Source organism: Gymnodraco acuticeps, unplaced genomic scaffold, assembly GCF_902827175.1.
Source record: "Gymnodraco acuticeps unplaced genomic scaffold, fGymAcu1.1, whole genome shotgun sequence".
Taxonomy (NCBI): Eukaryota; Metazoa; Chordata; class Actinopteri; order Perciformes; family Bathydraconidae; genus Gymnodraco; species Gymnodraco acuticeps.
Genome location: NW_022990238.1, coordinates 4,420,214 through 4,560,302, shown reverse-complemented (window position 1 = coordinate 4,560,302; position 140,089 = coordinate 4,420,214). Strand labels below are relative to the sequence as shown.

The 140,089-nt window shown below is 40.9% G+C and overlaps 13 protein-coding genes, 2 long non-coding RNA genes and 1 other non-coding gene across 23 annotated transcripts; 8 read left to right on the top strand and 8 right to left on the bottom strand.

The window, feature by feature from the left end:
• The first annotated feature begins 2,612 nt into the window (after positions 1-2,612).
• Positions 2,613-2,684, top strand: trnae-cuc. The gene has a single exon. It is a non-coding gene; the product is annotated as a tRNA-Glu (tRNA).
• Positions 2,685-9,935: 7,251 nt separating this feature from the next.
• On the top strand, positions 9,936-10,960 carry LOC117548281. Of its 2 annotated transcripts, none has more exons than XR_004569314.1 (4): positions 9,936-10,050; positions 10,311-10,473; positions 10,575-10,769; positions 10,843-10,960. It is a non-coding gene; the product is annotated as an uncharacterized LOC117548281 (long non-coding RNA). The 2 variants fall into 2 exon arrangements; XR_004569315.1 differs by lacking the exon at positions 9,936-10,050 and adding an exon at positions 10,121-10,175.
• An 11,973-nt stretch (positions 10,961-22,933) lies between these two features.
• mrpl12 (mitochondrial ribosomal protein L12) lies at positions 22,934-30,575 on the bottom strand. The gene is made up of 5 exons (XM_034219807.1): positions 30,369-30,575; positions 28,422-28,620; positions 28,241-28,312; positions 27,911-28,048; positions 22,934-23,552 (listed from the first exon to the last, which is right to left on the bottom strand). The coding sequence occupies exons 1-5, from the start codon at positions 30,425-30,427 to the stop codon at positions 23,436-23,438; spliced, it is 585 nt and encodes a 194-aa protein (XP_034075698.1). The 5' UTR covers positions 30,428-30,575; the 3' UTR covers positions 22,934-23,435.
• Positions 30,576-30,714: 139 nt separating this feature from the next.
• Positions 30,715-33,749, top strand: zgc:103625 (methyltransferase-like 26 B). The gene is made up of 8 exons (XM_034219806.1): positions 30,715-30,811; positions 31,375-31,423; positions 31,614-31,816; positions 32,223-32,385; positions 32,469-32,528; positions 32,637-32,704; positions 32,784-32,862; positions 32,952-33,749. The coding sequence occupies exons 3-8, from the start codon at positions 31,617-31,619 to the stop codon at positions 33,015-33,017; spliced, it is 636 nt and encodes a 211-aa protein (XP_034075697.1). The 5' UTR covers positions 30,715-30,811; positions 31,375-31,423; positions 31,614-31,616; the 3' UTR covers positions 33,018-33,749.
• On the bottom strand, positions 33,152-43,310 carry hgs (hepatocyte growth factor-regulated tyrosine kinase substrate). Of its 5 annotated transcripts, none has more exons than XM_034219801.1 (20): positions 43,142-43,310; positions 41,258-41,342; positions 41,026-41,101; positions 40,588-40,680; positions 39,520-39,643; positions 38,929-38,981; positions 38,675-38,743; positions 38,419-38,543; positions 37,626-37,752; positions 37,361-37,459; positions 37,180-37,275; positions 37,042-37,080; positions 36,770-36,934; positions 36,437-36,650; positions 36,172-36,344; positions 35,944-36,084; positions 35,602-35,785; positions 35,326-35,462; positions 34,846-35,028; positions 33,152-34,550 (listed from the first exon to the last, which is right to left on the bottom strand). In XM_034219801.1, the coding sequence occupies exons 1-20, from the start codon at positions 43,176-43,178 to the stop codon at positions 34,419-34,421; spliced, it is 2,352 nt and encodes a 783-aa protein (XP_034075692.1). In that variant the 5' UTR covers positions 43,179-43,310; the 3' UTR covers positions 33,152-34,418. The 5 variants fall into 5 exon arrangements, with proteins under 5 accessions (XP_034075692.1, XP_034075693.1, XP_034075695.1 ...); XM_034219802.1 differs by having other exon boundaries at positions 34,846-35,025; XM_034219804.1 differs by having other exon boundaries at positions 37,641-37,752.
• A 1,968-nt stretch (positions 43,311-45,278) lies between these two features.
• On the bottom strand, positions 45,279-47,386 carry cldnk (claudin k). Its single transcript, XM_034220112.1, has 2 exons — positions 47,103-47,386; positions 45,279-46,379 (listed from the first exon to the last, which is right to left on the bottom strand). Exon 2 carries the CDS (start codon positions 46,185-46,187, stop codon positions 45,540-45,542), a length of 648 nt encoding a protein of 215 aa, XP_034076003.1. The 5' UTR covers positions 46,188-46,379; positions 47,103-47,386; the 3' UTR covers positions 45,279-45,539.
• Positions 47,387-47,802: 416 nt separating this feature from the next.
• Positions 47,803-51,028, bottom strand: btr02 (bloodthirsty-related gene family, member 2). The gene is made up of 7 exons (XM_034220111.1): positions 50,874-51,028; positions 49,763-50,035; positions 49,404-49,481; positions 49,065-49,316; positions 48,838-48,985; positions 48,708-48,734; positions 47,803-48,395 (listed from the first exon to the last, which is right to left on the bottom strand). Exons 2-7 carry the CDS (start codon positions 50,030-50,032, stop codon positions 47,851-47,853), a joined length of 1,320 nt encoding a protein of 439 aa, XP_034076002.1. The 5' UTR covers positions 50,033-50,035; positions 50,874-51,028; the 3' UTR covers positions 47,803-47,850.
• A 925-nt stretch (positions 51,029-51,953) lies between these two features.
• Positions 51,954-54,155, bottom strand: LOC117548805 (GTPase IMAP family member 4). The gene is made up of 2 exons (XM_034220286.1): positions 54,018-54,155; positions 51,954-53,305 (listed from the first exon to the last, which is right to left on the bottom strand). Exons 1-2 carry the CDS (start codon positions 54,031-54,033, stop codon positions 52,278-52,280), a joined length of 1,044 nt encoding a protein of 347 aa, XP_034076177.1. The 5' UTR covers positions 54,034-54,155; the 3' UTR covers positions 51,954-52,277.
• A 1,161-nt stretch (positions 54,156-55,316) lies between these two features.
• rsad1 (radical S-adenosyl methionine domain containing 1) lies at positions 55,317-62,429 on the top strand. 2 transcript variants are annotated; one of them, XM_034219498.1, is made up of 9 exons: positions 55,317-55,653; positions 56,562-56,695; positions 56,780-56,984; positions 57,331-57,696; positions 58,400-58,463; positions 58,544-58,691; positions 58,939-58,993; positions 59,146-59,249; positions 61,334-62,429. In XM_034219498.1, the coding sequence occupies exons 1-9, from the start codon at positions 55,504-55,506 to the stop codon at positions 61,479-61,481; spliced, it is 1,374 nt and encodes a 457-aa protein (XP_034075389.1). In that variant the 5' UTR covers positions 55,317-55,503; the 3' UTR covers positions 61,482-62,429. The 2 variants fall into 2 exon arrangements, with proteins under 2 accessions (XP_034075389.1, XP_034075390.1); XM_034219499.1 differs by lacking the exons at positions 59,146-59,249; positions 61,334-62,429 and having other exon boundaries at positions 58,835-58,945.
• Positions 62,430-64,086: 1,657 nt separating this feature from the next.
• Positions 64,087-65,542, bottom strand: rasd2 (RASD family member 2). Its single transcript, XM_034220177.1, has 2 exons — positions 64,894-65,542; positions 64,087-64,777 (listed from the first exon to the last, which is right to left on the bottom strand). Exons 1-2 carry the CDS (start codon positions 65,414-65,416, stop codon positions 64,263-64,265), a joined length of 1,038 nt encoding a protein of 345 aa, XP_034076068.1. The 5' UTR covers positions 65,417-65,542; the 3' UTR covers positions 64,087-64,262.
• A 4,475-nt stretch (positions 65,543-70,017) lies between these two features.
• On the top strand, positions 70,018-81,235 carry epn3a (epsin 3a). Of its 2 annotated transcripts, XM_034219851.1 has the most exons (11): positions 70,025-70,335; positions 72,731-73,462; positions 75,501-75,619; positions 76,086-76,163; positions 76,633-76,722; positions 77,635-77,718; positions 78,007-78,136; positions 78,649-78,804; positions 78,918-78,995; positions 79,082-79,318; positions 80,261-81,235. In XM_034219851.1, exons 2-11 carry the CDS (start codon positions 72,871-72,873, stop codon positions 80,554-80,556), a joined length of 1,860 nt encoding a protein of 619 aa, XP_034075742.1. In that variant the 5' UTR covers positions 70,025-70,335; positions 72,731-72,870; the 3' UTR covers positions 80,557-81,235. The 2 variants fall into 2 exon arrangements, with proteins under 2 accessions (XP_034075743.1, XP_034075742.1); XM_034219852.1 differs by lacking the exon at positions 76,086-76,163 and having other exon boundaries at positions 70,018-70,335; positions 80,261-80,556.
• A 195-nt stretch (positions 81,236-81,430) lies between these two features.
• On the bottom strand, positions 81,431-83,330 carry arl16 (ADP-ribosylation factor-like 16). The gene is made up of 5 exons (XM_034219853.1): positions 83,141-83,330; positions 82,591-82,646; positions 82,380-82,496; positions 82,180-82,295; positions 81,431-82,014 (listed from the first exon to the last, which is right to left on the bottom strand). Exons 1-5 carry the CDS (start codon positions 83,214-83,216, stop codon positions 81,849-81,851), a joined length of 531 nt encoding a protein of 176 aa, XP_034075744.1. The 5' UTR covers positions 83,217-83,330; the 3' UTR covers positions 81,431-81,848.
• Positions 83,331-83,518: 188 nt separating this feature from the next.
• fn3krp (fructosamine 3 kinase related protein) lies at positions 83,519-86,758 on the top strand. Its single transcript, XM_034219850.1, has 6 exons — positions 83,519-83,659; positions 84,400-84,551; positions 84,990-85,081; positions 85,241-85,323; positions 85,441-85,563; positions 85,667-86,758. Exons 1-6 carry the CDS (start codon positions 83,519-83,521, stop codon positions 86,006-86,008), a joined length of 933 nt encoding a protein of 310 aa, XP_034075741.1. The 3' UTR covers positions 86,009-86,758.
• Positions 86,759-87,236: 478 nt separating this feature from the next.
• On the top strand, positions 87,237-122,948 carry tbcd (tubulin folding cofactor D). The gene is made up of 39 exons (XM_034219631.1): positions 87,237-87,727; positions 87,818-87,868; positions 87,952-88,049; positions 90,079-90,180; positions 90,322-90,468; positions 93,812-93,867; positions 95,281-95,413; positions 96,178-96,223; positions 96,977-97,109; positions 97,372-97,505; positions 97,585-97,645; positions 97,798-97,872; positions 98,048-98,142; positions 103,937-104,093; positions 107,140-107,197; positions 107,318-107,347; positions 107,634-107,719; positions 108,343-108,423; positions 108,524-108,597; positions 108,736-108,853; positions 109,193-109,253; positions 109,338-109,360; positions 109,458-109,489; positions 109,638-109,700; positions 109,791-109,858; positions 109,953-110,034; positions 110,118-110,236; positions 110,326-110,417; positions 110,931-111,071; positions 112,406-112,489; positions 112,907-113,065; positions 113,183-113,321; positions 117,705-117,826; positions 118,545-118,622; positions 118,704-118,790; positions 118,882-118,969; positions 119,688-119,797; positions 119,894-119,978; positions 122,807-122,948. Exons 1-39 carry the CDS (start codon positions 87,550-87,552, stop codon positions 122,822-122,824), a joined length of 3,564 nt encoding a protein of 1,187 aa, XP_034075522.1. The 5' UTR covers positions 87,237-87,549; the 3' UTR covers positions 122,825-122,948.
• Positions 98,715-102,550, bottom strand: znf750 (zinc finger protein 750). Its single transcript, XM_034219632.1, has 3 exons — positions 102,365-102,550; positions 99,657-100,942; positions 98,715-99,542 (listed from the first exon to the last, which is right to left on the bottom strand). Exons 2-3 carry the CDS (start codon positions 100,919-100,921, stop codon positions 98,999-99,001), a joined length of 1,809 nt encoding a protein of 602 aa, XP_034075523.1. The 5' UTR covers positions 100,922-100,942; positions 102,365-102,550; the 3' UTR covers positions 98,715-98,998.
• A 6,495-nt stretch (positions 122,949-129,443) lies between the features above and the next one.
• LOC117548375 lies at positions 129,444-129,791 on the top strand. Its single transcript, XR_004569327.1, has 2 exons — positions 129,444-129,477; positions 129,652-129,791. It is a non-coding gene; the product is annotated as an uncharacterized LOC117548375 (long non-coding RNA).
• The last annotated feature ends 10,298 nt before the right edge of the window (positions 129,792-140,089 follow it).

The following is a 140,089-nucleotide window of genomic DNA, read 5'->3' as shown; positions in this document are numbered from 1 at the left end:
ATAACCTTCTCACCTCACCACGTAACAGACCTCCCAATCATCCTCACCCTCACCTCCTGTAGCGTGTGTAAGTGCACCTGGTAATGATTTCAATAAATGCTACTATCACAAGCACCACAATCAGTCAAGAAAACTGAATTGGTGAGTGTAAAATTATAGCTGAAAAACTTCAGGTGATATTCAAACTGAATGGATATTCAGCAGCCTATTTCTAAGCGACACCACTAACATTCAGCTAGCCTGCTGAATTAAAGAAACTCAATTCAATAGCCAGATAATATCTGTAGGAAATACACAATTGTACCAGTAGATGTTTCCATCATAATTGTATGCCTTTGGAAGCATCCAAACAAACACATTTACAGTCATTATCAAGCCCTTCTAGGCACGCCATGGCCCAAAGTGGCTCGCCAACTTATTAATATTTGAGGAAATTGGGTAAACTTAAACATTACCATAAAACATTATGCTATTCTAAAAAGTCAGTATCAACAGGAAAATAAAAAATATGATTTTACCACAATGCAATCAAGATGCACGCCTGACGGATCGATGAGGCACAATTTGATTATTTTCTAATTTCCCAAAGTGATATTTATGCTGCAGTGGTAATTAGATTAAAAAACAATTCTTTCTGACCTTAAATAGATCCAGTGGGTGTTCTTCGCAGTCATGCTGAAGGAAAATTCACCAAATTACCAATGAAAAATGAGCTCCTGCTGGTTGCTGGCATAACTTTGGCTGCACTCTTTATCCTGCTGCTTGTGTCGGTTTGATGCTGCTCCATTCAACGCCAAATATACACATTTAGTGCCAGTAAGCCTTCATTATTGTATCTCAGAAAGAGCTATACATTGTGGATCAACATAAAGAGTCAGTGCAGAGCCTACCTATACTCTCTCCTTCTTTCTGTGCCAAGGAAGAGGTGTTGTTTGTTTGTGGAAGAAAGTGTATGTATATAAAATTAGTAAAACAGTTTGACTGCTGCTACTCTTTTGTGAACATGATCTGCCAGCATCCCAGGGATTAACGAACACAAATCAAAAGGTCATTCAGTTCAAATGCATTTTTATCAAGAATAGGATGCTGCCTTCCAATTTTACACTCAGGGTTACAATAAGGGATATGAGGCCATACAAGTGCATACAATGATTCTGGAAGCCCAAGTGTCTCTTTTGTTTCTTAAGGATGACATGATTTCAAATGAGTAGTGCAGCATGGTATGAATGGGCAGCCTGGCACGGCACTGTGTGCTGACTCACATAGAGGGAGGGGGGCTCATGACTGAAGACTGAAACAATAACTGGAGTTAAGGAGGCTGCAAGTCAGAGCAAAGGCAAGACATTAGCAAACGATCCCTGATGTAGGATCTTACACTGTGTAGATATATTTGATAACCGCTAATGATGGTTAGTGTTCTCAATCAGGCTTCTCTCCTGAGTCTGGGTTGCCGTAAGTCCAGACAATAACTTTGTTGTTGCACACAAAACTACTCCTTTAAATCTATACTTTTTGCAAGACCCAATCACAATATGGATTACAGATGATTATCTGTCCTATCCAATTATATTATGATTAACCCTTGTGCCTCACTTTAGAAAACCGGCTCTAAAGTTGTGGAAGACAAAAAACGTCAAAAAATGTGTCGAAGAACTGCCATAAGAATACACTATACATTAACATCATTCTCTTCTTTCACTGAGTTCAATCTTTTAAATCAATTAATAGCTGCAATGCCTCTAGTGTGGACTAGCAACTAGCATGCATTGCCCCCACAGGGCAAACATAAGAACACGACTCAGTCTGGTGTAACATTTAAAAGATTTACATTTTTGAGAAAGGTCAAGATAATAGTTAAATACAATAATGGTGGTCAAAAAAGTTAACCGTAATGCAAATCAATGAGAATATTTGATCCTTAACAATATGAGTGCCTATTTTTTTGCCATACTATTTTTAGTGTAACTGTGAAATAGGTATTTGCTGATTAAAATGAAAGGATGTTACTAATTGTTAATACAAGCCTTTCCATTTCAACATTTTATTTGAGGATTTATTTGAATGCTCTTTTGAAACTTTCCACTTCAATTAGCATTTTATAGCCATTTGGCAATTTTTGATGATTATGAATTTGCATTTCACTTTTTATTTGAGTACTTTGATTTGAATTCTCCAAATGTCCCTTTCCATTCAAGTTGCCAGTTCATAGACAAAAAAAACAAACATCCTTAAATATGGACTACTACACCACCTGGTGGAAATCTACAAAACGTGAGGTCAGTACATGTTCAACCACCAATATCAAGTATTTAACCTGCCATAGACTGTGTAAAATAATCGGTTGTCACCCACATGGTTCTGATCAAACAAAATCACTTTTGAACATGTTTGGGGGTTTACACTGGGCTGAAGAGGGCCTTTAAATTATATCTTTTGTTCTCTTTTTTGACTAATGATGACGAGTAGGCCTTTCTTTCACATAGAACTTTTTGTCACTACATGATGTGAAAATGTCTGGCTAATTGTGGCCCATCATGGTATTCAAAATAAAACTCCTCCATTTATAAATAGTAAAGTACAAAATATTCTGAAAAGTTGCCTATTTCATCACTTCCCTGGTGGTCTAGTGGTTAGGATTCGGCGCTCTCACCGCCGCGGCCCGGGTTCGATTCCCGGTCAGGGAACGACTATTTTGGGCCGAAAGTTTCTGAATTAGCACCGTGGTCTGAAAGAAGGTGATATCTGAAGAGTCTGCTGTACCAACATACCGAAGTTCCCTCGAGAAATATAGTCATGTGAATGAAGCAACACATAGGTCTTTTCAACGCATGGAATTACTCTGCCCTCGTCCAGGACACCAATTGGATTCCTTCAACTAAATAGCATAATTAATACACATTTGTAAGTCATTATCAGACCAATTAGTGGTTCAAACATCACTGAGGTGATTAAGAGATATTTTATAACCTATAGTAGTCAATCTAGTTAACCCATTTAATCCCATTGGTCACAATAATGACCGTAAAACATATTTTCACTTATAAGGCTCTATAAATGTTACTGAATTATATATCAATGTATTTCCAGAAAATATTGGATAAATAAAGGGTCTCAATGAAATATGTGCAGTGTCACATGTTTAGTGTAAATTTTCACATGACTGGAGCTGTTCACTTCCTGGTTGCACCCAGAGCCGTATAATAGAAGAGTTACGACAACGGAAGTCCAAAAACGGTTATCGTCACGTGGTTCATGTAGACGAGGATCGTTCCCCGGAAGTTCATGGCGGGCAATGTGAATGCACTGATAACAGGAGATAGAACTACGATTTTTGGTAATTATTAGTGAATAAAGGTTTGATTTGCAATATTTATACAACAAATCGATATGTGTATGTATTTACATCAATATGTTTTAAAAATAAAATAGAATTTGCTAATATTAAGTGATAATATTAGGATTAGTGTGAACAACTAGTTTACATGGTAGGCTAACAGTGCCTTGGTTAAAGAGCCTGTTGCTGTTTATTTATAGCTTTGAATTCTTTAAAACCAATATTATCTTCTTAAACTTGTATGGTAGTCAGGAGCATCAATTTCTAATGTTTATTGATATATTTAGAGGGAGGGGATCTAAAGTAATGCTTTAAAATTCAGATTAGATTAATGTCTACCATTTTCTTAAATTCATGGTAGTTTCAGTAATCCCATGGTAATTGAGGACACAAGTTATCTAAATGACTAATGTCATCTTTATGGCTTTCAGAAAGGACAGGAGACCGACAGGTGACTATCAAAGGACTAGCAGCAGCAGCATGATGATGATGTTAAATGTGTTGTTTTAGGAACATCCATTGCAAATACATGGAATTCAATAAACATTGAATAGCATATCATGCAGTTTGTCTGTGCCTTTTCCTCCGTGTTGTCCTGGTGTGCTGTGCTGCCTCCCAGTCGCCACCATGGTTTGCTGTGCTGCCTGGGGATGCTCCAATCGCTCAGAGAAAGGAGTACGAATGTACGGCTTCCCCACTGACACAGAGCGGAGGAAAAAATGGCTGGCTCAAGTCAGCAGGAGCAATTTAACGACCAACAGCAAAAAAATATGTGAGGTAATTATATACAAACACTGCATTTGCACTTTTTCACAAAACGAAAACCACACCATTGGGAAAGCTTAATGTTTTGTTTAATACAAAAAACAGGGAAAGGCTTGAAAAACACAGAGTTGAGACTCAGGGTACAGGGTGAGGGTTTCAGTGCAGGTATTCAGGCTCCATTGAATCCCCCTCTGGTTCTTGTGCTGAAAGAGGGATAAACAGACAGGAGAAAGGGTTATACACACCTATATAGCACACCTATTGGATGGGAAATTGCCTTGGGGAGATAAGGTGTGGTCTTTGTTCCCAACTGAAGTTATGGAACTTTATTATTTGTGAATTTAATAAAGTATGACAAATGGCATCAGTAACAGATGTGATATGAATTTCTATAAAGTTGTCTCACATTCTTGGTCATATTTTATATACAGTATGTAATGAGTATAACATGTCCAGTAAGTATAAAGTGTTTCCTAATACTGTGTATTCAACCACTATGGAATATGTATGTGGGCAGACAAGATTCAGACACAGTTGTTCTGTGTGTGTGAAGTAACCTCAAGTCACTCCGCAGGCACATTTTGATGCAGACCAGTTTGTCAAGACAAAAAAGGGCAAGACTAGAATGAGAGCAGAGGCTATACCCAACATCTTCGTGCATCGCCCTGTGGTCAAAAAGAGAAGGGCCCCTGCACCACGATTCACCCCGGGACCTGTATCTACAAAGCCCATAGCTCATGATCACAGCTATAGTGTGAAAGGTGACACAGGTATAATAAGTATGAACTCTTAGTAACAAAAGTAATATTTCTTATTTTTAAGTGGTATAATATTTTAAATGTTCGAACATTTACAGTGCCATGTCTTCTACTTACATTAGTCTCAAAGATTGAGGGAAGAAGGGATGAGGAGACTGAGAGAAAGGAAAGTGAGGGTGAAGAAAGAGAGGACATGGCTAGTGAGGAGAGACAGGGAGGGCGGACACCACCCACTCAGCCAGCAGCCAGTCAGCATACGAGGGAACCAGCAGCCAGTCAGCATACGAGGGAACCAGCAGCCATTCAAACAGATCTATTACAACAATTAAAGAGAAAATTAAAGAGCCAAGAAGGAATCACCAAAAAAGCAAAGGCTGCACTAAGAAAAATCAGGAAGGAAAATGCAGCTCTCAAGAAAACAATGAAAATTAGGGACAAGAAATATAAGAAAACGTTTTCAAAAGACCAACTGAAGGCATTAGGCAGACTCACCACAAAGGGGATGAAATGGAGCAATGAGACAATTAAGAAGGCTTTAAAAATTCGCTTTGCGAGCGGACCAACGGGTTACAAAACTCTGCAGGAATTGAAGATTCCCCTTCCAGGAATAAGGACACTGCAAAGAAGGATGCAATGTGTTAAGTTTAAGCCTGGTGTGTTGACAGAGGTCTTTGATTTCCTAAAATTGAAGGCAGATAAATTGACAGACCTTGAAAGGGAGTGTGTGTTGACCTTGGATGAAATGGCAATCACACCAAGTGTGGAGTTAGACATGATTACAGGCAAACTGTACGGTGATGTGACTTTACCAGGTCACACAGGGGTGGCAACACATGCTTGTGTGTTTATGTTGGCTGGAAACACAACACGGTGGAAGCAAGTAGTGGCATATCATTACACTGGCAATTCTACCAATGGAGCAGAGTACAGGCCAATCATTATTGAGATAATACAGAGGGCAGCATCCATAGGGCTACATGTGCTTGATGTCACCACCGACATGGGTAGCCCTAACCGAGCCATGTGGAAATCCTTTGGGGTGGACCAAAATAAAACATCGGTGCCACATCCAGCAAAACCAGACAGACAGCTCTATTTCATGCCCGATGTCCCACATCTGGTAAAAAATTTAAAAAGTGCCCTTGGCAGGTCTTCATAATTCCTGAGGATGTTGTTAACAGAGAGAACCTCCCATCTAACGAGGTTTCTGTGGTCCCCATTAAGGACTTATTGACCTTTCAGGAAGGGATGGCCTTAAAAATAGCTCCCCATCTTTCAGCTGCAGCCATCGAGCCAAGTCACTTTGATAAGATGAAGGTTGGTCTTGCTCTAAATGTATTCAGTAAGGCTACAAGTGCTGGGCTGAAATACATGGTGCAGCAAGAAAACCGCCCTCTGTCATACCTGACGACAGCGTGGTTCCTGGAGCAGGTTGATCGTTGGTTTGATCTGATGTCATCTCGCCATCCAATTACAGCCCTGAGCAGGCTCAAGATGGAGGAGTACCAAAAGGCCATCACCTTCCTCCAGAACATCGTCCATCTGTTTCGTGGGATAAAGATAGGTCAAAAGGGAGGTTGGAAGCCTGTTCAAACAGGGGTGATAATGGCAACAACATCAATTTTGGCCATACAAGAGGAGATGCTTACACAAGGACACAGGTTTGTGTTAACGTCAAGGTTCACACAAGACTGCCTTGAAAATACATTCAGCTGTGTGAGGTCTAAAAATCCTGTCTCAACTCCAGTGGAATTCCATCATGCACTGAGAATCATATCTGTGGGGCAGTTCCTCACCACCATCAGCTCTGGGAGCTACCAGGAAGACCACAGTAGCTTTTTGGCAGACTTCCTGGACACAGGGGAGCCAAAAATCACTCCATCAGTCAGAGTGGAACAGCTGATGGCGGTGAACAGAGCAGCAGCACCTGACCTCACAAAAACTGAGAAATGTATTCTCTTCCATCTTGCAGGCTACATCGTCCACAAAATCATCAAGTTTGCCAGCATCTGTGAAAAATGCAAAATTGCAACAGAGCACCATGATGAGAGTCCTTCACCGGTGTCAGTACCAGATATGTTCGGGCTACCAGATATGTTCGGGTGTATTTCCGTCGCATCCGTCATCCGTCATATCCGTCATATACTCACCTCCCTCTGCTCCCAGCGCTCTGCTGCCACACACCGGCCGTCTGCGGAACTGCAGCTGGAGGAACTCGGGACAGCTTGTTATGTGTGGGGTGCTATGGTGGGGTCCCATGTACTTGTGCACATAAATAATGTTTCTAATTATTTACAATTAAAAAAATATATATATTCTGCGTTACTTTAGCCAACACTTTTATAAGGCCACTAGATTAGATAATTACGAAATGTGTAGATAGAATACATATATTTCAGGTTGTTATTTTGTCATTATGTTTAATGTTTTATTTACTTTTTAGTATTTTTATATAGTATCTGAACTTTGGAGAGGAGTTGGGAGACACACGACACATCAAATCACATCTACAGATCAAGGCGAAGTGAATGGAAGTACTCCCATACTCTATATACTAGCGTGAAAATGTTTGTGAAAACGTATGCAAAGTCTCCGAAAATCCTAAAAATAAGCTCATATTTGAATTCCCCATAAAAAAACACATCATTCAGTAAAAACAAGGCCCCACTGATCATCTACTCTCTGAGACGATTCCAGGGATGTCTGGCTTGAGTTTCGACCACCAGGGAAAGTGGACAAAAGTGCCCGAGATCAGCCTCTTAATTTACCCAGGGCCTAGTGCTCAGTTTTGGGCATGAAAATTCAGGAAACTTCCCTGAGTATTTTATTAAATATCTGAAATTTGGAGAGGAGTTGGGGGACACACGACACATCAAATCACATCTACAGATCAAGACGAAGCTATTGGAAGTACTCCTAGCGTGTGAAAATGTTTGTGAAAAACGTGTGCAAAGTCTCCGAAAAGCAGTGGCTGTGATGCTAGCTTTGCGGCTAGCGGTTAGTTGTTATTGTTTGAAGTTGTTGCTATGGAAACAACATGACGGAGAAACAATTAATATCTTCTACATATAATAACGGAGAAAGTAAAGAATGAAGTGTAGGCTATACCTGTTTGAAGTTGTTGCTAAGGAAACAACATGACGGAGAAAAAGTATAATCTTCTACATATAATAACGGACAAAGTAAAGAATGAAGTGTCGGCTATGTTTAAATGTTCGGAATTTGACCGTGATGGCCCTCTTGAGTTGCCGTAAAATATGACGAATATGACGGAGTACGGATGCGACGGAAATACACCCGAACATATCTGGTACTGACACCGGGGCTGCTTCTCAGGTCGATTAAATGAAATCCTTGCTTCCCTCACTTGCGTCGTTTCCCTGCGTCTAGTCTCTCCCACCAGGGAAGCATGGAGGGACGCAAGGAAACCACGAGAAGCAGGGAAATGAGTTTTAAGAGCAATGGGACGTCCTTTCCTCCGGAGCGTCACGTGAAGCGACGTCCGTTTGTGATGACGCTGCACAGCTGATCGTCTGACAGCAGCTCTGTCCCCGTTATTTCCACACACACCCCCGCCTCTGTTAGTACACACTTACTGACACAAACATTAGTATAATCTGTTGTAGACCCAAATAAATAAAATAAAATAAGAACTAATTCTCAAAAAAGATAAACGCCATTCTTAAAATTTATAAACGAACAATAGTTTGATTAATATTGATTAGAGTGCACAATATAAATAACATAATTGAGAGAAGAAAAAAGAGATATGTTATCTATCAAAACCCAGTTAGATTAACATTCATTGGATTGCACACTTTGTGTGTTTGTGTGGATATGTAGCACATTAACATTTTAATAGCACTTAATGACTGACTGAATGGAAATGACAATAAATGAAAATGTAAAACGAAAAAAGCGATCATGAAAATGTTTCCAAAAAATGAATTAAATGATTTTTGACCACTTTGTTGTTCAGATATATCACATATTTGTAACTAAATGATACATTAATTGAAACAAAACACGGTATAAACTGAGGAGTGACTCCCGTGAGGTTCATGTATTTTCTTCACTCTGCTCATGTCAAGAAGCATCAGATCAGTGCATGCACTGCCTCGTCCAATCAGTGAGCGATACACAGTAAGGGGGCGGGGTGAGTATCTGAGGATTTCATCGGAGGATGGTCTGGTGGTTATCGCTCCTCCATGATCGCTCCTCGCTCCTCGATCCTCGGTCCTCCGGTGTCAGTACCAGATATGTTCGGCCTACCAAATATGTTCGGGTGTATTTCCGTCGCATCCGTCATCCGTCATATCCGTCATATACTCACCTCCCTCTGCTCCCAGTGCTATGCTGCCACACACCGGCCGTCTGCGGAACTGCAGCCGGAGGAACTCGGTACAGCTTGTTATGTGTGAACGATCTAGATCCCTCCGCTTCCCCATAATTACCGCGACCATTTTAACTTTCATGACAGAAATGGAGAGCTTTTATGCTGAGATAAAGCAGTACGTGCTCAATGGTGGTTACCACAATCTCACCATCGCCGCTGAAAAGCATGATAAAAGGAAGGCGTTAATTCGGAGGGCATCCAAACAATACCTGATCAAAGGTAAGTAACAGAATAAGACCATGGTTAAGTCACGAACATACGTTTTTATTATGAGGTATAAACCCCCTGTACATGTGACATCATCACATCCCTTTACTTATAGGGATCAATAAAGTATATATCTATCTATCTATTTATCTAATGGTGTTTTTTTGGTGCAAAAGTGATCATACCTCTAATGGTTTATCATATTGCAATTCCAACATTTTTCAGTAAATCGCAAGGACTCCACAGCTTGTTTCTCCTTTTTCTTTTTATACACACTTTACATTACTGTAGTTGTTACGTCTAAACCACATTTGCCACTGGATTTCTTGAACAGCTTTTAGTCATAATGTCATCTCTACACATGTCTAAATGATTGTTTTGTTGTTCCTGTTGTGCCAGCTGGAGATTTGTACTACACATACAAGGACAATGAGAGGATGGTTGTGTGCACCAAGGACCAAATTATCAATGTCCTGAAGGAGTGCCATGATAACCTGGGTTCCGGAGGTCATGCAGGGAGAAGGCGCACCACCGAGAAGGTTTTGGCAACGTACCACTGGTCCACTATGCGGGAGGACGTGAAGAAATGGGTGGGAGTTTTTGACTGACTGACTGATTATTGATCTACAGAAATGTGTTGTATGTGTACATTGAAACAGAGTGAGACATGTGTGGATCTCATTGGCCCACTTCCCTCCACTGCTAAGGGCAAAAGGTACTATCATGATGGGCTGAAGCATGTGTAACCTCCTTTAAAGGTTCTAAACGTGAAGAATCTGGTTTAAAAAGAAAGGAAATCATTTACAGTGATTCTGTATGTATTTACAACATTCTGCATTTTATATTGCAGATACATTCTAACAGCGACTGATCTGTTCACGAAGTGGGTGGTAGCAAAAACGCTCTACCACAAAACAGCTGTTGAGGTCTCAAAAAAGATTGTAAATATTCTTCTCGATTTCGGTCTTGTCGAGAAGATCATTACCGACCAAGGACGGGAATTTGTCAATGAGGTACAATAATCTATCTAATACAGTGTATGTGTTATGTGTAACAATTGTAATACGATTTTTTCAGGTAATTTGGTAATTGGTGTACACTAAACCATCTGCAGGTCAACCGTGGTGTTTTTGATGCACTGGGTGTAAAACACTGCATCACTTCAGCGTACCATCCCCAGTGCAATGGCCAAGATGAGCGTACAAACCAAAACATAAAAAAAGCACTTGCAAAGTACTGTGGAGAGGACCAGAATGACTGGGATTTACATCTGAGGGGCATTGTGGCGAGCATTAACACCTCAAAGCAGGTACAATGTTGTAACAAATGCAGATGGAAACAATACTCAACAGAGATACTAAAAGGAATTTTTATGCTTTCAGAGGTCAACCAAGTGCACGCCCTATTTTGCCCAGTTTGGGAGGCACCCTCGCGTCCCGGGTGTTATAAATGCTACAGTCAATGACAGGGATGATACCTCTGTTTTGGTGCCTGCTGATGAGGCAGAACAGCAGCTTGAGGCAAAGGCTGCAACCATTGCAGATTTGCACTCGAAGGTGAGAATAAAATGGCAATATTTAAAACATAATAACTCCTAAAAAATGCAAGCGTATGTTAAGGACTGTAAATGATAACTGTTACATATCTTTCTCAGATTTACCAGAACATCCAAATAGCACAACAGAGACAGAAAATCTCTTTTGAAAAACGCAAGGGAAAGAATGTGAAATCTTTCCTGATTAACGTTGGAGATGAGGTCCTAAGAGCGAATAAGAGGAAGGAGGGCCGAAAAGGTGGAAAACTGGAGTGCAACTGGTTTGGCCCTTATGTGGTTTCCTCAATCACCAACAAGGGTGTGGCAACCCTGTTGAGCTCAACAGGAGCTCAGCTGAGACAGAGTGTGAATGTGTCTCAGCTGAAGCCCTTTATCAGGCCTATGTTGAGAGGTATTTTGATTATCAATACAAGGACACATTTAGGTATACTTCATGTGTGGTACTTCAATAATACTGTTTATTTTTTGTCTATCTAATAACAGCTGAACCGAAGTTGGATTCGGAGGGGTCAGTTGCTGACCACCAGTATGCCCTCTCTGGTGCGAAATACGCAAAGGATCTACATCCGATTCAAGACAAGCTGGTAGATATATGTTTACTTCATGCACAGTGATGGAGGTGCATTGTTTTGATTTTAATTTTTCTATGTTTTCTATTGGCTTGAAGTATGTTTTGCAATCTGTTATTTGCAGCTCAGCTATGTGCTAGACCACAATAGGCCTGGAGCAGAGGTCATTGTGAAGGAGGGTGATGTGTGCCTGACCAGAGAGGACTTTTGGAGCCTGGGTCTTCCTCAGTGCATGGAGTCAAATGTAGGTATACTTGAGCTTTCCTCCCAACTTCATCTTGTCTCAAATAAATGGCACAGGTAACTTACTGTTGTTACTGTTTCAGATTGGAAACACGTGCCTGAAGATGGTACAAGAAGCCACCCAAAGACATGTACGGTTTTCAACAGACATCATTGGCCTGCTTTTTTCTTTTGAATAACACATATTTTCTAAATAGCTGTTTAGTGGTGAAACTCCAATCTCGTGAAGTGTGGTTGTCTCTTGTTGTTGAACATACTTCTATGAAGATTTCATTTTTTTTGAAAAACTATCAATATAGGGCAAAGATATATACATCGTGGATATGTATGTGGTTCCTACCTGGAAGTCCAAAACAGCTGACGTGTTGGCCAGTTTTCCAGTAAGTTCCTGTTGCTTGAGACCTATGTTTCTTGAAATTGATATACAGCAACTTAAAATCCCTTGTTTAAAATACTAGGCTGACCAATTGGCCACCAAGGACATGGTTTTCATCCCTGCCTGGAGTCGGCAGCAAGGAAAGGCAGATCACTATTTGCTTTGCGTGAGTCTGTTCCAAATGATCTCACCAGCATGTACAAAATGAACATAAGTTGTGCTGTGTGGTTTTCTTCTGGTGTTTGATTATGTCTAATTTCAGCTATTTTGTCAATGGTTGACAGGTGATCAAGCCAGCAAAGAGAGAGTTATATTTGCTCGACCCTCTTAAGCCAGATGGCTTTGGGGACAATTCCTACAAGGACATATTTAGGTTTTTGTAACATGATTACCCCCTCACCGTTCTGTGGCTTGTATGGGAGTTCTAAATAGTTTATAGTATTCTAATACTGCAGTAACCATCTTGTAGACCAGGGGTCTGAATCTGATCAAATTCATTTATAATATATCTCCATTTCCACAAAGTCTGGAGTGTCCTTAGTGGAACCAAAAGAAAAAGAGTCTGCAACAGGATGCTATGAATTATAATATTCATTTTGTTATAAGCCTTGTTCAAAGGTTGTTTTCAAGTTCAGCTTTGTTCAGCGGCTGGTAAACGTATTTTTGTTTGTTTTATTTTAGCCCCGTTCAGTGGCTTTCATAACTTTCCTCTTTTAAGGCATGCAATAGTTCAATGTAAGGAAATCCAAAAACATGAATTATATTGTGTATAGCGTTCCTTCACCAAATCAATTCCCATGTCTTATCATTTCTTTTGACAGTGACCTAGCGCACCGCATTGCTCCAGGTCAGTGGACAGTAAAGTTCGGCAGAGACATCAAGGTACATTTCTCCACCATCTCATACACCTGCTTTCACATGTCTTTATTTTCCATTTGACCATGAACATCACTGTTATATTCCAAATTCTTACAGGGTTAGCCTCACCAAACCACGGGCAATGACTGTGGTGTCTTCATACTGATGGTAAATTCCTCCCTTGACACTTTTTTTTAAGGGGTTTTGTTAGTTTTTGAAACTCATAACTTAACAGATCTTTATCCTTTCACAGTATGCACTCAACTTCAGCACAGATGCTCTACTTTGGTTTACCGAGGTCAGTATTTATCCTCTGAGTTAGTATTTCAGGGGGAAGAGGGGGCTAACATTGAGTAGACAAATGATGAGGTTCCATTCATTTTTCAACTTTATTATTGTTACATTTTTCTTTTAGCGGGACATAGCACAGATCCGGAAATGGTGGTGCATTATGCTCATGGAACGGTACCAGATTGAAGGGTAAATCATACATTTTAAATGTTACTTTATAGACAACAGTTTCTTTGACACTGATTTACATTTTCATCCTGATATTATGTGATTTTTATAGCCACGGACAGATCCAGATTATTTAACACATGCATACATATTGATAATTGTATACACATGTAATTAAACAATCACATGACCCACACCTTATATTTTCCTTCAAAGGTCCAGTTTCAAAAGTCCGACATGTGCTTCATATTGGAGGTAATATCTTTTCAGTGAAGCAGTAACTGTTTTTTGTTTAAAAAACGACCTATGATCACGGCAGAATTTCCAACTATTATGTCTCACTGCTTTTTTTAACTTATTGATAGCTGTTTTTTACCTCAAGGAGAAGAATAACAAAACATAAGAAAAATGTGTGTGATATATTCAACATTAATATTAAAAATGTGTCTTTTTGCTACCTGAAGCCCAAAGAATCTTGGTATTTCGATTGTGCTGGCAACAGTCTAGTCAATGTGTTGTTAAATATGTTTGATCTAGTCTGACCAATACTTCACAGCTGCCAAACTGTCTTCTCTCGGACCTTCTGATGGAAGTGGTTCTCCAGGAAGGTGACAAAGCGTACTCATCACTCACTCTAGTGTGTACCACCTTCAGAGACACAATGTCCACTGTGTCTTTCAGAAGAGGGGCCCACTTTCGCTGGCTTGAGAGTAAGTGATTCAGTGAAGGTGCAGCAGTATACGACAGCTGTGGTGTCTATGCATATTTTTAATGGCTCTATTGAAATGCTTGTTTTTACACAGGTGTTGCTACATGGAGTTTGTTCTCTGCTTCATACAAGCAGGATTTCAACGTCATGTACACCATTGACACCTGCCGTGGATGCTTGGAGCCTTACAAAAACTGCAAACCAGGTAGACTTCTTATTCTGGATAATAATGTTTATGTGTCATTACATATTTAGTGTGTTGTGGTCCTAGTGTGATTCAATTACAATATTTTCTTTTTCTATTCATAGGATATGTTGGGAAAGGTAAAAGAGGAGAATTGCAGGGCATCTACTCTGATGACCAACATCCAGGCTATTGCAGTCCCTTCTGCAACCAGATATCATAGGTAAAGATTAACTCACACAAACAAATGTCAGAATAGACTAAATTGTCACTGCAATTAATGAAGATCATCATTTGATATCTTACCTTCAAGTTTGGTTTTCCCGGACGCTGCCCGTCGTGGACTTCGGGTCGTGGACTTCGGGTCGTGGCTGAACCTGTCTCTGCAGTCCTGCCTTGGGTCATGCTGCTTCCCTGATGGCTTCCTCATATATTCTGAACAATCTGTGCTGTTTTCCTATCCACATGTAAAAGGAACTAGAAGGATTTCTTGATACTAAGGGCTGTAGAGAAAAGTTTGGAGCTTTTTCCATTAACGTTGAAGTTCAAATTCTCAATAAACACTTGAATGCTGTGCTGTCTTTCTATTTACTTGAATGTGTGAATTCATTCAGTTGGGTAGGTAAGCTTGGGATGGATATATGAAATATATACATACAAAAAATTAGAGACTCTTTCCAATGAAAGTAGCTAGCCGCAATAGCTCCAAGATTGCTATATCTAGTTTGTAGGTCGCCAAGTTGGCATCATTGACAGTTCGTCTCTTAAAGCCTCTAAAGCTCTGCAACAAAAAAGGATCATTATGAATGTAAATACTATACATGGTAATGCAGCAGGGCATAGTGCGATGAGGCAGGCAGGCAGAACCAGATTTATTTCTAAATATTTGTCGATCAATATTAGGCTACACTAATATAAGGCTACTAGTATTATGATATTACTGCAATAATATTCCAGTGGTGGCTGCTTAAGGTTGTTTCTGGCTCGTTTGATCCAAACATTGTCCAAAGCTCAAAATGTATTGTAATAGATGTAAGAATTCTCAAAATGTACAATATGTTTTGATCCAACACAATATTCTGATTCAATCCATATATGTTAGGGGTTTTTTTTTCACCAAAATAAATAGACTGCCTTCTCTCCAGCTCACCGCACACAAAGGGGGGGGGGGGGGGGGGGGGGGGCATCTGTATTAACGGGTCAGTCTATAAGCACTCTAATAGCACCATAAATTACATTTAAATAACCACAAAAAGACAATTATTGTTTCCGATATTGATTTAACGAGATGCTGTTATAACATGGAAACGGCTTAATTTAAAAAAATAAGCTTCAAAAATGTTTTATGAAGCACACTGGGTACAGCCCTGTAATACATGTGTTCCGTGTGTATATAGTCTTACGCAAGAAACACATAGCATGAACAGACTGCAACAAAACCAGTCTTACAAAACAGACTTCTGCTAAACTGGTGCAGAAGCAAAGCATCTACCTTAGATGAAGTTCACACAGAACTGTGGAAAAGGGAGAACATCTGTACTTGCTTTCAACGACATGATCAGGCTTATATATTATAAAAGTGTTGGCTAAAGTAACGCAGAATATATATATTTTTTAATTGTAAATAATTAAGTACACACACATAACAAGCTGTACCGAGTTCCTCCGGCTGCAGTTCCGCAGACGGCCGGTGTGTGGCAGCATAGCGCTGGGAGCAGAGGGAGGTGAGTATATGACGGATATGACGGATGACGGATGCGACGGAAATACACCCGAACATATTTGGTAGGCCGAACATATCTGGTACTGACACCGGCAGAAATAAGAGCCATAGGACGGTACTCAAGATGGCGCAGGCAAATCAACTTCCGGTGAGACCGAGGAGCGAGGAAATGAAAATAGTCGACCTGAGAAGCAGCCCCGGAAGCCAATACGGAAGTGCCACACACTGCAGTTCATATATTGGCCGATAGGCGATGGCTGCAGAAAGGAGCAATTTCCATAGACCCCCATGTTAAAATGCCCGATTTTACAGCAGAAAAAAACATGTTTCTACCCCTGGCTCCATACATTTTATTATTGATTGATTGATTGATTGAAAAGTTTATTAACAGCTTGTATATTGGGTACAGTACAGTACAGCTCAAAACATACAATTGTTAAGGGGATGCAGACCAGAGAAAGACTTTCGTCTTGTTTACATCAGGGTCCCCCATTTCCAATTCATCATGTCATTTAAGACATATAAGACATATTTGACATACAGATGGCTTATTTACAATTTACATACAGGTGTTTTTTTTTACATACAGATTGCTTGTTTACAATTTTCATTTTAGATTTCGTTCTAATACATCCTAACCGGACATTTAAGACATACCAAGTCTACAGATATACAGTTAGTAACAGAGTCTAAAATGCGAGTATATACATAGATGGGGGGGGGGGGGAGCTGTCCATTGAACGACAGGTTGAGATTTGTACCATTACCGGGGCCAGTTTTTCAATGCTCTCCCCCGAAGGTGCTCTTTAAGAGAGGTTTTGAAGGTAAGTATAGTTTTACTTTCCTTTACAGTTGTGGGAAGAGCGTTCCACCTTGATGTGGCATAATTGCGAAACGTGTATTCCCCCTTTTTTGTGCCAAATCTGGGTTTCACATGATTTGTGGAGCTCCCTCTGGTGTTATGATCATGGTATTCCTTGACCTTTGGGAAGAATTTTGACATGTACATGGGTACCATAGAGGTGTAGTGGATCTTGTAGACCAGGCCCATTGCAAGTAGCTGTACTCTGTCGTCTACTCTAAGCCATCCTAGGTTGTCAAAGTGGGCAGAGGTGAGGTGGGTTCTAGATGAAAGGTCAAGCAGTAGTCTGACCAGTTTATTTTGCGATGTTTGAAGTTTTATTTTTAGCGCCTTGGAGGTGCTATGGTACCATGACGTGCAAGCATAGTCATAGTACCCTTGAATGAGTGCTCCTGCCAGAGTTTTCAGGGTGTTTTTGTTTACCAGAGAGGAGATCCGGTATAGGAATCTAGTTCTTTGATTGACTTTTTTTATTACATTGGATGCCATTTTGTCACAGGAGAGGTTTGCCTCAAGAATAGATCCTAGGTATGTAATTTCCTTCTTACTTGTGACAATAATGTCGCCCACTGCAACTGAGAAGTTGTCGGATTTGCTGAGATTATGTTTCGAACCGAAGAGAATGGACTCTGTTTTACCCAGATGTAATGATAATTTATTATCGGCGAGCCAGGTGCAGATTCTGCCGAGCTCGGAGCTGAGGGTTTTTTTCAACCTGCAACCTGTTCCTGTCAGAGACCAGCAGGGCTGAGTCGTCCGCGAACAGGAACAAGTTGCAGTCACATGCTGATGACATGTCATTTACATAAATTAGGAACAGTAACGGACCTAATATGCTTCCTTGTGGAACACCACAGCTCACTGGGAGGGGGGGGGACAGAGTACCGTTTACCTCCACCATCTGTTCTCTCCCCTCCAGGTAGGATTGCATCCAGCTCACCGATAGTTTATCAAAACCAATTGCTTTTAGCTTGTCAATCAGAATGGGGTGATTGACAGTGTCGAAAGCCTTTTGTAGGTCCAGCATCACCATGCCGCAGTACTTGCCCTCGTCCACCTCTTGTTTGATGTGGTCGCTCAAATAAAGAAGGCATGTGTCAGTGGAGTGGGATGTTCTAAAGCCAGATTGAAATTCATAGATTAGTTTCTTTTCCGCAAGGTACTTTTCGACCTGTTCATATACTATTTTTTCCATGACTTTCGAGATGGAGGTAAGTATAGAAACAGGGCGGTAGTTGCCTGGGTCCAATTTGCTGCCCTTTTTGTGCAGGGGGGTTACTCTTGCAATTTTGAAGTCTTTGGGTACTTTTCCCTGTTTTATGGAGAGGTTAATTATGTGAGCTATGACTGGTGAGATGGCGGTTGCTGTGTCTCTGAGGAATTTGGAGGGGATATTGTCGTGGCCAGTGGCCTTGTTAGGTTGGAGGGCGCTCAGTTTAATGAGTACCTCTGCTGTTGTTACCCTTGCTAGACTGAAATCATCTTTGCGTACCCCTAGGTTTTTGTAGTAGGTCATGATGTGATCTACTCCAAAAAGCCCTGAGTGGGAGGATAATTTATTTACAAGAGTTGTGGCTATGTTTGTGAAAAAAATGTTCAAGTACTTGGCCACATCCAGTTTGTCTGTGATGAGCCTGTTATCTGTCTTTATGTTTAAGTTAGAAAATCTCGTTTTGAGTTTTTTACTGCAGCCAAGCTGGTTATTGAGTAATTTCCAAAGTTCACAGGGTTTATTTTAGTTTTCCTCAGTTTTGACATTGATGAAATTCTTTTTGGCAGTTTTGATCATGGAGCTTACGTCATTTCTTAGTCTCTTTCTTTCAATTTTGAGTTCAGTCACGTGGGCCTGGAGTTCACTGCTCGTGCTTTTGGAAAGCATTGACTGACTTTTATGAAACTCAGAGCATTTTTTGTCTCTGGTTTTCATGGCGGTCAGTATGCCGGAGTGCATCCACGGCTCAGCGCGATTTTTTACCCTGGTTGTTCTTAGGGGGGCCAAATCATTGAGTATTGCAGAGAATTTGTTTTTGAAACCAAGCCATGTTTCTTCAACTTGTGTACCACTGAGCTCATCTGACCAGTCCATTATCGATATAGTTAGATTCCACCTTCATGATTATGGATCTGTGAGTGAATTGTTTTCTAACGCGACCCTTTATATTTATATTAGGTCTTAAAGTTTGTGCATACATTAGGGCGTGGTCACTTTGATTGACAGATACGTGCCTCACTGTCAGCTAACAGCAACTTGTCCAATCTGCTAGGCTACAACCATAGACGCTACAACGTTAGTTAGTTGTAGTTACTGTACTTGATCCTTTAGCTGTGTTCGTGGTGATCGTGCCTGTTAGGGAATATTGTTACAAATACCAGATAATTAAAATGTCGTGCTGTGCGCTTGAATGTACTAACAGATCTTCCAAGAAGTCTACTTTCAGCTTTTTTCGGTGAGTAAAATGATAATATTATACATGTTAACCCTGTTAGCAGGTGTTTGTGTGCTTGTTAGCTTAGCCTGTTATGTAGCTTATTAGCCAGCTAAGGACGTAACCCTTTATACATATATACAGTTTAGTTTATGATTCAGCCTTGGGTAAGACTTTTATACTATATGGCTATGACGCCCATAATGCTAAACGGGAGCAAATGTTAAAAGGGGTGGGCCGCCGGAGTCCACGCGGCCGAAGCTAACGGGGCTGCAGGATGCTAGCTCGCTAGCGCGTCCCGGCGGCCGTAGCTAGCACCCTGGGGCTCCGTTAGCTTCGGCCAGCGGCGGAGTCCGGCGTTATAACTGGAGATCAGGGAATGCATCATAACGCGGACTTGGTTCGCCTGCAGCCCGCTGTAGTATTAGCTAAATAAATGATGTTGAGCAAGGCTTATTAAGCTGAACACCGCCACAATTATTCTGCTATGTATCGGTAATTATTTTTATTTTATTAACGTGTGAATGACAAGCATTAAGAATAATACCAAATAGCTAATTATCTTGCAGATTGTCTCGTTTGATTATGAATGTAACGTTTATATAGTGGAACTACACTGTTTTATCAAAACCAAAGTGCCACGCAGTGACTTGGTATGCATGTATTTCAGCAGGAAATGTGCAACCGAGATGACATTTACCAACACAGACTATATAGAAATATTTGTAAAAGTTGTTCATGCGTTACTAAGTGAATATGGCATTAACCCTCCTGTTGTCTTCGGGTCAAATCTGACCGATTTACTACTTTCATCAATCATGTTTTACATTCGATTGATACTGAGAGCATGTTAGCTTAGCTTCTTAGCCTGAGCTAGGACACGAACGTCACGCTCGTTGGCAGCAGGTCCCGCCCTGTCCCTGTCCCTGGCTCCGCCTCAGCTCCGCCTCTTTGCCCTTATTTGGAGAAGGCGGGAGTTAGACTCTGACGACACCGTCGAGCCGTTAGTGGCCGACTCCGCCTACTAAGGGCTTCACGGCAACTCTGCAGAATCCTATGGGTGACGTCACGGACCCTACGTCCATTTATATACAGTCTATGGTTGCACCAAGTGAAGAGGATGGCTGCCTCAAAGCTCCCAGAAAAACAAAGAATGTTAAGAATGTAAAGAATGTTAACGTAAAGATAGTACAATGATTTTTGGTAAACATAATCTTTAAGGTATCTAGTATTGATAAATGGATTTGCAATAACTTAACTTTGTTCAATGTGGAAACAGAAAGATAAAACATAATAATAGTGACCGGCGGGATAACACAGTGCATCTAGGTATACACATTTACACATACATAGTCTGTTAAACTAATTTCTTACTGTGTTGTTTCTTTTAACCTTACCTTGAGTCAAGTTCTGGATATGTTGGATCTAGGCGACAGCCCAGATAAGGCATGCAACATTACAGTTGTCCCTCAAACTGAGAAAGATGCTTTCCTCAGTGATTGTGATAGCGATGGGTCAGATATGGACTATGAGGGGGAGTCAGGCCATTTGCCAGCCAAGCTGTTGAATGCATAATGCTGAACTTTAGCAAACTGATCATGACAAGTCTTGCAAAGCAAGCTCAGGTGCCTCAAGGTTGCAAATTCATCCATGACAACCTCTTCACTTCTCTTGGACTCCTTGATGAAATGACAAAAAGAAGATATGGGAGCTCTGGAACAATGAGGCAAAATCGTCAGTTTGATGTCCCAGTTCCTGGAACTAAAGAGTAGATCGCGTTCACACCGGAATAAATCCATGAGCGAGGATTACGCAAATGAAGCCGCTGACGTCACTTCTTCTTCTTCTGCTTTGGGTTTACTGGCAGGCCGAAAACAACTTCAGGGCGTATACACTGCCACCCGAAGTCCCGGCTAAATCGCCAGAAGCGCCAACACCTCCTCACTCCACCGCTCCCACGTTTTATTTTGTGTTGCCATAAATTAGTCTCTCTCCATTGGTGCACTGGGCTAATGCTAATGCGAGCAAATAAAATGGCTGTTTCACAAAAAAATTCGGAGTTTTAAGGGGCGTGGTTTGCAATTCGCCCAGCCAATCAGAATTTGGAACCTTTTCCTCCCCAGGAAAGTACCACCTCTCTAGCAGGGACTGAAAAGGGGTGAAAGGTTTCGCATGAACTAGGTTCTAGTTCCAGATCTTTTTGGTGTGAAAGCAAAATCCCAAGAACTATCGGAACTATTCCTGGGAAAAGTAGGCCTACTCCGGTGTGAAAGCGCCTATTGATCTGCCCACCTTCTCAAGGATAGTGGCACAGTCACTTATGCAAAAGTTTGGCACAAAACCACTGAGCCAGCCAGGGCAGGAGATCTCTGCTGGCAGCTACTGTTGAACATCAGGCAAGATATGACAAAGCTTCTCACTGGCCAATCAACACGATGCATCGGTTCCAGAGATGTCGTCACTGTGACAATCACATGACCTATGCATGTGAGAAATGCAAAGCACCACTGCACATTCAGTGCTTCAAGATGTACCATGGACAGTAGAAAGGGAACTATAAGTGAATGCAAAGAGGCTGTAATAGCTATTAAAAAAAAACAAAGCAGACCCAATAAAGGCTGTGGAGATGCAGTACGAAGGACAAGTCCATGACAAAGGGGAAAAGTCCAAAAGGACTGGATGGTTTTGGAAAATAAGTTCAAGTTAATCAAACAGTAGATTGTTGTTCAAAATAGTGATGCACAAACTAATCTTGCACTTGGTTCTAAAGCCTATGATATATATATATATTGCATTTTTGTTCAGTGTAGGACGCCTATTCAACATGCTACCTTTTCTAAATGTTACCTTTTATGTTCAATGTGAATGAATCACACAAGTGGCTATACAGTTGTTTGTGAATGTTGCACAAAAAATAACAGAAAGACAATGTTACAACAAATATTGTACTAAAGTAAAAGTTCAAATGTTACAACAGATGTATAATATTAATGTTTCAATACGTGTTGCACTAAAATAGAAATGTTGAAACACGTTGATGGTTGTTCATATTTGTGTTGTATCAGGAATTTTGATATGTAAAAAGTCTAACTAGAATTTGATGGGGATCGCCAGTGACAAGAGTTTCAAATGTGTAGATAACTAGGCTTGGATGTATACACATTTGGATGACTGCATAGGAGAAGTATGCCAATTCCATATATGTATTTTCACGGCAACAAATAATCCCACCGGTCACAATGGTGACCGGCAATACAAAATAATTTAACTACTTTTCCATGAATTTTTTTTAAAACAATGATTCATTTTTTCAAAGGGTTACTGATGACACAATATATGGATATTTTCATGTCAGGGAAAAATGTGGGATTAAAGATGTTCAGTCCTATAACTCCGTATGATTAAAGGCATCACACATTACATTAATATTTCAATTTCATTCTGTCTTGTTTTTTAAGTTTGCATATACAACATAATGCATAAAATCACCCACAAGAAAACATTAAGACAAAAGTGGAATTTTCAACTTTAATCACATTATTAACAATTCTATAAGTAATAAAGACTCAGCCCATTCATCCCTCGAACTTGATACAGTATCTGGTATTCTTTAACATAGGGAATGGTTTCCATATCCCTACAGCATAATCTTTCTTTCTGTGAAAAGTTAAACGTACGCACACAGAATGACCAACTGAATAACTTGGCACCAAGGCCATTATTTCTGTAGCTTGTTGGCTACACAAATATCAGACAGACACATGAGCAGACAAAGGACAAGCACACAGCGGGGCAGCCACTTGTGCAGGCAGTGTGCCTGACAGTTCAGTCCGAGTTGAACCGCCCCATCTGACGCTGTCAAGAGACAATGTTAAAGTCAGAAGGCATTTATTTGTTTCCAGGGATCCTCCTCTTTGTCGTGTAAAAAAAAAAAAAAAAAAAAAAATTGAAGAGAACGAAGGATGAAGTGCACAAGCAGCGACATTTTGGAGAATAGGTGGCCACACAGATCTACTCCAACACAACTGTGCCGCCTGCTGCCTCCAGGGATGCTTTCAGTTTTTCTGCCTCTTCTTTGGATACATTGGTTCGGATTTCCTGGGGGAGAGCTTCCACTAGTTTTTTTGCCTGGTGTGGGATGACAGAGGAAAAAGATGATTTAGTAAAAGGTTACCCAATCTGTGAAAACCGGAAATATGGCATTGTCATGAGCCAAATTCCAAAATATATTTTATACTTTTATTAAAAAGGTGCCCTGCGAAGTTTTCTTGAAGCTAAAGTTTCTGACCTTAGGTCTAACTAAATTGTTTACTTTATTTGTACTTGCAAAGAAAACTGTAATGAAAATGACAGATCCTTCATTGTTTAAAACAGTGTTTGCTAACATGTAGCCCTCCTCTCGGTGTGTTGGTTCCTTTCTGCATTTGTTGGCACGTTATCGCCATCTACTGTCAATCTGCAGGAATGACTGGGTAGCAGCGACGTGCAGTCAGGGGAGGCAGAGCCTTAATAATAATTAAAACTGCGGTCGCACTTGTGCGCGCAGTGATGAGCGGGCCCTCGCGTCCGTGCGCCTGTCGGGGAGGGCGGCCGGTCGTCCCGGCGTCAAGCAGACGCGCGCGAGTCCTGGGAAATGAGCCGTTTGTCATTTCTATAATTTTCGCGTCCCAGACTCCCAGGTCCTCCGGCAGCGACCCGGAAACGGATGTCGAAGGAAAACAAATTTCTCAAAAGGCTCGTCGAGGATCGATTATCGAGGAGGCTGTCTGTAGGAGCCGTAACCGAAGATGCACTGATTTAGAGGAGAGAGGAGTGTCTCGAGAGGAGCTATAACCGAGGGTACACTGACGTATTCTCCTGAGACGATTTAAGCCAACAGTGATGTTTAAAAGAGGCGTGACGCATGGCTGGACTTCTGTCAACAAAGCACAGCTCTGCAAACTGTTCCCGTTGTGATTATAAGTTATTTGAGATGATCAAATGTGCATCAGACTTTCTGCCCTTTACCATTTGTTTACTCACTAATCACATGTCCCCTGGATGTTAGGTGATGTTACAGTGAGAACAGCTGCTGAGGTCAGTGCAGAAAGCAGAACAGTGTGTATAATATATATCGCTCAATAACAAATGTAACAGGCCTACATGTCACACTTTATTTGTAGGCTTTAGGAGATATCTACAAATAAACATTAGGGTTAGGGTTAGCGAGTGTCTTTTGTAATGAATATGCCGCCAGCAAAGGGCGTTGTTGGACTAACAGTAAGTGTGTGTGTGTGTGTGTGTGTGTGTGTGTGTGTGTGTGTGTGTGTGTGTGTGTGAGAGAGAGAGTTGATGTGCCAGGCAGACAGGCAGGGCGCAGTAGCTTATCTGACATATAATTGGTCAAAAATGGTACATTCTCCGTTAGCCTTCGAGCTCCCCGTTTGAGTGAAGGACTATTCCTTCTCAACGTAGCATTACATTGGATATGCGCTGAAGTTGTCCTGGATTGGAATTTTTCCGATCATTCCCCTAGGAGGAGTTTGCAAGAATGTGCTTAAAAAGCATGAGAAACGCACATTTTTCTAAATGGCCGACTTTTTGGGGGGCGGGGCTAATGGAAGGCAATGTGAAATATGTGTGCAATCATAATAGCAATATGTATACAGCGTTTCGTGAATATCGGAATAACTATATCCGAGTAGTTTGGAGTAATTTGCGACATGTAAATCGTCAAAATCACAGTGCACTGAGATTTTTGACAAATTGTAAAGCACTTACGCATCACTGTACCCTGTATACCAAGGCGGTTATGCCATCACTTACTGTACGGAGGCTCAGTCACTGGTACTTTTTCATTTACAAAGCCATGTTGGATAAACTACCATCTTATATCTGCTCCCTGATCTCTCTGCGAATTGAAAGTACTTATTGCCTAAGATCGCATGCTGTGGTTTTATTAAATGTGCCAAGTGCTAGGACTGTCTTAGGGAAGAAAGCTTTTAGATGTGCAGCTCCACTAACATGGAACAGTCTGCAAAAAGAATGGAGAATTACCAAGCTAGTACCACTACATGTTTTTAAAGCTCGGTTGGATGCTACAAAATCAGATGCTGTTGGTACCTGTACTTGTGGTTAAATATGTAAATTGTAATCCCTGTACATTTTGCTGTATGATGTCCTTTTGTTGTTCTGTTGTTTATGTCTTCTTGTGGAACCTACTGCTGCAGGTCTCCCTTGAAAAAGAGATCATTGATCTCAATGGGATTTTACCTGGATAAATAAAGGTTTTGAATTGAATTGAATTGAAAAATGGTGTATTCGCTGTTAGCTTACGACCTCCACGAGTAATTTTTCAAAAATGTGCTCCTCAATTAAGTATCATATTGGATAGGGGTTGAACGTGTCCTGCATTGGAATTTTTCCGATCATTCCCCTAGGAGGAGTGCGCAAGAATGTGCTTAAAATGCATAAAAAACGCACATATTTCAAAATGGTCGACTTTTTGGGGGGCGGGGCTAATGGAATGTATGTACAAATATGTCTTCAATTCCATGAGGAATGTCTGTGCCAAAATTCGTGAAGTTCTGAGAAACTATGAGACTACCACACAATAGGGGGGCGCTAGTGAGCAGTTTTTTTGAAAAATTACGTTTTTTTTTTACATTCTTGAAAAGGTCGTGGGCTGTGACGTGTATACCAAGTTTTGCGAACCGAAACACATTTTAGCACATCGTCATAAATAAAAAAAAGTACAGGCCACGCCCACATTTGTCATTCGTTGTGACACTTTAAATATAAGTGCATACTTATCCCCAGAGTATGTCTAAAAAAAAAAAAAAAAAAGATTTCGTCCATCAGTTCATGTTATACATTTGTCATGTTTTTGGCGCCCCCTATAGTCCAAAATGGAAATTACTTTTTGTGCCTATTCCCCAATACAGAATGAACCTTACCACCAAAATGTGTGTTTTTTTTGTACATTGTTGATGAGTTATGAGCATTTCTATCTAAGCCCCGCCTTTTTGCGAACACGTTTAGAGTAATGAGGGCCACATTTATCGACTGAACATGCTCATTTCCTACGATAATGTGTCTGACCCTCCGGCGATACTGTATACTGAGTTTGGTGGTGAAAAACCAAAATTTGAAATTTAAGTGAATATTTAACTGTTTTTAAAATTATGCTAATTTAAAAAAAATTAAAAGTAGGCGGAGCTTAGGGGTACAAGGACATTATATGTAGAGCAGGTCCACCCGAGTAAGTGTGAAAAATGTCAGGTCATTTGGAGTTACGGTGCAACTTTGTACATCTTTCCAAAAACGGAAATGGCCATAGGTGGCGCTAGAGAGCATGTTGGACAATTTGAACACATTGAGTCCAGAATATTGTAGTTTTCACCGATTCTGGAATCTGTGAAAAATTATACAACTTTTTCAGCGTCCTAAAGGCCTCAAAAACAGGAAACGCCAGCAGAAAAATAAGAATAATTCCACGAATAACAATAGGTATCCTTGCACTTCGTGCTAGGACGCCGTTGGGTCCTAGCACTCTCGTGCTCGGGCCCTAATAATAAAATGTCTCCACTGATCTGTGTTGTAAATGTGATTTCTGTATGATTCCAATGGATTTTTATAGTAAAAATTGGCAAATTTGCCGAGCTCCGCTACATGGGAGCGATGAGAAGTGAGGCAGGGACGAGCTCTGCCTCACGTAACCCTACAGAAACTGGCTGGAGCACGGGCACTAATTTAGCGCAAGCACTTATTTTGTGCCCGCACTCCAGCCAGTTACTGTGGGGTAAGGTGAGGCACAGATTAGATCTGCCTCACCTCAGATGCGTCACCCCACAGAAACTGGCTGGAGTGCGGGCACTAAGCGCATGCCTGCACCATCTCACTGTATGTCACAAATGTAATGTTTGTAGATCCCTTTATTACATTTATCCTCGCCATCCATAGTCTCTAAATAACTTATTTCACATATATATGATATTTAGGCTTGCTGGTCTCATCATACAACGGCAATGAAAAAAGCACCAGGGGTGGCAGCCATAACCTCTGCCGCACTGAAGGAGGCTTCTTGTTGCTACTGTTATTCTACGCAGAGACGGTAGACGCAAACAACAAGCTATACTTTTGAAACTAGAGGAAGATAAGGAGGACTTTTAGAAAAAAGTAATAAAGATTGTTGTCCAGAAGGATAGCATGGACTTTATCTTCAAGTCAAGGTAAGACAACAATTGGAAAGAAAATGGGATCTTACTAAGAGAGAACAATCCAATATTTAAATTTTGGGTATCCTTTTGTTGAAGGGTCTGTTTAAAATTAATCGAAACATCAGACTAAAAAAGCTATATTTGTAAATCTGACTCTGAAAGAGTCAGTGCCTCACCATGAACATCACCGCTGGGTAGTGTTACCTTACCAGTGGACCAAAGCTCCACAGGGCACCAACCTTTAAAGACTATGGCCAGACTGGACTGAGGACTGGTCATGAGACTTACCTGCACAAGATTCAAGCCTTGGATGCAGTTCTTCACTTCCTTTATAAGTTTCACTTTGTCAGCTGCCTTGAATTCTGTCAGTTTTACTATGAAGTGAGTCTGCTCTTTCTTGACTGGTACGTCCTCCTCTTCTGCAGCCTAGTTTCACACAAAGAAAAAATAATAGCAAATGTATTAGTTCTCTTACATGACAACAAATCTGACAAAGGACCTACATGTTTTACCATAACAAGTCTGAAGTGTTCATTCAAAGTAGTAGTTTATGATTGTGTTGTAGCAGACAAAGTTATACTGTTAGGTGTTTCAATTTCCTCTACTCTCTGTACTTACTGGCGCAGATATAGCTGAGGCATGCATCGCCCCCATCGGCATCATCCCAACATCCTGAATGTTCAGAGTTTTCTGCAACCAACACAAACAGATCATTACCCAACATGTCACCACAGATATATCACAAACAATATCTGACAGGGGGTAAGATGGGTTAGATTCAGTGACTTATTCCACTAACCTTGAGGAGCTCATTAAGGTCCGACACCTCTAATAAAGTGAGAGTGGCTATGTCGTTGACCAGCTGTTGGATTTTGGGAGGGTACTGTTTGGGCGCTCCGTCTAGTAGAGGGGAGGCAATGGTTTCTGAATGTGTGGCAGGACTGGTCTTCAGGAGTCTGAGAGCACACCAGGCTGGTGTTTGCCGCTGAAGCTGTGACCTGGAAAAATACAATATATTGAAAACAATTATTCAGAGTTTCAGATGAAAGACAGAGTCAACTGAGAGCATCTGCAGCAAAACATCTGGCATCGGCACACCAAATGTTTGGGATGTATCTCACATGCCAGACATGCACTCCAACATGTATTTAATGGATGCATTTGAATTACCAATGTACCACTGACCAGTTAATGCCAATCTTGCTATTTATATCTGCACATTATGTATGTTTGTGACCCCTTTAAAAAGTGTGTAGTTTAGAGAAACCTTATACAAGACCTGTTTAAATGATTACTCTTTATAAAACTGATTTGAATACTTTTAAGAGGTTGAAGAGGTAAAATAATGCAGTTATTTAAAAGACACAAGTATGAATGAAACCAAATGTGTATTAGCTTATCGACTGTTGGTAGGACAAATCATTAAATGAGCACCTATTCTGATTACTAGCTAGTACCATCTATTTCTTCTTTTTTTAAATTTCAGGCAAAAATAACCAACATTCCTAAGCTTCTGAGTTATGAGAAGTTGCCTTTTTCCCGTGTCTTTCGGAGGTGGATGAAATATTTAGATAATTTACTTGGGTTAAAATACCAACACCACACTGTAATAAATACTGTTACAAGAAAAAGTCCTGCATTGATATTCATACTAGAAGGTGAAATACAACAGTGTTAGCATGGAAATATACTTAAACCATCAAAAATAAAAGTACTAATTTGAATGCAGAATGGCCTCCTTTCTGAATAATGTAAATGTAATTACTGGAATATAAATTGTGATGCATTAATGTCTTCATCAATGGTGGAGCTTATTTTGGCTACTTTTTATGCTGATAGATAGTTCAATTGGAACACAGTAACACCATACTGTACTAGATTATTTTACATTAATAATTTGGTTTTCAGATAGATGGTTCACTATGAGATGCAGTGGGGGAAAAAAGTCATAGAAAATAGAAGTACTCAAATAAAGCACCTCAAATGTTATCTTAAGAACAGGACAGAGTAAATGCACTTGTGAGTGTTTGAGCTAAAGTCCTAAAAATAGATATTAGAAGAAAGTCTGCCATTAAACCAGAATTACTTTGTTATGCTAACCACCTTGTGACCACTCACATATACCCTTTGACTCTTTATAGAGGGTGGGGGGGTTACACCTAGGCTACATTAGGATGGGAAGCTATGCTCTCTGAGATGAATGCTTTGTTGTACAGACATCATCTACTACTGATAGTTTTGTTGGCTGCACTTGCACACGGTTGATCGCTGATCATGTAACCTGTTATTCGTGTTTACTAAGGAGATGCCGCTTGCGGTTATTTGACCATCATAAACACAAATTACAAGGCACACGAGTGTGACCTTGGTGACGTTAGCCAGAAGAAAATGTCAAACTGCTGCTACTTTTAGATTTTCCAACCACACTTAAGACGAGGACAACGCTTCTTAATGCCACTAAATGCTTACTATTGTGTTAAAGCAGTTTAAGGCTGTAAGGTTTAAGTTACTGCTGGCTAAAGCTAACGCTAGCTGACTTACTTAGCGCATTGCTACGGAATTTACAGCCATGCATCTTCAGCATTCAGACAAACTACAGTGACAAATGCATGTGTTACATCAAGAATAACCGGCAGCAGTCACCGGCTGTCTGCCCTTGAAGATGCAAGCAGTCAGACCCTGATGTACCGTTAACCGCTGCCGGTGTTACGTGACAGACTGGCGGCTGCTCTGTAACGTTACGTACCGTTGAGTGGTCGCCACAACCCGCAGCGCGGTCCGGAGGCAGCGTCTGGTGCAGTACATGCTTGCGGTAACTGAAGTCGTATATTCCGGTGTCCCTAAAAAATAAAACAAGTCTGTCACTTCGCTGTCTCCTCTCAGTCCCTCTGCCTCAAAAGCACATGGCGTCCTTTCCGATCCTGACCTACCCACAATGCATTGCGCGAGTCGTGACCTGCTAAAAAAAATACGGGAACCGCGGAGGGACAAAAGAAACCATATATAAATAAATGTAATGCTGACATTGTACAGATTAAAGTAATACTCTTTAAAGGTGTATACGTTTATTCAAAGTAAGTAGGCTACTTTCATGAATACTACCTGCATTAATTACATACACGTATTTTCGGAAGAGGTGACTCTGAAACGATGCAGTTCCTGAGAACAAATTACTTGGCATTTTTTGTAGTAAGTAACATAATTCATTGGTTGAAAGCAATGTCACCTAATCACACATAATTTTGGATTACTTAAAAATCAAACATTGAAAATATTGCACCTTTGAGCTAAAAAATAATGTTTTGTTATCACTAACAAGCTCAAAACATTTAAAAAGAAAATGCTAATAATGCTGCATATTCAGCATGTTAATTTATAGTATTGTTTTTTTATCATAAACGAAGTTTCATAATTTTAAAATTGCCAAATGGAAATCAAAATAAATACAGGATGTATTAAATAAAGTCAGGGAAAGATTTTTTGTTGTTTTTGCTCTCCTGTTAAGTTGGGTAAATTCAGTCTGGTTCTGATTACCTTTGCATTCTTAGCATATTTTAAGATTTTGTATCTTGTCATGACCATAACCACATATTTGCAATGAAAACTCATGATTCAAACACATTCGGGTTCAATATGATAAAGCACATGACAATATGATACCACGTTTCATGACGTGTTCATGTTGACTGCTCTTCAGACACAGACTTATAGTATTAATTGAACTCCCTGTGTTTTCTCTGTCCTACCTGTAGTCAAGTGCTGAACACCGGGGATGAACACATAGGGAATCCTCTTAACCAGGTAATCTCTGTACCCATCTGCCGTCACGTTCATAAACCACAAACAGCCTCCACAAATATGCCATTTCCCAGCTAGTCTCTGTCAACCAGCACAAGTTATTGTAAGAGGAATCCTCTGAGACAGAATATCATTGCATAGGCTGGAAATACAAGATGACAGGGTAACATGTCCTTCTGTTTTTCTCCAACAGACCATGCTGCTTTCCCCTCTGGCGGAGAGGAACTGGGAGGATCTGTGTTTAGTGCTTGAAGAGGTGCTGGATGACCAGTCCCACAGGCAGCTGTTTGCCTTAGAGCTGGGCTCTGGAACTGGGCAGCACGTCATACGCTTTGCCCCGAAGATGCCCTTTGTTACCTGGCAGCCATCAGATGTCAATGAAGAGTCAAGGGACAGGTTTGTGCCTTATAGAAAAAAGTATTCTGATATTTTTGCTCACACAGTAGGCCTACACATGTAGTTTGTGCCAGTAATGTTTAGGATTAACAATGATAAGGATAACTTGATTTGGCCAACTTTGAATGCTCAATGCCTTTTTTTTTTGTTGCACTGAAACAGTTTTGAGAAAGGACATTCGTGAAACGTAACTTTTTTGTGGCTACGTCCAGTGTTAGTATAAGGTGCATTACTTGTAATATTTTATTTTGAAATAATACAGCATTTTCCAGGTTAGAACATTTTTTTCATATATTAATTTATTATATTCCTCACAAAAAAACAGATCTGAAATAGCAGGAAGAGATATATTAAAAGGTGATTTTACAAACAAAATGTAAGCTTAATTCTGCATACTCATTTACAGTATTAAGGCATATATTGCTGCAACCCATGCAAAGAATGTGCTGCAGCCTGTTCACCTGGATGCCAGCGAACCGTGGGAGAAATGGGCAGGCCTTTCTAATAACTCCTGTGATGTTGTTGTTGCCATCAATTTACTGCAATACAGCTCCTTCAAAACAGCACAGGTGCGTCTGATTAACTAAACAAAAAAAATTACTAAAACACAGATCTCAAAATGTGGCGTTCATTTTTCTGATTATTTTCCAAGGGTGTTTTCAATGGAGCAGGGAAGATCCTTCGACAAAATGGTCTTTTGATTACATACGGGGTACGTAGGCTACCTTTAGTTATTACGTTTATTATGCACTCAGAATGGCTATATATGTCACCATGAAATTGTGAATTGAGACCTTTAACAATCCTAAACATGTTCTAGGTGTATGCTATTAATGGCATCATTACACCAAGTAGTAACGAACACCTGGATGCAGAGATTCGACAAAAGTGAGTGCCATTTTTTCCCTCCAGTACAACATGGCAACACTATGTCTAGAGTAAATACTTATTGAATGCTGTTACACAGGAATCCAGAGTGGGGTCTTCCAGATATCGACGTGTTGAGACAGTTGGCCTATGGGAACGAGATGCGTATGGAGCGGATTGTAGGTCACACTTCTGTAGTTTGCGGTATCTATATTTTAATACAACTACTATGAACTACTTAAACATGTATTTTTTTTCTAATTTTCAGATTGAGATGGAAGAATTCTACAAATGCCTCATCTTCAGAAAACTTGAGAAGAACCAAACAGCTTGAAGAATAAAAACAAAACGTTATTTTTTATCATGAGTCCATGTAATGCTATGGCCTTTACCCCTCTTATTGGAACATGTTTGAATATGACATGGAACACAATACTATGGAAAGTTACAAAGACGATAAAGCAAGTGGACAATAAGAACCAGATATTTATTAAATATAGTTTTAAAATTACCTTTAAAGTCAGACAGATCAGTATGATGGAATAAAGAAGTTCACAGATGGCAACTGAATACATACATACATACATGCGGCACATAATTTTCCCTCAGCAAGCAATTCCACATTTGTTGAGAGCAGAGTACACTTTAGAAAAGAGTCCCCAATTGTACTTACTATGTATATTATGATCAGGGACATTTGCTCTAAGGATGGGTGCCAAGAGGCCCTTTGCAGTTATTATTAGGTTTGAAGTCCTATGGTTCTTTCAGTCTGGTCTTATCTTGTGACGGTGCGTTATCATCGGCATCACAAATCATTTTAATAAACAGATGCAGAATTATATTAGAGTTGCTGTATAGCTTTAGTAGCTTTTTTAGTCACTAGTTATGTCATTTTAATTATTAAACTATATGAAAGTATATATTTACTGGGGATTAAACAGCCACCCAAGTCATTTTAAGACACTCTTCATACAATGTACAATCCCTGCAACGTGTTTTGTCATTTAGGAAACTACATTACGACATCCGAAATTCCAAGCAGTGCACAACGAATAAAATGCCAAAACAGTAGAAGATAACCCTAGTTTGTGTGCTCATGAGAAAGGATGGAAATAAAACTAGTTCAGCTGGAATGGCGAACTGACGGAGATGTGAGTTAGTGCCATTTATTTCCTATCCCTAAACATCCCCCTTTATCCTCACACCCACAATCTCTTAAAGACAGCTTTTCTCAATCACTGCCCAAATTGTTCGGTAGTTGCAGCAATTCACTTCCATTCCATAAAATAATGAAAATTGAACATGCAGTTTTGATTTAGAAAAATATGAGACAAAGGATGGTTAAGTCTTGCCCTTTTCTCCTCAATTATTATATTTTTGTATTCATTTTTTTTTTTTACCTTGACACCACTGACTATTTCTGAGCTTCAGTTAATCATTTAATAAGGAAAACGACATACATATCACCAGGAAAGAGGGGAGAAGAGGTCGAAAGGGTCGGGGTTATGGTGCCCTCTTTTTGCAGCGTCACCCGACATTTCCATTCTTCAATGGAGGTGATGCAAAGAGGGAGAGAGTTCTGCAACATCATCACAATATTTTACATTGCCACAACATCACAGCAAGGTCGGAGGTGAGGGGGGTGTGTTTCCAGGGGGCAGAGAGTCCAGAGAGTGAGGTGAAAGACCAAAGGAGAGGAGAGGGTGTAGTGGGTGGGACTGCAGCCTGCAGGCTTTTAGTCGAAGGAGATGAGCTGAGCCTCTGCACTGCCGGGCACAGCCTGAGGAACATGCTGCTGTTGCTGCTGCTGCTGCTGCTGATGTTGTTGCTGTTGTTGCTGCTGCTGCTGGCCTCCAGGGGGGGCCACCTAGTAAGAAAAGAAGGTTCATATGGATACAAATTAAGGTTTGGCTTAAAGTAACCTGAAAAATAAGTAAAAATACCCAAAAATCATTGAGATAGCACTGCTTATATCTGTTTAGAAGACAAACCAGTGTCCAAAAGTCAAAGGTGATGTCTTTGTCTCTAGAAAAGCTCCATATCTCTAAGACGCTGAAAAATGTTTATATAATAAACAAAATAGTTGTGGATCATTTTTCTCTTCATCGACTAATCGTTGCAGCTCTACTGCTGGTGGCTGAGAAAAAAGAAAAGGAGCTGACCTGTTGGTACATGGGCGGCTGTCCTTGCATGTACTGTTGGGGGGGCATGTTGGGGTCCTGTCCTGGCAATGCTGAAATCATGTTCTGCATGGGGTAAGGCTGGTAGCCCATGTAGCCCATACCGTTAGTGGGAGCAGGCTGCGACATGGGGGGCAAACTCTGTGCCTGCGAGACCACATTCTGCTGAAAAGAGCACAACAGTTAGAAGGCTTTATGAATGAAAACAATTAAACATGAAACTACTCAGCTGCCAAAACATTATTCATACCAGCAACAACGTAAGTTTGCAACAGTTCAATAATTGTTTAAATATGCGTATTCTACAGGAAAAAGCTGAATGCATATCATCTATATATCAACGTATCACTGCACTATTTATTTAGAAACAAATACAGTGTGTTGTGTGCAGTTGGTATAAAATAAAACAGAAAGAGATTGGTAAACGCTCCATTTCTGCTTTTAACTGGGAGTGATTCTAACCTGGTAGCCCTGTGTGGGTGTGGGCTGATAGTTGGAGTAAGGTGGACTTGTAGTGGGCGGAGCTTGACCGGGAGGAGGAGCAGGCTGCCCGTTGGTGCCTGCAGCCTGGTACATGTATGCATTAACCATATTTGGATCTGGGAAATAAGACAATCATTCAGAAACAGAAGAACACTTGATTTAAAAACACTCGAGTATCATTTGTAAATTTATATTTTGCAGTCAGGCAAACAATAATAGAAGATTTCTTAAGCTATCAAAAGCACATCTCCTCACCTGGGGCAACATTGGGCATGGCCTGGTACTGTGGAGGTGCATTCTGCCCTGACTGATTCATATAGATGTTGTGCATAGGTGAACCCTCCACAGAACCAGCTGGGCTGAAGGTGCCCGGGTAGCTGGGTGGAGCACCAGGCTGGTACACCACCCCTCCCGCCACATTGGGGGGCAAAGACTGCATCTGCAGCAAAATCATATAATATCAGACATTTACTCAACAACATACTTATGAAGAGGTGAATATTCGCTTTTCATTGGAATGTGAAAACATGACCAATGAAATGAAATGTACTGCAGTGAATTAGCCTGACAGCTGACCATGGAGCATGCGGTGTGTACCTGGGCATATGGCAGAGAGAAAGCAGGCATTTGTGCTCTCATCTGGATTGTGTGTTTCTGCTGCTCCAGACGCATCTGCCTCTCCTTCTCCTGGTCCTGGAGGCGCTGAATGGCCAGCTGTCTCTGCATTTCCAGGTACTCCTGCAGATCAAAGACAAACACTTGTGAGCATGATAATGAACAGTCTAACAATATGGGCATTATAAGTGGAGAGGCTCATTTCAATACCTGTTTCTTCTGCCTCATGATCTCCAGTTTCTGAGCCAGCTGGATCTGCCTCTGTCTCTCTGACTCCTCGGCGGCACGGCGCAGCTTCTCTCTGTGTTCGTCCCGCAGTGAGTTGAGGGCCGCCCGAGCATCTCGCACCTGAGCCAACTTGTCCTGCAGCCCCTCGTAATACACTGCGGACAACAACCATGATGTGATGGGTCAGAGACTGAACGCTAAGCATGTGTGCGATTCAATTGGTAAACATGACTTCATGCACACTCACATCGCTTCTCATCCAGCTGGTTGAGGATGTCCAACAGCTGAGGATGCATGTTGTTGATGGACTGGAAGAGTGAGAGCACAGCGCTGTCGTTGGTGATGCTGCGCCCACGCATGTGGTTGCTCTTCATGCGGTTAAGGAAGGTGGTGACGGAGTTCTGCAGAGCCTTCAGAAACTGCTCATGGTTCTCCTCCGACTCTCCGTTCTGGTAGGGCTGCTGAAGGTGAGGACGAGCGGGAGGCAAAACACAGAAAGTCAGTCGTTGTCTGCACATTCAAGATAGAAGTAAAGAATGGTACTACACACATTTGCTTTAAACTCAGAGTTACAACAAACCTCCACTATGCTGACTGGCTGCACAGGGACATGAGTTTCTACTGGCTGACTGATGGGTGGAGCAGGCTCAGCCAGAGGCACGGGGGCCGGGGCTGAGGGGGTGGGACTCTTGCGAGCCTCTTCTTGTTTCTTCTCCCAGTAGGTTCTGTTCAGGTAGCGGGCCAGCTGGAAGATTGTGAAATGATACCATCAGTATTATGAACACAATGCAACATGTATAGTAGTATATCTTAATATGGGTGTAGGGAAAGAGAGATAGCACATCATAGTACCTCAGGGTCCACATCTTCAGCTGATGGAGCAGAGGAGTTCTGGAGAAAGCATATTGATCCCATTGATGAGTGATAAAACATATGTGGGTAAATAATTCAGTTTGCCAGAGAGAAAGGCAGCTTGGGAAGGAGTCTTACCACAGGGGAGGTGTAGAGGGTGCTGACAGGCGGTGCTGAGGAAGTCACTGGAGTGGGATCAGCTTTGGGATACATTGAGTAGGAGCTCTTATGCCTCTGTAAGAAGACATATGTAGGAATGGGTTTCTGTCTATAAACAGGATGAAGAAATACAAATGAGAGTTTTAGCTGTGCAACCCACCATGCGCTCCTTCTCCTCCGCCTCACTTTGGGAGAGGGCGATGGCCATCTGCAGCTCCTCCTCCTCCTGCAGAGCGGCCTCGTCTCTCTTCGGGGGCATCTGGTGAGAGAGCAGACCCAGAAACAGCACACAAAAATCCATTAACGGATGGTGGAACAAAATCATTCAAATACAGTGCAGGGTGAGTGCACAAAGAACAAGAAAATGTGTCAAAGCATCATATATACATTTATTTCAAAAGTAACCAGAATGACTATGCCATTACATTTTCCACTTCTACCTGGGACTGTTGGGACAGCGGGCTGGTCAGGTACTCAGGAGGCAGCTCGACTGCACTTGGGGTGGGGGCTTTCCCCTCAGCTTTCCTGAGAGGAGGAGAGAGGGAGGGGTGGCTGGGAAAGAGAAGGGACAGGGAGGACAAACAATGTGTCAATTAGGAGAGAGAATTCTGCTGCTTGAGACACCGAGATCTCTACAGAGAATACTATGCAACATCTTCTACATGGGCTATTATGATAAATCAGATGTGTCTTGGAATCATCATCAAAACACAGATGCTTAAGCAGAGTAATGTTCAGGTTTTAAAAAGGTTTAGGTCAGTCAGTCAGAATCATTACTACAAAATGATGGTCATTTCAATTGTTCACATTGCTAAAAGTAATTTTCAAGCATTGCTCACAGTAGATATATATACATTGAAAATGAGTTTGCAAATCAAAAGCATGTTGGTCATACAAGCAGTTATAAAAAGCTGGCATATTAAAAGAAACAATTAATTTTTTCAGGTTATCTAATGTTAACATTAAAAGAACAAAACTAAATTGAGATAGAACAGAACAACAGGAACTCCTTGGTGGAAGTAGTAAACAGAATAAGTCAAGGAACATATCAACAATATGATGCTTGGGATCGAGAGCAAGGGAATGATTTACAATGCCAGTGCCATACTGCAGCTAATGAAGTCCTCTGCAGATATGACGCACTGTTGAGAGACACTTTACTTCAAACTCTGAGAAGGAAATCCATACTACCATACCATACCAGCGTCGGGGACTCACTTGTTAAGCAGCTCAAAGCAGGGCTCACACACACGCACTTCCTTCTCTATGCCGAACTTGGGAATGGTGGAGTACTTAGACGAACACTTGCCACAGAAGATCTGGCCACAGGCTCGACAATGGTGCTGGAAAAACAAAGAACACAAATTGAGATCAACTTCCGCACATGCGCAATAAACATACGCAATGTGCTGTAAATGAATGAAGGAAACCGTACATTCTCCAAGAGCCGTAGTTTAAAGAAAGCCCAGCCTACCTTTCTTGTCATGACTCCAAACTGGACTCTGCACCGGTGGCACTCCTCGGCATCAACCCAGTCCGGGGCCTGGACAAAGCAGACAAGTGTTAGATACTATATGCCCACTGCAGCTTCGTTAAGTGGCAAGTCGTTCTCTCTACCCATTAGTTCAGTGGAAATGGCAAGCATCCAACATTTTGGTGTATATTCACCCCACTCAGTCAAAGTCACTAACTACACAGCAGTGGAACAAGAAACACAAAATGTCTTACTCTCTCTGCTGCAAACATCGCATCACTCTCCTTAAACTCAGGGAACACATGACCTGTAAGAAAAGAAGTGGAAAACATGCGTGTTAAACATAAAGTATGAAAGTAGCAGTACACTGGCAGTACAACAACAGTTAACAATGATACATGATAAAGCACCCATGTCAAGCATTAATCCTGAATTGTTACAATAAATGCAATTCCCCAAATGATTTTGCTATACAGAAAATACTTTCATTATTTACCAGCTGTCCGTATTAACTTAGACTGTATGTCTTGATCATTATTATGCAGTGCTTAGCTGGCTCCCGTTTTCCCGTGTGTGAGACGCCAAGTGACAACAGATACGATGACAGGATTATTCATTTAAAAACCTAAAATATTTGTAGTTTACATTAGTGATTGTGTCAATGAAACACAAGAACATATTACATTTTAGGCATATTCCTGAGATGTATGTAGTTGTAATACCACAAATATACAAATGTAGGTGCTAAGACCGGATGAGGAACTTTTATCTGGGTTTTATATTTTCAAAGAATATTAGGCTTCCCTTTAGGCCGGCTTGATGGGATATAGCATGTGGCTGCTTACCTTCCACTTTCATGATCTGATAGGTGTCTTGGACCACCTTGTATTTGGGTTCGTTGCGGAAGGCGTGAGACCAGGCCTGGATCAGGTACAGGATTTTGTTTCTGACATTTGGCTCTGTCTGTGTCTGGTGGTAAAGGAACCACACAGTGAACAAAAGTCTCTTCACCTTGAAATCCTTCTTGTATTATTGCTCTATGAACCCTTCTCATATTCTACATTTGGGGTCTGTCAAAAACATTGTTATAACTGAGCTCCTCCAACACAAACTGAGGCAAACAACATGTGTTTGATGACAAGAGCTCAGGTGGGAAGTCCCTTGTTATGGTCTGAAAAAAGCCTCCTGTCACAAGGCTATGACATCATCAGGAAGTGGAAACCGTCAGGGCAGGAGGAGCTTGTGTCACATGATACAGCAAAGATCCAATCAAATAGTGCTAGCTCACGCTGCAGTGCAGCCAGCTGCCTGACGTGATGTGGCTCCTTGTCATAAATATGGTCAGACAGATCCCACTGTGTATGTAACAGGGCAACAAATGTATACTGTATAGAAACTGTCAACTGCTTGTTTACTTAAAGCTGCAATGATGTTATTTAGATATAATTGTACAAGATTTGGTTAAACAAACAGTCGATTACCCAAAAAGAATGATTTTTTTTATCAACCAGAAATGGCAAATATTTACTGGATTCATCATCCACAATATCTTTAAGGATTTGGAGCTTATTTTCTGTTTTATATCATTGTAAACTGACTATCTTTGGGGTTTTAACCATCGTTTGAACAAAACAAAACATCTAAGATAACCCTAGTCGGTTAATCTGACAATGAATAAACAGAATAACTGATAGAGAAATATATCTTTAACTACAGCTCTAAATCATGACATTGGTCAGCAAATTCAGCTTCACAATGGAAAGAAAGTATTGACCATAACTGAGGTTGGTCAGAACTCATGAGATGTTCATTTAAATGTGGTATGTGTGAAAGAAGCAGATTTGTAAAAAGTACATTGGAAACTAAACGCAGCAGAATGATGAAGTGCAGGAAATGCATAGAACAAAGGTCACCTTCAGTAAATCCTTGAGCTCCTCCATAGTTGTTTTACTCGCCACCTCATCGTGGACTGTCTGGCCACAGTTCTTCACCACTGACTCCAGGACCTGAGGGGTGAGGTCACATGATCATTCAAAGAACCATTTTGGGCAAGACAGATCAGAAATCCTTATTGCTAAAGCATGATGATTAACAGTGACCTCTTCTATTGTTGCGAAAGGGGAACCATGTTCAAATCACAGAGTGTTCAGTGTGTCTTTTTAGAGCACTCGTTGGGCAGCAGTTATACTTTTAGTGATGTATTCCCAAAAACTATACTAAAGAGTCTTTCCTAAGTGTATCAACAGTCAATTCATTTTTGCAGGAAATACACACTGCCTTTCATCCATAAAGTTTCAAAAGTTCACCCAAAAGTCAAAACAGCACACTAACAATCAAAATGCTGTACATACCTCAAGTGCGTAGAGAGCCACATGTGGATTTTTGTCGCTAAGCTTCTTCTTGATGGCCCCAACAGCATATTTTGCTCTGCAAGAACAAATTCCAATATTGCTCAACAGAAAATAATCAATAAATAAAGGCAGCAACGAAACAAAAGCAATAAAACCTTTGGGAATTAGCGCCATTCAACTACCACTAATGATATGAAATATAGAGGGAAGGGAAGTGGGCAGAATCACTCACTGTGCATCTCCTTGTCGGATGAGATCACAAATCTGCAGGATGGATTCCCAGTCAGTCTCCAGCAGCAGCTGACTGGTGGCTTTATCTGCAATCATACAAATGGTGAATAACATATGTATTCTGTGCCACAGAGTATCTGCTACACCAAACCAACATTTCTTAAGAGGCATTGCATTCTCCTCATTACACTCCTAGAAACATGCTCAATGTTCTTCTGCTCTTTATATAGATATCAATTATATCTACACTCAGTTTATTAGATACGCACCGACAGCATCCAAAGTGAGACAGTCTGTAATAAACCCTGCTTTTAAGAAGGGTTATAATATGCAGGTTATGTTAGAACTGCTTTAGATGGGAACTGAATCGCCTTTGAAATCATTTTGAAGGCTTTAATATGTGGTGAAGTTGATATTGTATAAAAGGTGATTCAATGTTGTTGTATTTATACAGTGTATATATCACTATACAATACATGTCATACAGCTATACATACATGTCAAATATCTGTTTATGGGTGCTTTTGAATTGATACAGTGATGTTTTCTCTAGTGAATAGTTTTACAGTAATTACTGTGTCATAAGAAAATACCCTCATTTGTATGTCAAACAACCATGATTGTTTGTATGATTTTACGAGAGGAAAAAACTAAATTCAACTGAAACATGCTGTTATTTTTAAATGTGTTTGAATATGTTTATTTACCTAATGTTGAGGCCCTGTGTCAACATCTAGTTTGAGGAGCCAACATTACACAAATAGGACATTTGAAAAATGCAAAGAGGGTTGTTTATCACCTGAGGGCCAGTAGCTTAAAGCCATGTTCACACAGTGTGTTAGTGTTGTCTCCCAGTTGGTTATTACAAATTAAGATATTGGTGTTATCTCGCGTGAATGTCCATTTTAGACATTTCAATGACACAGTAGTTTATTTCCTATGCTAGTGGTAGTGTAGGCTAAGATAATTAGCCATCTTCTAAAGTGACCTTAACCAGCGCTGTTAATGGGAGGTCATTTATTCAAGGTAACGTGTACAGGGAGCCGATTAGAAGCTAGCTAATCAACCTGTTGTTGACTTAAACAACACATAAAGTTGGTTATCTCAGAAATTATATAACAATGTTGTGTTGGGCTGCTTGGCTTTCTTGGACGAGCCATGTCATCAGTTATACTGACGTTATTCACCAGCTAACATTTGATCGTGTGAACCTCCATGAACCTAAAAGAAAACCAACAACATGGATTAACCGGCTGATAGTACGGAGATAATAAAGTAACGCAGATTTGATTAGAGTTCAAGCTCAGTTCAGGTCTATATGCTGTAAAATGTATTATCTCTTCGATTTACACACGGCATCTATTGCACGTCTGTCCGTCCTGGGAGAGGGATCCCTCCTCTGTTGCTCTCCCTGAGGTTTCTCCCATGTTCCCCTTAAACTGTGGGTTTTCTCTGGAAGTGTTTCCTTGTACGATGTGAGGGTCTAAGGACAGAGAGTGTCGTATTGTCATACTGATATTCCGAACAATCTGTGCTGTTGTATTTGCTGTAAAGTGTCTCTACTGTAGGCTATTTTTATTATATGTACAGCACTTTGGCTCGACCAAAAATCGTTTATAAATGTGCTATATACATAAAACTTGATTTGATTTCAAGCAAAAATAAGGGTCTAATGAGATGGTATTCGCTACTTAAATAATCGGGTTGCTAAGTTAAGTCTCCCTGGGCCTCCAAACAATAGGAGTGAATTGTTAGCAGGCTAAAATTAGCTGGCCTGAGACTGAGCCACAGCCCAACGTCTGTCAAAACAATACGCTGAAAAACATCGCACTTTGACTTACAGTTGGCTAATACTATTAACTTAACAAGTCTGATGATAACTTACCAAGAAGCCGTTCAAAGGTACCTCCACCTTTTCCCATATTGGACTCGGAGTCTCTCAGTAGCTGTCGAGGCGTCCTGTTTAGTGAACGGATCCTGGTATTTTCCTCGATGATTTTCTGTTAGCCTCTCTGTTAGCCACGAAGCAGCACAGCTGTGCAGCTCTTCCTACTTCCCACTTCCGCCGCAGAAACAACAACATGGAGGGGTGTCTCCCTCTAGCGACTCATATATGCAACAACAAGTAAGACTACAGTTAAAATGTGCTACAGTATATAATGTTGACTATTATTTTTGTTAATTGACAAATTCATTATATACAATAGTTATGGTAAAACATAGATGCACATACAGAACAGATAGGGTACAAATACATAATGCAAAACATAAAATCTAAATATTAAAAGACAATAAGCCTACATAAAAAACAGCAGGTTTCAAGGGAAATGTGTCACAACTTATTTCACAAATGCTTATTAATTGTGTTGTTGTTTATTATCATATCACTTAAGTCATTTTATTATTATTTGTGGAATACATTATGTTTACAAAAGGCACATGGCATGTCCTCTGTACATTTATATGAATAGAAAAAGAAGAATTTAAAGTGTACCTTAATACCTTAATTGCTTTGATAATACAATACTTATATAATGTAGCTAGTTTATGTAATACATTTTGTAATTCCAGAAAAAACTTGCCTTAGGTTTTTGGTTAATATGTTTATTGTTACAATGTACAATTGTTTGTTTAGTTCAATTACATTCAAAACAAGAACTATTTCCACCCTTGGCTTTACATCTCTTTTTTACTTTTTTTTATTTGAAGCAAACCCTTTCTCCCTTTAAACCTGTAACCATTGCTCTGACAGTGCCCTTAATTAATACAAGGTTTTATTTTATGTAGAACATAATATCTTCATCAGCTGGAGTATTGATGTCGAGGGGTTTTTACCTCACTAAGAATGATATCATTAATTATTTATTAGCACACTTGTATGATACATTATTACTATAAGTGGGCTTGTAACAAACCTTTTTTAGCTCGTTTACCCACTGCACTGATTATTTACAATGTAAGTGCATTTGTCTTACTCAACATTTTCCCGTTACATTGTTCAGTAAAATAGCACAGTCCGCCTTACTGTATTCACTATTCTACATTAGTATAGGCCTGCTTAGGTCATATATGAGTCACTACCTGGCACTTGGTACACTGGTGCCCATTGTTATCATGGTGCTGTAGTGCTTTATAATGTGGCATTGTGTTGCTCTGTCCTCTGCTGTTAGAGACGGACAAAAAAACGTTTCATTGTTTACACCAATTACAAAGGAAATACTAGGGTATATTTTATATGCAGTTAATGATGATATGCTAGATTGGAAAAGTACGACAATTCAACATTTCATGTCAGAATATGCAGTGTGCTAACTATAAGGTTATCTAATGGTTTAAATTAACTGAAAATGTATTTTGAAACTCTCTTTGGATGTGTATTCAATGTTATCATTTCACAGCAAGGAGCACAGAATCCGAGGGATCTGAACAATGTCTCATGAATAAAGATTATGCTTTTTCCACTGTGGCTTGTAACATCCCACATAAAATGCATTCACACAGAGAGACACTGACAGATAGGCACGCACACATGTGTTACAAACTTGTACATTCTGTGTTGATCTGTATTTAACTTAATATCATAACTTTTTGGATATTCAAGATAGGTGATTGGATGTAATCTTTAGCAATATCAGTAAATTCTTGACTAAAGTGTTTTTGACAAAGAATAGGAGGTTCTCTGGGATACCGCAATAACTTGTACTATGAGAGCTGTTAATGAAAGGTATACCATTTATATGTTGTGAAAGAAAGATAATTTGTTTTTCTTTGTCCCTGGTACGGGTAGCCGAGGCAGGGAAAAGGAGATGGAAGATAGGAGATAGAGGACGACGCACAACAATATGGCACCACAAGCAAATGTACACACATCTCCATTGTTCTATTGTTCCTCTCCACTCAGCGGAACCCCTAGTAGTGTTTAAACAAAGGAGCAAAACAAAGATTTTTATTTAAAACTACTGTAGCTTACTACTTCTCTCACACAATAAGATTTTGTATTGTAAAAATGTGAAAAAACACCATTTCCCTCAGTAGAGGACCAAAAACTTTTATTGTATTTTACAGTGACAGACAGAGAACAAGGTTATTGAAGGATATCAGATATGAAATAATAAAATAAGTTCAATTATCTCTAAACAGCCTCCTGTGGCTTTTCAGAGAGACTGGAATAACATTAAATATAAAATAATTACAAGGAGCAAGATCAAAAGAAGAGAAATATGGGTTGGTCATCGTTTGGGGTGTATTTGTGAGACTTGAAGGCTTTCAGAAACTTTGGAAACTTAAACATAACCTTTGACTTGGCTGGCGGGTGCCCTGCGAGGACTACTCTCTCCACTGCTGAAGGTGGGAGAGCCTGGGAGGCCAGGGGGGCTTGACCCAGTGTAGATCAGAGACCCCCCAATGAGAAGCAAGGCTGATGCACCCCAGCCGATGTAAAGGGCAGGGCCCAGCTCACGCTTGTGTGGGGCTGCGACATGTGGATCGTAGAAATCTCTGATGATGGAGTGGGCAGTCCAGCAGACGGGCACTAGGTAGAGGAAACCTGCGATCGCAAAAATGATGCCAGCGATACGAGCGATACGGGCCTTGCTACTGCTTACGCCAATGCACTTGGTGCACTTGACTCCCAGGACCCCTAGAGCTAGACCCAGGCCACACATCAGGATGGAGAGCACAGTGAGGCCTCGGGCAGCCTGCATGTCACTGGGCAGAGCCAGCAAGCTGTCGTACACCTTACACTGGAACTGACCTGTGCTCTGAACAATGCAATTCATCCAAAGACCTTCCCAAATGATCTGTGCCGTCACTATGTTGTTACCGATGAAGGCAGTGACCCGCCACAGGGGCATGACACACACTATAAACCCACCGACCCACCCAACAATGGACATGATCAGGCCCAGCAATTGCATACCCGTGGTTGCCATGGCGAAAGGTGTTGTTTGAATCAGATGGATTTGTCTCTGTTTTTATTTCAGTCTTTGTTTGTTGCAGAGGGACTAATAATATAGTCCCACGACGAAATGTGACAGTCTACAGTACTGGAAACGTTGTGTGCCACTGTAGTCCTCAGTCTCCAGGTGATGAAGTGCAGCTTGGGTGAGACAAGGATAGGTATCCTGACATTCAGAAATTACAAAAAAAAAGGTAGAACCAATTTAAACATATAGTGCAACAAATCAGGTACAAATTATTTCAAACTTTTCATTTCATTTGTGAAGCATGAAAGGACTAAGTAAAGCATATATTTATCATAAATATGTTTGTTACAATGCCCATGTTTAGTGGATTCCAGTGAGGACCACAGAGAATAGCTGTCTTTGACACAGCTGTGGGTGTCGAGCTACGCCTTGCCTGGTGAGTGGATTATCTCGGAAAAAAACATGAGGAGATTCTGAACACAAGCATCTTTCATGAAGGCTTTGTCGAGTGGGCCAGGAGAACCTATGTCATCTTTTTATTACAGCTCTCAGTTGTCCACATTTGACTAATTCAGTGAATCAAACCCTCCCAGCTCAATACATCCAGGAGTTGCTCCATGATAAGGATTGATGGAAAAATGCCAAAAGAATACGCTTTACTGAATAGACCCTTTTTGAAATAAATGTACAACCAATTGATACCCATCTGATGGGATTTCTATTACATTTGAACAAGTCACTTTCCTATTTAAAGTCCTTTCAGGAAATGTGGCAAGCAGGAGCTAAACTCCTGGCTCCAACACCAAGAATACAAATTGCAAAATAGCTAAACATCAGGAATTAGATACAATAGAATAGTTTTTTTTGTGAAATTAATATTTGAAATGTCACAGATGTACGAATATTGTAAAATATAATTACCTCAATGAAGTTTATCGGACTCTCGCTTCCTCTTGGTTCACAGGTTATTGTTGCTGGTCCTTTGCTTTTGTGGAGGGTTTGGAAGCCAAAAGTTGTGAATGACGGCCCTGAGATATTCAGTTGGGTCCACAGGAAGGCTGCAGAGCAGGGGAGGCTCTATCTCAGAGGTCAGCTTAACTGAAGAGGGTCGATCAGCTTCGACACCCAGCACTAGACTGGAGATGGGGCTGCCCTCGGAGATGCCAGCGCAAGTCTGTGCGGCAGTGGGCAGAAGCATGCGCTTGTGTGCACGACCATGTAAGTGTGTGAATGAGTGAATGTGTTTGAGTGTGTCTCCCAGTGCCTGGTGTACAAGCACAATGCCCTGCTGTTTGGCTCGGCCCTCCCTTCCCTGCTCTTCGTCAACCTCTGTCCCAACCCTGCATCCATCCAACTCTGCCACCCAGTTTCTCCTCTTTTTGCGACTTTGACTCACTTGTTCATTTATAAGAGTCTTCTTTTTTCTTCTACCCTCCTCTTTCCCTTTCAATCTGTTTATGGGTTTCATTGAAGTTTTCGAGTGTAGGGAGTCCGTCCTCAGGCAACCTCTTGTTCACTGTTCTGACAAGGGAAATGTATTTCATTGTTCATATGGATCTGTTATTAAATTAATATATTTGACACACTTAATTGAAACTGAAAAGATAATCACAACAAATTATAATAATTATACTGGAGATTTATAAATATAAAATAAGAAGTGTGAAGTTTAGATGCTGCAGAAACTAGAAGAGATGATTAAGGGAGCATCGTTTTTTCCACCATGCAGGCGACCAGGACTGAAGAATGGGTGAAGCCTGTCGGTAAATGTATCTGTAAAGGTGTAAATGTGGACTCCTGATTCTGCGCAGTAGAAGGACACACGGCCTTCTCTGTAGTCCAGAAACACGCCCACCTTTCTGGGTCTCTGCTCTAGAGCCAACGGCGTGACAGGAGAGGTGTTGGCTATAAACTGGCCGCCAGCCTTCAGGCTTAAAGTCCAGAAACCATTTGCAGGGCACACGGTGAACTTGCCCTTCCTGTTTATCGATTGTTTGACAACACCCAGGTTCCACTCGATCTTCTCCCCAACCTCCACCTCCCAGTAGCATCTCCCGCCGCTGAGACTCTCTTTGGCCAGCACGTTCGCCACACGGTCGAACCGTTTGGGGTTATCTGGAAGCTCCCGAAGCTTGTCCGTGTGTCTCACCTGTTTTCTGTCCTCTGAGACAGAGAGGAAGGGGTGGGCTGTTTTAGCGCTCAGATTAACATCCACTAAGAAAAACAAAGGACAAAAGGTCAACAATAGGTCAAACAGCATTGACACCCTTGGCACTGTGAAACTACTGGGGTTGGTTCAACTCTAACCTGGTATCAGCTGATTAAATGGCTGAGCTATCAGTCGCTATCATTTCTATTCTAATGCTTTGGATGGGCCAAATGAGCAAACAGCAAATAATTGCACGTTTCAAAAGTGAAACTTGGTAGTAGCAGTTTTGAACACTTATCGTTGGGAGTCAAACCAAACATTTGTGTCAGTAATCAACAATGTGAGTAGACGTTGTTTCTGTGTAAATGAAGCCTTACCTGCATATTTCTCTATTCTCTTAAGTTCTGTAAAAGAAGATTAGAAACAAGAAAATAAGAAACTCCATCAGATTATAGCAGAATGCTCATTTAATGACTTAATAGACAAGGTAATAGTTGCATTACTCACCAGATTTTGAGAGCCTATTGACGTCCACCTTTATCTTTTCCATTACGTCTGCCAGTGCTCGTCTGGTGACCCCAACACAAGGGTCAGTTTCTATGGTAACCCTGGACCAGTCCTTCATCTCAGACGGGCTCATTGTGGGAACAATGGTCTGCATGAAATACAGTTTTAACTAATGGTACACAGTTACCATTATGATTATATGGGTAGAAGAAGGTGAAGATGCTTACCACTGTAACTTGTTCTGTATCATCATCACCCTGCTCACTGTTTCCAGGAACCTGGGGATCAGGTTCAGGGGTCTCCTTCTTTAGCGTCTGAATCTCCTGTTCAATCTCTTTCACCAGTGTTTCTACTTTCTTTTCCTCCTCCCTCTGCCTTCCCTCGATTGCGTCAACAACTGCTTTGTGATTCTTTTCCATAGCATGTACGAGGGCAGAGAAGACTTTCTGGCTCTCTCGCACCTCTCTGAGGTAAGAGTTCTGATTGGACATCATCATGAAGCATTATTACACTAAATACATTTGCTTTAAACATAGATTTTAAAGATCTAAAGTTGTTTAACTCACCTTTTGAAGCTCAAGAGCATATTTTAACCTTTCTATTTTCTGCAGCCTTTCCTGAATCATTAGCTCAACATTTATAACCTGTAAGAGATAAAAAAAAGAAATAAAGCAATATAAACCAATATCACATTTACAATTATGGGGCATACTGTATGTCCTTAGACCATTCAGAGGCTAAAAAAAAAGAGGGATATAAGCATACACAGATATATTTATTGAAGGAATACTTCACCACCATTAGCTCATGTGTTACCTTGAATTCTTAAAGAAAACATCGTTTTTTCTCACGTTTCAGCTTTAAATAAAACAATTCAAAACCAGACAGATCATTAATTAATAATTTTGAAAACACAATAAAGTACCAATTCCTCATCAGGTGGTTTCTCTGGCCGAGTCTTCCTGTATTTGTCCGAGACCTCAGCCAGAATGTGGTTAACACTGAGGTCGGGCCTGTCGGAGAACAGCCTCCTACAGTGCGGGCAGTATTTGGACTGGTGTCGTGTCCAGTATTGGCAGAGACAGGACAAGCAGAAGCTGTGTCCACATGGTATGGTCACTGGACTGGTGAAGATGTCTCTACACAGAGAGCACAAGAAGTGCTTTTCGGGCAGGAAGCTAATTGTAGAGGCCATACCCTGTAAATATCAATGACATGTTACCAAAGTATGAGGAAGCTATTGTGGTATTGGTAGATAAGCTTGCACTTAAAGGGTTGTTTTGTTTGGATAAAAAGATAAAACATAAAGAACCAGTAAGCTGAGGGCGATGTTGTACTGTACCTCTGAAATTGATTCCCATTTTATGAGGAAATATAATTTGTTATGGAAAAGAGCAATAACATTAGAAAGCTAATAGTTGAACAATGTCGTATTTGTTACTGAAAACACATCACTTGTGGAAAAATTATTACATTTCATCTTGAACCTGTCAGTGACTGCTTACATTTCTTTTAAAGCATAAGGAACGAAATGCACTTTCCGGAGATAAATGGGACACCATGTTCTTGAAGATTGCCCTCCTGTCGTGTTATGCAATTATACACAAAGGACAGGAAATGTGATTTTTCTTGTTAATCCACTGAAGTTACATTCATTCAGTGGAAAAGCTCCCCACAGTGAAGCCTACCCTTGTCTTCTTATTGTTATTGTCACAGATGTTTGTGTCAAGAGGTATTTCTTTGTGATCAAGTACAGATATGCTTTCAGAGAACGGAAGCAGCTCAAATATATACTGGAAGTATGTGGTCAAACAAGTAGTGATCAGTCACCCAGAGCTACAATACAACTCAACACAAAGCAATTACTGAAACGTTAAGTCCTGACTACATTGCACTCCTACATTAAAGCAGGAAACACCCTCTGAAACATTCAAGAAGGATTGATCTGGTCTTATTTCCTATAAAATAGGGCAGCTCTTCCAAAAATGAAACTGAATGTAATGTTACAACATTTACTCAGCAGAGAGTGATCTTACCTTTCAAAACCTTTCAAAGTCGATCTTGTCCAGATACACAGCGGCCACACCACACTGCTTCTACTCCAAGTTTCAGGTAGAGACTGCAAATGATTTACACTCAACAGGTGCATTAGGGTGTGTGTGTGTGTGTGTGTGTGTGTGTGTGTGTGTGTGTGTGTGTGTGTGTGTGTGTGTGTCTAAAAAAGAGGCAGTGCTTTAGACAATGGCACTCTCAGTTGAAACTCCACCCTGGATGTTATCTGAGCTTCTCTTCAACTAACCTATGGCTAGACACTAGGAAATGTTAGAGGCTGAATAAAACTCTCATGTGTGCTATCACAAATAAAATTAAAACTAAATGTATCCAAAATACTAATTTACAGTTTAAATCAGCCATTAGATTCACTTTTGTTATCCATTAACTATTCCCCTCAGCTGCATATAAAACAAGTCTTGTTCCAGTTTCAACCTAAAGGGAGTTGTTCAGATGTACATGTAGTACAGGTAGATACAACAGAAGATCATATTTTATTGTCACTTTAGTCCTGACAAACAGGTCCTAATAAGTCAACAGCATGCTTACAGTGTTGAAAAAAAGTATCCAAATGTATTCCAAGTAAAATCCTGCAAAGTAAATATCTAAGTATTATCAGCTAAATTTACTTAAAGCTAAAGTATTCATTATGCAGTCAGTGTTTTACTCTGATGTTTTGCCTATTCCTATTGCTGATGTATTTATGTGTATATGCATTTTAAAAGTTGTTTACTATTCTTTATAGAGTCACTGTATTGTGATCAATTATCGTTCCCAAAAAGTAGGACTTATTTTCTCAGACCATTAAAGGTGGGGTATGTAATTTTGGAGAAACCAGCTCGAGTGCGCTAGAATTTGAAAGTACCTAACAGAGCCCCTCCTCCAACACACACGAACGCGCACATGACCAATGAGGGCATGAGATAAGTTTGTGCACAGATGGAAGGCTGACAGGCAGGTAGGCCATCCAGTTATTTTAGCCGGGCCGGCTAAAATGATTGGTCATGCTTTTTACAGCGCCACAGCTTCCACAGATGAATTTTTTTAATGTATTTATTGTCAAAGCATTTCATATATTCATTGCTATCGGGATGTTAAGAGCATTCCATGGAATATAACAAAAAGTGTTTCTGAAATAAATTACATACCCCACCTTTAAGGAACACTTACTGATACTAGTTGTCTGTTTGTTTACTGGACAGTACACGTTACAAGTATGAGAAATTGTAATTGTAATGTAACTAAATATATAAGACATATGCAGTGGAGTAAAAATGTTTTAGATTTGTACCTCTTAAATTGTGTGGGGTAGAAGGTCAAAGTTGAACAAAAGCATAATTCTCAAGTATTTCATAAGCTAGTAAAACTCATACTTGGTCTACTGCACGCTAACAGGGACGAGTATTTGCAAAGAAGCGATTGATGAAGATTGAGTTGAAGTTGAGTCTGGCAGGAGGAGCCACTCTGTCCTCCATGTGCTCTACAGCCACCTGGGCTGTTCCTCCGGCCGATCCACCTACTGCACCACCTATGATCCCATAAAGAACCATCCCTCCTGGCCCCTCTATGGACCCGAACAGTGCCCCCATGACAGCTCCCACAACCAAACCTGTCCCAAGTCCTCTAGCCAGGGATGTTCTGAGCCATCTGTTGTCCATCTCTGCCATGGCTCTGATCTCTGCGCCTACATTTGCGATGTAGGCGTCCTTCTGTTGGTACAGCTCCTCCGCTATGTATTGCTTTTCCATCTCAACCCACGCCTTCTCTATCTCCCCTTCCCTCTGCTTCTTCAGCCTCTTCTCCTCCTTCTTAACGTATTCATCTGCCTTCTGGAAAGTTCTGCTGGAGAAGAATGCCCCTCCCAGGGACGCCACCATCCTCTCTATCTTCTTCAGCAGCTCTCTGTCCGAGCGTCGATCCCTCCAGTTCTTGCTGAAAATGTGAAAGCGTCCGCCGTACTGCTCGATCAAATCTCTCAGGAGCCAGTCAGTCTTCTCCACCCTGTCTTCCAGGGCAGGTAGCTCCAGGTTTCCTCCGTAGGCCAGGAGGACAATACAATGCCTTAGACAGTGTCTTCCATACCGCTCCATCATCATTTTGGGGGTTTTCATTTCATTTTTGGAGATTTTTTCCAAGTCAAAGGTGACAAGAAAGGCATGTGGACCAGGAGAGCATAAGCACTTAGACTTCCTCAGCTCCATCTCCCTCTTGACTTGACATATACCCTTGTCATAGATGTTTGGTGCATTGATCACAGCCACTCGTCTACCAGACAGCTCTCCAGTATTCTTTGTGCATTCAGAAATACTGGTGATATCCTTAGTAAAGGCCTCCCTCCCAAGTATGTAGTTTGTTAGTAGGAACTGTGAAGGTCCACAGCTACTGATCAGCACGAGCCTTAATTCTGTAGGAGATCCTGTGAAGAGATCAGTTGAAAGTGAGATCGAAGTAAGAACACATACAGTACATGCAATGTGTATTTGTTTACACCATAGGTTTACACGTATCAGTGTTATTGAACATGTTTAGTGCATCAATCTCATATGCAATAGGTCGCACGAGAGGCTGACATATTGTAAACATCAAGTGAAAATGAATCATATCTCTAACACTCAAAGAGTAACTCATACTAGGTTGTGTGCCATATATTAAAACTGCCAGTTATTGCTGTTCCTCTATGTTAATAGTTTTTTTTTGTTTCGTTGCTTTTATTTTATTTTATATTGGTTAAGGCTGTGCTTTTCTAACAATCCTATTTTATTCAGAGACATTTTTTTGTAGCTAATTAAGATTTCTCTACAATCCATAGCCATGATGTGAGGCTGTGCTTTGAGCTGAATGCTATTGACACACAAACGGAACATGCTGATTATCTCACCGTGCTAACTGTTGCTAATAAGCACAAAACAAAGTACGGCTGACTAATGGTAACCCCACAAGTTAGTTTTACAAATATTAGATCATAAACCGAGAACAAACTGCCACTGCCATGCTGCTTGGCTTAAAACCAAGACTTCTTGTAAAGGTTGATAAATCGCATGCATATAACCCAGCTTTTTAGCTTTGTTAGTTAAAGTGAAGCAGAGTCATTTGTTTACCCCCTGTTTATCGTAATGCAGTGACCTTACCTTTCTTCCTCTCCATTTTGTAGATTTTACAGCACAGATTCGCTCTTTCAAATTGGATTCTCACAGAGTTTGCAGCTTCTCACTGGACTGAGGTCATCACCATAACTGTGCCATGTATTCAATGAAAACACATCCCCCTCTTTCTCTCCCTCTCTCTCTTGATTAGGTAATAGGTATCAGATTTAATATTAGGTGGAAAATGGCCACAGGGGTGAAAAGCTGGCAGTGAGCACATTCCACATTAACATTTATTGACATCCCTAATTAAATAATTAAAAGTTCGTAATAATTTACAGCGTTATGTACCTTTGTACTTTGGAAAAACTGAAGCGTGAAATAACAGCAGGATTTATATATTTTCTTTGTGGTGGATGATGTGATTTTCTAATTTTGAAGTGTTTTTTTATAATCATCATCACAACAAACCCTCAAGTGTTAATCACCACTGATCAGAGGTAATTATTTTAAGAGGACAAGAACAGACTAAGGAGTTGTCGGTCCTCCAGCAAAGCTATATGGCTCTTACCTCACAATGATGTCGACATTTAATTAATTGTAACCTTGATTAGTACATTATTTTTATGAATATATAAACACTGATTTTAAAGGTGATATTTGCAAGCTTATCTCACTGCCAGCCAACCAGAAAGTGTATTATTCATGGGCTCAGAGAAATCAATAGCTAATTAAAGTAGTTCATCCTGCAGAGCACACATGTATTTTCTAAATATAGGCTAGTGTCCTTATGTGTAGTCACTTATACAAAAAATACATGTGTTTAAAATAACTAATCACATGCAACATGTCCAACATGAATAGATAAAAACATGGTAAGCTCTGTGGCCATGGGTGTTATAGTATTGTGTTTTTGTTTTTTGAATCAGCTTTACTTTACTTGTTATTTTATGTTTTAAAATAAATATTTTCATATAGATTAATAAATTCAGTCTCTTTTTTTTGAAAATGTAATTAATGTGCTTTTCAATTTCAAGCATTTAACATGAGTAAAGTGTGTATGAGACGTTATTAACCATCATAGAGGAGAGAAAATGCAGAAAATGTTCGATTTACTTAAACTCAATACTCACCACGCAATTACACTTTTGCCAATTTATCAGATTTAGCATTTAAAATGTTACACAAGTGCAAACCGCCCATAGTAACACACAGTGGTGTGTGTTTGTGAACAAGTGACTCTCACGCCAGTAAAAAACAATTAAACAGCGCCACTGTGTGGTTACACTGTGTAACACACAAAGAGGAAATCACATATGCGTATTTCCGGTTTCGAGCAACGTCACAGGCAAAACCAGGAAGCACTTTGTAAACATTACGCTACTTCGTAGTAACTTTAACCACATTGCTGTCGTGCAAACTAAGAGACATAGCGTGTCTTCATGATGAAGCCAGCCTGTTGCAGCTCTGCGGGAGCGTGTGTTGAAGTGAAGGAAACACCCAGACAGACAGATAGACAAACCCTGACAGAATGATCAGAATGATGAGACACGCGCTGCACGCGGGGAGAGGAGCCCTCTGTCTGCGCAGCTTCTCTGAAACTAGAGGAGAGGTCATTGAGGATGTTCTTCAAAGGACAGACTCTGCACGCCTCACAAACGAGGCGTCGCTCTACGTGCACGTGAGCTGATTTTGATCAGTGTACCTTATGTTTCTATGCAAAGCAATGTGCACACCAATCCACTGCACATACTCACCGACACCCTATGTCTAGAACGTTTGCTAAACTGTCACATGTCAGTGTCACTCCCTCTTGGTGAAGTTAGTTTTAGAATGGAGATATTCACTCTGGATCCATCAGCGTCTTCTTCCTCAGTTGCTGACTGTCGACAGTCAGAGGAAAGTTAGTTCACCTCCAAGCTGTGGTGTAAAGTAACTAGTAATTTGACTCAAGTACTTAAGTACAATGTTGAGATACTAGTACTTTACTTCAGTATTTACATGTGTAGCTACTTTGTACTTCTGCCCCACTACAACTCGTGTATTAAATACCTTTAGTTACTTTGAAGATTTGGATTAATGATTTTAATTATATTCAACACTTAAATAAGACTTTAGTTACACCTGGAGTCAAATTAAGCTACCCTGCAGTATGCAAAGCCATTAAAACTAGCTGCACCTTTACCAGCTTTGATAAACACATTTGTGCATCAATAAATATAATCAAAATATATTATGTATTATTCTGAAATGGGTCCATTTGTATAATGAATACTTTTACTTGAGTAACATTTGCAATGCCGGACTTGTACTTGTAACAGAGTATTCCTAAACTCTGGTACTTCTACTTCTACTTAAGTAAGAAGTATAATCTTGTAAGTACAAGATCTGAGTACCCAGGACAGTCAGCCCACACCCGAGCCCTCACTTTGAACTACAGAGTTTCTTATCAGGGAACTAACTCTCCTCTGACTGACAGTCTGTGAAACAAAGTAAGAAGACACTGCTGGATGATCCAGAGTGAATGTCTGTTGAGTTTTCCACCTAAGACTAACTTCAACGTGTCCTTTCTCCTCTCCTCTCCCACAGTGGCCTTACTGTCTCAGAAGGTGTTCCTACTGCAACTTTAACAAATACATACCCAGAGAGAACAATGATCACATGATGACCGAGTGCCTTCAGAGGGAGACTGAGACGTTGCTGCAGCTCAGTCAGGTATCCTGGTATGGTGACTTGTTAAATTCCAGTTTGAAATCAGCTTTGAACATGTGACTCCACCCCCTTAACATTTAAATGTCTCCCTGCAGCATCACATCAGTGTTTTTTGGTGGTGGGACTCCAAGCCTGGCTCATCCTTCTACCATCGCTGCAGTCCTTGAAACCGTTTCCAGGCAGGCGAACCTCTCAGATACAGCTGAGGTCACACTGGAGGTCAACCCTACTCCTGTGGGAAGGTCAAAGTTAGAGGACTTCTTCCATGCAGGGGTGAACCGTTTCTCCATCGGGGTCCAGGTGAATACTCTATAAAATGCTTTTCACAGAAGATTAGATTATTTTAGCTTTTATATATTTATTTATTTTGTTTTTCCTTAGGTCCAGCTATAATATCTCTGAAGTACATTTACAGAAAATGTGCCCTTTTCTTTGTTAGTTAATCATCAAAAACTGAAATACATTTAGCTTGTGTTATCTTATTTGATTTGTCACAGTTTTTTAAGCAGGCAAAATAGTTTCAGCTGAATTTTGCCTGAAGGTAGCATTTTATTTATTTAGTTGACAGTTTCATAACAATATTCTACACTGATTTTTTGCGTTTTACTTTCAGTTTACTGTAATTAACCTGTTGTACATGTTCAAGTCTTTGCAGGATGAAGATTTGAAAGTCCTGGGAAGAGACCACAGCCCTCAGCAGGCTTTGCTAACTGTGGCAGAGGCCAGGAGGCTGTGCCCCGGGAGGGTGTCGGTGGACGTCATGTTTGGACGTCCCAAACAGAGCGTTGAATCCTGGGAGAATGAGTTGTCTGAGCTGTTAAGGGTGTGCGACGACCACGTGTCTCTGTACCAGCTAACATTGGAGCGAGGCACACAGCTGTTCAAACAGGTGCTGGAAGGAGAGGTGACCCTGCCCACTGAAGAGGAGACAGCAGAGATGTACCTGTGTGCCAGGAAGACCCTCCACCAGCACGGCCTCCTGCAGTACGAGGTGTCTAACTTTGCCAGACAAGTAAGTCCTCAGCAGAAAGACAGCACTCTCATTGTCCTCCGCTCCTTAGGAAACATTACAACTTTTATCAACATAACAGGAAAGTTTGCAACGTTTAAAACACAATTAGATACAGTTAATGAAATCGACTCCAAGAGTGAACAAATTACAGCAATGATCCTTGTAAAGACAGCACTATGACAAAACAATTTGCTCCTATGATTACTTATTTAAATGTAGCTAAGGTGATATTGTTATGTGCTGATATTTTTGATTTAGCTAAAACCAACATTTTTTTAAAGGGTATTTTTATTTATTTTCATTGTTGGAGATTCCTCTATGTAGTTGCACATTATGATCTATCATTTTAAATGTGTGTTTGCTGAACTGTCAATATTTTACTTTTAGATTTCTGACAAATCAGTCATGTGTAATTCAAATGTACATTTTATAAAAAAAGAGAATTAATAAACCACAAGGAAAATACCTTTTTAAATAGAAAACATTATTAGGTAAAGAGTTAAAAAAGACATTGCTTCAGAACAAATGATTATAATTCGGAGAGATCCGCCTGACTAATAGTCCAGTTTCTGTTTGTTCCTAATGAAATGTCTTAAGCATCACTCCATCAACAGGGCAGATGTCTGTTCTGTTTTGCGCCATATTGCCTCGTGTCTGAGAGAAACAGTCACAATAACACAATAACACTTCACTTGTTACGTAGAACGCAGTGAGTCATCACAACAGGAGCTACTGGAAGGGAACGCAGTACATCGGGGTCGGCCCAGGTGAGCTACTACCTAGAATAAAGGCAGTGCAATAGAGAATATTGTACTGGTTGAAAAGTTCAAATTGTTGTCTTTGGCAGGAGCTCACGGACGGTTTGTCCCTGTGGGGGAGGGGGGGGTCCTCCGCGAGGCCCGGACCCAGACTCTGGAGCCTGACATCTGGATGCGTGAGGTCCAGCAGAAGGGACATGCGACACGGAGGAGGATTCAACTCAGCCATCTTGAACTGTAAGCTTCACGACCTATAGTGTTGTGTTTGGTGACGAGTGTAATTGGTTAGTAAATGAAAGTGGGGCTGTCATTTCCATGTGAAATGTAACAACCCCAGTGTGAGAAGCATGGTGTTATTTTACATGTTCTTGCTCTTTCAGATATTCTGTCCTCGTGAAACTCTATTATCCAATTGTTTACTCACTCCGTCCTAATAACTGTCAAAGCGACTGAGAATCTGTTCACAAAGATTTCTCTCTGGCAGATTGGAGGAGGTGTTGGTGATGGGAATGAGAATGACGGAGGGCATCGATCACAAGGTGGATCTTTTGTACTTACATGAAATGCACTATTAGAACTTTTTTTTTTAAAAGCCAACTTACTTTGTTATATTCTTTGTCAACAAAAGGGATGTTCAGTGTTCAACACATCTTGAACAATGTATAATTGATCATTTTCTGATATTCAACAGCATTGGGAGTTGTTTAGCCCTCAGCTGGGCCTCCATGAAGTGTTTGGTACATCCAGCGATGTCCAAGAGTTGCTTCAGAGAGGACAACTCATTCTTGATGAGAGGTGACTCATCATTATCATTTTTAAATACTTGAAGTTTGCAATTTCCCCTGACAAGAAAGACAATAGCGACTTGTGTAAGGCGAGTGTGAGGCAATTTATCTGCTGCTCATTTTCTTGATTTAATTGTTTTGTCTAAAAAGTATCAACAAATAGTTCAAAATGTCAATGCCTATTTATCAAAGTCCAATGTTATGTCTTCAAATCTCGTTTTTTTTCTGTTAAAACCCCAAATATAATCAGTTTATTTGATATAAAAAAGAAAAGTAAAAGACAGAAAATCGGCTTATTTGCAAGGCTAAAAACAGCAGTTTTTTATTTCGCGTGTATATTTACAGTTGATTGATTATCAAAATAGTTATTTAGTCAGTTTTTCAGTTGAACTCATACCCCTGGTGATGCGATCTGATGTTTTTATCCTACCGTATAAGGTTTTGGAAAATAGCAAGAGACATCACTTTAAGAGCATAAAGTTTTACCTTGGCTTTATATAGTAAATAAATATATGCATTATAAATACATTTAAGAATGAAGGTTTAGTCGTGATACGGCTGAAGAACACGTTCCTCCCCGACTTTAAAGTACTGAATACTTGAGCTGTACTTGGCAGTAAACCCAGAACATATTATATAAATGCAGCTTTTCTACATTTAACCAGCACTTTTTCAAACCAAGGCCACTCTGTAAGAACACTTCACATAATAGTTTCTCTCTGCTACGCCTCAAGAGTGGGTTGGACAATGCACTTGTAGAGAAAGGAAAGACTGATTGCCATGGAGATGCAATCTCTACATCATAGAACATAGATCCCATGATGGGAAACATAATAGAGATTTGCTCTGCTATTTCTCTTGGTGTACTGATGCATTTTATATGTACACACTGTAAAAAATGAGCTGAAATTAAGCTGGTTTTTTGGCTTGTGTAACCATTAGCCAATAACCAACCAAGGTAACCCCCCCCCCCACCACCTTATCACCTGAATCTCCTCCTAGAGCAACATTGTGTTCTTTTTAACCAAATCTCTCTCAGTGGGGAGGGGCTCCTTATTTTCATCTAAAGTCACAGACAGAGAATCAACACTTTTGAAAAAGGCCTGAAACAGAGGGGTTTATGGGATGCTGCAATGCATGATCTGTTTGGTATTTCGAGTCAAACACTTCAGAGCCATGTTTTGTATATATCTGAGAACTATAATATGTTGATGAAAAACAGTATAATAGGGAACCTTTAAGGTCAGAAGAAAATAAGAAATTACTCAAACATGCAGACATACTTGTATTATGTTTAAACCTACAGTAAGAAACAATAAGAAAGGAAACCCAATATCAACAAAACATCAGGGTTAATCCTCTCTCCCGTTACTATAATTTCTCTTCCTGAAGGTTTACAAACCACTCTTAGTCACTCTACAACGTCCTGCTGGGCCAATAGATTTCAATTGTAATCACACTTACAGACGCTGTCACATACTCGATGGCACCATGGGTACATGTTTAAATATAGAAACCACTGGCACATATCCCACAATGTTCGTATTTATAGAAATTATTGGACCACGTCATCAACCTCTCAAACTGACACTATCAAAATACGCATTTAGTTCGTAATAATTATTCTGTTGATCAACTAATCAACTAGTCATTTCAGCTCTACTTTTCAGCACTCTAAAACATACTTACTACAAATTCAGTTAGGAAATTGATAAAGCTGGAACCAGGGAATGTTTGGCATTCTTTTGGAAATAATAAGATAAGACTTTATTTATCCCGAAGGAAATTGTTGTGCCAGAGTTACAAAAATGCAATAAACACAGCAGCTTAATAATAAAACTGTACACTGACAGTGCAGTAAAAGAGCAATTAAATATCTACAGGAAACAGACGGTCACATCATTAATGTACATATTAACAGTATTTAGTAGTGCAAAAAACCCGCAGTAATTGCACGTTATTATAGAACATTATTAATAATAATACATGTTATATTAGAGAATATATCATTGCCACACACCTGATTTATCAGTAGTTGCATGCCTGTAATTGATTTTTTGATTTCTGTCTTTGTTTTCCTTTCCCCGTTATCAGAGGCCTGCGCTGCTCCTGGGAGGGACTGGCCTTACTGGACAGCCTGCTGCCAGCTCTACTGGTGGAGCTGGAGAGAAGAGTCAGTCTGAGGCTACAGGAGGACGAGCATGCTAAAGGACAAACAAATAGGACCTCTAACACACGATGACAGTATTGGTAATGTGAAGCTGACAATTGAGCGGCCCGACCAAGCAAGGAGGCAGAGGCAGAACGTCCAAAAATATAACCCGGTGTGGGCATTTATTAAACTTGAGCACAGGACACAGCCTCAATCTTGCTGTTCCTGTGCACACAGTCACCAGCCACTACAAGGATCTCACACACACTACCAGCCTCAAAATAGACAGGGCAACAGACCCTAAATACACACACTAATCAGCAATTCGACACAGGTGGGGGGGGGGAGGAGACAACACAGGGCACCAGGTGCACACAATCAACAGACACAGACATGGGGGAAGGGGAACACTTTTAACATGAAACCAGGAAACAGAGACAGACAAACTAGTTACATAAATTACATATATTCCCATGCTTCCTGTGCAATGTTTTTAGTGCTATATTACCCGTAACGGAGGCCGAGATCTATGGGCCCAGAGATCACCTCTGTTACAGGTAACAAAGGCAATATCTTCGGAGAAAGCTGTATTGAGGGTCTGGCGGACTGGACGTGTAAAACAAATCCCCATAACAGGCAGATATTTATTAAAACAACCCCACATATTTAAGTTTTATGTATATAACGTTTTATGTTGTGTATTGAAATTCATTATTTAAACCGTTGCCATATTTTACACTGTGTTTTCTTTTTACTGTTACTTTGCTGTTTAGTTGGCAGCACAACAATCCCCTATTTGTTTGTATGGATTATATTTTATATTATATTGTCTCTTTATCGCACTGTAAGTACCGTCATCACTCTGATTGGATAAGAACATTTGATGATAATATATTTCATAAGGCCTTGAGGTGCTATCATGCAGTTATTGCTTGCGCTGAAACATTTCTTAATAGATATTTTCATTCAAATATGATTATTCCTCTCCCAGTACACAGGATATTGTGAGAATAAAGGTTTTAATTCATGGATACATTTGAGATTCATCTTTGTGAGTTAATTGTTTCCCTGGTCTGTCATTTCCTTGTGTTAGAACACATTAGTGAAGATCTACGGCTGATATGTTCAACACACCTGAATCAAATGAATGTTGTAAAATCTAATTAGCTGCTATTATTTGAAAATGTGTATGACTCATTCAGCAACATTTTAATTAAACTCGCTAAAAAAACATCTTGCAGGAAAGATGGTAAGAACATTGGTTTTTAAATGAGTGTTACAACCAGAGAGATTCATGAACATGTACGGATCTAGTTTAGAAGTTTGCAAAGTTCACATTTGAATGAACAATGTTGCAGTGTTAATGTGTATGCACCTTCACAAGTGGAACATTTAGTTAACACTGGATTTTATTCTCCATCGTTTATTTAAAACATTTCAACGTGTATATCTTTAACTACAACTAATGCCAACATATAAATGTGTGATACTATATTTATTGTCCTTTGACGGTCACTTTAGTTTGTAGAGTTAAAAAGCAGTGGTAGATTTCCAGAGGAACCCCATTCTGTGATTATTTTATAACTAACTATAAAACATTTTCATTTTTGTAAAGATGAATTAGTGGATTTGTGCTCCTAAGGAGAATTTGAGTCTTTTCAAAGAAGACACAATTCCCTGTGTAATCATGTTTAGATGACAATGAAATGACTCAGAGTAGCAATAAAGGAAGCACCTGGAAGCAAATTAAATATATGAACTATTATTCTGAATACAGTGTTCTCTTACCAGTAGCCACTTTAGTATACGCCTGGTATATCTGCTATAGGGAGTGTGTTACTCATGAGGCTAAAATGACGAGTGCATGGATACAGTCTCTGCTGTGCAGTAGTCACGACTCTCAGGGTTAAGAACAGCTCTCTGCTCTATGATTCATGAAGCAGGATGATGAGTCTGCTGCAGCATCTCTGTCAGCTACAGCAACTGAAATATGGTTTTCATTTATTTAAATACAGTTGGGAACGCGAGCAAAATTGCGTCAAATAGTTTGATAGGGAAAGTTCAAATGGATGTGTTATACAGTACAGCTGCCAAGCTTTAATGCTGCTCTTGATATGGCACAAACAAGTACCTTTTCAGTTCAATGCAGTATACTCGATAACTGACACACACCATCCTTTTTCACAAGTGAAGGACACTCTGAACAGACAGCCTACGCAATGGTTTCTTCAAAGAAACCCGTGGAGATATATTGGAAAGAAAAGGCTGAGTGTTTTAAAATTGAATTGCTACTCAGTGGTATATCAGGGTTTGTGTGGGCTCTCTCCATGGTGCTGATTTAAGAGTCCAGCATGTCTCTCACCCTCTCCCCTCTGTAATACGTGATGCTTTAACTCTTTGTTTCCCTCATTATGGTGACACATGAGTGTTTAGGCTATTATTATAAATCGTTGTTACATCTCAGCTCTTGGTGCCATTCACAGCAGTGTGCGGATTTAAAATTAGAGCTAACTATTGTGTTGTGAGCGAATATAAGAAGACGTTTAAGATCAGTGTGAGTCATCTCCTTACTATAATGAGGTCCCAAGATCCACTTGAATTAATTGCTGACGTACATGAACACAATCTAAGAATATCTGCATCTCATTAATAAACTGCATGTCTGAAATAAAGTGAATGTTAGACCAGAAACACATATGACAATTGGAAATATTGTTTTTATTAACATAAGATAATATAAATTCAGTTACATACAAAAACAAGAAATGAATGCACTGCATGGTCCAGCCATGTGCCGCAGAGTATAACTCCTTACATAATATGATATTGCAGAATACTACTACAATTGGTTTGATCGAGAAGGCTTGAAATTCATTGAATCTGACACCTCTCGGTTTTGTTGTGTTTGGTGCTTGATTTCAGCACCAGGCGCAGGTCGCTGGTGAAGCTCGGGCGGCACGCCAGAGGGTCCACTGCGGCACAGGGCGCACAGAGACCCCGGCTCCCTCTCCTGCCCCGCCGGCCGATGCACATCGACTGGTAGGTGAAGAGGGATATCATCTCATGCCGTGACGGAATTGTCTCGTCAGGTAGTCTGCCTACAGAGGCTAGGCCCCTGAACGCAGCTTCCATCCCAGTACCATCTTTAGCAGAGGTTTCGAAGAATGTCACATCCTCACCGAGGGCTTCTGCTACCTCTGACTGCCTGACGACTCTCTGCGCCTTCAAGTCCGCTTTGTTCCCACATATCACAACTGGTGGGACTCTCGGGAGATGTTTACATTTCAGTAATTTCGCCTTAGCGTCTTTGATCTCGTTTAGAAAATCACAGACTTTATTGAAGGACTCTCTGTCATCCAAACTGAACACAAGCAGGAAGGTGTCACCTGGAGAGAAAGAGATTGAGATTGTTAAAGCATGTCATGTTATATTATATTCCTAAAACAACACCGAATTCTACAGTTTATCAACATCTGCAATGATTAACCATCAAGTGCCTCACCTGTCAGAATGGATAGCCTCCGTTTTGCAGGGAAGTCCCTCTCACTCGGGGCGTCCAGAATATCGATCTGGTATGCCTCCCCTCCTATGTAGAAGAGTTTTCTGTGGAAGTCCTCGATTGTGGGTTCGTATTGTTCGTCAAATTGTTTCCCCAAGAATCGTTGAAGGATGTTGGTTTTGCCTACTTTTGGCGCGCCAAGCACCACTATTCTGTGACAGTTCTTGGGCTTGGCCAGACCCAGCTCCATCAGATCCACGGACCTATAGGGGAGTCGATCACTTGAAACCTGCCGATTTCCAGAACTGGATCTACTTTCAACCCCGTGTTGTCTCAAGTGCCCTTTCACCGTTTTGATGATGCCCATGCCTGTCTTGGATATATTTGAGACTTTGGGGTGCGTGAGTACTGGGATAAGGGCTGAGCTCTGCATGCCTGGGTGCGTGATGCCTGATTGTTGATGCCTGGTGAGAGAGTTGAACGTTTCGAGGATGCCATCAACGGAAAGGTAAATCGTTGCGTTCATCTCCGTTTTCTTTCAAGCGTCCCCAGACACCAGAGGCTATCAAAATCTTACCGACCCAAGTTGCTTCTCCATGTGTGCGTAGAAACAGAGCCGGGAGGCGCCTCTTATACACCCACAAACAGCGCAGTACCTGCGTCACGCTTTCACACAGAGCAAACGCTCCTTATATAGAAAGACAAAGCATGCAGCCCACAAACAAAAAACACACACGATCTCCTTTTTTAACTATTGCAGTTTTCCTTTGAAGGATTTAGGTCGATAAGTGTGGGAAGAGAGAGGAGTCAAAGAGAGAGGAGTTTCCCAAATCTATATGTTTGTGTCCAAAGACTAAAATAAACCAAATCAGACGTTTGTTCTGAGGCAAACCCTTGGGAAATTCTGATCTGTTCAAACCTAATCAATGATCTATTTTTAGCCATGTTCAGGTGTTGTCATTATGGATGATACATTAGCAGTCCTTAGCGTCAATAAGATGGACACTGAAGGTTTGAACCCTAATAATTGTGTATCCTCTCCTAACAATGCTGTCATGTTGATAATAATAATTTTTTTGGCAGTTTTGTGGGAACCTGTTTTTTTCATGTGTATGTTTTAAAAACCATCATGGTGTTTCTTAAAAAAAGAGACTTGTATATTCCTGCTCAGCCTGACTATAAACATCTGGAAATACAGAGTTGTCAAAATGTGTTTATTTGTATCCAAAGAGTCTATTGAGTATGATAAGGAAAACGCCACACATTACATGTTACTTGCTAGATGATTTATCCAAAGCGACTTACATACTCAATACCGTGGGCAATCCCCATAGGAGCAATTTGGGGTGAGGTGTCTTGCCCAGGGACACAACGACATGCTGACTGCAGTGGGGTTTGAACCTGTGACCCCCTGATCCCAACACCAATGCTCAACCCACTGCACCACACGCCTCCCCGCTGCACACATTTAGTTCTTATTGTCATGGAGTCTTTAAATCTTTAACAGACATGGAAAAAAGCAAGACGGTTTTCCAAGTGTATAAAGTAGTTTCAATGACAAATAATTTTAGTTGCGGGCACAAATACATTAAAATAGTCCAAATCAGACTTAAATGATGCTTTTGTACATGTTGTCCTGAGACAAATTCTTGTTATATTCTGATGTATTCAAACTTAATTACTGTACATCATAGGCTACTATGTTTTAGCACCTCACATTTAGATGTCCACATTATAAATAAAAGATGAATGACAGATAACTGGCAAAACCCCTGTTGCCATGGACACTGGATGTGAGAGCATTATATAGACTTGTCTTCTTCCTCTCCGTTTACAATGCTGCCAGGATTTCAATTAACATTTTGTATGTTTTTCAGTTCATTTGTCACTTTTTAGTATTTGACTATGTTCATATTACCCTCACACTTTTTGTTTGTTGCATAAGCCTATCCAAAAGATGTGCCTATACGTAGCCTGACATTGCTGTGAATCTGGGATTGCATTATTCGTGAGGCTGTCATGAACAGTACTTGCAAACCTTGCATTTTTCTGAAGTGATCACAACGCTCTCAGTATCAAGACTTGAGAAACAGCTCACTATCTGCTCTAGAACTCACATGCCTCGTTATGCAATCGGATGTTTTTTTCCTTCTATATAAGGGTTTGGAAAATAGCAAGAGACATCACTTTAAGGGCATAAAGATTTACCTTTGCTTTATAGTCAATAATATATATGCATTTATATATATTTAAGAGGGAAGGTTTAGTCGTGATACAGCTAAAGAACACGTTCCTCCCCGACTTTAAAGTACTGAATATTTTAGCTGTACTTGGCAGTAAACCACGAAGCCAGAACATATTATATAAATGCAGCTTTTCTACATTCAACCAGCCCTTTTACAAACCAAGGCCACTCTGTAAGAACACTTCACATAATGGTTTTCTCTCTGCTAAACCTGAAGAGGATAAGTCGCTGTACGCTGATGGGAACCCTAACAATAAGGAAGGAAACCTAATATCAACCAGGGTTAATCCTCCCTACCGTTGCTATAATTTCCCTTCCTGAACACTCTTAGTCACTACAACGTCCTGCCTAGATTTAATTTGTAATCACACTTACATACGCTGTTACATACTCGATCGCACCATGGGTACACGTATAAATATAGAAAACCACATATTCTACTATGTTCGTATTTATAGAAATGATTGGAACACGTCATCAACCTATCAAATTGACACTTACTGTATCATCTGAACAGACCGTCTGTTTGTTTCCAGGGCCAGGCATAGTCCTTCTTCACCTGACTGCTTTACTCTTGTATTTGTGTTTGTTTGGTGCTTTTAAACACCATGCAAATGTGGTAGAAAATATTTTCTTCTCATTATTTAGCAAGGCACTGAAAAACCAACCATTACCCCAAAGCTGGAATTATTGTCTAATGGATAAGTTGTTTGACAGAAAATTAGTAAAGTTTAAGTGGTATAATAAACTATATATTTCAGTCAGACAACTCACGTGTTCCTTTAACATGTTTATTAGAAGCAGCATATAGTTAAGTTTGGCGACTAGGCTCGGGCATCATCACTCCATAGATAGACATAGCACGATGAGTGATGATTAAATAACTAACCCCCGAGCCTACAGGTGGAAGCTGGGGTGGTGGTGGGGCAGCGAGCAGCAGCGACGTAGAGGTAGCTGCGGCAATAGCAGCAGCAAGCAATGCATGGAGAGAGATCTGGCAGGTTAAATAGAGTGGCGTATTAAGGAGTCTCTGTTTGGTTGGTTGCAGAGTGGCAAGGGGGCGTTATGTATGAATGCAGCATAAGTGCTCGAGTTGACTGCCTAAACTAGCTCGCAGGCTTCGCCCCATTTGTGTCATTTTTAAGCCAATTAATCAGTGGGGTAACATTCTTATGATAGTAAACTAAATATCTTCTGTTATATTGCATTTTTCTGTTTATTTTGCAGAATGAGGAGATTGTAAAGACATTACAGTTATCCCCCCCCCCCCCCCCCCCCCCATCTCCTGGTTTTTAGATGTTGGTCAGGCAAGAAATATATATTTAAATGTGATAAACTGGGCTTTAGGGGATTTTCATTTGGCTTTTTTTTACTATTTTCTGACATTTGATATACTTAATATTCAGAAAATAATTGTCAGGCATAATGATTATGTGTCAATAGTATCATAGGATGCTGCATTACAAAACTCCTACTGAATATTAATCTTTACTCAAGGTTATTTTATTTGTTTTGAATGAATTCATTGATGCACATTTCTTATCAAATGATACGGGGCCAGCTGATATGTCATGAACCTGGGGCCCTAGATATTCTTTACTGATGTTCTAATCACAGAACCAAAAAAAAAACTGCATACCCCACATGAAAATAAAACACAAAACCACTAGAGGACAGCAAAGAGAGGTAGATTCCATACAGTGAAGTTTTAGAAACATGATCCTTCAGTGGACAGAAAGTCATCACAAGCACTAATGTTGGTTTTAGGCACATAATCACAAACACAAGTCAGATTTCCTCTCCTATGTGACATCACTGGCATGCAGTAGCAGGCTGGTGATATTTATCAGTTGTTTCTCCTCCCCCTCTGTTTTCCCAAGCCTTGCCTGCATGTCCCCCCTGCGCTGACCTCATCAGGCCTTTGTTGGGAAACAAAGAGTGTTCAGGCATCTGTTTTCAGGAGAAATAAAGACATAGGGTGCCAGGCAGAGGAGGAGGGCCTGCAGGAGGTATATGAAGTTGGCTCCACCGACCGATCAATGAGAGTCACATATTAATCAAACAGGAGCTGCAACAAGACATACACTCCCACACAACACACTTATTTGAAACACTTTCTGAGAACTAGAACAATCCTGTTTGAGAAGTTTCACTGCTTTATGAATTTTTAAATTTTCTAAATGTTGCCCTTGTGTTGACTCCAAGAGTTGTGACTTTGTTGTTTCAAGGTGGAGCTGGTATTTCCTGTATATCCTGCTCACAGTCAACCAGCCCACTGCTCTCTGCTTCTCCCACAGTTAGCTAATCATTACCCCCTCGACGTCATGATCCTTCTCCAGAGACAGAGATTACTTAGCACTTTTTGACTGATGTAAGCCAGGGTAAACTCAAAAATATTTGGGTGTTGTATAATGTATACACGTTCCATTAGCTCTAATGAATAAGTAAAGAGATGCAATGAGGAAGTTGCTGAAAAGGAAATGTGGTCTGTTGTTGTATCCCTCTGGGATGTTCACTCACTCTTAACAGCATAGCTATGGGAAATAAAAGGGTTTGTAGTATTCACTTATAGATTTGGGCCCACCTGGTCACAGTGCTTTTTATCTCCCATATCCTATATGTTTTGGGTACATTAATATTTAGCAGTATTTTTTTTTGATCTGCTGAAATCCTGCCTTATATAGGATAACTATTATTTTTTTAGGATAGGTATTATCAGATTGAACCTGTGTGTCTCCACTTACACCTCACAGTCTGCCATTATGTTAAGCTGTGTGTAGTTCTTCAGTGATCACCTGCTCCACTGAGCTAAGGTGCTTTTTCATCAGGCAGTGAGGGGGTTAAGTCTGACTCTGCATTCGCCGAGCAGGCCTCCCTCCCTCCCTTTCTCTTCTCTCCCTATCCATCCATTTTTACTGTGTGTGTCTTTTTTAGGGGAGGGCTGTGCCATCTGCAAGGCTGGATTGGGATATACACTCTCAAGTAAGTTTGATAACAAAACAGCACTACCGGGTTTTGTTTTACATTCATTTTGAGCACACACGTCTTCCATCTGATGTGAATAGGCGACCTTTCTTTTTTTAACTATAGTTAAATTGTTCTACCCGAAAGCTACGGGATATGTCGAGAGACGGAGGCGTTTCTTTTTCCACCCAAAGCCTCCCCAAGTTGGGACCCCACTGACGCGCTTTGACATGAAGGTAAGAGGGAAAGTGGACGCAGAGGGGATCGGGGTTGTGTTCTTGTTATTCTGTCGAGGTTCCAACTTTTTTAACTCCCGAACATAGCTGAGTCACGGTCACTTTCACCTACCCGATCATATCATTTGACGCAACGTGCACCACTCGTCCTAGTTTGGGACAAAAAGGACACGAGTGAAATCGAGACCCGTGTTTTCATCCAGCGGTTTTTGTGTTATTTCAAACATCTGTAAGACATAACAAACACACCTGGGATGGCATGTAGGCCTGGTCCGGGAACAGTTTGATTCCCAAAAGTATGATGAAATATGTTAGGAATTGATGGGCTCACTTTAAACTTTGCTTGATTTTTTTTTTAAACTGGAGAATTTGCTTTACAAAAGTATACAGTCTCCAGGTGGAATCAGACAAAGTAAATACTTTACTCCAGTATGTAACCATGTCAAGGTCACAAGTTACAGTCAAGCTGCTGGAGAAATATTCGTTTTGTTATGAAAGATAGGGTGACTGATAGGAGTATAATGTGTGTGTAGTGGTGGGAAGGGAGTGGTGCTTCCCTTATCTACCTACTATTAGCAGGGGGAATGTAAGTAGGCCTAAGTACATTAACTCAATAAGGCTTCTGCAATTTTCAGGTACTTTTACTTAAATTGAGTATTTCCATCGAATGGTACTGTGTACTTCTACTCCACTACATTTTAAAGTGAAATATTGTTCTTTAAATTCCAACTAAAATGTAATATATTACACATTATTACACATTAAGCTACCAACTGTATCAAAGCCAAAAAAACACCAGCTCCAGTCCAATGTCGAGGGGCAATGTGATAGTGCTGTACAAGCAATATTGTATAACTGTAAAACAATACTATATTATACTGTAGCTATATTTAGATTTAACATGTATACTTTTACTATTGGTACTTAACATAGTATGATGCTTGTTCATTTACACTGGGGCATTACTACTACTTGTTATTAAGGTACAACATCTGACTACTTCTTTCATCACTGCCTTTTAGTCCAACTGAAGTTATAGTAATTTGTCAGACATTAGTTTATCTATATTATGTCTGTAAGAACAGCTTTCATGGAGGCGTCCAGATTGTGTTAGAAATCTAGTCAAAGAAGCAATTTCATTGTCACACTTGCATTAAACCTCCACGCTCAGTTCCTCTTTGATTTAAATTCATTACTGGAAGAGAACATTTGAAACGGTTATCTTTTCCTCTCCAGCCAAGTGACCCCAGGGATCAGGAGATAATGGGACTGAAAGGCGAGCATTGGTTACCTCTTGAGATTTAACCTGTGGTCCGCTGAGCCACAAGCATTTTCTTTCTTACTACCACTCTCCAATCTATTTACAGCACTCTCATGATATGACTGATAATGCAGGCCACCCAAGTGCTGTCACCTTTTATTCATAGCATGCCCACAGCATGTTGAGGTGTATAAAGAGTTGAACACTAAGGTTTTTAGTGAAAACATTTTTTGACAATATCAACATGGCTGTATTTTACATCGGTTATGAATCTGTTTTGTCATAGGGATGGATATCGACCATTTTAATATCTCTCATCTCAGGCTTCGTAACAGTCTGGAAATACTTACTCATGACACAGCACTTTACTTCTAAGTAAAGGGGATTGATTCTTTGTGTTTATGCATTTCACTTCCAAGTTAAATAGATAAGACAGACATTTGAGTTAAACCTTTTCAACTGACTCACTGCCCCGCCTTTGTGAGGAAAAGCAGTCCAATGTCCAGGACAATGTGACATGCATTCAAATAGATATGACTATTGATGTAAAATAAAAGTAAAAAGTGTCTTTTTCTGGTGGATTACTGTGTGGATATGTGTGTAGTAGTTACATGTTTGTCAGTCTTTGAATGCTTTGAAGGCCTACTGCTGCTGTTGTAATGTAATCAGGTCAGAAAAATAGTGGAGGTGGAGCGCCCACCCCTCCCGTTTTTTTTTGCTCAAAGGTAAAACACAGATATCTACACGGACCGGTTAGGTTGAAGTCCCTTTGTCTGAAACTAATGTTTGCTTTATTTTTGAGAAATTGATTTTTAGAATAGCTCTTTCAAGCTACTCATTGCTTATGAACAGTGCTCGGTATGTACTACTCACCAAGTTGTTTCAGGGAAAACTGAGCCCAGGTGTTGTGTTTCACATTGCTGGAAGGTGCTGGGTGGTTTCTCTCTCCTTCCAAACACAATTACTGAGTGAAACAATGTGTAAGAGTTCAGCTCTAGTCAGCAGTGATGTTTGTAACTCAAGCAAAAGGAGTAACTGAAGAAGATTGTTGTGTGTATTATCTGTGAAAAAGTTCTCTCTATAAATATTTGACATTCGAATATTAATGTAAAGATATATATTTTCTTTCCTCAGAAACACACTTGTGGACATCACTGAAGTAAAGGAGTTCTGCTTCATTGCGTTTCTCCACTGAACAGATTTCTAACAAAAGCAGTGGGCTGGCCTGCTGTTAGACTATTTTATTCCCCCACCTGTAAAACGCTACTGCCATCATGCAGACCTCATCACTGCGCCGCCAGGTGAAAAACATGGTCAACAACTTCACAGAGGCTGAGGTCAAGGTACGGGAGGCCACCTCCAACGATCCCTGGGGTCCTCCCAGCTCGCTTATGTCTGAAATCTCAGACCTGACCTTTAATGTAGTGGCTTTTCAGGAGGTTATGGGTATGATCTGGAAGCGGCTTAACGACCATGGTAAAAACTGGCGCCACGTATATAAGGCAATGACCCTGCTGGACTACCTGATCAAATCAGGCTCCGAGCGTGTGGCCAAAGAGTGCCGCGAAAACATTTACACCATCCAGACACTAAGAGACTTCCAGTACATAGATAGAGATGGACGGGACCAGGGTGTTAATGTCCGGGAGAAGGCCAAGCAACTAGTGACTCTGCTGAAGGATGATGAAAAGCTGAAGAAGGAGAGGAGCCAAGCACTGAAGACTAAGACACGCATGGCCGGGGCCAGCAGTAGCTTAGGCTCCGGATCGATTCCTCCTCCATACCCGGGACGTCGCACAAGCCAGCCAGCAGGGGCCTATGCGGAGGAGGCTGGCAGGTGCCGAGGCTCACCATCCTCATTTCACTGTGAGTAACATTGATAACTATGAATGATAACTATTTTTTTTGGCATGTAATCTGTCATTTGTCAGGAATGCACCCATGACAGGTCAACGTTAATCAGGTAAAAGTAAATGTAACCTTATAAATGATGAAGGCAGAAGAAAGAAAATATTAAAAGCATTCCTCGCCTAGGTTTTCCATTTGATCCCAACAAAAAGCTATTTTATAGATACACTGTCAGTTAATGTTTATATGAGCTTTATTAAAATAGGATTTCTACTTTTAAATTAACTAGGCTAAACAAAACTGCAATTTGGTCTGCCTCTACATTTAAATGAAAATCAATATATTCTTTAAAAAAACGATATATAAAAAGACTTATAAATAATGACACAGCAATGGACATTTGAAAACAAAGGTGTATCTTTAAGATGGTGATGTGATGTTTTCACACTATTATGGATTAATCCAGATCAAGGGATCGTTACACCCCTCAGTTAAATTGTTTCACTCTCTGCCAAGTTTTTGAGATCTCTACATCAATGAATTATCACTTGTCATTTCTCAATGGGTTGGACGCTATTTTAATACCAACAACTCCTTCCAAAATATAAGCTCTGATGAGTATTTCATTTCTACTTTTTTGTCCTCCATTATTTCAGTTTTGCTCGACACTGATGGTAGGACAACTGCATTCCTTTCATTCTCCTGTTTACAGCAATGTCAGCTAAACTGGATTTACAAAAGAGAGGAGGCCCTGTTTGTGCATGTCTCAATCAAATGTGAAAACACAACTGGATACCATGTTTACATGTACGATCTGTCTGCTACGGTAGAGATGTTGGTTAGGTGGCTAGAATATAGGACCAAAGTGATTCCTCAGTGAGGGTGTAGGGGTTAGGACATCTGATGTCATTGACTTGTATAACATATTTTGAAAAAGCATTGTGTGGCCTTTGTAGATGTGGTATGCCTGCTGTGCACTATATACTTTGGCATTTGTCTGTGTGGTTTGGTCAGTAGCAGAGCTGTGGCTTCAACAGAACAATCTGAGGCCTGTTTCATGGTGTAAACAGAGAAATGCCCTCAGGTGGGGGTGAGATATAATCCCTCAAAACTCCAATATATTTCTTACGTGAAACAAGTTTCTTGCATATGTTTTGTAGACGAGGGTGCGCCAGTGGAAACATGTGGTAGAAACAGTTACCAGGTGTAATGTTACAATAGAAGCAGTGTTTGTAGTAAACAGAAGAAACATATACTTATAAGTTTAAAATCATCAGACACTCTGACAATCAAAGCAAATATTTGAAATGAGTTGTTTTTTATTCAGAAAGGAATGCCTTCAGAAAAACCCTTACATTTGTGATCGTAATGCATGCGTGCCCTGTGTCTGCTGCTGTAATTCCAACTCTCTTTTTTAGTTTTCGCAATTTTGTCGTTTTGCCCTAGAGGATTGTACGTTTTAAGATTTTAGAGGGAGGATAGTGGTGGATCTCTTTTAGATTTCAGGAACCCGTCATGGTGGTATACTGATGGCTTGGGTGGCGGGCAAGAGGTTGGCAGCAGCTAATTGCCAGCAAGCATTCCAGCTCATAATGGGATATTGAGGGGCAGCACAGTGGAAATGATTGGTTTCTGAGACCTGACTTTGCCAACGTGTAGCCAGCTTCCCTCTTTTAGCCCCATGACCCACAGCCTGATGCCCAGACTGACATACTGCCGGCCCCCCTGGCCCGTCCCCTCCTCCAAACCTGGACATGCGTCCTGGATCCCACCCAAAGGATTCAGGGTAATAAGGTGGGCCCCACTCCAACCCGTCCATTCCTTTGCCCCTCCACCACCCTCACTCTCCACACAGGCGCCCCATTGTTCTTGGTGCAGGCAGTGTTAGGCAGGCCGTGGCAAGCAATGCCAGCAAAGGCCCTAAACAACGGGCAGTGGAATCAAATTAACATTCAAAAACAGTGTCAGCCTAAAGGGTTCCTTCTTTGTTTTCCTGTTTATTTTCATCTGTTAATGTTTCTGTTCACACCCGTCTTCTCTGCCTCTGTCCCTGTAGCCTCGTCTTCCTCTCCTCGACTTGCTCCAGACATGGAGCAGGCTCTGCCATCAACCAGTGGAGAGGAGGAGCTGCAGCTGCAGCTGGCCCTGGCTATGAGCCGGGAAGAAAGTGAAAAGGTACCTCTAACTAAGATATCACAGACACACACACTGAGCACACACAAACCTCTCATCCCTACTGCACACTACAAGTGCCTGTCTCTACTAGGCCGCCATTTCACAGAAACCTTTAACAGAAAGTGATCTCATCAATTCTGTCTCTGATGTGGTCAATAATGTCTCTTTGACAAATCCGTGTGAGCAATGCTTTGGAGCGAGGAAACTGTGAGTGAGGAGCCAGACAGGATGTGTGCATTGATCCACTCCTACAGCCTGTCCTCGTCTCCATGGCAAGCACAGGCGTTGCCCACTGTGACTCCTGCTCTGCTTCTATGGGAATTTGTGCACAGCAGTTTCTGTGATACTTCTCTGATCTGAATAACCTTAAATCGTTAGATTTATTTAAGAATCATTCAAGCTAAATCAAGCTTTTACCTTTCCCTTTGAAAAAGTCTTCCTCCTAATCCTTCCTGCTTGACCCTAGCTGCCTCCTACAATGGATATTGATGAACAGACCCAGCTCCAGATTGCTATGACTCTCAGCAAGGAGGAGACCAAGAAGGTACAAGTATGCTGGGATATAGGATGACTCTTCCTTTGCATCCTTTGCTCTAAAGCACATCTTCTGTTGCTCTTCACACTAAAAACCAACCTCACAATAGAGTCTCAGCCCTTTTGAGAAAAACTACTGCATGCACTACTCGCTCTCCTTTATACATCCGGCTTCACTTCACCATGAACAGGAAAAATACATGTTTTTTTTTGTTTACAGCGACTAATCGGACGAGGCTTCATCCTTCTGTTCAACTAACCATCATATCTCTCCTCTTAGTTCAGTAGTATGACATCATGTCAAACACTTTCCTGGTGTGGCATCAGGAAAGGGCAGAAGGTTGGACCCTTTTACTCTGCCGGATTGGGACACCTTTATAATTGCATGCAATGTATTGTTTGTTTTTCCAAGCATTATTCACCCTTTTGTTGACCAAATACTAATTGTAATTTCCTCCCTGGTCCCCCTCCCCACCCAGCCAGTCAAACCTGTACCTGTGGCACTGGAAATGGATGAAGAATCCCAGCTTGAGTTAGCCCTGAGCCTGAGCAAGGAGGAGCACCAGCAGGTAGGGTTTGTTGTTGTCACTGGGGGGGGGCAAACACTTTTTATTTTTGGAGATGCTGAGATTTAAACTTACATTCTCATGTCACTGTTTCCTGTGGCAACAAACAGTAAATGATGATGGGTCTCCCAACTTTTTGTTTTTGAAGTTGTTTTGAATTATTGCTGTAGTCATTGCTTGTTTCATAGTTTATTAGCTTTTCTAGACCAAAAAAAACTTTAAGCAACTTCACAGTTAACTAGCTCCAGGGAACCTTTCTGGCTCTCCTAACCCACCACAGCTGGGTGAATGAAACGGTCACTTATCGTGTGACTCTTGGGATTTTTCCTGGGAAAGTCCCCACATAGATCAAGTTTGAAATGCTACACATGCAAGTGCTTTTATTGGTGAACCATTGGCTCAATGACCATTGTGTTACTTGATAGACTTTTTTTTCAATTGGAAATCTTCAAGATTATTACCTTGAATTAAGTAATGTGATCCTACCTTTCATTTTAGGTTACAGATTAGGGAATCATCCTCCATGTTTTATTGTTTTCTCTAATAATGATCAACCACTTTAAAATGGCAAACTTGCTTCTTTCTTATCACTGTTGTTTTATCTGGTGTAACTTCTCACTGTCTCAGTCCTTTTCCTCCCTTGTTTCCTCTCTAACTATGCCACAATAGAGCTGCTCTGTTAGAAATCGGAGTGATATCTCTCTTCTGTTTGACCACAGAATTTGGTTGGTTTGTGCCCATCGCACTCATCTATATCTGGGTCATACGTTACCCAGAAAAAAACAAACAAGCTGGCTTTGGAGCTAGTGAGCATGGGTTGAGTCATAAATACACTATGAAGTGACAAATTACAATATGGGAATTTTGCCGGAAGCTGTCATGCCCAAAGGCGACCATGTGTCTTTCTGTTGACAGGAGCAGCTCAGTCGCCAAGGAGATGAATTGACGCTCAAGAAAGCTCTGGAGGAAAGCAAACATGAGATGGATTCTAAAGGCGGGGTATGAAATATTGGGGTATGGAATATCTCAATGGGGGTGGTGAAATACAACCATACATTGTAGTTTAGTGTTTTTCTCATGCTTCGAGGACTAAAATAAAATTACAAATGATATTGACTTATGATAATGATTAGGTGCTTGATTATTTGGTGGAATCATGTTTTACATCTCCAGAATAACATTACACTTTTTGAAAAATTAAATTCAACTTTTTCATTGAGGATTTGATAACCGTCTGAGAGTAGAAGCAATATACTAAATTGACCCTGTTTTTCTTGTTTTTGTCAGACTGCCTTCATGGACCTTGTAGATGTTTTCGCATTGCCCTCAGCGCAGCCTCCTCGTGACCACCGATGGAATAATGCCCCCCCTCAGGCAGCTGCTCCTCAGGAGATAAGGGATCCCTGGGACACAATGGGTGAGACTTGAGTTAGCTTACCATGACTAAAGAAGGAGAGTTCAAAGGATAAGTTGGTATATTCACTTTGAATTGTCACGTGCTGAAAAGTGCTATATACATAAACTTGCCTTGCCTTGCCTATATTTTATAAAAGTAACTTTTTATCATTAAAGGAACTGTTACCGTATCCTTCCATATTATGATGAGATATATAATCAGAACAGGAGGAGGCAGAGAAAGCAGAATTAGTTTTTTTACTTATTATTTCTCTAATCCCCCCGTCAGGGAAATGTAACAGTTAGAGCAAATATGAAGAAATATCTTCCTTTAAAAGTATCCAACTGAACCTTTGAGCCAAAGTTGTGTAGTAAATAATAGTCAGAAACATTTGTTGCCTTATTTTAGAGTGCAGTGTTGGAATGAAACCCAACATTCTTCATATTTACGGCACAACATGTTCTGCCTTTAGTTCATGCTAAAACAGGAGACTCTCTCTCTCTCTCTCATTCACCTGTCTGTTACTAAAAAAGGCAGCACTAGCATCCCGACGGTAGATCCTCCCTGGATGGCACCGCCAACTGCCAACAGCCCCCCTCCACCATGGGAGCCCACAGTCGACCCCTGGGATGACCCTCAGAGCCACCTGAAGGCCCCCGGCCAAGAATGGGCCTTCCCTCCCAGCACAGGTAATATAAGCTCCCATGCAGCTCAGCCGAAAAATAAATAGGAGGTGCAACATAGATATTTACAAAGACATATTTAAAATAATATAATGAAATGTATGTGGGTATGTTTATAGCCTCCTCTCAAATGGATGCATTCTCAGCACACATGGGAGCTACAAGGGACTCCGGTGCTCGACCTGGAAGCCCCTCAGGTAAACAGTGAATTATTTTACTGTTTTGTGGTTCTGTGCATCCCACACATTTGCAATGTAAGAACTTCATATTTTTTCGCTTTTAGATGGCGATCTGTTTGATGAGGCCATGGATGGAGGCCAGGTGAACTTGAATGGGCGAGGAGAGGGCAGTCCTGAGCTTTTTGACCTGTCACGTCTTGGAGAAAGCTTGGCTGCCCCCAGCCCTCGTTCATGCAGGACACCTGAGGCCTTCCTGGGCCCCACAGCAGCTTCCTTGGTGAACCTGGACGCCTTGATCCCAGTAAACCCCCCAGCCAAGATCCTGAACCCCTTCCTATCAGGTAATATCTGTACTATTGGCTGAAGATACAATACTATTTTTGGGAAAGACCAGGGAAGTCAAGAGACTTTAATAGCTGAAACTCTAGCTTTAAATCAGTTCTGTGTAGACTGATCTATTAAAATGTTATTTTTCTCACATTTATGCAGAATCTAGAGTCAAATTAAGCCGGCTCAAAGTGAACGACGGGAGCCGGCTCGAACAGGCCTTTTTTTCATTTTTATAAATGATCTCCGCGCTACGGGTGCTCCGTGAATGCATGCAGTGACATGTAATATCCAAGGAGACTGTTGGATGCTGCTGTTTTGAGCATTGCAATATATTTATTAGGCTCAGCAAAGATTTGTTGTCAGTTTGTATAGGTGTTGCTATTTGCTTTTTTATAGCGTGGTTCTACAATCAGAGAGTTACAAGGGTCTGTAAATGCAATGAAAACAATTGGCCACAGCAAATAATTTATATTACAAATGTAATTTTTACTTTTGAATATTTCAGTACAAAGGATGTATTGAATAATTTAAGTGATATATAAGTACACATATAAATCATTAGTCAAAACAGGGCTAAATTTGATTTACCTATTCACCCCGCCCCCTTAAAAAAAAAAAACTCTTTTGAACGGCTCTCGCAAAGGAATGGAGCCATAAGATCCGGCTCCCTTCAAAGAGCCATAATTCCCATCACTAATATCAATGATCCATTTGCAAACTCTCGCACAACTCTTGCAGTATAATCACAGTCTAATTCACTTGGTTTGCTCACAACTCACCAAACACATGGTCCTTAAACCATTCTGTATGAAGCTGACTTGCACATACGAGTAGTGTGCCTGGGCATATGTGTGATTGTTAATGCAGAAGGGTTGAGAATATGAAAATATTTGTGGGGGAAGTATTCCTTTGGGGCAAACCTAATAGTTTTCTGTTGTTTTCTTTCTGTCTAGGTCTGAGTGCTCCTTCACCCAACAATCCATTCCAAACTGAGCAGCCCAAACTAACTCTGAATCAATTGGGCTCTGGCTCGATATCTTCTGCGCCTCAGGGCACTTCCCTTCCATACAGTGCCTCCTTGCCCCTGCCAATGAGCCACCAGCCTACTAGCCTCCCTATGTCCCTCACTCACCCCACCCAGCCAGGTTTCGGCCTGCCGGGGACCCTCCCTGAGCCCTTGTTGCCCTTCTCTTCAGGAAGCACCGACGGATCACAGGCTGCACACAGCAGCCAGAACCCTTTCTTATGAGGACCAACTAAACTGGAAATATAATCTAAGAAAAAGGGGAACGCTATTAGATTTTGCTCTTGAAATATAATTCTAATCAAAGACTGAACTTCAGCCCCAAGGACTTGTATGACTTCTTAGTCGTTTTTATAATGTAGTTACCTTTAGATTGATGCAAGCTGGTTCGACTCTTCTCTGCAATGATCTGTCCTGCTACTCTTGTCATGATTGCATTAGTAGGGTATACAATTGATAACACCTTTTTTATTAGAAACCATTCGTGTCATGTTAACCTTCTACCTTTTGCAAATTCAATTTAGACAAAACATACACAAAAGCAGTTTGTTAATTGTTCACTTAGCCACAATTACCAGGCAAATTGACTATGGCTTTAGAAGAAGGCAACAAGTCTTCTGCTCACTACTTCTGCCGTCATGGGCACATAGATTTGTGTTATTCCTGTGAAGAGACAAGAGTTGTATGGATTGTGGGTTTCTGTTGGCGCCAGAACTGATGAAAACATCAGTGTGTACATTATTATACTCAAGTGAAATTAATTGCTGGGCTTAACTGAATGAAATGATAGTTTTGGAGGACTGGAAGTGCTTCAAAATGCACAATAAGCAAGGGAACATGTAATAATTAAGAGTTTAATTGCTTGTGATCCACTGAATCATCAAATATAAGGGTGTAATCACAACGCTGCGTCATTCTTTAGTTGGTTTTATTATTTTGTATGTTCTAATTTTTCTGTGATATCAATGCATTATAATGAAATTATGAAATCTCAGACTCACAGCTAGTTGTGGTTCCAGTATTTGTTAACTTTATGCCCCCTGCTGGTAGTGACTCATTGCCACCATGCTGCATCACTTACAGAAATCAGACTATTTTGTTTTAATATAAAACAAGTCTTTACTTAGACATGAGAATCTAACTGCAGTTAGTCATACATTCCAGCGGCGTATCTGTGGCATTTAATTGGTAAAGGTGACCAGTATAAAAACAACTAACTGTAAGATCTACAGTATTATTTGGTTTAACAAGAGTTATGGTACTTAATAATCACAACATCCTGCCATAATACACTAATATATTTCCTTTCCCATTCACACTGTTGAACAGTAGCCATATGTATATGGAACCAAAGATACAGCACCAGTTCATCAGTTTAACACATCATTAAGTCCATCCAAACTGTGTGTACATTTACATTGTCTTTGCACACAGACATTTCAGACATATCTTGCCAAGAAGCTAGATCAAGTCCTGTGGGAGGAGCATATTTTCATAAGGAAAAAACATATGATATTTCACTTGACTATGATGGACTCCAGCCAGCTCAGCACCTCCTGAAGTCCCTGTCCAGAGCGGGCACTGAGTTCCTGTGTTGTGATCGGCTGAGTAGCAGATGCAATGATGTCATCCATTCTGAACAGCGACTTTATCTCCACGAGACTCATAGTGCAGGGCATGTCCCTGGACAAGGGGAAAAACAACAAATAAAATGAGAAAATACACAATGGCACAAACAAAACTCACCAAGAGACGGAATTAAGATAATGGATACATATTGTGTTCCTTCTGCTGACACTGACCGCTATGGTAAGTACATTTAGTGAACAATGTGTGTGTGAATGTCACCTCTTGTTGAATAGAATAAGCACAGAGGCATTGTGCAAATGCTCAGCAGAGAGAACTGACAGCAGCTGGATACAGGAGGCGGATATCTGAGCAATGTTGGCTGAGTCCACCATGAACTATGAGAAAGCCAAAAAAACAAACAAATAATGCGACCAGTCTTTTGTCAACTGTTGCAAATTAACACGGTAAAAATAACATACAATTACAGATGAGCAGTCTTTGAAGTAACTCGGCCATATAGGACCCATGCAGCCTCCCAGCTCTCTCAATGTCATCTTCTTCTTTTTCAGTTTCAGGTCTGTCAGGTTGGTTCCTACCTGTGGAGGTTACAAAAAAACGAGAGCATTACATGGATGGCTTTGTCTCATAAAAACTGCGAATATATTAAAACTACCTTTCAATAACACTTACTGTAGGCAGGGTAGAAGGAGGTTCGCCCAGTTCCTCCAATCCATGCAAACTGAGCTGTAAACTAAATATGTCATGGAAGATATCCACTGGTGATAACCATCAGCTTTAGAGAAAGCAACTTATTTCAATATCATATTTAAACAGTTTATGATATATCATAGTACGACATGTTTGATCAGTTATAAATGGGACAGTTTGTACTAATCGTTTTGATACATGTGCGTGTTATTTAAATACAGTGTGACAGTATCGTGTCATGTATTTGCTCAAATCCAGTCTACAAATATTGTTTTGCAACTAAATGCGTACTTTTCCGGTGCAAGATTAGATAGTAGGCCACATCCAATAATTATCTACAAAACGCTTGTATACAGTTTGTGAATTACTTACTCTGTAACTTGCCTTAACAGTTCATTGGAATTACTAACGTTACACCAGCTCATCAGGCTAAATTAGCCTACGTTAGCTAGATAAACCAATTAACTTTAATTGTTGTATTCCACCTTTTCTCAAATGTAGTTCAAAACATTCTACTGTGCACAAAGGATATTTTGTAGACGTTTCAGCAACAACGTTTTCCCGACGCCAGTTGCTCCAAGAAGCAGACAAATGTCATCTCTGTTCATTTCTGTTCAGGAGCATACCGAAGCTAATGCTAGCATGTAGTCGTTATAGCTAGCTTCACTTGCCACCAAGGCAACGCTCACGTGGCCGTGATTCGTTGCTGTGATAGGACGAAATATGAATGAGTCACTTCTGTCTGTTTTTCTGATTGGTGGAAGAAAACAGATCACCGTCCCCGGAAGCTGTCAAAACCCTGGTCAAAACGCCCCCCCCCCCCCCCCCCCCTAACTTCGGGCCCTGCAAGAGCAGTTTGTTGTTAGCATTAGCAACACTTTATCCTGTCAAATTGGTGGCAATAATAACCATGGAAGCTCAATTAAAGAAAGAGCTGGGGACAGCCATGCTGAAGTCAACGGGTCACTCGGGAGGTGGATGTATCAGCGAGGGCCAGAGTTATGATACTGACAATGGGAGAGTGTTTGTGAAGATCAATCACAAGAAAGAGGTATGTGATTATCATTGTTTTGTATTTGAATTACATATACTGACTTGTATTCAGTTGGTGTCTGATCAAATACGTTCTCAGTAGATAGACCATCTTAAAGCTAGACAGACTGCCACTAAACTTTATGCACACATTGTGAAATTATTAAGACTACAATAATTATTTATCATGCTATATAGTGTTTAGATCTGTGCTACTGGCCACATCACCCCAATTCTGGCCTCACTACACTGGCTTCCAGTCCGGTTCAGAATTGATTTTAAAATCCTTTTATTTGTATTTAAAGCACTAAATGGGTTGGCTCCGGCCTATATAGCTGAACTCCTCCAGCGCTACACCCCAGCCAGAGCTTTAAGATCTGCTGACCAACTGCTGCTGGTAGTGCCTAAGACCAGGCTCAAAACCCGAGGGCACCGAGCCTTCGCAGCAGCTGGCCCCAGGCTCTGGAACACTCTTCCCCTCCATGTGAGGTCGGCCCAGACCCTAGGGGCTTTTAAATCCACACTGAAGACACACTACTTCTCTCTGGCCTTCTAGTTAGAGTGGGGTTACGACTCCTGACTGTTCCATGTGTTGTTTTTATCTGTTGTGATTTATTGTGATGTAATGTGTTTTTATGTGTTTAAATTACATGTACAGCACTTTGGCTCGACCAAAATCGTTTTTAAATGTGCTCTACAAATAAAACTTGATTTGATTTGACTGGACTTGTCACCAGCCTAAACTCATTTTCTATTTAGGCCAAATTGATGTTCGATGGGGAGATGGCCAGTTTGGAAGCAATTTTAAAGACAGAAACTGTTAAAGTCCCCAAGCCTGTGAAGGTCATTGAGCTTGACACAGGAGGATGTGCATTTGTGATGGAACATCTGGACATGAGAGGTCTCACCAAGTAAGAGCTACCTCCGACAATGTGTTTGGTACTTTATCAGTAAAATAGAGGGCAAAATGAAAATGTGTATCTGTGGCATTTAATTGGTAAAGGGGGCCAGTATAAAAATACTAACTCTAGGTAAGATATACTATAGTAGTATTTATTTGGTTTAACAAGTGTTATAGTAATCATAGCATCCTGCCATGATATCACTAATATATCTCCTTTCCCATTCACACTGTTGAACAGTAGCCATATGTATATGGAACCAAAGATACAGCACTAGTTCATCAGTTCAACGCATCATTAAGTCCATCCAAACTGTGTGTACATTGTCTTTGCACACAGATATTTCTGACATATCTTGCCAAAAAGCTAGATCATCATGAAAATATAGCCGTAAAAGTATCTTTTTTTTTAAACAATACTTTACTTATTTCCAAACCCAATGTTTAGGTACTCAAAGCACCTAGGCGAGCAGCTGGCAAACCTGCATGGTCACAACAAGAGACAGTTGGACACATTTAATAAAGAGCAGCAGACAGTGGGTAATTCAACTTAACATCACCTTCATACATTCAAAAAAATACACACGCAAAGTAAAATCAATCATCCTTTTTCCATTACTACACTGAATAACAGTTGCTTCTCAAAATATGATGCTATTTTAATGCGGATGATTATATAATGTATTTTACTGTACACAGGAAAAGGAGCTGGACAAATGGAGGTTGCTGTGGTTGACACATTTGGCTTCAGTTTACCTACATGCTGTGGATATCTACCGCAGGTACAAAATACAAATCTGTCAAAACGAAACTGTCTTGTAATCTCTAATATCTATGTGTAGTACATTTATGTGGTGTTTAAGTGTTACTGCATTTATTGTTTCCCCTTATGTCTACAGGAAAATGAGTGGCAGGATGACTGGGTGATGTTTTACTCCCAGCAAAGGCTGCAGCACCAGCTTAACATGGTGGAGAAATCCTATGGAGACAGACAGGCCAGTGAACTATGGGCCAAGCTACAGGTGCACCTGACCCCATCAATAGCAAACTATATTGTATACATGTCCCTATGTTTGTATCAATGATTTGACAGTGCAACTTACATATTGTGTCTGTTATTTACAGCTGAAGATCCCTCAGTTTTTCACAGATGTGGAGATTGTCCCTGCTCTCCTCCATGGAGACTTATGGGGAGGCAACGTGGCACAGTGTGCAGAAGGCCCAGTCATCTTCGACCCAGCCTCCTTCTATGGTCATTCAGAATATGAGCTGGGTATTGCCGGGATGTTTGGTGGCTTTGACAGCTCTTTTTACTCTGCTTACCATGAAAAGATTCCTAAAGCACCTGCAGGTTTTGCAAAGAGAAACCAGCTTTACCAACTCTTCCACTATCTGAATCACTGGAACCACTTTGGTGGGGGATACAGAGGCTCTGCAATAAGTATTATGAAGGACCTTCTGAAATAACTGCATTAACAATAACTTGTAGAAAACGTTAGTGTTAAACTCACACTGAAGTATCTACTGTATTTTGACAGATGCACATTTTAAGAGAACTTGTATGGCCAAGTGTTGAGACATACATTATATTCAAACTATGCAATGTTTATATTGTGTAGACAATACAGAACCAACAACACAAAACAATTCTGCTTTGCCTGCTACACCTACCAGTCTGCTTCCAAAATATGACAAACAGAATTCATATCTTCTAATTATCTTACATTGTATGTTTGAACAAGAATATACTGTATACTTTAAAGTATAAAGGCAGGCTACGGGTACCGGGAATTTAAGCTCGTTTTTTAGTTATAATTATATATGCCTAGAAGTTTCAAGTTGGTCCTAAACTCTATATGCTTCTTTAGTCTGCTGCTATCGTATGCATTGCCTGCATACGATCAATTGAATTTATCATATTCCCAGAGTTTGCAATGCTTTATACTTTGTCAAGATCATTATAGTCTGACTGTTGATACATCCAGACTGAAGCATTCACTAGAAAATCTGTATTTTAGTAGACTCTTGCAATATTATATGTCCACTGGCTGCTAAACCAATAATTAATCCTTGGATGAACCAAAGGCTTAGCTCTGAGCTGCTGTATTTGTTATCCACCTGATAATGAAAGGTATTAAAGTTGACTGTAACACTTTCCTCTTCCTCGTCATAAAGAGCTCTTCTTACTGTCTTTTGGACCTGCGCCACCAGAATCAATATCTCCTCTCCCAGGCTGTTTTTTTTTTACTGTTTTGTCTTGTCTCCTAGCAAATGCACGTATTAACATAAACCACACATAATCAATAAAATATGAAGAATACATTCTAAAATATCAACGCCTGAAACATGTAGGCTAGTTTGCTCTTCATTGATTTAAATAGCAAGAAAAAGTGGGATGCAGACGGCAGTGAAAAAGAAAAATGACATCCAACCACCCGTCGGTATGTAAACATCCCTCAGAAGGATGAAATCACATTGACAAGGCCGGGGGAAGAAGGATTTTGTTCATATCATTAAGAAAACTGGGATTAAAAACGTTTCCCCCTTATAACACGGCTTGGCGACCGGCTGTATCAAAGGAAAAGTAAGAAGAAGACGACAAAGGGCAAGAACAATGACGTTTCTACACCGATGAGAGGCAGCAATACACCAACGTGTGTCTACTCTGCCGGAAATAAACCAAAGAAGAAGCATTTCTGGGGCGGGGCGCGAGTTTGACTGCCATGGTTTGACTGCGTACATCACAACAGAAGAGCTGAAGACTAATGACTGGGTTTAGTTTAATGCTATTAAATTCATTTTTTGTGTAGTCTTTTTTCATGCCATTACTGGCTATCCAAGTCCGTGTCGTAGCTATTTGAGTTCAATACATTACATCGTTTCTCAAGCAATTTTGTTTGTTTTTGTTACGTTTGCTTGTGTTGAATGCTAATAGTAGCTAGCTAAGTGTGTTAGAACCGTTATAACGCTAACGTTAGCCTCTGCATCAACGTGAGAAGTCTGACAGGATGGCCTCATCGGAGACAGACAGTGGGTGTCCCGGTGTTGAAGAAGGAGAGTCTTTTGTAAAACTGTGCGTGTTGGAGGGCTTCAGTGAGAGCAGCGAGACCAAAGCTCTCATAGCCAGCCTGCCTGAGGTCCACGGGGACATGGTGACAAGCGAGCGCGCCACAGAGAAGTTCTTAGGTGAGACAGGCATCCACAGACAACATGAAGCACAGCATGTCATTTTAACCGTGGCTTGTTCGCAATTCATCACACTGTTTCTTCCTACAGTGACAATGGACAGATACCAAGAGCAGCCTCATCTCCTGGACCCTCACTTGGGTAACGTGCACTGTGATGACAGCACACACACAATCTATATAGAAGAATATGTTTATGATAACATATTTCAAACTTGGTTTCAGAATGGATGGTTAACATGATACTGGAGTTTGTGAGGAGTGATACGTCCCCGCCTCCGTTAGTTCATTTGAGTTTCAAGTTTCTCTACATCATCTGTAAGGTCAGTCTAACACAGTGTTCACATTGGCGGTGTCTTCACTACTATGTCAGTGAAAACCCACCTGACTGCACTAAAGAGAAGAATACAAACAGAATTGTGTTTATTGTTTTAATTCAAAAGGCTGAATTGTGTCATTTGTTTGCAAAATCTGCTATCAGAAATGGTTTACAGTGTTTCCCACAGATCTGAAATATACTTGTGGGGGTGGTGGTAGCGGGGACGTGCCTTTGTGACGTGCAACAACATTAACATTAACCTTTCTGTTGGTCGCTTGTTAGCAGACCCTTCACGCGATTGCAGAGCGAACAGGTACAGGCAGGGCCCATAGTGATAGCCCTATAGTTTAAATCACCCACACATGAAAATATGGAAATGAGTTACTATTTAAAAAAATTAATTTATTTATAAATTTATTTAGGAACCTATCCATGTGATTTTTAGTGGGGGTCGACCTCAAATCCTCTAGGGGGGTCCAGGGGCATGCCCCCGGTAAGATTTTATTTTTTATTTTGGAGTTAAATGCATCAATCTGGTGCATTTTGAGGGGGAAATAAAGAGACTAGATCTATGGAAACACCTATATTAAACAGAACTGTATACATTTCAATAATCATAAAATCATGGCCATAACCAATAACATACCATTTCCAATATGAAAAAAACACTGAAACTTGTTTATTAATTTATTTTTGGTTCATTTATAGTTGTGAGTGTGTCTGTGCTCCTGAATCAGCCTCTCCTGTCTCCCTCCTCTCCCCCCTGCTCCTCTTTGAGGCAGCAGCAAAGACTAGCTTTCTCTCAACAAGTTTTAAAAGTGTATCTTACCTTTTTTCACCTAGTTAACTTTTTATTTATTTATTCATGCATATTTTACTAATCACATTACATTTCATTTAGCTGACACTTTTATCCAAAGCGACTTATAATGACCGATTACAGGGACATTCTCCCTGGAGTAACTAAGGGCTAAGTGCCTTACTCAAGGGCACACTAGTGTTCCTGGCAGGATTTGAACTCACAGCCTTCCGATCTTCAGCCCACCTCACTATCCATTAGACCAATCACTACCCTCTCAAATGGAAATATGTGTTTACATAAATGGTGACCACACCGTTTGAGACCCACTGAGAACTTAGACTAAGTTAACTATCTAAACACTCAGAGAGTCCTTTACCTCACCTGAGCTGAGGTTATCCCGAGCTTGAATGACACACAGAGACCAATCAAGGGCTTTGATTTATGATCTGTATGACAGTGGCCATGTCATGTGGACAGCCAGTCACCCTGTGTGAGGCAGGCCACTTAACAGGCCAGAAGGAGGCGAGATCAGAGCAAGGGAGCGAGGGATCATTGTCCACAAGTTAATCGATCGCAGATGGCGTCGTGGTCACGGACGAATAAAAAAAAAAAGTTATTTAAAAAAAAAAAAAAAAAAAACCTAAATGGGTCGCGAAATATACTTGGGCTCCCGTTAATATACCTGGGCAGCCCGCCCAAGTATAGTCTATGTGTGGGAAACCCTGTGTAGACAGCCAGTCACCCTGAGGCAGGCCACTTAGCAGGCCAGGCCATCGGGAAACCCCCCGGTCCTCCCGATGGCCAGTCCGGGACTGGGTACAGGAGGCGTAGAGCAAGGGATCATTGTCCACAAGTTAATCGATCGCAGATGGCGTCGTGGTCGCGGAAGGAAACAAAAACACCTAAATGGGTCGTGAAATACCTGGGCGGCCCGCCCAAGTAAAGTCTATGTGTGGGAAACCCTGGTTTATAAAAGCATCATATCACATCCACACAGGAAACATTTGCATTAAACAACAATATATAACAGAAGATGCATCAGATACTCGACAGTGTAGGGCTAAATCAAAAGATAATTACATATAAAATGTTGTGTGCAGGAGCAAGTTTTCTTCAAAAAGTGGTTGTCCTTACTGATTGCAATACGTTATGGAATCAACATATATATATATATATATATATATATATATGACATTCATGGCAATTGCGTAATGTATTTTTTTCTTGGCAGGTCAGAGGCTATAAAATCTTCATGCAGCTTTTGCCCCATGAAGTGGCAGATGTCCATCCAGTACTGGACCTGCTGTCCAGGCAGGATCCCAAAGACACTGAGGTAACACTGATATTATTTCTCTTGGGGAATTTTACAACCACACCTCTCTGCATTGACCTCCTATTTGGTTGAATGTATAATCTTTTTGTTGTTGGCTTTATCAACTATTTAACATTAGTGTGTTTTCCATACTTTTTCCAGACTTGGGAAACTCGCTACATGTTGTTGTTGTGGCTTTCCATGACCTGCCTCATACCCTTTGACCTTTGTCGTCTGGATGGTCACCTGGATTCAGACGGCGGCAAGGCCAAAGAGTCCACCATGGACCGTATTCTAACTATTGCAAAGGCAAGTAAAGTATAGCAAATTATTTTGGTGTTGTTTAGCAGTTTTGTGTAAGAGATATAGATCTGTATCAGTGTGCAATATTGGGGTGTACCTCAATGTGGGCGGAGCTCTACATTTGACTCAGTCACCCTTGTTGTGGCACACCCCAAATTGCAAATGTACCCAAAGGCACCACCTGCTGGCGATGCGTGCAACACATTCACACACGCCATTATGGCACAAAGGTAACATATTATACATTATATTATTATAACATCAACAACTAGCTAGTGTGCTGGACTGGCCATCTGGCATACCGGGCACTTTCCCGGTGGGCAGACACAACTTAAAGACGCACGTTTAGACCTGCCAATTGTTTTCATATTTTTTGTTAATTTAGGCTGGGCTGGGCAAATCACATAATCTGTCACCTCCCCTTTGGGCTTCGTGCGACATCATTCAATTGTACATCGACAAAAAGTTTGAGTGAGAAATCAAGAAGTCAAAGCGTAAAGGAGGCGCAGAGAAACTGCGGGCGAAGAAAAAGAAGGCCCTTCAGGCAGATGCTGCCGATTGTGTAAAAATGACAGACATGTTTGCTGCAGGTGCAGGGCCATCTACAGCTGGACGCTGTTGGTGGTGAGGAGAATGAGAATAGGGAGAGAGATCAGCGCGAGGGTGGAGAGAGATCAGCGCGAGGGTGGAGAGAGAGAGAGAGAGTAAGCTGAAGTTAAGAAAATAGGTTGGCCACCTGGCTCAACAACATGTTGTGAGAGGTGACGAGGTTATGATCAGTGGCGGCCGGCCCATAGGGGCGCTAGGGGCGCCACCCCACCTCTTCCCACATACAAAAAAAAAAATTAAATAAAAAAATATATATTTAAAAAAAATATATATTTTATATTTTTATTTTTAATGAACAAGGTAAATATCATACAATTGGTATCAGTAAAATGTATAATCTACAATAAAATCTCGTTTAAAATTGTGTTACGATGTCTAAAGTTATTGATAAGTCACATGTTTCCTGCCTGGCCTTGCCCATGGCATTAGTTTATCATTACCGGGCGGAGCCCCCGAGACAAACAGCAGCAACCAGCACGTTGCAAAAAAACTGTGCCGCCGAAACATAATTTCAGCCAATCAGCGACGTCAAATATTTTGGTCACGAGGGCGCTCACGTTGGCGCCCACGTTGCTTACGTGCGTTGACGTGAGTTGCTTTTTAGACTCGTGACGTGAGTGACCAAGGTGACGCAGCAGTAGTTGGATGAGAATGGTGTGCAGGTCGAGTCGCAGGACCTCGGTCCGCACCCAAACAAGTAAATGCTATCTTTTGTTTCCCATGCTAGACAAAAGTGAAACAAGTACAAACCACAGACTGTCTGTGTCATGGAGAATACAGTCGCTGGTTTATTTATGTCTGTATAGGCCGTTATTGTGAGTGTGGACGGTCGGAGCATATATAACGTTAGCTTAACCAAGCTCCATTCAGAAAACAAGCATTCTAAAAGGTTTTTCGCCTGCAGACTTGTCAAAGCATTAATTCATGGTTTTTACTAACCGGTATCAGTATTTTGTTAATTCGGCATCATTTAGAAACGTGTATTACAATTTAATCACGGTAAAATATGTTCATTTTGTTGTAGTTGTAGCTCCCGAGCCAGCGCGTCTTGTTTGAATGATGCGAGTAAACACAGCTGGCAGCCGCAGTGAAACTAGAGCGACTAGAGCGATGCGATGGGAGCGTTTAGAGCGAATCGAATATTCGCATCGCGTCCGGTCTGAACGCAGCATTAAAGCGAGCTCCGCGCTGCACTGGAAACGCGCCATTACATCACCAGAAGTCCTAATTTAAGGGGTAATTTCTCCCCAAAAAAAAAATGTTTTTACTCACTATATCAACAGCCCCACCAAAAATATTTTCCACCAGCCGCCACTGGTTATGATACTCTATCATTTGGGACCCCATTAATATCCCTTGATGAAGCACTTTCTAATAGAGTGGCGACGTCCCTCCCCTTCCAGGGGAGCTCCATGGGACCTTATTTCGAAAATATTATGTATTGAAGTCAATGGAGAGAGAAAGATTATCTTTCGATCCCGTTTGAATTGTGCCACGAATTACACATATGATGTTTGTCAATTTAAAAGATCATTTTGCAAGTAAAAAAAAAAAAGTGTCGTAAAACTGTAAAGTATAACACATTTGTTTGTGTGAAACGCTGAATGAACTACATCTCTGGTCTCGCAGAACAACACACGTCACCAAGATGGCCGTCACTACTGTCTTGTCAACAAAACGATTGACTACCCTCACTAGTATCACCACAATGAAACACGTCCAGAAGAATGTCATGCAAAGCTGCCTGCCTGCCTTCATTTGATTCTCTCTGAACTGCCTGGTCTTTTTAATGTTTAATGTCAACCATTTGTGCAGATAGCATGAAGTAGAAAAGATCGGCGATCGCCGATGCTAGCGTTAGCATTTCTCCCCCGGGCTTAAATGGTGTATTATAGAATGATCACACCGGTGACGGTACTCTTCAAAGGGTTCACAAAATATGACTACTACTCTTACTGTTTAACATTTTGGGTTACTTAATGTTACTTCATATTAAGGCAGATAAAAATGACAAGGCTGTAATGCTAACTAACGTGCTAGCCACTAGCTAGGTAGCTAACTTGATCCAGCCACTCCTGGTCCTTTCATCAGACGGGAAGCGAAAGAACGAGCAAGACCCATTGCTGGTATGATAACAACCTGTTACTAAGCACACAGGCATCTTGTTAAAGTTATCTTATCTTAGCCAGCGCCATATAGATAGATTATATCTATATGGCGGCGCTGATTTTAGCTATCTCTTAGTGGAGGGAACCAATTGTGACATCACTTACGCGACTCTGGGATTTGTAGTCTTTCTAGTTGCATATTTTTCATAGTCTTATATTTCAACAATTTTATGACAAACTGTGACTTTTTTGACATGGAACTTATTTTTTTAAGATTGACAAACATCATATGTGTAATTCATGGCACAATTCAAACGGGATCGAAAGATAAGTTTTCTCTCTCCCGTTTGAACAGTTTCCGAAATAAGGTAGCATGGACCGGAAGTAGATGGGCGTGACTTCGCCACTCTATAAGACAAATCTTAAAAGACAATCATTTGGTAACAGCTAGTAAGCTGGCTCTTTTGGGTTTTTCCTTATGAGCTAAAAGCTAGTATTTAATACAAAATGATGAAAATAAACAAAGTAAATCTTTCAAGAAGATCTACATCTCTGTGAGTGATGTGGCGGATCTAATGTTAAGAATGTTATCATCTTGTGCAGTCATGTTTTCATACCATATTCTTTTCCAGTCCTATCTCCTGGTCTCTGACAGCTCCAGAGATGCAGCGTGTGTACTAGTATCAAAGTAAGTGCTCAACTCCCTCCTATTAATGATAACCTTGTATTTAGATTTTGTGGTTTTATTCAAATTTGTATTACCTTTGAACAAATTGAATAATAATGCTCCTTACAAAAGAAAAGTTCAAGTCTTTCAATTCAGCAGTTTTTTGTTGTTTTTAAAGTCACATTTATTTTCAATAGCTTCCATGTCATGTGGCCCAATGACTCCTCAATGCAGCATTGTGTTATTACCACACAAGAGTGGGACACACCTATTTGATATGATTTTAGACCACCTTCTTTTTACACATATTTCTTTGTAAAAAAATCTGCAGTTTGTCATGAAAACTGTTGGATTTATAAAAAAAAAATAACTTCAATATGATGTAATTTTTCCACGGGGCAAAGATGGTCAATATTATTAAACGGGTGAATGCTTTCAGCAGTCCTCACTACATACAAAAGCTAGTATACTGCACAGGCCAATATTTAGTTAAAAATGATATATTATGCCACTGTTTAGGTCATTTTGAATGTTGGGTTTATAATAGAATATGTCTACATGCTGCAATGTTCAAAAAAGCCTTAATTATTCTAATACTATCTGCCTGAATATAGTTGTCTCTGTAAGGCCCTCTCAATGAAACAAATGTCAACAAACCAGTGTTATCAAGTATGGAGAAAGAAACTGATCACATAGAACTTTGGGTGTATCTCACAACAAAGTCCTTGTAAACTCATAATCAGGTACAAATAGCAAATAAGTGTCACAGGATAGACTTCGGACTGCAAGAGAACTGCATCAGTGTCACTAATGTCTCAGTCATTGTGTCTGTGAATCCAGACGGCTGTAAACTTACAGCCGTCTGGATTCACAGACACAATGAATCCAGACGGCGTTAGTCAGAGTGTTGTAACTAACTAACACTCCTGCTGGCAGCTCTTACACTTATTACATATCATTTAGTCTTGGACAACAATGAAACTGAGCAGGTTTTCTTAGACCTGCTGTGTGATGAGTCTTCAACTCAGATAAATGGATGTAGCCATCCACCTCCATGTTTTTTCTTCCACCTTCCTGTTTACAATTGCCATGTACATAAACCAAAAGCTTTAAAAAAACAAACAACAAAAAAACATCAACATTCCTGTTGTTTTTTAAATAGAAAATCTTGTTGCATACATGGTGAACATACACAATGTCTACTGTGTGTCTATTAGGAAAGCCTGTGTCAAGCATGACCAAAAACTGGTGGTGTTATTAAAAAGATATGGCAACTTGCAGTAAAGACAAGGTACAATATAGTTATTAGGTCATTAACTGTAATTAGTTTTCCAGTCAATAGAGGGCATTGTTGTTCTTTCCTTGTCTTCACTGGTGTCTGCATTTGTTTACCCACAAGAGACCTTTGTTTGTCTTATGTACGTGACTGTACAGGTTCATGACACGCCCTGATGTCAAAATGAAGCGCCTTGGAGACTTTTTGGACTATAGCTTGACCACCATAACCCAAACGAATGACCTGTCACCGTTAGACATTGGGATGCTGGATGGTGCCCTGCAGTCTCTGGTAAACACACACACTCCCCTATCCCACTCAAACCTGCATGTATTCATGACTGCCTGTGTGTGTATTAAAAGCCAGTGTAATCTGTGTTCACCACTGTATTAAAGCCTGCAGGTGATAGTTTACAAGAGCTGACATGACTGGTATGCCTCACACAATGTGGTTTTGGCAGGTGTGTAATGCACCTGCTGCGTGTGTGCGATCTGCTGTTTCAAGTCACCTGCGTCAGTTGTATCCGCTGCTTTAAGCTAAACGGTTCTTTATCAAATGACAACAACATTGAGGGGAAAGTTTAAATGAACCCCTTTTCCACTGGAAGACTCTTAGATACACCTGTTCTCACTATAACTCTATCAGTCACTTCCTAAGGTAAAGTTATGCAGCCCGCAAGCAAGAATATTACATTCATATCCTTGGCACATAAACTTGCATGACATGTTTTAGAAAGAGTGTGTTTGTAGTTACTGTGTGAACCTGCTCCCTGCCTATGTGGTGCTTAGGGCGTTTAAAACTGGCTGGTGTGTTCAGTCAACAAGCTTCGGGACCCTTGCTTGTTTGTTTGTGTTTGTAGATTCAGCGTAAAGTGCGGCAAAGAATCAAGACATTCCAAAAAAGAATAATAACTTGCACGCATTGGTTTTTGAGATAATAATAATGTGTGTTTTGTCAGTGCAACAATCATTGCGTGATGCTGCAAGTGTTAGTGCAATCATGGTTCCCTTTCAGTATCTGGAATTGATTTGGTCACTTTTTTAATGTCCACCTAGGGGAAGCTTTTCAAACATGGAAAAAGAGATGACCTCCTGCAGTATGGTAGGTTTCCTTTCCCCTGTTAATACATTCAGCAAGTAATGAATTCTGAACTGAGTTATTGAAGCATTGTTGCATTTGTAGCTTGTGGTAACATCATTATTTGTTGTTACAGATCATTATCTAAATGTCCTTTGCCAAAGGGGAGATATTTGAATGCAGGATAAGTTCATTTTAGTATGAAAACAGAGCATTTCCATACATATATAAGCTTTCCAATGCACATTTCTAACTCTCTTAGGTAGAGACTGTTCAGTCGTAGCTGACATGCGAACCTGGTCAAAAGCAGTTGGGTTGTTAAGTTACCTGGAAATAGGTGGTAACATTCAAAATGTTGTCAAAATCACAAGATAGCCTCCTACAATTTATGTAATCGCAGAAGTCACTATACTTGTTAAAGGGAACTGTGTGTCTTAAGAAAACACTCTTTGTTTGGTACAAATCCTCTCAGAAATCATAATAATGTCAAAATGATTTGCAAATCTTTTCCCAAATGCAACTTCAAGCTTTAAGTGTGCAATTTGATGTCTTTACACATTCTTCTGACCTACCTGTGATATAAAAACACTGTTAATATTAATAATTCAGAGTTGTCAGCATAATGAGATGAGTCACATTTATCTGTTTATGCCTCTAGCGGGCTACCTTTTTAAAAATATCAAATGTATGTACATATATATAATGTATTCCTTAGTATATTAATCAATGTATTTCTTATAAAAGTGTTGACACTTTTGATGTCTTTATTGGTTTTAGCTCCTACGATAATGCAGTGTCTGGAGAAGAAACATCTTTCGGAGAGCAGCCAGGCCAAGCTGCGGAAGCAGGGCGTCAAACTCACCCAGAGGCTCGGCCTCACCTTCCTGAAGCCACGTCTGGCTGCTTGGAGGTCAGTCAGAAGAACAGCTAATTATATCCAACATTTTGAAAACTATGCTTCCTACTAAAAATAAGCTGTCACAATCTTTATCTGTCCAACACATCGATACAGAATTCCAATATGTATGCGTACAGAACATCTTGTTAAACCTTAAGCATGCGTAACAGCAATTGAAATAATATTGTTAATAACAAAACAATCCAATTATGGGTCTTTTGTAGCACCAAGTTAAGTACCTTTTAAAAAAGCTTTATATCCATGTTTTCTTCAGGTACCAGAGAGGCAACCGCTCCCTCGCAGCAAACCTGTCCGCCTCCCAATCTGCCACTGCTGCCACTCCTGAAGTGGAGATACAAGAACTGGAGGAAGACTATGATATTCCTGAGGAAGTGGAGACGGTTATTGGTCAGTTTCAGGCTCCAAAGTGTTTTATTGCACTACCTCTGCACAGGAAATCCAATCTGAATCATAATTCTCTTTACAGAGTATCTGCTGGTGGGACTGAAAGATAAGGAAACAATTGTGCGCTGGTCGGCAGCAAAGGGGTAACAATCTGTTCCAATGTCACCAGGCCTCATCTTTGAATGAAAAGTTGTCCTTGTTGCTTTTAGTTTGAGTTTTTCTTTGTATTCAAAAACATCTCCGGGCGAAAGAGTTTCAGCTTTGCAATAATTATCCTTTTTATTCACTCCTTCAGAATTGGGAGGGTGACTGGGAGGCTTCCCAAGGAGCTGGCAGATGAGGTGGTTGGATCAGTGCTGGACTGCTTCAGGTAGGCTCCTGCTGGGGGCACATTGGCTCTCCATCAGTCACACTATGCCATCCATCATTTCTTTAAATGTTTATTTTTTCCTCAAAGCACCTGTCACATAGGGACACATGTTCATGCTCCTTGAACTAATACATGTTATACTTTGAGTTTGTAATGTTGTGTTGTGTGTTTCCAGTTTCCAGGAAACGGACAATGCTTGGCATGGAGGCTGCCTGGCACTGGCAGAGCTCGGCAGGAGAGGCCTGCTGCTGCCTTCCAGGCTTACTGATGGTATGTGACAACATCTATCACTGACAATGTTATCCTAAGATACTCTTACAGGACTGTTGTGCGCTGGTAGTGCTGCACGGAAAAGTTGGAAGCTTCAGAGTAGTATAACATCGACCTTCAGAATCTTTAACATCTGAATGATTACTATAAAATATCTTTTTATTCTGTTTGAAACTTAAAATGAACTTACAATATTGCTGCCGAATTTCAGATAGAAAGTAGGCTACATTAAATTATTATTAGTGTTATACTTTTAGGCGAAAGATTTCAGTGGTGGCTGCATAGTAGTGATTCGAGTTTAGGTAAGCTTACTAGAAAAAACACTCACACGCAACAGAGCTCAGTCCACCACATAGTTATGTTGATGAAACTGCAGGTCTCCCTTGAAAAAGAGATCATTGATCTCAATGGGATTTTACCTGGATAAATAAAGGTTTTGAATTGAATTGAAACTACCAAGTTAAATATATTGTTTTCATAAAGAAATGTTTTTACTCTTGTTATTCGATTAAGCACTTTATTCAAATGAAGGATTTTCTTGCAGTCTGTTTTCATTTAATGACGACACCATCAAATATGACTTCTTTATTTATTCAACATATTGACATTTACAGTACATCCCCACATTTCATTGTCACATTGTCAACATAGCAAAGAATGTCCAGGTTTAAATATAAAGAGCCCTTATAAAAGTTTAGTTTTATATATATACAATATATGCAAATAATCTTTACATTTCATTTTAATGTTGAACTTGTGGCGCTGCAATATACATTTTATACATTTTCAATAATTTGATCTTTATCAGTTGATGCTTGTTGCGGCGAAAGTGACCAAATATGATAAGAGTCAGAGTTCAGCAGCAGCGAGGCCTCCTCCTGAGAGCCCGCCCTGATGCTTTTGCCCTCTTGGTGGCTTTATGGCACTTGCTCTCAGCCTGGCTGCTGTTTGCTCTTTTCTTGCTTGTTGTTTTAGCCTCAGTTATGTGTTTGATTTTCTTTGGAGAGCAAGAGCTGTCTGAGTCCTCTGAGGGCCTTTCTGCAGTGCTGAATTTGCATGAAGAGGCAACAGAGCTAGCAATGGCTAGTTGACACAGTGCCAGTGCTGCAGTCTGCCTCTGGTCACATGGTTCTTCGTCCAGCTCAGTGTCTGGCCTCTGCTGAAGATCTTCAGAAGTGCTCGGGTCAGAGATGGGAACAGGACTGCTATAAGAAGCTCGTAGGCTGAGGTTCAGAGGTAACTCTTCCCCCTTTAGTGTCTGATTGTCTGACCACCTCAATCTGTGGTCTGTAGGCTCTTTGTCCTGGTTCCTCGTTGAGAGGTTGAGGGGGGCCAGGTCTTCTCTGTTGTCCTCTTCATCTTGGTGTGGTGTAGAGGAATATCTGCTGCTCTCAGCTAATCTGAAAGAGACCAGACAAAATAAAGAATGAAAGGACTGACTACCATACATTACCACATTTAAAGAACAATAAACTGTTGCCCAATCACACAAAGAAAGACAGATGTGTACATACCCTCCATCCACATGAAGGTGTTTCAACTGCAGTACGTTTTCTGCAGACTCTTCGTGCCGTTGGTCACAGTTGAAGGGTTGCACGGCTGTAGCTGTTGGTCCTAGTCGGGTTGTTGTCTGTGAGTCTCCCTTGCTGGTGTAATGTGGGGCCTCTGCGTCTCTCTGGATGTTGTGTGCATGACAAGGCCTGTCGGGGGACCCCAAGGCTGAACAGCCCTCTTTAGGACTCAGCCTTGTTTCCTTGTCTCCCCTTTGCCCGTCGCTGCTCCCCTCTTCTGTAGATGTGTTGAGGATGTTGGTACTGGGCTGTGAATGCATGTATAAATCATAATCCTTAGGCCCTGGGGCCGGGCCATACAGATCCAAAGGAAGATATCTTGATTCCCTTATCTGCATGGAGAGCTCATGGGGTCTGTACAGAGTATAATGCAGAGGGGGGCCCGGGTGAATAGGGAGGCAGTATCTGTTTAGGTACGAGGGAAAGAGAGAAGTGTAATACGGGGCAATAGGTTGTGGAACCACAGGCCTTTGGGGATTGATCAACTCTGGCCGGAAAGAAGAAGAATTTGGCTCACTCGCAGGGTGGTTAGCTGGGAGGTAGTATGGAGGATACAGGGGTCGGTCATGAAGGAGATAAGGAGAGTATTCAGGAACCATGGGAGGGGGGAATGGTTTTAGGGGAATGGAGGATGAAAGCGTACCCCATGGGAAGCCTGGGTGGCTGAAAGTGGGAGCAGCAGCTTGTGAATCCTCTGACTGTGGCACAGACGACTCGAAGGCTTCTGCTCCGTCACTTTTGGGTGTGACGAGGGAGAAGGCAGAAGGGCGTGGCAGAGACATGCCCTCAGTGCTCTCCTTGTTCCCTCCGTCTATTTCTGTATTTGATGTTGTCCCACTCTGGTTTTCCTTATTGACCGCACTGTCACACCCAACCTCTACTTCTTCTATGTCTGTGTTCTCAGCCTTTTTCTCATGTTCCTGTTTCTCAGGACTATTGTTCTCAGCTGCTGGCACGGGGCTTGGGCAGTCCTTAGATTTGGCCGGGACTCCCTTTACTACAGCCTTGACCTGTCGGGCTGTCTGTCCATTTTTCTGCGACATCAGGGAGATGGAGTTTTTACACAAGTTGTATTTCATGTGGTTGAAGAGATGGGACTTTTCGTTGCAGGTGAAAGGACACTGGAAACACTGGTACTTGTAAGGCTTGCCTGGTGGTCGGGGAATGTAGTGGGGCCTCTTTGGCTTCCGTTCCTGAGCAGTCTCCATCTTTATTCTAATGGCTGTTATCTGATAGGAAAATAAACGCATTACAGTGAAGGAATTAGTAGAAGTTCAGGTTTTTAAAGGTTCCTCTAGTCACATAAGCTGCTAGGGAGTCTGAAAAGAATCTCATGAATCATTGCAGCTTTTGTAGCAGATTCTCACTGAGCTGACTGCCATCCGGCTGTTGGAGTCGTTTGACTGGTTCAGGTGGGGAGTTTCTCTCTTTGGAACGTTTTTCTCTGTTTCCTTAACTGCTTGCGCCAACACAAATCTCTAGCTGCACAAAACACTGCACCCTCAGGCTAATGTATTTCTACAACTGTTACTTCACAGTGGACTGGACCCCAAAGATAAATAATTAAATATGAAAACTCGTCCACTGTGTGCAAAAGTGTACCGACCTTTTTTGCCGGGTTGCACTCCTGTCTCAGTATGGTTTTGGTTCATTGACGGCGGCTTACTGACACCTCTACAGTACCTGCCTGTTCACCTGACTATTTGTTTTGATATCACTCATTTTGTCCTGTATTGTTAGAGCTGCTAAAACACCAGGCAGGCAGGTGTTGGGCAGACGTGGTGCTTACTAACGCAGACCTTAAGGGCATGCCAAGACTTGATTTCTCTATCAACCCAACTAAACTCTTTGCTGTCGGCGTGGGAACCACAAGCCACCTGCTTCCCATGACTACACCTGCGGGATGCACTCGATTCCCAAATCATCCTTTCATGAGCTCACTAGCGCTGTAGATGCATGAGAATGAGCTGTTCTTTAATAATTGTAAGTGTAAAGCAGTAATTGTAGCAAGCCTTTTCAAGGAAATAACAGTGAAGTAACACTGCAGGCTCGCCTTCAATGAAACATTACCTAAAGCTGTGAGTTAAGTGTTGCTGGGTGCTGCATCGATGAACCTGCTTGTCATGCGCTGTTGCAAGAAGTTGTCACTCAAGTTTCTGTCCAACTGTTGTAGCATGCAAAGCCACTCCTTTCTTAAGAACTAAATTCATTTGAAAATCAATTTTTAACGGCGTATGATTCTCACCTTGAAAATATTAAGCCAGGAACCTTTTATTATTCTGTCATAAACATATTTTATTGGTTGTTCTGAGCTCAGTCTGTTTTAATTTGAAAAATTAGGTAATCCAACTAATTCATCTTACAAAGTATATTTAACTTATTCAGAGGTCTGCAGAGGCTAGATACTTTAAGCATTTCCTGTGTATTAGTCATTACAGTTCAAGTTAGAGCTCATTTAAATCAATAGGTAACAGGTGCATACGTAGCTTATAGCTTCCCTTAATATTACAAACTACATACTAGTCAATAGTACTTTTTTAAATAGACATGACCTATAACACAGAACGAAAAAGGCTTTGGCGACTGCTACGAATGTAACTCAATGCAGCTTCCTTTTTAATTAAGGGAGAATTTAAATAAACTCAAATTACCTGCTCTGGTTGTAGCAACAGTGTCGTCTCCTGAGTGTTCAGCCTGCAGAGAGCCGCTCCACCGTCCGCAGCCAGCGTTAGTCAGGATGTCTCTCCTATACGTGCTAAAAGTTCAGAGTATGTGTGTGATGAAGCATGTGTGTGCTGTTCTTGTTAATGTTAGTTGTGTGGTGAGTTTCTCTCTCTAAGATGTTGTCTCACCAGTGGGTGGGGCTTCAGCTCCAACAGCAGGGCCCTCAGGCAACACCGATGTACCTGATATTAGTCCAGCCTCGAGCGATGATTTACATGGTGGGGTGGGGTGGGGGCTCTCACTCCTTCGACCTCTTAAGTGCCTTATCTATGTATTTTGTGGAAATGACCACACAGGCATCTTTTCTGTCAATAACGTGTTATGCTCGACACATGTAGATAACCTTTAGCTAAACTTGGAAATTAGAGCAGTGTTCAAAGAAGTGTTACACATCTAAAACCACTTATTATATATACTACTGATTATAATTGACACCTGTTATTTCAGACTTTCACTCCATTATTTGCTCAAGGTAAAATGTGTTCATGTGGAAATGGAACAAACATAAAACCAGTTGAACACAAACCCTACATGGGTTGAGATGTATCGGGCTGAACACTAATAGGAACCGGGTGCCATGCTTCACAATTGAAATAGTAACACCAATGGCTAAAAAGCTGGCCAAGTTTTTATAACCTGTCCGCCAGAATTGAATCTCTGTGATTGGAGGATTGGACTGCCTGCCGCTCCAATCAGGCTCCCTCAGAAGCTAACCAGGAAGTGGGATGGGTATGGGGATGGGGATTGGCTTCAAGTGGCCCATCTCATTTCAGGAACCACACTTCCTACTTAGCATAAATCACACCAAATAGGTTATAAATATGCAAAGTGCCAGTACTGGCTGTACCATCAGGAGAAAAAAAAGACTTCATCTTTAGTAAATAAATTGAGCACACACAATCTATAATGCAGCTAGTTGTTACTGGTTTCAGTCCAATGATTTGGATGAATCAATGATGTTTAAATTGTGACATGAACTCACCACAAAGATTGCAAACGGTATATGTAATAGGGTCATGACCAAAAGAACGAGATCGCGGATACAAGCGGCCGAGATGGGTTTTCTCCGCAGGGTGGCTGGTGTCTCCCTTAGGGATAAAGTGAGAAGTTCGGTCATCAGGGAGGGACTCGGAGTTGAACCGCTCCTCCTTCGCGTCGAAAGGAGCCAGTTGAGGTGGTTCGGGCACCTAGTTAGGATGCCACCTGGGCGCCTCCCTAGGGAGGTGTTCCAGGCACGTCCAGCTGGGAAGAGACCAAGGGGTAGACCTAGGACCAGGTGGAGGGATTATATCTCTTCGCTGGCCTGAAAGCGCCTTGGGATCCCCCAGTCAGAGCTGGTTGATGTGTGGCCAGGGAAAGGAAAGTTTGGGGCTCTCTGCTGGAACCCCCGCGACCCGACCACGGATAAGAAGATGGATGGATATGTAATAGGTTTTTGACATTTGTATTTTTTATTCTTAAAATCAAACCACATTTCTGGTTCTGTTGTCTACTTGCAGTTGTGCCACTCATTGTCAAATCCTTGACCTACGAGGAAAAGCGAGGAGCGTGCAGCGTGGGTTCCAATGTGCGAGACGCTGCCTGCTACGTGTGCTGGTCCTTCGCCCGGGCTTATGAACCCAAGGAGCTCGAGCCTTATGTGACTCAGATTTCCAGGTAACCTCCCTCCTTGCTATGAAAACTTCACAGGTATAAAACCACACCAATGACATATTTATATCCGTCAAGTTCACCCTTTTCTTGACATGAAGGTGAAACGTGTGATGAAAAAGTGGCTGAAATGAATATTAATACTGATTTCATTAATTGCTGCTGCTGTTAGTTTATAGTGCAAACACATTTCCTCCTTATGTATGTTTTATCACTTATATTCTTAGAGCATTATTCACATTAGCATAACATCACAGGTACATGTTAATTATCCCATAACTGGGAGTTGCAGCCCACAAAGAGCTTTTTACATTAAGCCTACTATCAGGGGAAACACATCAACATGTACATACTGTGAATGTGTTCCTAATCTGTATTAAAAACCGCTAAAATCGAGAAACGTTTTGTAGGTCAGTGAGATTTCAATAGGTTGCACTTGATTTTAAATGAACTTGTAATTTTGAATTGCCAAGAAGCTGCATGGTTTGCCTCTGAGCAGTTAATTACTGCTTCATTAAACCAGTTTTCAGTGGCACAGCAATCATACATGTCCCCACACAACCAGCAGATATATGGGTGTGCTACTTTCGGGCCTACATATTGAATTAGGCTTCAGTAGGTTATATTTTCACAAGGAAGTGAAGTGGTTAACACAATTGTCAGAAGGTAATTAATAGAAAAGGCTTTCTTCTATGACAATCATTTTGAGATGCTTACATTTCCTTGTTTACATTTTCTCTTTCTACAAAACTGTTACTGCTGCCAAACCCTACCGTTGCCTGTCTGGCACTGTAATAATATACCAAATGATTTCATAGAGCCCCAATACTGGACTAAATCCAAGGTCTCCATGTTGTGAAAGTAAGATGTGAACTAAGTCAGGGGTGAAGACAATATTATTTAAGTTTAGAAGAGTGTTTTTTAGTCTACAGTAAGTGTGGTGACTGCATGATTACATTGTTTTAAAAATGTGTTCCACAAAAACAGTTGCATAAAATGGGAAGTGAGCTTTGGAGTCAACAGTACAGTATTTCCCTATTTGCACATTCAGCCACTTATTCATGATATTAGATTGCTGCAAGACTATTGCGTAAAAGTGACCAGGTTGCTTTTTTCAGACATGAGACAGACAGGTTCAATTGCCAGTCTTGTCTGAGATCTGACTCAGTTATTTTAGTTTTTTATTAGGGTCAAAAAACATATTTAAACATATATTTTGGTCTATGCTATAATGCAAAAATATCTAACAACTTATTTTCCCAGAATTTGCGCATAAGAAATGCTGACTAACGTAATAATTACTAAATTGTAAAAGAGTGTATAGAAACTATGGTGCAACATCATCCAGTGACGTACGCTCAGTCTTAGTCAACAGTAACGGTTTGCGTCCTCCTTGATCTCTCTTCTCTCGGTTTGCATGTATGAACCTGCGGCCTCTGACTGTGCAGACCAGCTCTGCAGTGTCAGTTTGAACCCCTGCGACTACCAATATCATCAGCAGTCGTGACAACACCCTCCCTTTCCTTAGCCTACAGGATTGCCAGGTTTCGCCTGCTGCTGTAGGTTTCGGTCGCCGTTTGGCAGCAGAGCTCAGACAAGCTGGTTCCTGCTCTGTTCATCACAGCTTGATGACATTATCAGAAAACACACTTTTTAGATTGTGTGACTTTGGGGCACACACACAAACCTTTGTATTTCTGTTTCACAGTTAAAATCAACTGTATATCTTAATTGTAGTAGCCATACTTATAATTCATCATATCCCTTCCTGTATTATCAAGAGAGCGCTGTTTTTGTTTCGAAGCCCTCAGGGCTGGGGCAATCAGGGAAGCCATAGCAGGGCAGTTAGTAACGCTCCAGGCCTGACTGTTGCTGTGTGAGGGAAGGAACCTGGGAAGAGAGCAAACCGGGCCAACAGCGTCTGAGGCTGTCACTGTATGATGTATCAGTTGGCAAAGCCCCCCTCTAACAACTGATATTCACACACACCCCTGAGACTTGTAGAGGCAGTGTTATTGAGGTAACAATCATAATCAGGCATAACTTCCAGCATTGCAAGAAAGTCATTGTTATTCATGTTTTGGCTGAATCTACATACTGTTCCAGGAACCTGTGCACCTCATTTAAAATCAGTGTTCTGGTGTTGATGTGATCTAGATTTAGAACTGACTTTAATCTGAGTCAAATACTCTATTGAGATGTTGAGGTGCTAATAAAACAAAGGTATACAAGGTTAGGATCTCAGTCAAATAAATGTTTCAAAGACGAAGACAATGGGCTTCATTTACCCATGTCTTCCAAATGTAATTATTTTCTTAAATTGTTCTTGAGAGACATCCTAACTATAAAAGGGCATGCGACGGCCGGGCCGTGTGCACACCAGAAATGATGAAGAAAAGTTAAGATAAGGATGCCCAGACTTTTGAGAGTGTGTAGTTCCTAAGTGGAGGGGCTCGCTCTCCGAGGTATGGTTTTAAAAGACCGTAATGCTTTTTAGGAAAACTATAATGAATTATTACAAATTATAAAATAATATAAATATTTAAATCCTTTATTACATCAATGTAAAAAAGCAATAAACTATTATTTTTGCACAAACATGTCGGCACTGAAATGTCCATAGGTGTGCTCGAGTGTGCACAAGTTCCGTAAAAAGACTTTGGTAAATGTCAGAATGTGAGTGAAACATTACTATGTAGGTTTAAAAAACCTTTGTTGGGTAAATGTGTTTTTAAAGCTGCAAAATGTGATACACCTTCTTCCCTTCATCTTTTCTCCTACAACCAAGATAATTATTTTGACTGAAACTATAATAACAGAATGAGAAAATGAAATATTGAAACCTTTAAATATCAGAAAACTAGTTTTAAACTTTCACTTACAAAGCTAGTGGAAGCACTGATACTTGCTTTTTTCAAATTGTAAAGTATCATGTCTAAACCATAACCCGTTTTTGTATTGTGTAATCCTCTCTTTATTGCATTCAGTGAGAAATGTTATGTTTGCTCAGTGAATGTCTCCTTTCCAACCCACTCTCTGTTTCTCTCTGCAGCGCTCTGCTGATCACTGCTGTGTTCGACCGGAATGTCAACTGCCGCAGAGCTGCCTCTGTAAGTCCTCCGGTCAACACCATACAAATACTGAAGACTTTCAGGACAACACCCTCCAAATATTTTTTCTGAAGTTTTTCCATAACATGACAGAAGTTAATTTGTCTCATTTTGTCCCAGGCTGCCTTCCAGGAGAATGTCGGCAGACAGGTTTGTCACCGCAGCCTTGACTACTTGTGTATGATGAGTAACAAAATGATTGTGATTTGTCGTATATTTGCTGCCAATCATCTGTTTTCTTGCTCAATGCTTATTAAAACAAAGAAATTGCCTCCAAGTGCAGCTCCAGGGCACCAGCAAACAAGTGGTTTGCCAACAGCCATTGAGCCATCATCACACTAAATCAGAATTGTATCCATCTCATATTTATCTGCTCAGTAATGGTAAGTCTTACACAATGCACAACGCCGTGTGTTGCTTGCTTTTGTATCAACAGGGGACGTTTCCTCATGGTATTGACATCTTGACTGCAGCAGACTACTTTGCTGTTGGGAGTATCAGCAACTGCTATCTAAACATCACGTAAGAAAAACTGCTCTTTTACACAGTAGCAGATCTTTAGGCCTTGCCCTTTCCAGCCGCATTGCTCTTAGCCACACAATACTCAAGTGAAGCTGCACTTGGCAAATGCTTGGAACGACAGGTAATGTCCCATCCTGAGTTCTAGGTAGTCAAGTACCCAGAAGTATGCAGCTTTGAACTGATTCAACTTGTGGTTCTTAAATAAGACTCTTAAAATCTGGTATTGATTTGAAATCTCTCCCAGAATATAGCCGTTATGTTGCTGCTATATATTTGTAGTTTACCGCTTGAGAAGGACATGTGTTCCAATTCAATTAATGAACGTTTTTAACCTTTTAGTAAACCCATCAGCCATGTAAGAAAATAAATGTGTGCGTCTCAACAAACACAGACATACATTTTAGGAATGTGTCACCACCAGCTGAGCAAACATTCAAGATGCTAGCCTCAGGATATGACTGACTATAGAACTGAACAAAACAAGGACAACAGAATAAAGATGTATGGAAAAAAGTAGAACTCGCTGAAATGGATCCCCACACACACACTTGAGAGAAAGTCTGAAACTGGTATTCATTTTCTGTTCATACAAGCAGCTAAAGCTTTCTTTTTTGTGCTCCAAGTGTCTTCATAGCCAGTTTCCCGGAGTACACAGAGGCCATGATAGATCATTTGATAGCCATGAAGATCAACCACTGGGATAGGTAAGAACAGGTCCCAGTCTTCATACATGACAAATAAGAGGGAGGGTATATGTATACTAACTTTTTAAACACAAAACTATATTTTTGACTTGTTTTCTAGTGTGATCCGAGAGCTCGCCACTAAAGCGCTCCACAACCTGACGCCTCAGGCCGCCGATTATATGGCAACAACAGGTAAACAATGTCACCTGACCTGTTTCATATGCAAGAGAGAAAGAAAATGGCTTATGTGAATGCCTTTAGGGAATATCCAGAAACCTATAATTCTTGATCATGAGTAGATTTATGCACTTTCTTCTTTGTTGGTTACAGTTTTGCCGAAGCTGTTGCCCATGGCAGTGGGGATTGACCTTCATGGTCGCCATGGAGCCATCCTGGCCTGTGCAGAGATTACACACGCTCTCTACAAACTGGGCCTTCAGACCAACAGGTAGACTTTCATACCCAGTCAATGAAACTTTGAATTGATTTGTTCTAAACCTTAACCTTAACAATGGTGATATGCTCAGAGGAAGAGCTTCTCTTTAGCAATTTGTGTGATGTAAAATTGAAAGAAGTAAAAGTAATAATACCGTTAAACCTTTCTGCAACTGCATGCACACACAAAAAGTTGCGTATAATTTAAATGTTGACTTAGAAATGATCATGCAGTTACTATAGGAAACAAATGAAAAGGTGCATTCTTAGGTCATTTATAATTCTGTTTTCTAAATTGTCGTTTTGTCCGTGAATGAATCTCATATGCTTTCCTCCTGCGTTTGTCCTACAGGGATGTGGTGGACATGATTTCTTCAGAATGTGTTGACGCTTTAAAAAACATCCACCAGAAGGTAAGTGAGCACAACATGTGTAGTCGATTAACTGTAATCCAAATGTTCTCTTTAGCTGATGTTGATTTGTTGATTTACTTTCAGCTGAATGACAGAAAGCAGTACAGGTAGGTGGAGAGGTAGTGTTTTGGTTTTTCACAAGTAGTACGGTAATAAATCAAAGTACTCTTGACTTTTTATCATTATTATGTTTTCTTTTTGTAGGGGTTTTGGTGGAGAGCTAATGAGGCCAGCAGGTAAGTCTAAGAGCAGATCAAAAAGCAATGCAATTCATTATATTCACGAGTGGTTGTTATTCATGAGTTTACGGTAGAAGACATTCTGTAAAAGCAAATGCTATTTTCTCATTGAACAGCAGATGTGACCAGTTTGTCTTTTCCACAGTGTGCTTTCTTATTGAAAAGCTGTCCCTCTCCAAAATGCCTTTTAAGAACGACCCTGTGATCAGTAAGTTCATTCTTGATATTGTGCTTTGAAACGTCTGTTTCATTCAGCTTCTTAACTTTACGTCTCTAATGTTGTGACGTTGTGTTTCAGCTGGCTGGCAGTGGCTGATTGACGACACCATAAAGACCCTCCATCCTGGTGTGAAGGATAGCACTGTGGTAAGATTTATAAAATGGGTGTCACATCATGGGTCACGGAGTCTGCCAAATTTCCTTTTCACCTGCAAATTAAACACTAGTTAAACGAATGCAGGGTTCCTTGGTATCGGCCTTGTCCGCCCTGTGTGATGAGTTCTACCAGGCCGAGCCGGGCCAAGCGGACTTACAAATTCAGGGTGAGTTTAAATTCATATGTAGTTCAGCTAATTATTCTGTAGATCTGAATACGAAGGTAACCTCTGCATGGCGTTGTGTGTAGATGTCCTGGTGTCTCAGTACATCGAGGGGCTGAAGAGTCCGCAGATGCTCATTTGCTGCGGATCGGCCCTCGCCCTCGGCTGTCTGCCAAGATTTATGATCCATGGCAAAGTGAAGCAGGTGTGTGTGGAGGATGTGTACAATTTCTAGACAATTTACATCTCACTGCATCGGTGTTTAAAAACCAGAGTGTACCATGTGTCCGTTAGATCCTTGAAGGCCTGCTGCAGATGTGCACAGTCAGCCAGAATGAGGAGAAATATACAGAGGCACGGAGAGATGCAGTCAAAGCAATATCTCAGTGAGTATCTATATATGTTTTAAATGTTTAGATATTTTCTAGACATCCTACCCAAACCTGCTCAAACTGTGGGTGGGTGGATCGCACATCACTACTTTGCAGCCACAACAGGGATATATCCTGTATCCTTTATCTGCAACTGTGCAGACATACTGGGTGTAAAGAGAATGATTAAAGGAAAAGCATTGTAATGTTTGCTTTGAGCTTTAAAGCTTCACGCTATAAGGAACTACTTCCTTCTATTGTCTTTTTCTTATATATTCTTATTTGATTAAGTTGTTACGCAACCGTTCATGCCTGATGTGTGAAGGCCTCCTCTGTTAGCTTATCTGCGGAGTTGTGTAGGCAGTAATGCTAAAATAAACATTCCTGACTTTACCTGCACGACCTGAAGGACGTGTCCGATCAGTGGTCTTTTCCCTCAAAATAAGTTCTTATTATCTCAGGTCATCAGTTACTATAGCTCCTCTTGTAGTCATTATGAACATGTATTTATTTTCCAACCTCCATCAGAGTGTGTCTGAAGGTGGGTGTTTGTGCCCACGGCTCCCCTGACTCTGCCCTGTGCTCGGAGAATGTTGCAGAGGTGTATGGCGTTCTGCTCCACTGCATGACTGACTACACGAGAGACAGCAGAGGGGACGTAGGTGCTTGGTAAGTTCACTTCACCGCACATAATAAACAAGCTCAAAAATACACCCGCAGCCTTTCAATTCGCCTCGAGGATTACAAATGCTCCCCCACCTGAGGCCTTTGGTGTCTTTCTGTCCCTTAACCTAGGGACACAAAGACATGACATGCGTGCCTGTGTCACTAGTATCCCAGGTCATGCTTATCGTCTCGCCAGGAATGTCACCAAGCTTGTCACATGTCTTCACAATTCGACTCTTTGTTTTCAGTTTTGTACCAGACTCTTTGTCTTTTTGTTGTCAAGCTCACACCAGGACACGTGTCTCTCCTCTGTGCACCTGTTTTTAGGTTGTGACTCTTGAATATGTGCATTACTATTTCACTTAAACAAATTGTGCCCTGCAGCCATGAAGCTCATTTGACCACTGCCAGATCCAGGGACACTGAGATACAATCTTCAGAGGATGGCAAGCTCTAGCCTGTGCTTAATTTGTACTAGTGAAACTTTGCATCTACCCCAAAAACATTATTCATTGCATAAATGCACATCATGTGAACAACATCTTGTTATTTTATTCTTTTTTAATACTGTTCATGCTCAACTCTCTGACTGCTTTTTACACTAAGTGTTTTAGTTGTTTAGCTTTTACAGTTATTTGTATAGTTACATTTAAATAAGTTGTAAATACTTGTCTTTAGCATCCTTTTCTAATGCTAAATTGTTTCTTAAAAATACGTATGTTTTACTCAATACTTAATTGTTTATGTTCGCACCACCAGATACCAAAGCAAATTCACACAAACAGTACAGCTATAGACTACAATCTAAAAATGACATCACTCTGTCCGTCCCCTCTGTACGCACGGTGCTTGGGAAAAAAGCCATATCATACTCTGCCCCCTCGACCTGGAACACACTTCAGCAGGAACTTAAGCTGACCACTTTGATACCCATCACAGAGTTTAAACTCATTTTAAAAAAGCTGGAGAAATCATCTGTGGGTGTTTGCACCTGCTATATCTCACTGTATATGGATTTCAATGACTACTTTTTTTACGATGTTGTATTTGAGTGTTGCCTCTGTGTTTAGTGTCCTGTCTGTAACTTTGTGTGGTAGTGTTACCACTGAACAGGTCTCAATGAGATTGTACACCTGTATAACTAAAGGCTAAATAACATTTATTTTATGAATTCCTTGTATGTGTATTCGACCTGCTAATAAGCTTGATTCTGATCCTGATTAATTTGATATGTTTTCTTCAAAGGATTCTTTTGAAGGAGCTTCAGGAGGTTGTTAATGACCCGGGTTAATGTATGCAAGGTAAACCCAAGTCTTGACCCTCTGTGATGTTCCCAGGGTGAGAGAGGCAGCGATGACGAGTATCATGGATGTGACCTTGCTGGTGGCCGTCAGCGCTCCAGAGATCCTCCTCCCAGACCTGTGAGTAGCAAACAGAAAACTCTGATTAACACTAAATCCTGCATCTTTCTTTTTTACTTTGCCATACCTCTAGATTCTAGAGGAATTTCACACTGTGTTTCACAACAAAGTAAACAGTTGTAAACCCTAACCTATCCATTGGTCTGAGTAATCTTTAGTGTTGGATATCTCAAGGTGTGGCCGCAATACTTACAGCCTAAGTCAATTCAGCTTGGATCAAGTTATTATAATAGAGGAACAGTATCAAATGTAATCATTGCGTCACATTTTCTTTAACACTAGCTAGAATTAACACCCAATGACGCCTTTTGGCTTATTCAAACTACTAGAGTGATTTACTTATGTACATTTGTTGACATATCTTAATATTTGACACCAGAACCCTAGCTAACAAGGTGCTAACTGTTCTCTGTGCAGGGTGAAGAGAATGATGTGCCGCCTGGCCCAGCAGGCGGCCGAGAAGATCGACCGCTACAGAGCCCACGCTGGAAACGTCTTCCTGTGCCTCCTCCACAGCAAAGAGCCTGCAGTGCCTCACATCCCCCACCAGGAGGAGCTGCTGCGCATCTTTCCTTTGTGAGTCCTCCCCACCCTGCATTAATAGCTCCAACAGCTGGAGTGAAGCAAACTTATATGCTGGACTGTTTGATGTGGCACCTTTGTCTGAACAACTTGTGATATTTTGTCTTTCAGTGAGACTACAACCAGTCTGAACTGGAGTGCTCCATCCCAGGCCTTCCAGTATATCACCCAGCTGCTGCGACTGCCCCAGTATCAGTACCACACCCTGCTGGGCCTCACCGTGTCAGTGGGAGGAATCACCGAGTCCACAGTAGGTCATCTCACAAATCAGATGTGCAGATAGGTGAAACATTTTAAAGAACATAAATCCAAAAGCAGGCGCAAGGGTTACTGAATACTACAAGTATAAATCATATGCTATTGCTTCTGCGTTTATCAGATCTGATCCCAGTTGAACACCTAGGGTGATTTAGGACTCCACAGTCCTCACCGAAACACTAAATGAGGAAAAATGTGAACAATGGTTTTCCATCTTTCCAGCAGCTTTAAAATCTATGATAAGGAGCACTGAATGTATTCCGGCATGGTTGACCCACATCTTTATTAGGACAATCGATGTTTGTTACCTATTTGTATTCTAGAAAACGTCCCTCTCACTTCATACATATATTCAAATGTCATGCTATAAACAAGAAGTTCACATAATGATGACAATTGAATAAAACACAAGTGCATGGAATAAAGCTGGAAAAATAACTTAATCTGTTAATTTCACAGGATGTTGTTTCAACATTTACTGCTGGTTTGAAATTAAGAACTTCTAAAAATTCAATTAAATAGAGACACTTCACGGTGTACTTTGCTATTTAGACAGCTGGGATGTAAGTATGTACAGAATCGAAATGCGATAAGATAAGATAGTACTTTATCGATCCCAATTATGTAAATGTCATTGTAGGAATAACATATTTATCACACAATAGAGCCAGACTATTTTGGTGGTTGTAAATCCTGCAGTCAGTCATCAGTCTGCAAAGTCAGGTTGTTATTGAGGAGCAGTGTGGGCCAACAGGGGGAGCCATTAGTCCAGAGAAGTCGACTCAATCCTCGGTTGCGGTCGGATAGTCCAAAAATCAGCTCCTAACGTCTAACTCTATCGTCTATCCTTTTACCTCTGAGTGAAACGTCACGGGGTTAAGGGATAGTGGATAGGAGAATTCAAAAGGACTTAGGAGAAGAGACTGCGGTACTTTAGAGAATCCGAATGCACTATCCGACGTGTTTATGATGCGCCAGCGGACGTCATGAATGTGCGTCTGCTGCTGTGGGGAAACTGGAAACTACAGTTTTCTATACAGCGGACTACAACATGGATGTTTAATAAGAACGAGGGACTACTGTAAACTCATCTAGAGACTCTGCACCGTGCTCTGATGCTGTTGCTTTATGCTTTATGAATGTGGACAACAGAGAAACATATTCTTCATGACCAAAGTTGGAATTGAAATAAAAAAGGAAAGTGAAACTTATGCTCGTCACCCTCTCCTTCCGGTCCACATTAATACAAATGATCCCAATACGTATGATTGTATGAAAATATCTTAAAATCAATACAAATGTATTTATTATAAACGTTAGTCCTTACCATCTATCACTGTGTATATCACCATTCAAACATCTTTTAAAAGTTGAACAAACCCCACACAGCTCAGTAAAGACTGTGAGATGTTGACTTTATTTGATCATTTCAGTAAAAACTAACATTCATATTTCTCTTTTTGATTATAATACTGATGAACGTTCAAAACAAAGCACTTTGGCAACTTACCACATACGTTTTAAAATGCTTAATAAACACCGTAACTTTCATGATATCATTTTTCGGTCATAATCGGTTGTGTGACAGTAAATGCTGCGGCTGCAAGGCATTGTGGGGCAGCATTTTCTCCTCTCCTTTCGGTGAGGGAGGTCCAGTGGTTCCTAAGCTAAAGGAGGTTATAAAGGAAGTTTGAAACCTCCTTTCCTATCATCTAGAGCAGTGGTTCCCAAACTTTTTGTGCCCAAGGCACACCAAAGGACAAGTAAAAATCTCAAGGCACACCTATTGTGCAAAATAGCCCTTATAACACGTGTTATCACTCATATCATGTAAAATATCTGTAAATGTGCATAATTATTTACTAATGCCAAATAAAATGTGACAAAGACAACTATATTACTTGTGAAATATTTATTAACGAAATATTTCAGAAATTAATTTGAAACGTTATCAAATTAGGCTTCATCAAAGCAGCAACACACTCATTTAAACCAGACAGGTCACAACATTAAAAATGAGGCAAAGGAAACTCAGCAGAAATTCAGCACAGAGAACTGTCAATGCAAGGAAGCTGCATTGTCCATGGTCCTGAACTACAAATTATAAATGTATTACTTTAAAAAAAGTAATATATTACACTACTTCGTTACTATCTACATAAAGTAACTCGTTACTTTACTCGCCGAGCACGTACGAACTGCGCATGCGTGAGTGGCAATAACTTTCCTTACCAGCAGGCGGCGGTAGTGTGTATTTGTCATTCAAAACAGGCAACAACCGGAAGACAGAGAAGAAGAACAGACTGCGTGATATAAACAAACAACAAATAGCGTGTGCGTTAGCTTCACCTTAGCATGTGTTCTTTGCAGGTGTTTGTTGAGGTTTGGTGTTTACAGCAGTGGATAACAGCTTCTGGCCTGGACACAGTTTGCACCTCACCGTCACATTCCTGTCTATTCTTCGGACGAACTCAAAGTAATGGGCATACATCCACCCCTCGAAAGTTATCGCTGACTCAGCCATGTTTATGTAGCACTGCACGTGGAGATGTGGATGCGAAAATCGCGCAGATTACGTACATATAGAGCTACAAAGTACTGATATAGTCAATTAAAAAATAATTTTTTTTTGTGTAGTTGTATATTGCAATAATAACGTATGGTTGTCACAAAATCCCACGGCACACTAGTGTGCCGCGGCACACCGTTTGGGAACCACTGATCTAAAGAATTGGAACGGCTCTTATCATGGCTGCCACTGACGTACTTCCGGGTCATTTCACTCCGTTAGGAAGGTTCCTAAGCTAAATGGACTATTCAACCGCAACCCTCTTCTCTCTAATCCCTTATCTTCCTCCTACTCTGTAGAATGCCTTAGTCTCAATTATTTCACGATATCACAAATATCAGCTTTGTTACTCTGGCCTATCTCCACCCTGTCCCTGCTTGCGATGCTTTGGCAACCCCCCTAGCTTGAGGCTATGATCAGACGTATCCAGAACAAATGTATCTGACGGGTCCCTCGTGGTCCTGGCATGCGAGAAGTTTCCAACAGTTGAATCTTTGCTAAATAACAGCTAAAAAGTGTGTTTCCACTCCTGACCCCTTACCCCATCCCCCAGGAGGCTCAACACTAACAACATCAGGGTTGGTCAAGTTCTCCCTGCATTGTTACCTAACCTTGTAAAACCAATCACTCACAAGATGATTGGGTTATTTTTAACATTAGGGGCTTTTGGATGTTTTAAAAGCAAATAAGTTTAAAGCCTAAAATAGCAGCAGTGAAGTTGAGCTCCTCTGCCAGTGGAGGCTGCTGCAGACAGTATTCCCCCTCCCCCGACCTGGCTCTCGTCTCGCTTTACCTCCTCCAGCCTCTCTCTGCCCCAGATACATCCTCGGAGACGGGAAGACTGATCTGTTTGTACAGGGTTGCATGCAGGAAACTGAGCCAATACTGCATCAATACGTGAGCCAAGATTACCATTCTCACACCACAGGCATATATTCACACAGGCCAGAGAGACGGAGCGTACACTGACTTTCCAGGAACTGCCTTCAAGGCCAGCCTCAGTGTAGAGAGATCATAAGGCCGTGCCAAAGTAAAACAGCAGAACCTGTCAGAGTCACAACACTAAGAAACATCATTCCATCACAGTGTTTATGTGTCTAACATGCACAACAAAATGATTTCCCCATCTACATTCACATGGAAAATAGTGTGTGTGTTTCTATGGTTAAAGGTTATTTCAAGTATTGAGATTACATATTACCAGAGCAGCTTGATGTTATCATTTTTACAGTTATTCAGTCAGAGTACCAAGACTAAAGAACCTGTACCGACATGCTTTCATTTATTGATGTTCATATTTTAAATGCTTGAAATAAACATTAAACCGTTTAAACACACAACTTAAAACATAACATTTTCCTGTTAATGTATATGAGAAAGTTGTTTCCATGTTACTTTGTTTACCCATAGCACATTGTGTTGCTATGTTTGTTGCTATGTTGCAGATGTGGAGATTCAGCACTTTCTTTTTCCTGTTGCCTGATTATATCATTTTCACAGTTTTGTTTTTCCAAGGCCCTTCAGGTTCACACCCACTCACTCACTCACAGGCATAATGAACTTGTGCTATCACAGACTGGTTCTATGTGTCTATCAGAATGTTATACTACAACTGACTGACTTAGTATTAAATAACATGGACACACTTCGTAATCATTGCAGCGTTATTGTTGAGGAAAATTCACAAATGTCCTTAAAAACCATGGAATTAGATTACCAGACATAACTAGCACTGACCTCCAGTCCGTGTTTCAGTCCTCTGTTTCAACATCCGGCTGCTCTAATTGAACCGCTGCTTCCCTCCAGGTGCATTTTTCCTCCCAGTCGTTGTTTGAATATCTGCGAGGGATCCAGGAGAACAATGCTGCCTTGACACAGTTTGGAGACACGCTGCTGAGCATCTTCAGAGACAATCTCCGCAATGACATGTAAACAAACAAACATCCTTTTCTTCTTCACCTTGCTACAGGACTTCAGGCTACATTGAACATGTATGCGGACCGTTAGTGTTGTGGCTGCTCCAGTCAGGGGAGAAATGGCACCACAAAGATCTCTTCATAACGTGTCTATACTGTATATGTACTTTTTTATAGATCCTACGCTATACAGGAAATTACTTCATGGCTGCCAATCAGCCTATTGGAAATATAGTTTTCTATCATACAAGTAAAAAGAGCGTATTGTCCTATTTGTTATCAAACAGGCTTTTCACTTTGGGTTCTTGATCACCCTGTTGGCGTTTATATTGCCAGTACCAGCTGGCAGCTGCTGAGATGTCTGTAGATGTCAACTTTTACACAAACCTGGTAATAAAATTAAAGTTTTGCTGTGTCCAAAAACAATCCCAAAATGAAGGCTCAGGGTCTTGTTTTGTCGGTGATTTACACAAACTCACGCTGTATACGCGCTGAAGGCTAGTAAAGACGTCACATCAGCTCTGGGTGTTAGATTGTGGAGTAATGTGTCAGCCTTAACTTTTATACAATTGTTTTGTGTCTTTTAGGTTTATTATGTTTTACCTTTGGCCAGATGTGTTGCAATATTTTAGGTTTTTTTTGTATTCTCGCAAGCCATCAGCGATATAGTTTAATATTCTCACAACAGTCTTTAGCCTTCAGTAACTGATATTTCCTTTCCTTTTTGCAGGGTGTCTATTCCTTTCCTTGGGATGCTCAATCAGATGCTTGCTAACAGCTGCTTTGAAATCTTCGCCACTCAAGAGAAGTGAGTAATGCAACAGCTTCCATTAGTACGGTTTGTTTGAATGTGATGTGAGGGCTGAACTGTTCTGTCTCTTTTCAACAGTCATCAGTTCTGTGTCGACATTTTGGATCTTTGCAAAGAATTCAAGAAGTCCAAAGTTATCGCCAAGTTGCGCGTTTCTATATCTGTGTAAGTCTTCATCTCAGTGACACATTATTTACTCGACTGAGGAAAAAGTCACCCCCCCCCCGTGTTGACAAAGCTGTTTTGTGTTTCCCAGCTTCTGTGGTTTGATCCAGTTCCAAGGGGAGGTGAGGAAGAGAGTTCTGGCCCAGCTGCTGATGCTGCTCTGCCACCCCTTCCCCGTGGTGAGTTCACTAGACAGCCTTAAAGCTGGAGAAGGTTCTTTTTAGCGTCATTGAGCAAAGAAATCTAAAAAAATCTTTCTTAAAAAATCTAAATAAACCCCCATCCTAAGTGATCACCGGGCTCTTTAGTGAGCACCATCATCAGATTTGAATTTGTCAACTGGTTCCTTTAGCTTTAATTTGTGTATAGTACTAATTAGCAAATGTACGAATGCTAATGTTGTGGAGATGGTGAACATGGTAAACCGTATAACTGCTTTACATGAGACTGTTAGCATTATCATTTTTGGGCATTTACAAAACTACCAGCATGGCTTACCGTGTCTCATTTAGTGTTATTCCGTATTAACTCTCGCTATCTTGAGTAAACAGGTGTGTTAACTCTGACAAATTTGAAAAATGCAGCACAGTGTGAGTACCTTCATGGTGCATTCATGACGCTTAAAAAGGTGAGTGTGGAACGCTGGACACTTCTTAACTTCAATGGTCGCCAAGTGCGGTCAAAGGCTTCATCCCGTTGCAAGTTTTACTTTACTGAAGAAAAAGCTGTTACATTTTGCACCAGATGTGTTGGATTTGAGAGATGGTGTACCACATGGAAGTGTGCTAACGGAGTTATCCAAACTGAGATAAAGCACTAGTCTGGTTTGTTTACTCTGCTTTCTGTAACCACATCTAAAAAAAACATAAAAAATAACATCCTCTCTGTCACGTGTAGATCAGAAAGACGACGGCCGGCCAGATGTACGAGATGCTGCTGACCTACGATGATGTCATAGATCCAGAAGTGTTGGATGATGTCCTGACTCTGCTCAGCGATGCTAACTGGTGAGTGGTCACATTGGATGATTCATAAATATCCTTGTGTTGTTAAATGCATTTGCTATGTATAGGACACATTGATGTGCTTCATGTTTATTCCAGGGAGAGCGACCTTGAAACAGTACGAACCCACAGGAATCAGCTCTGTGATTGGCTGAAAGTCTCCCAGCCAAGGAAGATTACCAAGGTAACTAGGATTTCTTTATGCAGATCAGGGCTCTCGACTAACTTTTCTCACCATCCTCCCGGAACCGTCCCGAAATACAATCTAAGCCGTCCCGAAATTAATGTGGACCGTCCCGAATTTAAAATGTTAGTTTTTCTACATTATCATTAGTTAAAATCATTCAAAGTGACCTTTAACATAAATAAATCATACAAATCATTAGATGATAATTCATCAACCTTTTTATTTGAGTAAATCATTCAATCACATAAACAAAGGCCTAATACATTTAAACAAATGAGAAAATTACTCTAATATTGAATCCAATCAAGTCCCATCCAATTATCAAAAAAAATCCAACACTGTCCTGAAGACAGAACCCAGAGTAACCACTAACCAGGAGGACAGTCTGTAACACAGTCAGGAGACCTTTACAAACGGCCCCGCCCCCTCGCACACAGACGGGAGAGAGAGATCTCGTCTGGATTGGAAAGGTAGAAAATACATCATAGACGCATGTTGTAGTCTTATTGCGTATTAGAAACAGAGTTGGCGAAACTAAAACTGCGATATAATGTGTATGTAGCAATAATACATATATTTTTTAGATGTCTCCAGTACCGACAAAAAGTCCGACAGCGTGGGAGCTTAACGTTACCACTGTCTTTAATAATTCCGGCCAAGGGCCCGTTTAATACCAGGGCTCGGTACCCATCCCTACATGGGGAGAGGCGCAGCATATTGCTAAGGACTAAATACGATGGAGGGTTCTCTTCTCAGCCTTATTACCCATAGGGGATGAAGAGGAGTAAGTAAATAAAGAGGCTGGCGATCCAGGGTCTGGTTCTGCTGTGCGTTTTTGTGATGCAACGGTAAAACATTTCAGAATTCCTCCACGGGATGTCATTGTACATCACTCAACCCGCGAAATACACACACTCAGTACATAGCTAGACCCGCGAATTTGCGGCCCAGGAATTCGCGGGCACAGCCAGCTGTGTAGCTGTAGCTTATGGACTCAGAACAGTCTCATAATACACACATGCACACAGAAGGATTCACACTTGTATTTCCGGATCCACACTTGTGTTTTTCAATGCACACACAAATGTGTTCCGTTTCATATACATGTAAATAAAATCCAAATACAGAAAAAAGTTTTACATATGTATTTTTGATCCTCACATATTAGTTTCCCGTTTAAAACCGCTGCACCTGCAAACACAAACCGCTTTCTGTGCACGGATCGCTTTGCATTCGTGTGTGGGTTTTTTGAGACTCCCCTGACGGTCAGCCGATTCGTACTTGTAATTTTTCTATCTATAGCCAATCAGATGTCTCCTCAATTCTAATCACATGAGCGCACCCCCACGAGGGTAGATTTCTTGCGTTCATGATGTAGCGCTTCATGTACGCATTTTGCGCAGTCCGGAGCTGACAGCTCCATGGAGCCTGCCTGCAGGCGCTAATCTCAGGACACCCTCCACTCTCAATACAGCGCCACTTTCCGAACAGGAAATGCACGCAAATACAAACCTTTATATTATTAAGGTACAGCGCCACTTTCCGAACCATTGATGAATGCTTGTGTACACAAAAACGGCAGGCAAAACCGTTTTAAATGTGTTTTTCCTGTATGGCGAATACAGCTGCTTTATTTATGTCTGCATGAAGTTGTTGTGAGTGTGGAGGGAGCAGCTACAGGTTAGCTAATCGATCAGTGCACTACGAAGCCAGTGCTCGACAGTGACCTGTTAACGGGGGGGAGCCCCGCCGGTCATTATCGGCCGATATTCACTCTTAATAGTTTGATCGGTGCTCTCTATAAAGGCCGATCAGGAGAGCTGGATCTGATCGATATGGACATAAACGCGAGTGAAGTATAACCGGACGCGAGAGAGAGATCAGATCAGCTGCTGAGTCTGACGGAGACACGCTGCTCTGCATGATCGAAGCTCCGCCCTCTGTTTAGCGAGCTGACCGGACTGCGCAAAATGCGTATATGAAACTCTTACCCTCGCTCATGTGATTGGCTTAGAATGAAGGAGACATCTGATTGGCTATAGATAGAAAAATTACAAGTACGAATCGGCTGACCGTCAGGGGAGTCTCAAAAAACCCACACACGAATGCAAAGCGATCCGTGCACAGAAAGCTGTTTGTGTTTGCAGGTGCAGGGAATTTAAACGGGAATCTAATATGTGAGGATCAAAAATACACATGTAAAACTTTTTTCTGTATTTGGATTTTATTTACATGTATATGAAACGGAACACATTTGTGTGTGCATTGAAAACACAAGTGTGGATCCGGAAATACAAGTTTGAATCTGTGTGTGTGTGTGTGTGTGTGTGTGTGTGTGTGTGTGTGTGTGGTGGTGTGTGTGTGTGTGTGTGTGTGTGTGTGTGTGTGTGTGTGTGTGTGTGTGTGTGGTGTGTGTGTGTGTGTGTGTGTGTGTGTGTGTGTGTGTGTGTGTGTGTGTGTGTGTGTGTGTGTGTGTGTGTGTGTGTGTGTGTGTGTGTGTGTGTGTGTGTGTGTGTGTGTGTGTGTGTGTGTGTGTGTGTGTGTGTGTGTGACACTATTTTTTCCGACGACGGGACGTCCTTAAGCTCGAGCCCTGATGTAGATACAAACAATTACAATGTTGTGTTGTTCACCTGGTTGGACTGAGTTCACAATACAAAGGGGCTTTATTGGCATGACCACATTTTAAGCATAGTACTGCCAAGCATTCCGCACAAGGCGTTATAATAAAACAAAAAAAGAAACACTAAACATAAATGTCAACAATACGTGTGGCCCAACAGCCAAACACAACCCTAACTCTACCCCCTCTCTTCCATCACCAGAACCCTGTCCCCAGCTGAGCGTCATGTAGGAGGACACCGTGCTGTAAGAACTAATAAAGGCTCTGCTCTTCTGAAGCTGCAATGCATGTAACAAATCACAGTCTTTAGTTGTACATGACAATAAATGGACGAAAAACATCAAGATATTTCCCTTTTTTTGTTATCGCTATTGCAGTTACAAAATGGGCCTGTTCAGAGCCAGCCGACTGCTCATGATTTAGCTTTCTCAAAAACCATTCATCCAAACAACTTCAAACTGCGCCTCCCTGGGTCCCACACACCACCTGCTGTGCCAGTTCTGGTTCTATGGAGACATTTTGTATTATTAATATACAAGACTTAATAAGGGAACGGAGAGAAAAGACTAACATACTGTGCTGTCATGTTTCATGTCAAAACAACCAAAGCAGATTCAAATGTTTTAATTGAGTTCTGAAGGCTAAACACGTAGGAGTTACCAGCACCACTTAAGCGATCAGAAACCAAAAATAAAGTCACTAAATGTTGGTTGTTATTTCAAAAACCTTCACAAACTCACTTCCCCTGGTATGGAGGAAATCTGCTCCTCACAGAGAGGAGAGGCGAAGTGCTCCGAGGCCTTCACGTTTGTAGCTCTACAACATGCTTTAAATTCTATCATGTTGCGGTATGCCCTCAAGGGTTTTGAGATGTCAAAAGGCGGACGGTCTTCAGATTTTCCTGTCACCGTCACTTTGGCTCAACTGGCTTGTGCTTTTTAATTAACGAGGACGATGGGATTCATCATTAGAAGAAAACGCTCACAATTATGCATTTTGAGACCCTCTCATGAATCTGGGTAGACGTTTCTCAAAAATCAATTTAAGAAAAAAAGTGAGAAAAAGTGTGTGAAAATAAACATTTGTGCGCTCGATCTGTTTCTCTCTCTGGTGTTTTTACAACTTCCAAACCAAAAGCTTTCATTGTGGTTTTCTTTGCGTAACAACTTCATCACATTCCCCATTGAGGTCACAGTCTAGTGAGACTTAAATGTAAATGGTATCAATAGAGTTGTTTACTTGTAACCTGTACCTGGAACCACACAGAAGGTGAAAGTCACACTGTGGTTTGCGTAGACTCCGGGGAAATGCTTTGCCATTTAGCCGTTTTGGCACAAACCGTGGAATGTCACTGGGGCCCGGCTTCCCCTCGGGGCCCATGCAGACCTACTTTTTCTGCATCAGTGGAGGTGCCAGGGACTGGAGGAGTCCCAGGCTGATAGGGGAGCCTCCCTGGATGCCTGTGGAACAGAGCCTGTTGTGTCACCATCGGGCCAGGCCTTCTCATTACGGGCTGATAGTGGCCACATTGTCTCAGCCAGCTTCCCTGCCTCATTGACACAGACACAAAAGTTGCATTATTTAAGAATTAGGTGGTTTCTGGTTGTTTATTGTACATTGCAGAAAACTCCCCATGCTCATAATCACAATATTGAATTAAATTTGTCTGTAATATGATCAATTTAACTAGGTTTCATGGACATGGCTATTTCGGCTCATAAAACTAGGTTGAAGAAAAGTTGTTATTTTTATCCCATATGTTTGGCTTCGTGTATTGCAGCAGCTATTCTAATTGTGTGTGTGCTGCCCAATAATATGTAACATCTGACGATTATTGCCTGTAACTGGATAATCAGGAAAACTTCAACTTTGATTCCAAACACTGTTGAAATGGGTCATCCCTAACTTGTGGTTGATTAGTATCAGAATGAGAACTGCACCCTGACACAGGCTCATGACTTCCAAGTGAGCATCACAGTTCCTGATTCTGTTAGCATAATTGCTCAATCATTTTAAGATTGAATTTAATTGTTTTTACAGTTCTTTGTACACATTTCTTTTTGCTTAAATCCAATAGAAATGAACATTGAACACGCTTCTACGAGACATCATTTTTGGTATAAAAAAAATGGTGTGCAGGAGTTACCAATTTACAACGGTCAATTGTGGCCAAGAATAATGGATTATGAACTGTTGCTAGGTGTCATATCGCTAAATTGCCGCTGAGTTTGTGCCCCTGACAAGTAGCTTAGCTAGCCTCTTACCATTCTCATTAACAAGGCCACATTCACTCTTACCCTCCATGGGTGTTGTTGAATTTGTCTGGCTAGTCCAATATTGCTGCAGCCCATAATTCGACTTTAATTAATTCCCAGTCAGATTGAAATTCCTGTAGATTCTAATGAAAGAAATGGTGTGTTTCTCTCAGGGCGGATTGATGGTAAAGCGAGCAGCTTTGCTACAGTGCTCGGGGTGGAGAGGAATGCTAATAATTCTAAAAGGCTTACAGTTCGACAGCAGTAGCCATGGCGATTCTTCACATACAATGGTGGTCTTTTAGAGGAGTGGGGAGGGGAGGTGGGCTGCTCCTGTATTGACTCAGTATAGTGTGATATTAGGAAAGACCTCGGTGCACTTTCCACTGTTCTGGTGATTATGAGATTAAGTGGTACCCATAGCAATTTGCCCAAGGTAACGATGATGGAGTGAAGAGGGCTCGAGATCTGTCCATATAGAACAAGGCAGGCAACGGTCTACAGCATTTCTTAGATTCATTTCATTTTATGTCTACAAAATAAATCCAATCTGACCTCTGAAAAAAGAAAAGTGACAGTGTTGTTAGTCATTATGTAGCCATCATCTCTCTCATATGAAATTGATATGATTTGTAACCTTTCTGAGCTCATGGTTTTTATTATGGTCCAATCTTTTTTTTTTTTATGGCTCGGAGGACAATGTGAGTGCTTGTGCAGTTTTACCGTAAATGGTTGTTATTGCTCAGAGTAAAACAGTGTGTTTCTAATTAACCCTCATGATCCACTGATGATTATCAACATCATAGAAGCATATATAATTAAAAGCTCTTCCGCTTTCACAATCAATGATTCGACTGTGGTGGACACAGAGGCAAATGTGACACTAATTGCCCCCCAGATAACCTGTTAATCATTCCGTTTTCTACATCTTGTGTCCTGAGGCATGTCGTTTTATATCACAACATTACATTCATCAGTATTTCAGCACACTAAATCTGATAATGTTGCAAGATTGCACACTTTGTTATTCAAGAGCTTATGCAGAGACACTGAAATGCAGAAATGTGGAACCTTTGCTTATGAAAACTGGCTTTAAACAATCATATCGTAGTTGTTCCTTATAACAGTTTAGAGGTACTTCTGACACCTATGGTTAAACTGAATGTCTCAGTTAAGCTTCACTATGAGATGGAGCTGCTGAGAGTTTATTATTGCCAGGTGTAACTCCTGCTGGGACTTCCTGTGTATGGCATTAACACCTGGTGTAGGAGCAACAACCCTCCTCCCGCCTGTTAGTCAGCTTCATTAGTGTTGCTCGGGTCCTAATTGCCCTAATTTATTGAGTGGGGGTACTCTGGAGCAGCTGTTACAACTAGCTTTGAGTTCAGGACTCCTATAAATGAAGTTTAAACGTATTATTATAAACTGCCTCTAAGGTAGACATGTAACTTTGAGGGTTTTAGTTTTTATTTACTTATATTAAAGTTCACCTATTGTGCAAAATCCACTTTTTCATGTCTTTTATACATAAACATGTGTCCCCTCCCCTCTGAGTAAAGAGATTCTGAAAGTTTCAGGAAAAAAGATTCTCTCACTTTTTGTGAGATCCATTTATATAAAAACCCGTCTGAAAATGAGCTGATCAGATTTTGGCCACTTTATGTCATAACCAGTGCTGCACATAACTGGTGCGCAGGTGCGCATGCGCACCTCCGCCAAAAAAAGAGCACCGGGTCATTTGAAACGAAGCGCATTTGCGTACCAACATTGAGAGGGAGAGAGAAAATAGAGGAGAGATGAGAGAGAGAGAAGAGAGAGAGAGAAAGATATTTGCGAGTTGCATATGAACCATGATATGAACTCAGGGCCGGCCCGTAGCACTGGCTAGATGTTCGCCTAGGGCGCCAGATCTGGGGAGTCGCTGCGCTGGCAGTTCTGGGAGGGAAAAAAACATTTTGACCGTTGGGGCTCATCCTAATTTTCGGCCTTGATGTAACAATATTCATAATTAAGTAAATGTAACACCCTTTTCACCCCGGTTACACGTTTCATTTGCCCTGTACGATGGGCGCTGTAAGTGATGAAAATGGGGGATGTTGGCTTATCTGGCACCCGCAGCTCACAGACAAAATGCGAGTGAGAGAGGGAGAGAGGGAGGGTGCACCGGTACCAGCGCTGTTGTTATTATAATCTGGTGCCGTGCTAGCTGCTCTAACGGAGATAAGAAGAAGATGTTTCTACAATAATGTGGAGGGAGAGTCCTCTCCAGTCAGACTGAGAGACTGATAAGTTAACTACAGCTCAGTGAGGTAAAGGACTCTTAGTCTAAGTTCAAACGGTTTGGTCACAATTTATGTAAACACATATTTCCAAGGCACTCCTTTGTAATTATTGGGATAAACAGGTTTTTAATCATTCCAATGTATACTATAGGACAGTAACCAAAAATATCCTTTAAAACTGGAGAGATAAAAAAAAATGCATAAATAAATAAATGTTAAGGTAAAATAAGATATGAATGAACAACACAAATAAAATAAGTTACATTAATTTGTTATTGGCTATGGTAGGCTATTGGTTATGTTCACATACTTATTTGATTACATCCACTTGTCTGAGATGACAACAGAGACTTTCGACCCAAAACCAGCTGTTGACTTGTGGATGCAAGCAGCTAATGCTCCTCCTAGAGCACCATAGTGTTCTTTTTAACCAAATATCTCGCAGAGGGGCGTGGGGAGTGGCTCCTTATTTTCATCTAAAGTAAAAGACAGTCAGCACTTTTGGAACAGGGCTGAAACAGAGGGGATTATGGGATGCTACAGTGCATGATCTGTTTGGTATTTCGATCCAAACACTTCAGAGACATGTTTTGTATATATCTGAGACCTATTATATATTGATGAAAAACAGTATTATAGGCGACCTTTAAGTTTATGATTTGATAAGACCGAGAAGAATATCAGCATATACTCTCCGCTGAATGCTATGAACATTGTGGATATGGAACCATAAAGATACACTTTAGGAAATTGCAGAAACAAAGTTTTTAGTAGAAATGACTGAAGATGATAATTATATGACTGATAGAAATAGCAGAGATATGATAATTACATGATTGATAGAAATAGCAGAAATGCTATAATTATGAATATGACAGCTGATGCGGTCTCCCTCCAGGAAACCACAGTATTTATACGTTTCCAAAAAGCCATAATCAGCAGCACACCAGGCATGCACGCTCTGCCTCGGAAATTACCACGTTGTTTAGAATTATAGTAATTTTGAAATGGAGGCAGCTGGATAAGTTTGGCATTGTGGGTTAATTGCAAAGCCTACTTCCTTTTATAGACCACAGGTTAATGGAGAGTGCGTTGTTATGTCAACAACACACACATATTCTTATAAACAATTTGGCTAAGTGAATATCCTGTTCTGCTGCTGACCTACGTTACTTTGTTGCTCAATCCCTATTGGACAGAATACCAGAAGTCTGTCAAAAGTGATCGGGCTAGCCTAACGTCACATCATCTTAAATGTGTTGTTGTTTCAGTTTTTTCAGACAATAGGCACTTTGTATGTCCTCTAACCACCTTATCGAAGCAGTCTGGTAGTCTGTGCGGGAGAGAATGTGGTTATGACCTGATAAACTGTTATCTGGGCTGTGTTTTCTGAGGGTATGCTGGCCTTGTCTGAGAGCAGGCCCCCTCCAATTAGCCTTCCTTCCTTTCTGCTCCTGTCCCGTAGGAGCCATTATCAGCTTCAGCACTTCCCAGATTCCACTCATTTCAACAATATTCGTTATAGGTTTGTATACAATGTCTATCTGAGTAGTGATGTACAGATGCTCCTGTGTTGTTGTTGCGTGGGGGCGGGGCAGGAGAGGAGGTTGTCGGCCAGCTGGTCTGTTGGGGTTACAATGATATCAAGAGGCCTGCTGAGAGAGCCTGGTGGGCTTCTGGGAAACGTCTTCCCTTGTCTGTTTGATTAAAGAAACTGAGGACTGCTTACTTAGCATCACTCTGGGTTGTCATGGTATTTCGGTCAGATAAGGTGTGTTGTTATTTTTTGATAAGACTAAATGTAGCCTTGAAGCGGTGCTGTTTTTTTTCTTGTTTGCCTCCTTCATATGTGTTTCAGTGCTTTTTTCTATAGCCAAATGATCTTTTCTTAAGATGTACCTCCTCTTCCTGTCATCACTCTGGCCTTGGTTGAACTTCAGAGAGTCTGAAGACTTAGTTTCTGGCCCTGTGTGCAGAGACTGTGTGCTTCTGCTGTTGTTCTATACTTGGAGAGTGACTTCATGGATGTCAGGGGCCTGGCTCGCCTCTCGTTTGGACCGCGGCCAGAATGAGCTCATCCATGACAGCAAACCCAGCTGTTTCTTTCTCGAACTCTGCACCCGGCTCTGGACCCAGGAGCCGGCTGGTGTGAGGATGAGGGGCTGGTGTGAGTGTGAAAGCGTTCCCAGAAGCCCCGGCAGCGACTGACCACTGGCAGCCTGCCGCCCCCTCGGCGCCTGCTCAGCAGCACGGCCTCAGGCCTCCGCTGTTCCCTATGGAGAGGCCCAGTTTGTTCTGGACACACGCCAGCACTGAGCGGCAGGGGGCATAGCCAGGTCAGCTCTCAGAGGTGGTCTTGTAGTCAGTGTGTGTGAATGTATGTGCATGGGCGATGTGTTTGGAGCCAAAATGATTAGCTTGTGTTTTGTTTTTGTGTGATTCTATTATTTTTGCTTTAGTGTTAAGCCTTCGGGCTGTAAGATCTCTCTGTCTTTGTCGATCCTTTGCAGTGTCCTGGGAATGGAGAGGAGGGCAGAACATGAAAGGGCATGGTTCCAACTCATCTAACTTTTCTAAGGAGGTTTACGCTGACGTGCTACTGGTCCTGAGGGAAATAAGAGTTAGTCAAATAAATACTTTACCCACAAAATGACAGTTTTTATATCTATTACTTACCGTGTTGCCTTGAGTTCTTGAAGACAACCTTGTTTTTCTGAAAAACTCAGAAAAGTCTTTGAGATGAATTAAAGTATGAGCCTTGGTCAACAACTGCAAAACCATAGTGAAATATGCATTAAATAAACTCTTGTGTTGTATAATGCAAATCTCACTTAGCCCAGTGGTATGTAATAAAACCTTACTATGGAAAAAACCTAAGTCTTGCTTGGACTCGCACAGAAGCGTGAGTGTTGCAATGTTTTGATAAGTCTTTTTAGTCATTGTTTGAGAAGTAGTAAGCATACGATCAATGAGGCCTGGATTATACCGCACAAGTTGTGTAAGAGTTTGTAAACAGTTGTTTTCATATGGTTTTGCTGTTGTTAAATGTGACCCCAGATGAATTAAATTCAACAAGACTTGATGTTTATTCGTTCACCCTGGAGGCACACGGGGGAAAAAAAGTTTTCTTTAAGAATTAAAGGTAACAAGTGAGTTACCAGGTGAGTAATTTAAACAGTGCTGAAGCGTTCCTTAAATGACAAAGAGATGACTGCATGACCATTCTGAGTGGAGCGGTGCCGCGCTATCAGTAATATCAGCCTGAGTTAGAGCTCTCTGGAGCATATAAGGTATCCACAGCTAGTTAGGTAGCCCCCGGGGGGGAGAGATAGCTCCACCTGGCTAAGTGAGATTCGGTTAGCGAGATTATTCCGTCACTCAGAGCTAACGCAGTCAATCTGGTCTCAATCTGCGGCATAGATCACGTGTGGGGGCAGCCAAAGGTCAGGACCTCAGAAGGAAGCATATCTCTTTACTCCTCCTCCTCCTCCTCCTCCTCCTCCTCCTGATCTTGTGCTCTACTGTGGCCACCTCCTCCAACCCTGCAAGCCGCTCCTGCCTGACCTCACCATTTGGAATCCATTATCCAACCCCACTCTGAGTTTTCAGATAATGAAAAGGAGACGTTCTCCCATGTTCCCCCTCAGATTAACGGCTGTTCCCTGGGTTCAGCCTGTTGGAGGGCTGACACAGCGGAGAGGTGGGTGGGAGCTCTGGAGACTCTAGGGCTGGGAGTAAAGGGCCTGGGGTGGGGTGGGGGGGTAGGTAGATGTTGGTGAGCCATGTGCTTCAATTGGACAAGACATATTAAGTTGCTAGGATTACAGATTCAGGGAGGGTCTTGAAGAGGCTGTTGAAGAGGCTTCCTTCTGGGGTACAGTTTGGAGAAGCCCAGAGCTGTGGTTTAAAAAAAATAAAAAAAACTATCAAAAACATCTGTCACGTAGTGTAAGTCCTATTCTGGGCCAATGGGGTCAACTCTGGACCCAATTGGATCCGCTTGCAGAGTTTGGCTGCTTGACATGTAGGTCAGAAACTCTGTGATTGCAGCTTATTGCTACAATATCATAAAACTATCCCAACAGAGGTGCTCTTGGTCAGATTGAGTTAATCATACGTCTCTAAAATTGTGTTTGACAGCGAACACTTTTTGTTTTAGGTTCTGGCTAAACTGGGTATTTGCAGTCCATTTCCCTTTTCCCAGTCGATACAAATTTCACCCATTATTCCAACACCACGTTATATGATCATACAAATCTACAGCTCTGATGGCAGCCATAAGTAACATAAAACCCCTGTCCAAGCCTGGTCCAAACACATGTATTCAGTTAAACACATCCATAAATAATGTATTATGAAGTATACGTGGAAAACTTGTACTGGAGAGAAATGTGTCAGAGGCAAGAAAAGAGAAGAGAGAAATGTGTTAATGAAATCATGATTATTTTTAATTAGTGAGAAAAACAGATGAGTCATATCAGATAGCATCAGTTCAAGTTTCAGGTGATTCATTTCCCACTCACACATCCTCCATATCTGTGTGCACATCTGCAGGACTCAACCATGTGGTCTCAGACGATTATTATCAGATTGCATGGAGCAACACAGAGTTTGCTAATTTTTCCTGAACATTTAAAAGTAACCAATTAGCAGTGTGAACTGGGTCAGAGGCAGTCAGTAGTGTGTGGTGGGGGCATGTGATGAGGCTGTAACACTGAGTATATCTGATGAGCCACAGTTGGGCTCTCCGGGGCATGAGGATGAACCGTGGCTGGTCTTGAACTTGTGACTTGCAAACAGACGGACACTTCACAACCGCGGGACCCAAAGATCATCACAAGACCCGCAAATCAGATGATACGGTGAGTATTTTCATTTTGTGTTTTCTTCACAGTTACATTCGCCTGTCATGTGATGCACCATATTTCTATAGGGCAGTAATTTTTCAATATATGCTTTAGTGGAAACACTGTTGCATCCTGTTCTTTATATAAGTTATGGTTGGGATGTATTTGTTCTTTAGGGCTTTGGAGTTCATGTTCAAAAGAGGTTGAGTAAAGGAGTCTTGATATCACTCTTCTCTGTGGACCTCACAGACAGATCCAAGCCACTTCAAAAGCAAAATGCTTTTGTGGTTAGCTGCATCTGCTACAGAATATATTAGAGGTAGCATCTAAACTTACATTTGACTTAACAGCTAACTTTTGAGAGATCTTTGATATGTTTTCAACACCTCTCACTTCAATAACCATTTCTGTTTGTCCATGTACGATTTTTTTTTAAACATCTAAAATGTGGTTGAAGCCACTCTTTAGTCTTGTCTGGTTAACCTCAGCGGAACAAATCCATGTCTTGTTGTTCAAAAGCAGCAGCCTGTCTCTCTGTAAGCCTGACAGCCTCCGCTTTAAAAAAACACCAAAGCCCCGTTTCTTTACTCAGTCTTTACAACAATTTCTGCTGTTATTGGAGTAATTGCGCTCCAAATTACAGGGCTGGAAGCTGTGACTTTCAGGTGGTTGGAGTTTACATACTCGGCGTAACCTCTGCTTCCTTTGAAATCTTTCAGCTGTTCATGCCTCATTTCCCTCCAGCCTCCGGTGAACACAATGACCAGAGTAGTTGCACCGTGCAAGACGTGTGTGGGTTATTAACATGATAAATATCACACTAGCTACAGAGCTGCCATTTACCCGCAGTTGTGAATAGAGCACTTAAACACATGTTTAATATAAACCACCCCTAGGAAATAGATTTTAGAGTGGAAGTGACTGTGATCATTCTTTTATGTGTACGGCAACATACATCAGGCTTGACTTACACACTGCTTTCCAGCTCTTTTAAATCAAACTGTAAGAAATAAATACAAAGATAATATTGCTCTGAATTGTTGTTTAGGATTAAAATAATGGATTGTGCCCCAGCGAAATGTAGTAGTGCTACTACTACTGGAACACACTGGCTCTAAAGTTATTGCATGTGTCCATAGAACACATTGGACTAATGAATCACCATCAATCAGCTAAAAAGCTAGCTTCCTCAGCTATGCAGTCTATCGGCATGCTGCTGACACAAGACCTAGTATGTGCACTTATTATAAGAAGTTAACACAACATTGAATAGATTAGCCCCATTGTCACCAACCTGATCCAGCTGTTTGATTCAGTTAGGGCCTGATATCAGTATCATATTGATGTTCCCCTAAAGTTTCACCATACTGATCAACCAGCACATGTGTCTCAAGGTAGATTTCTGTTGTTGGAATCTCAATACATCTGTGTATGCTGCAAGCACATGTGCAAATGTTGGTGTTTACATTCAAATGTAAGGAATGTCTTTGAAATCAATAATATGCTGCATGCGGGCAAAGCAAAGAGAGTTTCAGCAGAGAAAGGCGCTTCTGAGTGAGTGATGCCATGCCCCTCTCCCCCACATGGCAGGCCTGCTGCTGCGGTCATGGGTCGACATCAGCCTAATAACAAGTTTGCCGCTCTGCTCCAATCAGAGGAATTCAGACATCCGCCCAGGCCAGCCTCCCTCCTCTCTCTATTTCTCTATTTTAAGAGCCAGACTGAGGGGGGTGGAATTACACTCCAATATACTTAATCATTTCCATCAGTGATGTGGGATACTGAGCAGGGACTGAACCTTCCCTCAGAGCTACAAGGCTGTTTCCATGAGGCACGTCCACTATCCACAGTAATGGCCTCAATAGGTTTAACGGAGATCACCGCACAACTACCATTGCTATAAAAAACGTTTTGAAACTGTCAATCATTTGCGTCACTCACGCTTTGAGCGGTGTGGCGTGATCAGACTCATTTTAGTGCTGAGGAAAGAGAGAGAGGGGAGATTTGGGATGAGTAGACGAAGGATGGACACTGGATGCGGTTGCAGCGGTTAGCCAGCAGCTGTCATCCTAAATGACTGACTCAACTCTAGGAAGTGGCTTTTGACATACAGTCTAAAAAGGAAGTGTGCACGTTACTCTACAATGAACTGTTTATCAGTTATTTTGTTCTCCACTTAATATCTAATGTGCCCAGTGTCAAAGTAGCAGTATTGTCACTGTCTACTTCATCCCATGGTTTTTCCCCACCCCCTCTTTAAGCAACATTATTAAAAAAATGTCTGATGTTCCTCAGACAGAGGAGAAGATACAATTGCAGGATGTGGGATTCCCCCTATGAAATGATCATCCCCCGTTTATGTGGTTAAGGGGGTGGAATGGGGGGCAAAGGAAGGGAAAAGCTCAAAAGTGTGCAGGCGAGCTTCACTGTCGGGAAGATCACAAAGACTTTGGCGGGAGGGTGGCTGTGATGTGGCGGCCCGCTGACACACAATGCCACCAATTCTGTCCCTGGGTGGCCACAGTTGAATGCTGCTCACAGGACAGCCCCGGCCTTCTGCTGCATGAAATACAAAGTTACTCAAAGACAGCGTGGATGGTCCCTGAATCTGGTACCAATCTGGATAACTGTTGATGCAGAGCAGTCCAGTTTACATATGCCGTGAAACGCATAGAGGCCAAAACAGGTTGTCCCATGACCGACAATTAAACCACATTGTTCATAGGAGTGAAATTAGTCATTGCTGTCATTTGGATGAAGTTGGCCAATCACATTTTGTTGTGGCATTCATCCAAGCGAATCAGTCTGTCATTGCTTATTACCGGCTCTCAGTTCAACCCCGCCTACCAACGCACTCGCCGACATAATATGATGTGTTGGTTGTAGTAAATGGCAAGTCTCTGCATGCGGACCGAACAATAACTATTGTTTGTCGTGTTGGCAAAATATCCATAAAAGTAAGCACAATGTAAAACCAATATTAACACAACAGTCCTTGTTAAAAAAAAAGTACTTTGTTCTACTGTGTGGTCCTTTCAGTTTTCTGTTATTCATTACTTAAAGTATGTTGAAGAAACTCTGACATCCACGTTCTTCAGCTGACATCCTGACAGCAGTTTGAGTTCAACACAAGTTCACTTGACTAATGAGGTATGGTAATTAGATCATGAAGTGTGAATTTTTTATTGTATTTACAGAAAACAACAGGAAATGATTCTAAAAGTGAGTAAGTGTGAAATGAAAAAAAGGGAGATTTTCATTGCTATTCTGGGCTGTATGTGAGACTTGTGCTTATGATCCACTCACGCTAAGGCTTTTTAAGGAAACCTTTATTGTTTAGGGTTATCAGTGACTCGAAGCTATTTGTTTGTATTATAAACAACTCAATATATGCAATCCAACAACCATAGATTCAATTCAACTTCTCTCTGATACAGTGCCAGCAACAACTTATCTTCAAGAGATAGGATGTATTCATTAGAGGGGTTTTGGTCACAAACATAATCACATTTTATAAGAACAATTACTGTTGAAAAAATAGAACCGTAAAAATGTAGCAGCAGCCTACATTTTATATATTATGGAACACTTTATTTTATATCATAATGTATTTTGGAAAGGTTTATTTGTGTTTCTTGGATATAGTCTAATCAATTCATAATAACCATCCCCTTACAATAAGCTGACTGTGTACTTTCCCACATCCATGAGTCAGTAACACCTGAAACCCACGTGTTGCATTTGAGTGTGTGAACCGTAGTTAGCGGTGAGGAGAGACGTTACAATAGTTTGTTTAAAGTAATTTATAAACAGCTAAAAAAGTCACCTTAAATTGTATAGTAGCCTATGTGTTTAAGTTGAGAAGAAATCTAAAACAATTTGGAGCTTTTAAGCCGCTCCCCAGGACTTCACTACTTGACCTTCTTACTCTTGAGCATTATAGCTGTGTAGTTGAGTAGCCTACCACTTAATAAAGTCATCCATTTGTAGGAACAAAAGTGTTTAGATAGTCCTCAGCATTTCACTCGAATGGGTGAGTCATTAACGAGGAGTTATGAGTAAAGTCCGGGGTTTTGCATAACCCTGAACAGCAGTAGTCATATTATGGTTTCTCGACTCTGCTGTTTACAGTCTGTGATGGCCTTTGACTCCCCCCCCCTCCCCTTCGCTGACTCCCTCCATCAAATCCCGTATTTATTAAACAGCCCCACCACCTGTTTGTGAAAGAGGAATGTGTGTGCTGTTAGGACCCAAGAAACCGCTACTGCCTCTGCCAGTTTCTGCCTCCATTTTGAAGGAGACAGGAGAGGGAGAGGCAGCGAAAGGTTAACCGCTGGGCTGCTGCGGTTTCAGGCCGGCCTTACAGGACCAGGCTGCCTGCTGGGTTTCTCATTAGCCTGCGTCTTTTTCCTTCCAAAATCTCTCTTTCCCCCTCATTCTGCTGCGATGTGCCAGTGGGTTTTTGCCTGGAATACTGAAATAGCCTGTGTCTTGTTTTATTTGTCAGGCATTCAGCGAGAATTCCCCCTCCAACCCACAGCTGGCTCAGGAATGTCCCACAACTCCCCTCTCAACTCTCCACTCACTTCATCACCTCCCTATCCCCCACTCACTCTTTAGTTTTCCTCTTCTCCCTCACGTTATGTCCATCTCTGTCTCCACATCGCTCCGCATTTTATGTCTTTCCCTCTTCACGTCTCTTTTTCTATCTGTGTGCTCATCTTTTCAGGGATTGCAGTTAAGAAGGCGCTAGCATGGGGAGAAGAGTCAGGTGCCAAAGCTCACAAACTGTAAACACAATGAGTTGCTGTGGAGATAGGATCCCATATTGGATTTGCTCACTTTTTCTTCCCAGTTCCTTTAAAAAAAATAGATATTATTAGTCCCTCTATCATTGCCTATTCCCCTTCTCAATGTTGCTTTTTAAAATCTGACCTACAGTTAGACTGCAATCTACTAAAAGGACAAACATGGGCTCCAAACACCTGCCATGAGTTAAAGTGATAATATCACTTTAACTCATGGAGGTAACAAAGAACGTATTTATACATGAAGTTATAAACACATGGGTGCCCCAAGCACTATTTCTCACTAAGCACTCATCCACTGGAATGTATCAAGAGATACGTTTGCTCTGAGACCTCCAACTGTGTTACTTGCTTCCTAAAACACTGAAATAAAACGGTTACACATACTTAGAATATGGAAAATATCATTTTTTTAAGTAAATACAAGAAATTGGGGGTCTAATAATAGATACATTAAAATCAGATGCAGATTTCTGTTTAAAAAAGAAAAGACACTCTGAAGTGTAGTTTAAAATGATATACAGGAACATGTAGATGGTTAATTTTACTTTTAAACTGTTCTTATTGTTTTTTTACCTCTGTAAAGCACTTGATAAAGTGCTTGATAGATCAAATGTATTATTATTAATATTATGATGGTTGATGTGTTTATGTTAAGGTTTTTACATGTGTTTATAGAAAAGAAAATGTGAGATGTAAATGTAATTGCTTCTTGGGCATCACCAGGGTAAGAACACACTTTTGATTTATTCAGTTCATAATTAGTCTTTTCTCGACCAAAAACGGTTAATAAAAAAGATAACTGAGAGATGTGAATCCAGTAATAACACCATTTCTTTTTTTACTTTAGTTTGTTTTATGATTATTGGGGTGCAGCATAAACTGTGAACACAGCACTGACATAGTATCATCTTTTAAAATGACTTTTTTTGAAGATGTAAATATTCCCCCTGAAATCTGCCCTACGCTCAATTTGTCATCATCCATGCATCGACTGGAACGTAGCAGGAGATGTAGGCAGCTCTGAATCCTCCTTAGGGAACTATTTTGTGTGTTCAAATAAATACCTTTGACATGTCACAGGAGCGAGCGGCTGCTTCCTGCCGAGCTACCTGCAGTCAGCTCCACAGAAAGCAGCAGCTGGCCGAGCAGAGAGCGCTCCGTAAGCCTAACTGTTATAAAGTACAACCAAAACCTGTGACCCCGTCTGTTTCAAATGATTTACAGCATTGATCTCCTTCATTTTCCACTCCTCACTTGAGGAACAAAGGGAGCGTTGTTCGGGACACGGAGAGCATAGTAGAAGCAGGTTTATGGATTGGGTTAGGTCAATGTTAAGGTGGTTTAGCGAATGTGTTCTTTTCTTCTGAATGTCAAAAGTGAATATCATTTATTTTTTTATGTTCAAAGATGATTTCGAAACACTTCCTTGTCTCTGGAGGATGTTTGATGCTCATGTTTGTCATTTTATCAAGCCACGATATCTTCCAGAGTCCAGAACCCCCTCTCTTTCCAGTCGCCTCATCATTTACCCGCCTTCAAAATACAACTCGTTTTTTAAGTAGAAAAATTCCTTTAAATTATTAACAAAAATTCTTCCACACAAAATCACATAATACAATTATGAATAGACCTGTCTAGTGGATAAAGAGTGCTTGCAGGCTTTTGTGGACTCTAGATATTCTAATCCCCCATCACTATGCCATGCATCTATTGTTCGGCTCTCTGTCTCCCAAACAAAACAGAGCAGCATGAATAATACGGCGTCTAATGCCTCATGAAATATACATTGGGTGCTTTGCTCTCAGGCTTTGTAGCACATCATCCTCCATGATTCATATGTGCTCTGTGTGTATATGCACTCTGGAGGTGGAGGCACTTGTTGATGCTACAGCTAAAGTGAACCAGATGTAGAGGATGGGACAGGCTGCGTTGCTCTTTGCTGAGATCATTTTTGGGCTCAGTTTTGGCAAAAGTATATCATCTTCACACTTGCATTAGTATTAACTTTTTTAATATGTTTTAACATGTTTTCCCAAAGCGAAAAAGCACCATGAGATGATTTGAAGATATGTTTTATTTTGGAAGCTATGGTTCCTTTATATTGTCTATTGTCCATGGCAGATTTGTGCTCCATATCCAGTATTTCATAGTTAAATTGAATATAATCTCCCTGCCAGTGTCACTGATATCGCCAATTTTAAACAAGTGACAACCTATTGTGCAAAATAAATTGGGCCAACGTGTACAAAAAACTGCAGATCCTGGAATGGCTTCTTGATGCTGGCTCCAAAAGCAAGTGAATCTCCCTAGACTCCCATTATAAAGTGCCCAAAAAAAAAACTGCCTGGTTCAAAAAACACTTTTGGTCACTGGGATAGATTTTCCCGTTCATGACAACAGTGGGTGATTTAATGTATAACTCACCCTCTTGAATTATGCATGATTAAAGGTGAGACTGCTTTGCTAGTGGGTGCCTTCACAGCATTCAGGCCTGCCTCAGCCCTTTGGACGATCGCCCACTTTGCCCATTTCTTGATAAGCAGGCAGGTTATGTAACTGGAATCTGTTCTACCAAAATGGCGACGCAGGAGACAACCACTTAGGGCTTTATAATGGTTCTTCAGAAAACAAGGTGTGTCACAGAAACTAAATCATTGTTTTATACAGCCATGGTTTAAACATGTTCATCACTGGCACTGGTTTATTGCATTTGAAGGAAATATATATATAATTTCTGAAATCACAGTGAAACTGTGGGTCGTGATATCCCCTAACATTGGTTCATTCTTCTTCTCTTCCTTTCTTTTATTTAGTTTTTCCTCTACCTCGTCTATTTGTCTTTTCCATTTGTAACTTATATTGACTTATATATTAACTAATTTATAAGTGATTAACTTTTGGTAAATAGGCAAATAGGCTTTGAAGCCCAGATCACAAGTGTCTCCACTTGTTAGATAGACAAGGAAGTGCATGTCTTATAATCCAAATAGTCCCAGCCACAGATAGGAGCAGTGTTGGTAACAGTCAGGGTCTTATTCCCTTCATAATCTCCATGAGGAAATAAAGATACACAAAACCTTGGGTCTAGAACAAGACAACCAGCTGGGTGTTCTTATGTCTAATGTCATATCATATGTCATATCACAACACACAGACAACAACCCTTGAAATGTCAGAGCAACACAAAGCATGCCTGGCTTGCGACTGTATGCAAACAGGCGTCACATATTTAACGTTTCCAAATATTTGTGCTGATATCTGGTCCTTCAGGTCGGACGAGCTGCGGTGCT

Excerpts from the sequence above, each read along its gene's own strand:
- epn3a (XM_034219851.1), top strand. The coding sequence starts at position 72,871 with ATGCAGACCTCATCACTGCGCCGCCAGGTGAAAAACATGGTCAACAAC. Across the intron at positions 78,805-78,917 it reads GGCCTTCCCTCCCAGCACAG|CCTCCTCTCAAATGGATGCA; the intron begins GTAATATAAGCT and ends GTATGTTTATAG. Across the intron at positions 79,319-80,260 it reads CCTGAACCCCTTCCTATCAG|GTCTGAGTGCTCCTTCACCC; the intron begins GTAATATCTGTA and ends CTTTCTGTCTAG.
- rsad1 (XM_034219498.1), top strand. The coding sequence starts at position 55,504 with ATGATCAGAATGATGAGACACGCGCTGCACGCGGGGAGAGGAGCCCTC. Across the intron at positions 56,985-57,330 it reads GTTTCTCCATCGGGGTCCAG|TCTTTGCAGGATGAAGATTT; the intron begins GTGAATACTCTA and ends TACATGTTCAAG. Across the intron at positions 58,692-58,938 it reads CAACTCAGCCATCTTGAACT|ATTGGAGGAGGTGTTGGTGA; the intron begins GTAAGCTTCACG and ends TCTCTCTGGCAG.
- rasd2 (XM_034220177.1), bottom strand. The coding sequence starts at position 65,416 with ATGAACGCAACGATTTACCTTTCCGTTGATGGCATCCTCGAAACGTTC. Across the intron at positions 64,778-64,893 it reads GAGGCTATCCATTCTGACAG|GTGACACCTTCCTGCTTGTG; the intron begins GTGAGGCACTTG and ends CTTTCTCTCCAG.
- zgc:103625 (XM_034219806.1), top strand. The coding sequence starts at position 31,617 with ATGCTGCTTTCCCCTCTGGCGGAGAGGAACTGGGAGGATCTGTGTTTA. Across the intron at positions 31,817-32,222 it reads AATGAAGAGTCAAGGGACAG|TATTAAGGCATATATTGCTG; the intron begins GTTTGTGCCTTA and ends ACTCATTTACAG. Across the intron at positions 32,386-32,468 it reads GCTCCTTCAAAACAGCACAG|GGTGTTTTCAATGGAGCAGG; the intron begins GTGCGTCTGATT and ends TTATTTTCCAAG.
- fn3krp (XM_034219850.1), top strand. The coding sequence starts at position 83,519 with ATGGAAGCTCAATTAAAGAAAGAGCTGGGGACAGCCATGCTGAAGTCA. Across the intron at positions 83,660-84,399 it reads AGATCAATCACAAGAAAGAG|GCCAAATTGATGTTCGATGG; the intron begins GTATGTGATTAT and ends TTTTCTATTTAG. Across the intron at positions 85,564-85,666 it reads AACTATGGGCCAAGCTACAG|CTGAAGATCCCTCAGTTTTT; the intron begins GTGCACCTGACC and ends TGTTATTTACAG.
- tbcd (XM_034219631.1), top strand. The coding sequence starts at position 87,550 with ATGGCCTCATCGGAGACAGACAGTGGGTGTCCCGGTGTTGAAGAAGGA. Across the intron at positions 97,110-97,371 it reads CCACGTCTGGCTGCTTGGAG|GTACCAGAGAGGCAACCGCT; the intron begins GTCAGTCAGAAG and ends TGTTTTCTTCAG. Across the intron at positions 113,066-113,182 it reads CTGCTGCGCATCTTTCCTTT|TGAGACTACAACCAGTCTGA; the intron begins GTGAGTCCTCCC and ends TTTGTCTTTCAG.
- cldnk (XM_034220112.1), bottom strand. The coding sequence starts at position 46,187 with ATGGCAACCACGGGTATGCAATTGCTGGGCCTGATCATGTCCATTGTT.
- mrpl12 (XM_034219807.1), bottom strand. The coding sequence starts at position 30,427 with ATGTACTGCACCAGACGCTGCCTCCGGACCGCGCTGCGGGTTGTGGCG. Across the intron at positions 28,621-30,368 it reads GTTGTGGCGACCACTCAACG|GTCACAGCTTCAGCGGCAAA; the intron begins GTACGTAACGTT and ends GTATTTTTCCAG. Across the intron at positions 23,553-27,910 it reads AAGGCTTGAATCTTGTGCAG|GCAAAAAAACTAGTGGAAGC; the intron begins GTAAGTCTCATG and ends ATCCCACACCAG.
- znf750 (XM_034219632.1), bottom strand. The coding sequence starts at position 100,921 with ATGGAGACTGCTCAGGAACGGAAGCCAAAGAGGCCCCACTACATTCCC. Across the intron at positions 99,543-99,656 it reads CACCTTCATGTGGATGGAGG|ATTAGCTGAGAGCAGCAGAT; the intron begins GTATGTACACAT and ends GGTCTCTTTCAG.
- hgs (XM_034219801.1), bottom strand. The coding sequence starts at position 43,178 with ATGGGAAAAGGTGGAGGTACCTTTGAACGGCTTCTTG. Across the intron at positions 38,544-38,674 it reads TTGGAGTCATGACAAGAAAG|CACCATTGTCGAGCCTGTGG; the intron begins GTAGGCTGGGCT and ends TTGTTTTTCCAG. Across the intron at positions 35,786-35,943 it reads TCTCTCTGCCATATGCCCAG|ATGCAGTCTTTGCCCCCCAA; the intron begins GTACACACCGCA and ends ATTTTGCTGCAG.
- arl16 (XM_034219853.1), bottom strand. The coding sequence starts at position 83,216 with ATGAACAGAGATGACATTTGTCTGCTTCTTGGAGCAACTGGCGTCGGG. Across the intron at positions 82,296-82,379 it reads AAGACTGCTCATCTGTAATT|TTCATGGTGGACTCAGCCAA; the intron begins GTATGTTATTTT and ends GCTTTCTCATAG. Across the intron at positions 82,015-82,179 it reads CTTATTCTATTCAACAAGAG|GGACATGCCCTGCACTATGA; the intron begins GTGACATTCACA and ends CCCCTTGTCCAG.
- btr02 (XM_034220111.1), bottom strand. The coding sequence starts at position 50,032 with ATGGCCTCTACAATTAGCTTCCTGCCCGAAAAGCACTTCTTGTGCTCT. Across the intron at positions 49,482-49,762 it reads AACCACCTGATGAGGAATTG|GTTATAAATGTTGAGCTAAT; the intron begins GTACTTTATTGT and ends TATCTCTTACAG. Across the intron at positions 48,396-48,707 it reads GAGAATAGAGAAATATGCAG|TGGATGTTAATCTGAGCGCT; the intron begins GTAAGGCTTCAT and ends TGTTTTTCTTAG.